Below are 144,179 nucleotides of genomic sequence, written 5' to 3'. Positions count from 1 at the left end.
TAGAATCATACAAAATAATCATTTTGATATACCCACACAAGGAGGTGCTGGCAGTAGAGGGAAGACACCCAGTAACATACGAATTTTCTGGTCCAAATGGAAGTTCTAGGCATTTTCCTTTAATCTTTACCTCCTCCATTCAAACCACATTTTCATTAACCAAAAACATTTTTTTTAAAATTCTTTTCATATGTAATGTCTTCTCCAACTACAGTTACTACTCCTAAATATACTTCTGTCAAGATTCAGTTTACAAAAACACAAAACAACATTCCATTAACTTACCATTTGCCTAATGCCATTCAAGAAGAGTTGTCTTTCTTGCCACTAGTTTATCAGTAGCTCTTTTTTTTTTTTTTTTTTTTTTTTTAATTTAAAAAAGGCACCACTTTCAGGTTTATATTTATATACATATAATATATTCACATCCTTCTCCATTTATAAAAGTTGCCAGTCAAAAATATCCAAATGGGTTAAAATCCAGGTAGCACTGTGTTACCAGAATGGATTGTCTAGGGCTCTGAGAAAGAAACATACAAGCTGGGCTTTTCAAGAGCCCTGGAATAACAAACCTGAAAGGTAAGTGAGGTAGTTATTTTGTCACTTGAAGTTTCATTTTATGTTTAACTTTATCCTCTTTAATTAATTAATTAAAGTAAATAATTTTCTAAAACAGCAGCACCTTCCTTGGAGACTGCCTTTGCTTTAGATGGTTACAGTTCAGAATCTAAGCCAAGAACAGAAGAATTACATAATTCTGAGCAAGAAAAAGGTCAAAGATAGAGACCTGAGGCCCAGAGCAAAAACCATGTTAAAGACGTGAGAGTTCAGAGATACAAGGTGTCCGTAAGTACAGAATAAAGTTACAATCAGCTTAGGTCTGTAACTGTGACATTAAACCAATTATTTCTTGTCACTGATATGGATCATTGCTATTACACTCTACCACAAAAAGGTGGTAAATCTGGGCTTCATAATTACTGGACAACTGTTTTTGTTTTGTCCCTTTTTATTCTGAAATGTAACCCCAATTTTATTCCTTCAGAGTAAGCTAATAAACCCATAAGACATAAGACTCTCCAAGGAGCTAAAAGAAAGGGCCTGCTTAACAAGAAAAGAGCAGTTAAAAAGTCTAGTTGGAGACCAGTGACTAGTGGTGTACTGGGGATCAATACCAGGTCCAGTCCTGTTTAACATCTTAATTAATGATCTGGATGACAGAGCAGAGAGCACCTTGTAAAGTAAAAAAGGAAATTAGTTGCTTAGTGTAACTCACTCAGCATTAGTAGCTAGATGTGCTGAAGCCTCAGGCCACACACCATGAACTTTTTGCTGGATACATTGAGCTTTTTACCTACTTAAGTAAAAGGGATTCCCAGAAGACAAGGCGCTTAAGGAAGGCCACTATCCCAACCAGCACAAGTTGCAACATTAGAGAAAAAAAAAAGATACATTGTCCACCTAGAGACTGAAGAGAACGAAGGGAGAACCAGAAGACCCCAGTTCCTAATATTTTTATTGGGTTGAGCTGTCATATAAGGGGTAGGAAACCTAGATGATAAGGATATAAGTGCCTAGGGATTTCTTTGTTTGCAGTCATTTTCTGAAGACACTGGGTTCAAGCTTTCCTTATTGCCATACATTTCAATTTTAAAATTATTTTTCCCGGAAATGGATGACTTAAACTCTGTTGTGAGAAACCTAGGACCAAGGAATTTCTTTAATGTACCCTCAGGAAATTACAACTGACACCACATAGGTGGGGGGAGGGAGGCACACTGCAGGTTGTGAGGCTATCCAGAGAGGCTTCAAAAGGCTGAAGAAATGTCAGGAACCTCAAAGGGAGAAAGGTAAATTCCTGCACCTGGTGAGGAACAATACTGGGGGCTGCTCAACTTGTCAGAAAAGCCCCTGGAGGTCCTGGTGATCACCAGGCTGAACATGAGCCAGAAATGTTCTCTTGCTGCAAAGAGGGTGACTGGGGTATCCTGGGCTATGTCAGGCAAAATATTGCTCACAGCTCAAGGGAGATGATCTTTCACCTTTATCCAGCAGTGGTGAGGCCACATCTGTATAACTGCATCCATTTCTGGGGCCTGAGAGATACTATTGAGATTTCAGCAAAGCACCACAAGAATAAGGCAGGGACAAGACCACCTCACAGAAGAGAAACATCTGAGAAAGCTTGGACTGCTTTGCCTGGAGAAGGCTCTGGGAATCTTATCGATGAATATAAATAGCTGAATGGAGGGTGCAAAGAGGGCAGAGACGGGTTCTTTCCAGTGGTGATCAGTGACAGGAAAATACAAAAAGGTAATAAAAACTTTTTTTTTTTTTTTTTTTTTTTTTTTTAATGCAACTTGTTCTATTAAGTCTTGGGAAGATAAAAATCTCACAATCTGTACAACTGTAGCTGGAGCACCACTGTTGGGCTGCAGCAAAATTGCTATTTCTTTCATGCTGAGTTTTATATAGGCTTGGAGACAGGAAGTGAGGTCAACCTCACTATCTCTACAAACACATTTAGAGATTTGGAGCGGGATTCACTAGTCAAATCAAATTGAATGGCCACATAGAAAGCTTTGGAAACACTTTGAAAAGTGATTTGTAAGGTAGGTTTGGTAAAGCGTGCCAGCTCTACAGAACACAGGCAAGGTTGGTAAAAGACTTAAACAGTTTTTTCACAATTAACTATACAAAACTGCATTCTGACAAGCTTATATTCTCCTATGTGGTTAATATTCAGTATCACCTAATATTCAGTTTATCAGGTGATAATACAGAACACTGAATTTAACCTATTTTCTGGTAGATCTAAGTGAAAAGAATTGTCCTTCCCAAAACACACAAAATCATGTAATTAAATGAAATTAAATGCCATTTCCTTAGCTGAAAGCTCTTGATAAATCTTGAATTACTGTAGAATCCCCTACAGTAAGTGGTAATTCTAAGGCTTTTTGTTTGTGGTTTATTATCAATAATTATTATTATAATGATTATTATTTCCCCATCTTTGAGCCAAAATGCTATATGCATACATAAAAACTGATATATTACAACAGATTATTCCTTACAAAGTGCTTACTGTTTCCTTTTGCATCTCTTAAATAACTGTACCAACTGCAATTGTATAATTTGAATTGCAACAATTTAATCAGACAAAAAAAATATTGTTAGAACTTAGCACAAAGCTCCCCACCCCAAAATAACTCTTTAGTTTAAGTCAATTCTACAAAAAATATTTCCTTCAAAAATATTGGACCAGATAAATCTGTTTAAGTATTCTGTGTTTTATAACAACAGGAGTTTTAGCTGAAAGACCAATATGTATAGCAATTTAGATGTTGCATTATCTGCCTTTACCTTGAGGCTTTTAAACAGATATTTCAGCTGCATCTGTTTTTAGAGACTTTAAAAGGAAGTCCTTCATTCTGTCATACATTTTTTAAGACTAAACTTATTTAAGAAAAAAACCATGACATTGCAAATTAAATTAGAGCAGAGCTTTTGTAATAACTGAAAAGTGTATACATCAGAATATTTGTCCTTCCTTTTTTTAATAATGGAGAAAATGCATGAAAGATAAATAAAATGTACTTTCTGGGCTGCACTTGAGTGGGATTATGGAGTTTTAATAAGTGATTTCTCCTATCAGCCTATTATTTATGTTACATTTCAATACTCTCCATGATACTATTAGGAAAATTAATCCAAAATATCAGAGGTTTATGTCCATAAAGGAGACAGAGGAGTCCTTTTACTTTATTTGAACAAAGGGAGAGGCCATGGAGCATTTCCCTTGGAGTCTCTCAAATTTTTGGAGGATGCAGCCTCCTATTTATCCTAATTTCCTGACTGCATTTCCCTTTCTCTTTCCCAATTGGCTGAGGTACTTGAGAGGTATAGACTTCCTGGAATGCCTAATACCTAAGCTTCCCTTTTAATGTATAACCTTCCTTTTAATTTTAATTTTTACATAATATATGAGTTTTCTCCATTGTTTCTTTCATCTTTCAATATCGAATTTAATTTATCAGCAAACATATAATTTGTTTGTAAAGGTAAATATCTTCTTTTCCATTCAGCAATCAGTGGAATCCTTCCCATTGTTTCATTTATCTCTCAGAGCTAGTTTTATCTACCAGCAGACCCACCGCTTGTTTGTAAAGACAAATCTGTCATTCCTCTTACAGTCCAAAACTGGTAATGTCCAGACTACACATCCATGGCTTGAAACTCACGAGGTAAAAGGCGTCTCTGAAAAAAAAAAAAACCAAAAAACCAAAACCAAACCCAACCAACCAACCAAAAAACCAAAACCAAAACCAAACAAAACAAAAAAATCCCCAAAAAACCAACCAACCAATCCCCAAAACCAGACAAACAAACAAAACCCAAACAAACAAAACACCAAACAACCAACCAACCAACCAACCAAAAAAACCCCTCAGCCTTCCAGCGGGTGGATGGGGAGCAGGTGAAAAAACAGCACCAGAAGTGCTCAGTCCCACCTTGTCTGCTAAATGTGCATGAAGGAATCCTGCAGCGATGGTGACAGAAAAGGTAATGTCTTTACAAACAATTCTCTGGGTGAAGGGATGGGTGCTAACACCTTTGAAATGAGTCTTAATTTCTCTACTAACTCTGGGCAGCTGGTTTGTTGCAGAGGCCAGACAGGTTAGCTATTGAAACAGGCCAGTGGGTCTGCATAAGCCTGAACATCTGAACTTTGGGGTAAAATAGTAGCTTCAAGGAGGGATATGTGGTAGGTGGTTTGGGAAGGTTGTACATAGCTATTACCTCAGCCGATGGGGGAAGGAAGAGGGTAGCATGGAAGAGGGAGTTTAGGACAAACAGAGGCTGCACCCTCCAAAACCTTGAGAGAGAAAACACCGTGGGTGTGTGCCACGGGTGACTCTCTCCCTTTATTCGAATAAAGTTGCAGGACTCCTCTGTCTCTTTTCTGGACATAAATCTCTGGCGTTTATGCATTTCCCTGCCAGTGGCACCTCCCTGGGAGGGGAAGAACAGCTTTGCTAATAGCTCCTGGCAGGCTCCCACCCAGCTGTCCCTGGAACCTCGCCACCACCCCCAGCAGTGCCGCAGTGTGTCCTGCCAGCCTCTGTCCACCCTCCCTGGGCACCTCGGGTAAAGCCGAGGCTTCTTTTAGTTTAATTTTGTTTTTATTTTTGCTTTTGCAGTGTGCGTACAATGTGTGAGTGACAGAGCTATTATTATCTAAAGTCAGAGCCAATCATAAGTGAGCAGCTGGTACGGAGTTATTATCACAGTGGTGTGTGAACAGGAGTGGGGTTGGGGCTTTTTTTAGATATGGCATGGTTTTCTTAATTTAGGAATTTTAAAAAAAAAAAAAAAAGCTTCAGCTGAATTGCTTTTTTTTTTGCATTTTTAGATTTTTTTTTCTTTCACTGATTGTTTTCATTTCTATATTGGGTTATTTTAAGGGTAAAAGCAGTGTTTGAATAAAAAGTCAATGTTTTAGCTTTGAGACTCACCACAGGAAATGCTTCCTTCCTTTATAGCCTTTCTTTTTGAAGATAAATTTATTGTATTTAAACCAAGTTTCAGTTTGTGTTTATTTTTGTTGTTTTTGTTTGGTTTTCTGTTGCTTTGTTTTGTGTTGTTTTGCTTTGGTTTGTTTTTGTTTTTGGTTTTGTTTTTTGTGGAGGTTTTTGGTTGCCAGAAGCTAATGTCCTGTCAAATACACTTTTTGTAAGGTACATACCCCAAACGCTCAGTTTAGCATATGTAGGCATTTATCAACAGGCCAAACTAAGCGGAAAGGCTATTGAAGGTCCAGGTGTTTTGATCACTGAAAAACCATAACACAAACCCCTCAATGCACTACTCCCAAGAATGACCCCGAATAAACATTATCATGCCCCCAGGCATGGTGGAAGAAGCATAAAAAATCCAAGGGCAGGCATATATTGTTGTGTGTTAGAACCATGAATATATGGTTTTACTGAACTGTAAAGCAATAAACATCTTATGTATGCTGAGTTTATAAGCAAAGACCTAGTTCCTTATAATCAGACATTAAGCTAATAAAACAGACATATAAAGCTCTGTTTTGGGGTGACCATTTCTTTTTCTTACAGATATTATCATGGAAAGAGTGGGGAAAAAAACCTCACTAATTATTTTAAGAGTTTACGAATTGAACAGATAGCCATGGGAACTTACTAAAAGCTCCCATTATCTATGCACATGTGATTTTTTTTTTCTTTAAAGCTCTTTCAGGATAGAAGAAAAAAAGCTAATAAAAATATTGGCATTTATTTTGCATGTGTTTCTAACTGAAGTGCTTATTCATAAGTAAGGATTGGTTGAAATGGCAGTAAAATATCCAAAGTGAATCAGGGTTAAGGTTTGAGATTTGCATGGAATCAGAATTGATATTCACATTTTATAATGTCAGAATCTTGTCAGAAGTTCTTGTAGTGGTTACTGATGACAAAGTAATCCAGAAACTCAAGTATTGGGAAACCATTTTATTAAGATCTGTACAAACATGCAGTAAAAGAGAGTCCCTGACCCAAGCTATTTGTAGAATAAATACACAAAACAGAATATGTAACAAATGAAGTATGATAAAATAAAAGGTTAAAAAAAAAAAAAAAAAAATCCCAAAGGCTACACAGCACAGGCCCTATGGGCACTATGAAAATAGAAAACAGTCCCTCAGTTCTGGTCCATTGTACAGGTAGACCACTTTTGACACAGATTTCAGTAGATTATTATCCTATGTAATGTTCTCCTTCAGAGCCTGACTGCAGTTGACTGAGAACAGAAACACAGAAGCTAGACCCAACTAGTCCAGGCCTACAGGGTGTGCAAAGCCTTATGCAAAACAAAAGCTATCTATTGCAGCCCAAGCAAGAGAAAATCATACTAGATAATAAGCAGAAGGATTATGACACATCTGAATGTATCTTATTCCATGAAAAAGGAGGTGTTTTCCTGTGTTTTCACCACTCATATTGCTACATTGTGCAAACAATGTAACATTTCAGAGATAAAGAACTGATATCCGTCATGGACACACGTATTTTCTAGATGATCCAATTAAATGTATTACTGTGATCTGGATTTTAACCTCATATATACTTAATGCATACTTAAAACTAAGTTTACCTAATTCCTGTAATCCAGTTTTCTTACCAGTTTATTTCCCTTTCCTTTCCCTTAACTGAATGGGGATAGGAGGTGTTCTGATACTCCATGATTTTCTTAGGGTTTTTTTTAATCTTTAAACTGTTTTGAACTTGTCTTGGAAACAACTTTCTTTTTCTATTTTTATTTTTTTTTCCTCATGCCTTTTCTTCTCTAGTGATTTTTAAGCATCAGAGCTCGCTTTTAACTAGCACTTTAACTTACATAGCACTGTAGCTCATTGTATTTCACTTTAGCAGGCTGGGTAAAATCTACCTCACTCTAGACACATGGTTTATTCCAATTACCTTTGATTTTTATTTCCACATGTTGCCTACTTTTACAAGGACTTCTTAATACACTGCTGCTAAAATGTTTTGGGGACATTGTTGGTAATGTTGCCTTTGTGTCTGCAACACACAGGAAAAAAAAAAAAAAAAAAAAAAAAACAACTACTGGTGAGACTTCTATTTTTTCCCATGTACTCAAGTGAATACTTCTTAGTAAATACAGGCAGTATAGTCAGATGAGTCTTGACTTCTCATCCTGAAATGATCACCTGCTGCATTGATTTTTTCATCAGCCAAGTCAGTAAATGTTTTAGTTGTATATATTCTTTCTTACTGGACACGTTATGTTTTGGAGATGCCTTTTTTTCACTCTCTTTGATTTTCCATACTACCCATTCTAGTGTGAAACAGATTGATCAATGACACTGCTGCTACAAGTATTGCTGATCATTTGTTTTAAGCTCCAAGAGTCTGTTTTTTCCACAGGCACTCTTGATCTTTCTTTAACTTTCGCAATTCACTTTATCCGGACAGTTTCCTTACTTTGCATTCTACTATGTTATTTTATGTCCTGTTTTGATAATTATTCCTTTCATTGTATCTTCTGTGGATTTTCTTCCTATTCACTTTCCCAAAGGGTATTGATTTTTTTTTTTTAATTCCTTGTTAGAATTTTCTGCGGCAGCAAGTTGCTATTATATTTCCTTAACTCTAACTATCTAGCTTGACCAGTATCTTGTTTCTCCCTGTCTATGACACATCCTCAGGAAATCCTGTTGCTAGTCTGTTCTTTTCTTTTAAATTTTTCTTCCAAAATCATCATTTTTATCACTTTCCTATCATCTTACACAACTAACTAGTCACCCTGTCATTCACTTCACAATTTTGTGGTTATTTTTTGCTTTCTGCTTTTCTTTCCTTAAGCCTTCCCAGATCTCATTATTTCATTCTTAGTAATGTTTTGAAATCCCATTTCTTACATCACTTTCACACTATAAAATCCCAGAACACTCACTAGTGTTTCTCACATGCTGTGACCATTTTCTCAGTTCTGGCTCTGTACCACTCCTTCAGGCCACAAAATGTGCAACAGAAATGAAACTGCTTCTAACCAGTTGCTCTGTCATTCAAGCCTTTAAGATTAAAGTTCTTGAGGCCTTTTGTTCACTCCTACCTTTAGCTAAAATTTATACTTACTGAACTGTATATACTTTATTTTTCTAATTTTCACAATTAAACATGTATAACAAGTACAAGACAAATCTATATATTTCAATAGAATGTTCAACCGGGAAGTCCTTAGCGGGGAGTGCACAAGATAAATGCCCGAGAATTCCTGAGGATTCTGTTATCTGGTTCAGGATGGCCCTGAGACCATAGTCATGTTCACAGAACAACATCTGAGCATTGAAATTTGCACAGATTTCAAATTAAATTATAACAGAATACTTTTTCTTGATTTTTTTAACATATCTTTTTTTCTGATATTTTATTTAATATTGGCTCCATATTCTCAGATAAGGGATCTCCATTAGATTTAATTATTCTATGTTGAAAATTATAGTCCTCAGATAATTTTAGCTAATTTTAGTGTTCTGTAAAATATTATTCTGGAGCATGAGACTGTCTACCTGATGTGTTGCTGCCTTGTTATGGGAGTTGACAGCCTCCTTCATTTCCTATAGGTTGGAGGAACACAGATGTGGTATATATTTAAAATGTATACACATATTTTAAATTACTTTTGCATGTAACCTTATTATACTGGATATGAAGTAGGAGAAAAGAACCATTGATCAGGTGAAAGAATATATGTGATGCATTCAGCAGCTAAAACTGAAGACAATATACATACACACAAAAAAAAGAAGTCAGAGAACGGATAGATCTAAAAGATCTCTTGTCTATCAATGAGGGGGAAAATGTCTTAGAACAATAAACCCATATATTCTACTGGGATGTGTAAAACGACCTTGTTCAAGAATACATTTGGTATTCTAACTGCAGCAGTATTTGTAATAAAGGGTGACAGTGAGAAAGACAGACAATTGTTGCATATGCATATGCTGAGGTGTTGAGTTTTCTGAGAGCAGGTTTGTTTTTTTTTTTCCTTGTTTGTTTCTCTGGGTTTTGATGGTTTTGTTTGTTTAGTTGTTTTGGTTTTTTTTTTCTTTTTTGCCTTAGATTCTACAGAGTAGCTACTGATGCTTCCAGAAAACAATCAGGTTCAGAACAAAGCACATTCAATATAAGAATCTTGGAAAATAACATATTGCAGAGGAAGTTTATTTAAAAAAAATTAAAGCATTACAAATTAATTTAAAGTTACTGAATTATAATCAGTGAAATTCATTAAATGGCATGACAGAAAACTCAAATATGAACAGCATCATTATAAAACAGGTAGTTGATTTTTTTTTTAAAGTTACACTTTTTTTTTTTCCCCCAATAAAACATCCAGATTATGGTTTCGCTTCACTTTTTTTTTAAATAACAATAAAGCCATTAAAACTGGGATAAACAATACTTCTACTGTAGCATTTCTCATTTTGAAGGATTCTGAAATATATTGCAAACATAATCCAGTATAATGTAAAGTGAAGACCTCAATCATCATGAAGACAGACAAAGTTTAAAACAGAAAAAAAAAAGATACAGCATACAAATGAAATTTCAGAGGCAGTTAAAAAGGAGAAGAAAGATAACAAAACTGCTATGTCCAAAACACTCAATTTGTCAATGCTGTTCCTTGCAAGATGGTCAATGTGTTTTAGTCATGAGCAGCGTAACTGATTGGCCCAAGGGGACTAGAAAGATGGTTTGCTTCTGGTTGTCAGTTTATTTTTATTGTGACAAGTTTTTTTTTTAACCAGCTATAATCAACTCAAGCAGCAACAGTTTCTCTGCTTCACAGCTCCAATAGCATGGTACTGCTGTCTCCTTTCCCATCATGTTGCCATGGCTGTCAATGATTCAGTAGAACTCCAGAATCAGAACTGTCACAGAAACAGAAATATAAAATCATATTGTCAAACTGCCAGAGATTTCACTGCAATCATATTTTCTTGTTAAAGCCAGTCTGGTTTTAAACGTCCTAATCAATGGAACATTTTCTACTTCCCATAAGGAAGTTACAGAAAAACATTAGAGACATTCCCCATATATATATATTTTATAGTACAGTCCTCTGCCTCAGAGGGAGCTGTACTGATTTCTGAATCTCCAACTGGTCTCATAACCTGCTAATTTTGTAGAGTTGCTGTGAGTTAACCTACAGCTAAGAACCACACAGTTGCTGGCTCATTTTCCCCTATACCCAGCAGGCTGGAGGAGAGAAGAGGAAGACCAAAACAAGGAAACTCGTGGGCTGAGGTATACAGATAGCATAGCTACTTTACTGAACAAAGGAAAGACAGGAAAAAAAAAAAATCCCAAAACATAAAAACAAAAGCAAAACACTTATCTCCCAGTCAGTCTTTGAGCATGGACTACCTTTCCCCACCCTGTGAAAGAAAAATACCCGAAAGCCTCTGCAGGTTTTTATTTCTGAGCATGAAATACCATAGTGTGTCCCTTGGTGATCTCAAATCATCTTTCCTGGTTGTGTCCTCTGCCAGCTTCCCACACACCCTCAAAATACTCACTGGGGAGAGAGCTGGAAAGGAGAAAGGATTTCTCTAGGGAGAAAGGATTTCTCTAGGGAGAAAGGATTTTCTCTATGGAAAAGCTGAAAGGATTTCAACTAGGGAACTGCTGTTCAGCAATAGCTAAAATGTATTATCAACGCTGATTTACTCACAAATGCAAAGTGCAGCATCACACTGCCTGCTGGGAAATAAAGTGACTCCATCCATGCCAGACCCAGTGCAAGAGGTCATCCAAACACACAGCCCTTCATCCTACCTTGAGCTAGAGAATAATGGTAGAAATTTTGTAGCACAGAGATGACAGGATAACCACCAAGTGCAGTCTTGTTCAGTAAGATTTCAGGTCCACTGGTTAGATACTTTAGCAATTGCTGGAAAAACTAGGAACTTGCTGGATATATGGCTATTCCAGGTGTTTGTTGCTCTGTGGAACTCCCAGAAAATGCTGGGACCACCAGAATGCAAAGGAGATTATAATCTCTATACAACTGTGTGGCAAAATATCTATTCGGCCCTGTCTCACCAGAGAGTTTTCTAAGAGCTTTAGGACTACTTTAAACCACAAGTGTGACACAAAATATGTTTAATGCAACCACTAATAATAATGAAATCTCCAAAGAATTTCAACTTTTCTGCATTTTGGAAAGAAAAACTTTAGGTTCCAAGAAGATACTTTATCAGTATTGGCAGATTACTGTAGTCATACCATGAGAACACTAAAAAGCCTTAGCCATGACACCATAAGCGAATATAATTGGTACTATAATCAATAGTTCAATGTGTAGGGCACAACCATTTCAATTTTATAAGCCTGTACAAGACAAGTATCTTTAAATCAGTTCAGCAGTTGATAGGAAGCAGTATTCCAGTTTATTACCAATTCAGTGTTTATATAAGTTGCATTTATAGGGTACTCTAGCCATTGAATTCTGTAGAAACTGAAGTTTATATACTGAAGCAAACATCTTGGAAAACTCCAGCGTATAAGTCTTAAGAATGTATAGCTACATTCTAAAAATAGATAAATAAAGACCTGTGTGTCTGGCTGAGGCTGAGATATCTTGGGATACTGTGGCTTAATTTGCTTATTGTGAAAGCATTGAGACTCAAAAGTAGTATCAAGATGAGACTCAATGTTTAGCATCAAATTCCATACAGAGTTAGGTCAGTTGTGATATTCATTACTGCAGCATTTAACTTCTGTGCTCCTGAAACAAAACACGGAGTCTAAACCAAATACACAGTTTTCCTGTATTGAATGGAAAATGCCAAAGCTATAATCACAGAATTTAGTCCCTATGTTAGACTTCTTATACATTGTCAACTGCAAGAGACAGGCTTCTTTGAAACATGGTAAAGAAGATGAAAATAACTTTGGAACTTCTAATCATTGATTCATTCTATGTGAAAGAGCTCTCTACATTGTGCATCTGATTTACACTAACTTAAATTCCCAGGTAGGTGATGTAAACACTCTCACTTAATCAGTCCAGACCAGGATTCACAACTGGACTAGACTACTATAACTAATGAGATGTCTATAAAAGTTTGTAGTTTAAATACTGCTGATCTTGAGATACAATACCCAGAATTTTGAGTGCATCTCTGTTGAAGGTGGAGTCTCTGTTCACACCCTCAGCTGAAGGTAAGAGCCAAATATATCTTTTTTAAAAATGGCCAAGTTATTTGAGGCAACAGCCTGGCAATTAAAACACTCACAACACAAGAAAGTTCTGTTTAGAGCAACTGTCGACATGAGAGAAAGTTACATGTCTGTCAGAAATGTGCCCTCATCAACTGTCTGTTGCCTGTTATGGGATACTTTTCTTGGTGAAGTGTTTTGCAAAAAATATTGAGAGGATTTATAGGCACATGCTTTTCCTAATTTAATAACTAGTGGGAAAAAGAAAGTATCTATGTGTATCAGTTATGCCTCTAACATCACATCATACTGGATTTAGCTTCACATAAATACCATGAATAGTATCCTAAAGACTGTGTGGATTCTCTTTTTGCATGTCTTTCACTGCTGGACAGCATTTCACGTGAGTGTTTTAGAAATGATTCCACATTCCAGCTCTGTCATTCCTTTGCCCATGGTTCTAAGAGCAGAACCAAATCCAACTCTCAGGCTTTGTGATATGTGGATTAACTCATTTCACCATTGCCCTTTTCTACAGTGCTGATGAATAGTTTTGCCTACTCATACCAGTCAAAGCTGAGACAGAGTTCATTCAGCTGGCAGTGACAATCCCCAGACAACAGAGTCTGCACCTGCTCTGCTTCTTAACTTAAAGGATGGCTCTGTCTCAGTACAGCTTTTTTTTGTAGCGTCGCCTTAGAGAGCTGTAGCTTCAATGAAGTCATTGTTTCTGTCATTAACTGCTTGAATAATTCATTACTTAACAGAAAACATCCCTCTTTGCTCTCTGTTTATTCCATTGTTTGTATGTTTCAAAATAAATAAGTCAATGAGTAATACAGTGACTATTTTGAAAAAGAATTTGCTTACCCAAGGAAAAAAAATGAAAATGCTTGGCACAAGTAGGGAACAACAAAAAAGAACTGTATTTTTCTTATTTTACACACAACCTGAAGTATGTGTCTCAAAGAAACTGCTTTGACTACAAATAAATGTAATAACCGATAAAAATGAGCAGTTTATTTGATTCATAATTATAATCACAACTGATTAATTTATTAATAATGATGTTCTGATTTCCTTATAAAAGAAAATACAGTAATCTTCTAAGCTTGGAAAGCTGAAGATACAGATTAGTATGAGGACTAGAATTGTCAGAAAGATAAGCTGTGTTCCAACTTGCATCAGTAAACAGACAAGAGGTAATAGAGGACATAACTCAGTGCAGCAGATGCTTCGTGTGCTTCCTGTGAGTTATGAATCATGCACTATGGGAATCGTTCTGTATCACCAAATTTCTATTGAGAATTTCCCAAGTCCATCCTTAAAGTATGCCAAAGTTTCAACATACTAGTCAGAAGCAATCATTACTGCTTCATGTACTTTGATTCTTTTTTGGTTTTAATAATTTTAGGTAAGAGATTTAAATGACAGGAAGTCAAATAGCTCAGTAATACACCTGAAATTATGGGTAATAGGATATTGGCAAGACCAACCTGCTGATAAGGCATAAGATAGGATAAGATATCTTACTTTATATGGTAGTAAAATGTACTGACAGCCCTGAATTCTTTTAAATATGGAGCAGTTCTATAATATAATATGTTAGTGTAGCTTCCTAAATCATTCTTGAATCTTGTTAGCAATGTTTTGTGTAGCCTAAAATCATACAAAAGCTTCTTTTACATGCATCTAGAGAGCAGGAAAAATGTGAAGAAGTGACAAAAGTTAAACTATTACTTCTGTGAATAAACCAAATGAAGAATAAACACAGAGCACATAACATATTATGTCAGGAGTACCCACTCCCCTGGAAGATAGGCCGCTACCAGTTTTCTGTGCCTTTTTTTTTTTTTTTTTTTTTTTTTTTTTTTTTTTTTTGTGCTGCACAGTGGTACAGCACAGCTGTGACAGGTACAACCAAGACCCTGCCATACCTCACCCCCAGTTGTGGGAATGAGAAGGGCAGGAATCCTTGGAAAACAGAAAGTGCTCCCAGTTAATGAGAGGCAGAGAAATTTCTGGACTGTGATCATGTATGACCGTCGTCACATGTTGCTAGAGGACAGGAAAGAACTGCACTCACCTGTCAGGCGAGAAAGAAAGGTACAAGTTAATTATGGTTTGGGGTTTAAATAAGGTTTGGAATTTGATCAGGGATTGGAGGACAAGAATAACACTTCTCTGACTCTAGTGGTTAACTTAGAAATTCATTAATTTTTCTTCCTTGTAATTTACACAATATTAGTTTTTGTTTTTGTTATAAGCATGAGAAAGCTTCAGCAGAAATGTAAAACATCAGAAGGCTGAAAAATTAGGGCAATAGTCATGTATGATCATGTATGATCTTGTATGACCCAACACACCAGGTTATAAATTGGGCCCCTGACAGAAACCATATATGATATTTCTTTAAGCAGTCTGTCAGTGATTGGAAACCTACCCCAGGGACTGGGATGGCATCCAAGGAGACTTCCCAGGACTGAGTGCCTGCCCCTCACTCCCAGGTGAGTGACTATTTTTCTGCTGGATATCCTTGAGCAATTCCAGGACCCTTTGGGCCAAGCAAATTGATTTTCTGGCTAATGCTGAGTGGGAGCCCCCCCCAGCGACTGCGTATGAGCGGATGTGCACCTTGGGTCATCATTCCCATCCATGTAATAATGATATCCCTGACAGGTAACAGTGCACCTGGAACCTGTTAAATGTTATTGGAGTGTCATTGTGGCTACCCCCATCATTTGTTAGCTTTAGACATTGATTTTGGTTGAGAATTAAATTTTGCCTGAGTTTGTTATTGGCTTGAAGTTGTTTTCATGTGTCTCCATGACTCCTGTGCAACAGCACAAAAATCAGTTGAACCAGTATGGCCAAACTTGAGCATGGTGGTTTGCAAGAAGATGCAAAACCCATAAGGTTATCTCTACACCTGTAAGAGGCTGATCTGCTGTTCTGAGGCTAAAAGGACTGATGATAAAATGCAGGAATCAAAGAATAAGATTCTGATTTTTGCTGAAGTCATTAGGATTTTTAACATTTATTTTGTGGAGGCCCATTTTTAATTAAATGAGTTTGCAAATACATGTGTATATAAATAAATGCAAATATATTCACACAAGAGAACATGTAAGTTTCTCTATGCAAGGTAGTAAAGAGGATATTGTTAATACTAATATGTCAGCTGTCCTTGGGCAATGAAAACTAAGAAACTGTGGGAATGAGTTGAGAGAATTGGGGTCCAACACATTTTTGGAAAATTAATTTTAATGGTGTTCTCATATTACTAATGCAAGTAAAAGTGCCAAACAGAGTTTTAAATAGACTTTCTGCATAAATTATGCTTGTTTGATATTCATAAAAATCTTTTTCTCTTCATATATAAGCAGGAGTATCTCTTTTATAGATCCCTGGAGCATAAAACTACTGAAAGTGGGGGCAAAGTGAGCCAAAAATTGGTGAAAAATACTTTCGAAAAGAGGCTTGGTTTAAGACACTAGAAACTTCCATATTACTAATTACACATAACATAGATCTTTTAATTTTGGAGTTTAGAAATATTTTACATTTTACATTTTTCAGTTTACACCGAACTATACAGCCTTTCCTGTGTTTTAAGTCAAATTTTCAAAGGGACTAAAGTATTTCAGGCTAAAGAGGGTAGACTATCTAATTTGCTATATGCATTTGACACTGTCCAACACATTGTAGTAGACCATCATTTCATTTAGAGTTTGAAAAATCTGTATTATTCATGCATATTACAGAGGAAATAATAAGTGCATTAAGATTTTGAAAGAAACTCTAAGAGCACTATTGACAAGAGAAAATGAGAAAAATTACTCCAGTAAATACTTGTAGAAGAGCAGCTAAGTATGTGTGCATTTTAGTAGGCTTGTATGTACGAGTAAGCTATCCTTCTAAAACCATTATTCCTACCTTATGATGTTACAAATTTCTAATTATTTTAAAAATAATAGCTTTTTCTATAAATTTTATCATTTTTTTTGCCTGGTTAGAGTGTATTGCAAAATATATAATTGTTTCCCTAAAAGAAACTTCTACTGCCATGTCTCAAGTTTTAAATACCTCAGTATACAAGCCATTTAATTTTGCAAGTCTGTTTTTCATGCTTTGTATAGTGGCCTCTCACAGCTGGGCCCCTGAGATCTATTGCAAACGAAATGAAAGATTAGTCAGAATAATAACATGCTAACATAGTGATGCTAGCAATGCTGCAAGATATATAGTTAAACTTATAATTATGGTAACTGTTATTCAGAAAATCTGCAAATCCTGAGATCATCCTTACTGGCAATCCTTTTCTACTAGTTCTTTTAGAAAGCTGCCATAGTGGGACACACTGTCACTGCTGCTGGAGGATTCTGCCCTGGCAATATGTAAGCTCATTTCTAACATGCTATTCCTGCTTTTCTCAGATCGCTTGCCAAACCACGGAAGCAATGCATTAAAAATAGAATACTGTGCATGGAGGAGAAGAGACATGAGGTACTAGAAAGGGAAAATAAAGAACAAGAATAGGACCAGAATGCTTTGGCTGCCTACTAGAGTGTAAGAGACTCAGCCCCTTTCTTATTTTATTACAACTTTCTTGAAAAAGCTGGAGAGAGTTTCCTACACCTTCCATGAGCATCTATCTTGGTCTCCTTTTGGACCTCTCTACTTCTTTAAGTCTACTCTAGTATGGATTTCTTCCATGCAGGAACTATTTGATACGACTTTGGACCACACTTGAACATTTTGAGGTTGCTGCTTAGAACGGCTCCCAGGCTTTTCAGTGCAGCAACAGCTGGCATGTGGCAGCACTGCTACTAGCACACATCAGTAGTGCTATTTTTAAGGTTTCATACAAGGAATAGATTGTATAAGGTGTGTGATCAAGGAAACAGAACTCAGTATAATTTTCAATTGTCAGAACCTTGTCCGTGGTGCAGGGTCTTGGTACATGCCCAGGCTTGGCTTAACCTGGTTAGGATTTGCTGTGGTAAAGTCTGTTTTCTCTGAACCAGGCAAGCATTGGGTAGCCTGTTTATCCTCAGCTCAGATAAAACCAGCCTGGGTTATTGCTGTATGGCAATGTCTCCTTCTATACCAATAGTTATAGTGGCTGGGGAAAAGTCTAGTAATAGCTTGTGGGTGAACATGGCAAAACTTCTGCTGGGAATTAATGAGGAAAAAAAAAATAAACACAAAAAGGAGTAAGCAGATTGTTAAGATTATGGCTGAAAGGAATCCTGTGGACCCAAGACAGAGGAGGATAACGTTAAGTAGGGACTTCTGAGATGGAGCCACAACAGGCTTTGGCAGAAACCACCTCAGAGATCCCATCACACCTTGCAGCACTGGCAAGGCCCTGTTGATGCCTTTTCTGAACATGTGAGTAATACCAAACAGCATTAAAATTACCTTTGTTTCAGTAGTGACACTAGTGTCCTAAGAGTGACTGATAGAACAGAAAGGTGGATTTCAAGCATTTCAGATGGGCCTCCATAAACTCAGCAAAAGCAGCAATAGTGTGCCAGTGAGAGGGCCAACTTTTCTTTCTCCAAATGCTGGATTTCCCTTTTGACACCTGGCAGTCTTTTTTTGACATTTTTTGACATAGGAGGAGGTAAAGACCCTCATGTAAATGGCAGAACCCCACTATACGGTTGGGACCAAAATGTTGTGCCTCAGAAAGAAAAGGTGTCAGGATTGCTTTGAAAAGCTGGTGACTTTCTTTCTGCACAGGTTATTATCCTAAAGTTCTTGCTGCTTATTTTCTACTTAATTTCTGCATGAATAAGGGATACACATTCCCAGGAGTATTTTAGAGAAAGTCAGATTGAAAATATTTAATGCATTGGATTTCTAGGAGTGCCTCATCAGAAAGAGCAATACTAATTTCATATTAAAAATTAATTTACTTCTGTTTGACTTAAAACTCAGGATAAATACAGTCTCAGATTTTTCTCTTGAGGCATAACAGAAGTTAAATCGTTACTGAACAGATTTGGATCATTCCAATCTATTACCTTTCCCTTATGGTAGTCCAAAGTTTGAGTTGTTATTAAACATGATCATGTGTTTTTCAAGATAATCTATTTTTTCTTTCTTTACAACTGAGCATTATTTTTATGAGGCCCAAGATGAAAATAACACCTGAAGAAAAATAAGAGGATCATTATAATTGCAGAAAACAGTAAACTTTGTTTTCCCTTTTGTTCATTAGATAGGGACTGACAAAAGACAAGAGTAACAGAGAAGGAACCATTTTTGGTTAGAATATAGTGATGTTCAATTGCCTAGGCATCAAAGTCTGATCTATTTCAGCTAAGCTAGCTTATCCCTCTACACTTGCAGTACCTGCTCTTGAGAGCAGATGGTCTTCTATAGGTTCCAAGTAGATGGATGTGTCAGCTGCCCTCTGATTGAAAGACTGATATTGAAAGGTCAAGAGACATAAGTCAGAGTGATTAGCTGCAAATTTGATGTTCATTCAGTGAAGTAAAAGTGATCCTGGTGTTAATTCCACTCGAAATGGGTGGTGCAGCATTTGAGATCCTAAAGGAAAGTGTTTATAACCAACTTAAGAAAACAAAATAATCATAACAATATAAAAAGTTAACGTGGGCACCCACACCTTACCTTACTCAGCCAATAATATTTCCCAGTATCAAAGTTATGAAGTCCTGAAAAAGCCAAACACACAATTTACATCCCTCTCTTTTACAAATTTAAAACCATATGACAGCTTGTAATGTTAAATCACAATTAGCTGCATAAACTGATTTAACTATTCCATATACTTTATATACTATAATATTTGTATTGACTTTTGAAGATGTACTTGATTCTCTGCCAGTTCATGTTATCCCATTGTTTTAAGTGTCTAAAATTCTATATTCCCAATGTACACAAAGTCATTACTTTTACAAGTTGCATTGTAAATCTAAATTCTAAATCCTTTTTGAGGTAGTAAGATGCAATTGCTTCCTGTAAAAAGTTGCTTGTGATATATAAAAGCAAGACTAGACACACAAATATGAGTCTGAGCTCACAAAATGCCTTCATTCACATCAACATTTAATTTTCAATTTTCCTTATTGTATACTTTCTGTTTCAATTTTCACAAATTTTCATATGTATTCAATCACTTTTCCCTATTGAACTTCTGATTAAATTAAAAAATTGAAATTTCTAGTTACATCCAGGTATTAATTAATGTCCAGTAGATGCTGATATCAAATTCAGAGGTAAAAACCAAATTATTCTTGATTCTCTATTATTGTCAATCAGTTTTTACATGTTCCAGCTTCAATCCCAAAAATGAACTCCATATGTTCTTGAAAATAACCTTCAACAGCATCTTGAATGGGGAAATCCATAACTTTTTCATGCTTGGTTCCATGACATGAGATCAAATTTAAACCCCTCATGAGGCTCTCCCTATCCTGCTCACAGCCCAAACCCTTATTTCATCTCCATGGGGCTGAACTCACCTAACTTTTTCAACTCATGCCTAGCAAAGTGCAATATCACCAAACTTAGACTTGAAGCCTCCTTCTCTCTTTCCTGCCCTTCACTGGGCCTGCAGAACTACACCACTTGTTCTGTACCCTGCAACATCATCTGATTCCCACCTGAACTTCAGACTTGAGTCTGAAGAGAGTTTGGGGACAAAATACTATGATCCTTGTGTTTCCTTGTGGTAGTCATTAGCCAAACACATAATTGCCTCACCACTGCAAGAACTGCAACAGCTGTTGCAAGGTAAAAATAACAAGTTCAGCGCAATTTGATGACATGTGCTACAGCCAAGTGGGGTAGGAAGGCTGGTACATATGGAACAGAGTCTGAAAATACATTTTACTGAATATCCTTCAACACCCTAGAGCCAGATTGACCTCACAGAGACAGATTGTTCAACATGGCCTCCTTAGAGCTTCTTCCTTTCCACATCTTGCCACATCACTGTTAATATATTCCCTGGTGTATCCCAGCTTTCACTCTCAGAAATGCTCACCTTATTCCTGATCAGTAATCTCAACACTACTCCTATCAGTGAGAGCTCTCTTCCCTGGTGCTTGCTCAGTCCCCTTAATTACTTCAAATTTTATTTTCTACAATATTGATGACTCCCTTAGGAAACCTAAACCTTTGTCTCCAGAATTCTTATCACATAGGTTCGTCAAAAACTATGCCCTCTCAGGTTTCTCCTCCTAGCATGTCCTTACAAAATACTTTAAAGCTTTTCTAAAATATTCTCACTCTTTCACATTACCTCATATTCCCCCCCCTCCAAAAAAGCTCATTTTATTACAAATACCTCAGATTTCCACTCCAAAATGCTACTTCTGTTCTCTCTAATTTTGTCCTCTTTTCCCCAAAAAGCTATTTTTATTCCAAGTTTCCTCAGTAAGCCCATTGTAGCAGTCCGCTGTTTCTGCCACAGTGGAGGCTTTGGTATTTAGACATACAGCACGACTTCCACTTTGCTTTCATGAGTGGGTCGGGTCTTGTAACAGACGCATTGTACCAATATGGCAGACGGTTACAAAAGACGTTTATTAAGTAAAAGGTTCAGGTTATATACCCTCGGGTCTACTACTACGTCAAACAGGATATTGCCACACTTCCTGGGTTAGTAGTTGGAGTGGAAAAGTACTGGTGCATGTTAGTAGGGGGTCTACATTCCTTTCAGGGGTAGCTTATCTTAAGAGGGGGTTGGGGCTTGCTCTTTTCCTCTCCGTTACAGCCCGAAATCTTCCGCGCCGCCTGTCCCTATCCAACCACAGCCCATTTCCCCTCTAATTTACCTCTTCTTCCCCCTGAAATGTGACCTATGGAATCTCTAATATACCTCAGTTTTTTCCCCTCAAAAATACTCATTCTGTTACCTACAAATTACTTCAGCTTTTCTTCTCAAAGCATCACCTCTTTCCCCTCTAAATCACTTCATGGATTTTTTTTTTTTTCTGAAAAGCTGAAAATCCGTGTTTTCCTCTGAGAAAAGGGTGCACAGAAAGCCCTCTCAGTGCCAGAATTGGCACACAAAGCCGTTCCCTGCCCTCCAGATGACACGATTTCTCTATGCTGTGGGGTGTGTGTCCCCACCCATCCTCCCAGGCCCCTGCCCAGCATAGGTAGCTGCCAGTTCTGCTCTGCAGTGCTGACTCTGAGCACCATAAACACAACAAGGACCCCCCTGGAGCTTTTCAGCTCTCCCAGACCACACCACAGCATAAGTGAAAAAATCCCTTTCTGTATCCTGGAAAACTGCCTTCCCAGGGCAGTCAAGGGGAAGCCCATTTTGTAAGCACCTGAGATGCAAGTACCAGGTGCCACCAGGCCTGATTTCTTGAGCAAATCTGTTGACCATCCACACCACCCCTGAAGCTGAAGTCTGAACATACTATTTTGGACCCTGTGAATGCAAAATATATGATCCCTGTGGTGCACATAGTGAGGAAGCCATTGCTCTTCTGCAATTGCCTTTTTAGATACTCATCTTAATAAGAACCCCTCTTCTCTGCCATTCCTGTGAAAATGTAGAAAAAAAATGTTGAAAAGGAAACAAAACTGTCCAGACATGGCTTATGGTTATTACTTTTTTTTTCCTCATAGATTCATAGAATGCTTTGGGTTGGAAGGGACCTCAAATATTACCTAGTTCCAACCCCCTGACATGGAGAGGAGTACCTTCCACTAGACCAGGTTGCTCACATTTCCAAACTGGCTTTGAATGCTTTTCCTTCCTAAACCTTCCTTCTTACATTGCTGAAGTTAGCAAATGACTATGAAAATTCAGAAAATGTGGAAAAAGATTTATGCACACTTTTTCCTTCTCTGCTTCTCACATCCACACTATTTCTGCCTCTGAATTTAAATTTGTACCTTTCATTTCTTTAAAATTCCTGGATAGAAAGACCTGGCAAGTCTGATTATCACAATGTTGCCCTGGAGTAAGAAAGCTGAGCCCTCTGAAATATCTGAAGTCCTGAAATATAGTTATAAATCATAAAGTAAATATAAGAAATTGTTATTTAAGTTTCTCTGTTGGCTTGGAAGCCTGTTTAACAAGCCTGCATTTCAACTCTTTCATTGCAAGGGCCGCATCAGTCAAGACAGATTCTCAGCTGTACAAGCAGCTGGGTATGTGCAGTGAGCCAGTTGTAGCATGACAGATGTCATTTTATTCTTTCCACAGAACAGGGTGTTTTTTTGTGTTTTGAATCTCATTCTTGAAGAGACTCAAATTTCAGACAAAATGAGTAATGGGCAAGTTACTCTGGCAGCAATATTTAGCAGCAGGGCCACCATGTAGGCTAAGGGAAATAGCAGAGAAAATTTCCTCAAAATACACGTCACTGGAGTGTTTCATGCCAATGCTACCTGAGGCAAACACATCTGATGTTATGCAAGAGGGCATTTGCTTTCTTGCTTAATTCTGGCATTTGTTTTCCTTTGGAGATACTTGTTTAATGCTAATTCTGAAGCTAAGACAGGAGGTGAGGCCTCCAAGACCTGCTCTGTGAGCTCAGGGGAGACTGGTACTGACACCACTCTTTTCTGTGCGCTCTCTGGAAAGTCTCTCACCAGGGACTGGAGTGGTGATGGCAAAGTGACTGAACCCTGGGATCCTCCCACATGCTTACAGAGAGACACTAGACTTTGGTGTGGGATAGCAACACAACCTATTTCCTACTCCTGTATCTGTTTCCTCACTCCTTATCCCCCAGTCATAAATAACTGTCTATAGGACAGAGGGAGATGCAGTTATTCAGTTATCAGTCTCCAAAGAATTACCTGTCTGCTGGCAGCAAACTCTCACTTTGGCAAGAACAAATCCCTCCTGGGTACAGAAAGATCTATACATCTAGAGTATCAGTATAACTTTTGAATTTATCTAAATCTGATCTTTTTACAAGTTTCATGGGGTTTTCTTTTTTTTCTCTTTTTTTTGTTGTTGTTATTGTTTGTTTGTTTAATGTCTTTGCAATTTATTTGTGAGCATAGGTCCTCCTTTTCTGCTTTCTACACCTCTGTGAAACAGTGATCATCTGAAGTAAACATATGACTTAGCTTGTTTTAAAGTGCAGTACTGACTCTTTCCAACTGGACATACAAACCCAGCTAATTCCATTTTATTCTTAGCTCTCAATATGCTACTAGTGTTATTCAACACTACTTACATCTAAAAATTCAGTATTTTTAAAGCAATTTAATCTTCTCACAATCAAAGTTCCACATCATTCAGTCTACTTCCAACATTAAGAAAATAAAATTGCTAGTAGACATGCATGTATTAAGGAGATCTACACTGTGCTATATGGAAAGAAAACAGGAGGTCAGATCTACTTTTCTTTCTGATGACAGGATTTCAGAGTTTTCTGAGTCCTTGAACCAGCTGCTGCCTGTGTCACTGAGAATCCAAATCCTTGTTTCAGTTGTTAGACTCCATTTTGCAGTCTAGCAAAGCCATAAGATAGTAAATTTTTTAATATTTGGATTTCCATTGACCATAAAAGAAGATACATGTTAAACCTAATCAGATTTCTCTTGAACACAGTACACATTTGGCTTTTGGAGGGAATGATACTCTAAACACTCACAAAAAAAGGGATTTAAAAAATATATTTCTAGCTAGGCTTGGGAACTCCTACTTGAGTTTAGGAGGGCGTATGGTGCTCTGAAAGAGTGCACTTCTGTATGTGCTCTTTTGCAACCACTGTGTTGGTTGGACAGTCTCATTTTCTTTCAAATACACTTTTTTTTTGTTTGTTTGTTTGGTTGGTTTTTGTTTGGTTGTTTGTTGTTTGTTGTTTTTGTCTGTATCTAGCGCAAAAATAGTGTAGGGGGACAAGAAAAGGGAGGGAAAGGGGAAGGGAGTCAAAATGAGGGGATAATGGAGGGGAGAGGAAAGAGGAGGGAAGTGGAGGGGAGAGTGAAGTCGGCCAGAAGAATAATAAAGTAGCAAGAGACAAAAGCAATTTTACAGCATTTTATTATGTGTAAGTGGCTGAAACATCAAGACTTGCAAGACTGACAGGTCTTTCTAATAGGCTATAATCTCTAGCAGAGCTGGGAAGGCTTTGGAAGAGCTGCTTGTGAGCAAGTTTGCAATTTATGCATCTTTTCTCCAAGCTAATGGGCTCTTTTAGTGTAAACATTAATTTAGATAATAGTTATGAAACATATCTTGCTCATTAAAAATGTGAAAATGCAAACTGGAATTTATATTCTTTCTGTATTGGTGCTGTTACAACATAGTGATTTTCTAATTTGCACTTTTCAGTCACAAAAATTAAATCAGATTGGAAGCCTTATACAATTGTTTGGAATTCAGATACTTTTTTACACCTAGAAGGTTAATTCTTTACATAAATCTGCCATGTAAGCATTGGTTTCATTTCCAGCAGTGCCACTGATTTAATAGATTTGAAATCAAAGACTCACTGTTTTCTTGAGTTCTAACTTTCATCACACCATAATGCAATTGCTTTTTCAGTTTATCAGATTTCTCTAATTAGTACTTTCTTTTGCAGTTCCTAGTCTTGTTCCATGGTCTAAGGCTAATTTTGGTGTATTTTATCTCTTTTTTTGGGATACACTGCTGACAAAATTTTATATCTTTTCATGTTGTGGATAAAACAAAGTAGCTAGTACTGTAAATTCCAAATTAATATCTTTCTATAAGCAGAGTGGCAAAGAAAAAAATAAATTTCAGAATAAGATAAAATTGGTATCTTTGAAGTTGTGGAACATTGTATTTCATGCCATATGCATTAGTTCTTGCATATATTTTTGCTGCAACTTAAAAGATAGTTTCAGTTACCATTTATAAGTGCTTTACCTTTTTAATGTCTTTAATTGTTTAGACGTTCTAAGCTAAAGTGGACCATTTAAAGTTCTCTTTTGAGATAATTTTAAGTGTTCATGACTAACATTTTTAAATATGCAAAATTGTAAAAAAAACTCTGAATACTCAACCTCAAATAGAACTCAAAACATAACTACCTTTTTCAGATGGATATCTGGATAGCTTCAATATTCACTTTCGGTGTGCCATGATGAAAAACTGCTTATGACAATGCAGATTCCTCAATACAGAATTTGTAAAGAACCTAGTTAAAACATTCAGCTGTGTATTTTCTATAATTAGTTGCCTCTTCTGTTAAGGAGAAATAGAAATTTCTATCTAGTCCCAATTTCTGAGGTAAGGAATGTAAATGCATTTAGTAGGTATAAAGTGTTGTGGCTTATCTGTTGTTGCAATTGACTGTTCAGTGATTGCTGCTTAATTACATATCGTTAATTAATCAATGCATGATTTGGACTCTCATTTGGTTTAAACCACATGATGGAATCAGCATTTTCTCTCTGATATCCCAGGATCCACAAGTGTTGCCTGTTCTATTTAGTACGTTTTAATAGACCCATTGTGCCTGAATTTGTCTGGTATTTTTTAAACCTTTAAAACCTGTATTTTTAAAACCATCTGCTTCTACTCTTTCCTGTGCAACTAGTTGCTAATCCAAAGTCACTCATGCTCTAAGAAAAACTTGTTATCTGTTTTAAAACTATTTCTTAGTAGTTTTATTGAGATTTGTTCATAGTTCTGCTCTCTCTTTTTCCATTGCACTCATGGCTTCATCAGCCTCCATCTCCCCTCAGCCTTCTCATTCACAGATCCAAAAGTATGAACATTTTCCGTGTCCCCCTGGAGGGCCACTGCTTTTATCTTTATTTTAATTGCCCTTCTGTACGTTCTCCAGTCCCACTCACTGTGTTTCATTAAACACATGCTGAAAATACAGGTGAAAATAATTTAAAATATTCAGTTGAAAAGTATCTGCACGCTGCAGTTTATGCAGTAAGTGAATATACGTGGAAAATATCTCTGATTTGTCTGTGGAAGCCCTTGCTCTCTTGCTTGTGTTAAAAAATGCTTAGTGAATACATAGGAGAGAATGACAGGGTTTGAGGGAGAAAAAGGCCATAGCTAGCTGTGAATAGAAACTGAGAAGCAAGAAGGATGATAAAAGTCTCTAGTGTGATTTATAGTTAGTGTTCATAGTGGATTGGATAGCTCACCCTAATATTTTACATTTTTCATCAATATGGTGTTTATTTTAGAAACTAAAAATAGAAAACTTTATTTCTATTACAAAAGTTTGAGCTAAGCAATATTTCGGGAAAAGAAGCTTACAACAAGTCTCTTTGGGGATTGTGATTTTAAATTCTGGATTATAGTGTGTGTCCTGTACTCCAACTTATTTTTCTACCATCTTGAAGGTGTGAATCTGTGTATTAATGAGTTGGCTAATTAAAAAAAAAAATAATAAAAGAAATCCATCAAGTAAAGAGTAAGTATGGAATGGTGAGTAGCAACTAAAATCAATCTCTCATATGATACAAAGGCAGAAAGAAAATATTTCAGCTTCAAAAACCATGATTGAAAGTGTAAAAAAGCTTCTTTAAATAAGAATTCTGTAGTGAAAGCAGCATTTTTGCTTAATGCAAAAATTATCCAGCCTGAGAAGAGTAACCAAAATCACTGGAAGGTGTTTATACTCATCTTTGCAGTTTCCTGTAGTGTGGTAGTATTGGGTGAGCAACAGTATCAAAATCAGGGATGAAAACAGATGCATTTTCTTTATCAGTGGACAACAAAGAGAACAAACAAGAATAATCAGCCCTGCTTTGGACTGGACTCCAACTGAGAGAATTTTGAGATGTTTACTGCTAAGAGTTGCATCCAGAGATTGCCTTTGTAGTAGACATTGCAATTACTTGATTATTGTGCAGTAATTTCAAACACAGCTCTCCAGCCAGGATTTCTTTTATTTGGATTGCCTGTGGCACATGTAACATGAATAACTGTTCTGTTGTAAGGTGAATAATAGATTCCTAGGTGTTTTGTGCACGCTTCGTGCACACAGAGACAATATTAAGAGTCCTAGGCAGTGTTTTGTCTGTAGCTTTCAATTCCGTATCCATTTGTGCTTTGAAAAACCTGTTTTTTCTTGTCTTTTCTTTGGCTTATTTATTTAAAAAAATTATCAGCTGTTTAGGAAAACTTCAAGTTAAGAGAGGTATATTCTAAAAGTATATGCTAAAAGTCGCTGTGGTATTGAACTGAGTCGATGAAGGATGATATCTGTAGCAATTTATTGTAAGACCTTGACATCTCCATTTTGGCAACTTGTCAGAAGCAGTCAGATGATACTATGAGCCCAAACTCAATTACAAGAGGAAAGATGTAAAAAAGCAATTCTCCATCCTTGGTCAATGCTGCTGACTTTCTTCCATGTCACAAGCAACCAGTAGGGAGCATGATGTTCCTTGTAAATTCCTGTCAGGCTGAGCAAAGACACCAGTCCTATGTCAGGGAGTTCTTATGCTTTACTGTACAATTATCTTGACTCCAGCAGACAGCACTCTATTTAGTCTCAAATGTTATGGCTAACAAGCCCTAAATTATCACAACACACTTCAACAGGCCAGAAATCCTCACAACAAACCTCAATACAGTGTACAGGGTAGAATATTTTAGATGCACTTTGCCCCGACAAAGCAAGAGAAGAGTGAAATAAAAGTGAAAAAGGGAGAAAGGGAAGAAAGATCTTTACCAGCCTTTATATTTTTCATTAGTCTTGCCTCAAGGATGCTCCAGAACTAGGATAGCGAGACAAAGAAAGAGAGGAAAAAGAGCAGATGGGACTAATCCACCTCCTTTTATTGTTAACCTGGTAAAGTACTTTTTTCAAACCATTACATTCATGCATGCACAGCAAGGGTTTTAAAGCCCTTCAGGAAGTGAGTCAGGTAAGGACAGGAGGGATGATTAATCATGAGTCTCAGAGTGGGAAAGGAAATTGGCTCAGAACAGTGCTGCCCCACTTCCAAAGGACCACCTCTTTCAATCACAACTTTCCTGTCACAATACTCAGAAAGTCTGAGGCAAAACATGCTTATCCTTGATTCTCTACAAGTATTCTTTATTTCCTACTTACCAGAGAAGTATTTCAGCCTGTCTCTTACTCATCATCTAAACATTGCTTTTCTGTGGCAGGAGTTGTTTCTCTTTTGTATTTGTTTGAGGATGTGTCACTAACATGGAAACAAGTTTGTCATTTGAAAAATCTTTGAAGATATAATTCTACTGTATCTGAGATAGAAAGAGCAGGTTCTTTTGGGCTTCAGAATAAAAGGCAGTCTGTAATATTATTTAAGCTTGAGTTAAAGACCATGTCAAAATAATAATAAAAAAAATCTAATAAATCAAATACTTTCAAGCCCACAGTGGTCAAATTACTGTTTTTTTCCCCCATATATAGTGGATTTGCTCAAGTAAATCCAGGATTAATTAAATATTAGGATATATTTTACTGTTTGGGATACACTGCTGGTCTAAATTTTATAAGGATTTGAGCTCAATTAAGTACAGAATGCCTGACATCGGATAATGCCTTTAGAATTCCTGAGCTTATTTAGGTCTTACTGTTGGCAGCCTAACTTATAATGACTGCCAAAAGAAAATCTTAGGAGCTTTTGAAATCGAGTAGCTGATTTGAGAAAGTTCAGGGTATTTTACCCTAAGAAAAGCTAACAAGGTTAAGAAGACATAAAAAAAATAATATTGAATTATCTGGATTCCTTTCATTAAATTGACTGATTTTATGCTAATGACTTAAAAGCCATCTTTTCTTACATAATTTGCTCCAGTCCAGCTAATTTAAACTTTAGTTAATATGACTGCAAAGTATGCAGTTATATTAAAAGGGCTGCACTTGAAAATACTTAATCAATTCTGTTTCTTTTCTTCCCTCAAAGAGAAGTGTCATTTTATTAAGGTACATATTCTATCATGTTAATTATTTGTTAATGTGAGAGACTGAGAAAAGTGGTTACTGACTCAGGCCAACCAAAGTGTTTGTGTGAGACAGGTCAGGGAAAGTTCTGCAAAAGTAGGATGGTGTCCCACACCCTGTCCACTTTGGAGCCATCTAGTCCAGCTGTCAGTCACTGCCACACCAGGAGCAATGTCCCACACCCTGCCCCTGGAGTGCCAGTTCAGCCCCAGAGTGGCTGTCTGACTGCAAGCCCCACCTGGGGGTGCAGCCAGAGGAGGTCACAGATAAACAGATAAAAACCTTGCACAAAGACACCTATGGTCACATCACTATTGTCTGTGGACTTTATGGCAGCTGAGACCATGTTGGTTCCAAGGGTGGAACCTATATCTTACTCTTTTCTCTCTCTTTTTATTTTTTTCTCTCTCATTCTCTTCTTTTCTTCTCCTCATGTCCTCTTCTTGATATCTGGGTAATTTAACATTTCATGGGTTACAGTTTGCTAAGTCAAAGTTTTGTGAAATGCTTTATTTTGATGGAATGTTTGCTTTAAATTTTGCAAGGTTCTTGATCTTCCGAAGTTTGCCAGTAAAAGTTTCTTGTTTGATTTCCTGAGTATGTTGTTTGGTTTCTCTTCTGCATCTATCTCAGGATATAAAAAAACCTAAGCCCCGTTCAATAAACTTGCCAAGTGAGGACCTGGGCTTTACAGTTGATTTTACACTTGTGTGTTTTCTACAGAGAAATGGATTGACAGCTTCAAAGATGTCTCTTTGTTGGTACATTTCTGTCATAAATATTCATATACACTTCCTGACTTACTAAATGTCAATGGTTAGTATTCATTTCAACAAGCTCATTTTTATGAAGATACATCCTATGAAAATGTGTGCACTTCTGCTAAAATTATTTTGCACTTTTACAATGATTACAATGATTTCTCTTGTGATGACATCAAAACTACTTTATAAATTCAAGTGAATTAAATATGAATTAAAGTTTATAAAACCTTTGTGGAACAGCGAAGATTGTTAGCTAACAAAAATACTGTTATACATATTTTCAAACTGAGTACTCTGAAGGACAGCCTGTAAGTGATTTGGCTAAGTTCAAACAGGGTAGCAATACAAACGACAAATTCTCGCCCCAGCTTAATAAGTAGATCATAGTCCTTGAGTTCTCTTTAACAGTCTAAAATACAATTCCTTTCTAAAAAGTGACTCTATAAAAGTAAGTGCCACATTTATGAATCATTGCTTCTATGAATATTCCTGCAAATTTTTTTTCTGTATTAAGAGTTAATTTGAGGGCATTGCAAATGGCATGTGCTAAGCTGTCTCTAAAATGAAGCAAAATGACCCTTTCTTCACAATTAATGCAGTTAGCAATGCTTTTTGTAAAGAGGACCATCTAAATGTGACCACGTAATTCAGGTGCAGACACTTATTTCTGGGCAGAGCTTTCAAGCTACTTTGCTAGGTCAACTGAAACATAGTATATCAAATTCAAGAGACAATAAAATATGATATCTAAAATTTGTAAAAAAAAAAAAAAAAAAAAAAAAAAAAAAATAAAAAAGAAAAAAGGCATATCCTCTTAAAGCTAAAGATTAACTGCTCTTGTTATTAAAGCAAATAGCCAATGTACCCTTCACAGGAGCTCATCTGTCAAACTCCCTAAAATCTGATTGTTCCTCTAGTCTTTACAAATTCAATCCAATAGGCAGAAGTGTGCTAAGGGTTGGGTCTTTCTGAAGAGATGGGTTACTTTAATCTCTGTGAGACTTTCAAGGACACTTCAGAAAGGAGGATGTTTACCAGTTGCTAAGTTTTTATTGCTAATGGAGAGGAAAGATAGGCATTTTACTGTTAGCTTACTTATTTATTAATGCTGTGATATGTAGGTGTTTATACTGTCGATGGCATCTGTCTTCCTTTCTGGAAATATGGGGTGCAAGGCCTAAGACTGTCCTCACGAGGGGTAGAGGAATTTACCAGAAGATCATTCTTCCATGAACCCAGAGTCTGGCTAAGTTGTAAGGGAGTCTTTGAAGTCTCATTTTCAGAAAAATCCTTTTCATTATGAACAATAAATGCACAAAATGGCATGTCCTTGAAACCATTAGCATTTAAAAACCTCATTAAAAATCAAAATCCCTATTCCAGACAGAATTTTTACCACAAAATATAATAAGGCTACAGACCTCATGAAATGGAGTACAGTTCCTCTGAATAATTATCAATATTATGTCAGTATGTGAAGCTGTAAACTCAAATCTGGAAAGTGATAATTATTTCCTTATTATTATATAATTTTTTATCAGTGATTCAATGCCTCTCTTTAATTTTTTTTTGTTTTGATTGGCAACAGGAATATGATAGCAAATAAATATTACTTTATTTGCATAAATACGCTGAATGAATACATTCTTGAGTATACTTAGTCATGCTAGAAAACACCTCAATTTTTCTTATAAAGGATGGTGGTTTTGCTTGTTATTCACATTTCATATTATTTCCTGGCTCTCATCTGGCTATGATTAAGCACTGCAAATACAGTAGCAGTTTCAGTAAAAGATGAAGTAAATATTTTTATAATGTACTTATTAACAATTTAAAATTGGTGAAAACATTGTTTTGTGCATATATGAAAAAAGTTCCATAGTATATGGATCAATCCTCAAGAACGCTGAAGACAAAGTGCCAATCACATAAAAAAAAAAAAAAGCTATCCATCCTGCTATGAAGTAGGATACTTCCTTCTGCACCTCTTGTGATTTAGAAATGGTACTCCCCAAATTAATGCCCCCATCAAGACTCTCTAAACCACATGCTGCTGTCTCGCTCTCCAGATTTCTTCTTCCCCTCCTCCCAGCAATAGGCTGGAAACGCGAATTGGAAGGACAAAAGGCAAAGATCATGGGTTGACATGAGAATAATTTGCTCGAAACACCCAATGAGATATGAAAAAGAGCAGTAACAGCAACAATATGAATGACAAAAGGTGCAGGAAAGATCAGTGCATACAGAGACCCCTGACAACAGACAGTACTGGATGTCTCATTTTGCTGCATATCCTCTGCCAGACCAGAACACCCCAAAAAAACCCAACCCTCCCCAAAAAAACCCCAAAAAACAACACACACACACACAAACCCCCCCCAAAACCCACAAAAACAAAAACTAAAACAAACAAACCAACAAAAAAAGCACACACACAAAAAAAGAAAAAAATCAATCCAACTCCCAAGGCTGGACAGTTCTTATTATACTTAATTCTATGGGATTATGATCTAAAAATGAAGCTAACTGATATGAAAAATGTCCATCTACTTTTACTGAAAGCCAAAGAAACTTACTGTCTTAAAAGATACATTGTTATAAAGGCATAAAGTCATTCCTATGCCTTGAATTGTAAGTGTTTTAATAATATTAAAGGAACAGGTGTGGAATTAGAATAAAGTGTGATAATGAAATTTTCCTTGTGCTAACAATAATGACTGTATTTGTACTTGTTATCAGTATATACTTGGAACAAGATGAGTCTACATGATAGATAAAGCACTGTGGTTTGTTTTCAACAAACAAAGATCTGGCTTTGCCTGTTAATTAAAATGTGATGTCAACATTAATAGAGGTGTTTGCAAAATCCAGATTTGATATTTAAACTGAAAGTACAGGCCCTTTATACCGTGAATTACTTGTTAATCTAGAATTGAAAAGAATGGGCAAATACAAAATTAAAATAAAGGGGGAGAGAACGTCTACTTTAGTGCTAACTGAGAAGAACTGGAAGAGGGATAGGTTAGTGTGATGATTTTCTGACGTTTTAGTGGACCTCTGAGTAACTGAATAAAACCTTGAGTCTATCCTAATAAACTCTTCTCTTCTTTGAGAAGCATTGTCGTGATTATCTCTCTGCTGGTAGCTGGAAAGGGCAGTTGAATTCAAGAAGGAAAAGGTTTTTTGTAATTTATAATTTTTTGTAATTTCTTACAATGTTGAGACGTCAGGAAGTTTGTATTGTAATTGTTTTCTTTTTGCTTCAGGATAGTAAAATGACAAAGCAATCGTCTTCTGCTGACTTCTGGCATTGCAGAGAAGACACATGAAATGTTGATAGAAGAATGTACCAGTTTTTATCTTCATGTTCTCCTGTGCTTTTATGTTTGTTTGTTTGTTTCTGCAAGGGATGCCATACTGGTAATAGCTGAACAGTATGTGTACATTTCTATGCTCCTAAAAATATAAATATTTGGGGGTAGCAAGCATATGTATTTGTGTCTTTCTTCCATGCCAAAGTCTTGATTACTTGTTTTGATCTTAAGGAGAGGTTTCTCGGTGCCTAATTTTTAAAACTGTATGAAGTAGATATGAACAGTGGAAAAACTGCAGCATATACAATGGTGACACTACAAAAAACTGGCATTAGTCATATGCAAATACTATAAGCTTCAAATTCCTCTGACATTTATTCCCAATATACCAGAATTTTTTGAAATGTCATCTCTTTTTAGGTATAAATAATAGTTTTTATTAGTTTACAAGCTACTCTATATAATGTCTAATTTGCTCCCTTTCCTCTTGTGTTTGCTTACTATTCTTGCATGGCAGAAAAGTCACAGCATGACGAAGATATGTTTTAGAATGCCAATTCCATGTAAGTGCACACCTGAAAAAAAAAAAAACAAAAACGGAAAGGCGGACTAAATTCAAGCTTGGACTGGGGCAATTCTTTGGTGAATAGAGCATTTTGTTTTAAAGAAATAACTGTGAAAATAACTGGATGTTAGGACAGCTTAGGAATGCCACCTAAGTTTATAATATAAATACATTAAAAGAAATATTTTTTATTTGTAAACCTTTGAATCTTCTGAGATAGAAGCACGGTATGAGTCATGTTCAATGCATTGTAAGTATGTCTATTATTTTACAGACTGCCATTCTTTTCTCAAAGTCCAGGTACAAACCCACATGTGTCAGGTGGCATTCAGAAAAAGATAAGAAACCATCTCTCACTGTGGGATATAGAAAAGAAGTTCAATTGTTTGATTTATTAAATTTTATTTATTCTTTACCAGTACAGAATTTTACATTTTTTACACATTGATTTTAATTGACTGTAGGTGAACAGCTTCTTTAATACTATATCCTACGAGATACAGTCTACATTTTCAAAAAGGGAGAAGCGGTTTGGGGTTCTTTTTTTCTGGAAAGCCTATTTTTTGAGATATCTCTGAAAATGCCTGATTTCAAAAACAGGATTTAGGATTTGTCTAACTAATACTCAGAACGTTTTAAACAATCCCCAGAAGGCTAGTGTAGTTCCAAGTCAGTTTTTAAAATTAGAAAGGTGAGGTGGTTAGGAACAATCAACTCTCACTCATACTGTCAAAGACAAGATAGTTGCCTGGCTCTAAAAACATGAAAATGAGAAATCCTTGCTACATTAGAAATAATGCAAAGGCCAGTAGGACAAGTTGAAAAAAGGAAAAATGCACACATTAAAAATATTAATGATTAATTATTAACTATTCTCTTTTTTTCAAGAAGTGTGAATTGCAATTCTGTAATCACTTTTTTTTAATTCACCCCATAAATTGAAAATATTATATACTCACTGGAAAATGTAGATTATGCATCCAATCCATTTTTATCCATCCATCCATCCATCCATCCATCCATTCCCATATTGCTGCCCACCAATCTGACACTTAAAAACCTTCTGCAAAATAAATATCTTTAAAGTACATTTTAAGATTCCTCCTCTCTGAAAACACAGTGGGTGGCAATCATCTTTAATTTAGTTTTGTGACAGATCTTTTGAACATCATTAAGTGTCACAATGTGGAACATCATTCTGGTTATGAAAAGTGCAAAGGCAAAGGTCTTGCACCACTCAATTTAAGTTTTTTTTGTTTTGTTTTTTGTTTTTTTTAATTTAAATGCATAAAGATATATTATTCTAGGTATTTAGATGCCATGCATTATTAAAAACATAAGCAACACAAAAGAAATTCCAAAGAATTCCTTATATATATTGTGGCACCCTTTGTACAAAGTGCTGCCACAAAAATGAGATATTTTTTCTGAAAAATCATAAAATCATAGTTGAGGTTCAAATGGATCTTTAAAGGCTATCTAGTCCAAACCCCTGCAGAGGGCTGGGACATCTTCAAATAGATCAGGTTGCTTAGAGTCCTGCCCAACATAACCTAGAACGTTTCCCGGGATGGGGCATCAACTACCTCTCTGGATGACGTGCTCCAGTGTTTCATCACTGTCTTGGTCTCACATATAAGTTTAATTTTTTGCAGTGGCAGCGAGGGTATGCCTAGGTTGTTACTCTGCACCACTTAGGGTTATCTCTTGTGACAGAAAGAAGGGATTCTCACTTCTGAGATGAAGGGGCCTGGCTTGATTGGGAAGAAAAGCATGGGCAGGAGGGGGTGGGAAAGTGGGAATGCTATTCCCAAACTACAGCAATGACCCTCATTGTAAAAGCTTATTCCTTATATCTGGTCTAAATTCATCCTTTTTCAGCTTAAAACCATTAACGCTTGTCCTACTGCAGTAGGCCTTGCTGGAAAAATTGTGCCTAAAGATTTCTTATAGATGCCCTCTAAGCCTGAAAGGCTGCAATGAAGGCTTTCACAGAACCTTCTGCTCTCCAGATTGCACAACACCAACTCTGTCACTCTTTCCTTACAGCAAAACTGTTTAATCCCTCCAGACATCTGTGGGCCTTGTCCAGACTCACTCTAACAGGTCCAAGTCTTTTCTGTGCTGAGGACCCTGGAGCTGGATGTAGCAGGGCAAAATCACCTCCCTTGATCTTGTGGCCACATATGCTGTGATGCAGGCTAGAATACGTTTGGCTTTCTGGACTGCAGGCGTATGGACTGCAGGTGTACACTGCCAGATCGTGTCCAGTATTTAACTCTTCAGTACCTCCAAGTACTTTGCAGGAAAATCTTGAAAGTAGAGGTTAAAGCAACATTATTTCTCTGGAACACTCATATTTTTAGTGAGAGCAGAATCTGGCCCAAGACAGTAGATAAGGAAAATGTAGTTTTAGTTTCTCAGCACTATCTGAATAGGCCTGTCAGAATATGACAGTGTCTGCTAGGGATTAATAAGTACAAATTGCTTATCCAAACAGAACAAATTATAAGAAGGCTTTAAAAATTTATTTTGTTTTTTTTTTTTTTTTACATTTCAGAGGAAATCAGCTGATGCTATGAAAATAGAGTACATTAAGGGACCTGACAGGCAAAATGGCAGAACAAACAAGTCATTCTGAACAGGGATAGAGTATTTGGTCCTTCTAAGAGTTTGTTGTTTCACATTAAATTCCTATTAATATTTCATTAATGCTATGGCCAAACTAATATGAAATGCAGGAGAGGTGATGGAGTGGGGAAAAAAATGAACTGAGAAATCAGAGTATGTCCTTTTCTAGACCAAGAAATATTTCAAGTCAGTCATGCTACCAGGATGTACTTCACCTGAATATGTGGTGTGTTAAGTAGTGTTCATTTTCTTCCCGAAAAAGAGAGAAAATATGCACAATAACTCTTCAAGAAGTTTCTTAATTTAGTTATAAATTAACATGCTAAAACATGAAAATAAGTTTCTTTTACTCCTGACACAGGAGGTTCACGACCTTGGTTTGATCAAGGGTTGTCATCGAATATAATGATATGTGAATGTCAGGATAATTAAAACAAACCAGTGTGATGAATCTTTGTACAGATTAAGACATGACAACAGGTGTCCTCCACACATTATGATCTGAGAAATACTTATTATACTTCAGTCTTGATGAATGACACCAGGGCTGAGCTCCTCTTGAGCTCATCCAAAACACTATCTGTTCCCAGGAACTTATGCTTTCCTAATGCGCACCTATTTGTTTGTTTGTTTGTTTGTTTTTAATGAACAGCCTTGGACACCTCTTTTTTTTTTTTTTTTTTTTTCTGAATAACAACTCAAGTGGAATAAATAATATTTATGTTAATAAACTTTCAAAGAAAGTTACTGACCCAAATTTGTGCCAGGATGAAAAAATTGCTTAAGCAAACTTTCTTGTGGCCAATAAATTAGGGCCCAAAACGAGACTACCTGAGACTATTCTTTCTTCTGGACCAAAGCAGGCTGTGACCAGCAGCCTCCCTGTAATCTTGGAGCTAGTGAACTTGCAAGATTTTTACCTGGATGATCACCAAAAAACAACAATGGATCCTGGGCTGATACCCTCCACTCCTTAAGGTTCAACCCTTTACCTCTTAAGAAGATGCAAAGGCATCCAAAATTTCGCTGAATTTGAGTGGAATTTTTCACTGATGCCTTTTGCAGATTCTTTATGCCTGTGTGCATGCAAGTGCCAAAATGCCATAGTAAATGTACTCACAATGCTGCTCTTCTAGATTCCTAAATACCTTATATTTGTAAGTAAGCCTGTAAAGTTAAGCTATTGTTATGGCGTAGTAAACTCTTTATGAATCCTTTGGAAAATTGTTAGACTTAAGTTAGTTAAATTCTGTTGAGCCTCTAGTCCACACTCCTTTTTATCCTTACCCTTTCCTATTCTTTTGTCTTCCCCCCTCATCTCCACATACATAGTTTTGGGTTTGTTTATTTCAGTTTGGATTTTTTTACTCTGGATTTTATTTGTTTTTTTTTTTCCTTTCTCAGTGTGCTTTAACCATCTAGTAAGTAGTGGTGCAAACCTTGCAAATGAATTCTGCCATGCTATACGTTTTGCTGGTGATTTTTTCAGTGATCTTAAAGTACTCATTTGTGACACAGAACAATACCTGAAACCGAAGGAAGGGTACAGTAAGATAATTATTTGATTACATGCAATCTTGCTATTTAAAGCCACCAGTAAGAAGGATTGGGGAAAGTGTTGCTACATGGACTTCCAATGCTTTCAAGAAGCAGAAGGCCCAGGTGAAAAAGTTACATACAAGTGTTGATATGTTAAACAAATGACTGGTTTAATAAAATTTATGTTAAAAGACAGGTTCAAAATATTATACTTTAGTACTAGAAGTAATAGATGTAATGGATGCTAAGAGTAGTTTGCAGAAATCAGAGCCCGTGCTCAGGAAATCATGATGCTTAGATTAACTACTGACTTTCTAAAAGGTAGAGTGCAATAAGGGCACACGTAGCACACATCAGTAGCACTGTTTGTTGCAGTGAAGTGAGGTCATCCTTTGGAAGCTGCATATTCCCAAAAAATTCTGTCTTTCCTATGGATATACCGTATGTGGCATAACATACCCACTGTGTTGCTTTTATCCTGACTGGTTTTTCCTCTCTTTTGATCTAGGAACTTTTTCAGTGCCTAAAAACCAAAAAATATCTCAAGATTTTAGAGTCATTAAACATTACACTACTTAGAAGGAAAAAAAATCTGGATTTGGGTGTTCGCATTTCTCTTAGCTTTCTTATCCTTTAGGGTAAATTTTTAGTGAAATTTCAAAGCTTTTTTCCATGCCTTTAAGAATTACAAGCAAAATTTTTTAGCATGCAGGCTGAGATTTTCATGTGGGCTTTGAATTCTTGCCTCAGGATCTTCCAGGAAAACAGAAACCCTCGTAATACTTATGTTTAAAATCTTAACAACTGGCGTACCCCGATTACTAAGGACATGTCCACAGTGCCCAGTAGAGTAGGCAGGAAAACTCTGAAGCTGGCAGGCACCATGCTAGTTCTGGAACCACAGATAATGTAACTGATGACATTTTTGCACATGCATGACTTTCTGTCAGCACACCTACTGATTCTGAGACGAGAAATCCTGCTTCACCAAACTGCACCTGCTCAAATCTCTCTGTGCACAGTTACATATGGGCAAACTTGGCCATGAATAATTTATGCACTAAACTATAATTCATTACCATAAAATAGATATCTGGGGAAAAAAGAAGTCATACACCTACATTTTGATGTATGAAACAAATGAGCAATTAACATCATTTTTAGAATTGTAAAAATATTAGGATATTCAGTTTTCTGCTACATGGCTTCCTATTATTTCAAGCAAGGTTAAGTGACAACATCACTGGTACACTAAAACGTTGTAAAGATTATTTTTAGGATTTTTTTTCTCTTACTGTTTAACATACTGTTACACTTCAACATGCTTAACATCTTGGATAAAGAACTTAAAGAAACACTAAGTTTCTCAGTGACACTAAGTTGGAGGAGCTGTGTGCTCCCTCGATGGCAGAGAGACCTTGACAAATTAGAGATATGGGCAATCACTAACTGTATGAAGCTTAAAAAAGGCATATGCTGGATTCTGCACCTGGGATGCGGAAAACCCTGGTTTATGTATAGACTAGGGAGGGAGAAACCAGAGATCAGTGCTGCAGAAAGGGACCTGATCCTGATCAGTGGAAAGTTGAACATGAGCCAGCAGTGCCCTGGCAGCCAGGAGGGCCAATTTTATTTGGGGTGCATCAGGCACAGCATGGCCAGCTGGGCAAGGGAGGGAATTGTCCTGCTCTGTTCTGAGCTGGGGTGGCCTCACCTCCAGTGCTGGGGACAGGTTTGGGTGCCACAGTATAAGAAAGACATTAAACTGCTATAGAACGTTCAAAGAGGGCAATGAGGAGAGTGAAGGGCCTTGAGGGGAAGCCACAGGAAGAACAGATGAAATGGCTTGGTCTGTTCAGCTTAGAGAAGAGAAGACTGAGGGGAAACATCATGGTGGTCTTTAGGATCCTCATGAGGGAAAGTGGAGGGACAGGTACTGATCTCATCTCTCTCATGACCAATTAAGAGGACTTGAGGAAATGGTCTGAAGCTGAGGTCGGGGGAGGTTTGGGTTGGCTATCAGGAAAGATTTTTATCCAGAGGGTGGCTGGGCACTGGAACAGGCTGCCCAGGGAAGTCGTCACAGCCCCAGTCATGACAGACTCCAAGAAGCATTAGTACAAAGCTCTCAGACATATGGTGTGATGCCTGGGGTTGTGTCCTGCATAGGGCCAGGAATTGGACTCAGTGATCCTGATGCATCTGTTCCTATAGAGTATATTCTATGATAACAACCTAGTCTAGTATTAGAAGATTATAGTGCTTCTGCTCAATTAAGATATTTATCTCATTAATGTTTTTTATGCAAAACATAATACTTAGAAATAATCATGCCCTTAATGACCAGCCTTGAAATTAAAAGAAACATTTCATATAATCTAATGATAAATTGAAAATATGGAAATAGGATTCCTGGTTGTTTGATTACTTTAGCTTTGGAACCTGCAGATCACCAGGACTTACAGGGTGTGGGTGTTTTACATTTTTTTGCCTTAAGCACATAGCTTAGAATACTATCTATGCAGTGTGTTACAAAAAACCCCAGCAAAACAGCCATCAGGACAGGGTTGTTCAGACTATTTTACATTGAAATGTGCCTTCATGAAAAGTAGTAGCTACAGGAACAAACAGAAGCTAATAAACCCAAATAAAAGACAGGTTTAACACTGCTACCTTGGGCATGAATGCTCATGATGCCCATGTAGAGCATCACAAACTGCATTGTACAGTTTCCAGCTGATCCTGTTTAAAGAAAGATCAAGCCAAATTCTACTTGCCAAATAGAATGCAAGTCATACTGAAATGTTTGTGGTTTTTTTTTTTTTTTTTTTTGTAACTAAATGATGGAGTTCACACTGCATTTGAGTGATATTGTTGCTCAAAATGAAAATTTTAAAATCTTGTGTTTGATTTGTTGGAAACAATAATATTAACACCTATATGTGACACTGTGTTTCTGTAATGGAAAAAAAAATGAATGTTGCATCATAATAGCATATTATGTTATTTGGGCACTTGAATTGTCCTTTGTTCATAACTTTTTTAATACATGTGGATTTTGTGAGACTAAAATATGAATTAAAGAAGTTGAAATTGCCATAGTATTTCAGCTTTAAATTATCCCAATCTACATACATTTTGTATGCATTTTCCACCAAAGTTACAGCTACTAATATAAAGAAACAAAACCGACCAGAACTAATAGGTAGTCTCTAAGATGTGGCACTTGTCAGTCTCTTCTGATGAACTTCCTCCAAATTGCAGTTTTCTGATAATGAGCCCCTGTAATGCTGTTTTCCACAGACATGAAGATAAAAGTAAGAGATTATCGAGGTTAAAGGTCTTAGTGTACTGAAAATGGTTCTTTTTTTATTAAAACATGCCATGCTGCTTAGACATCCTGATGTGGAACATTAAATGGTCATCTTCTGGAATTATCTTACCATTATATAGGACTTTTGCTTTGTTTTTTTCTTTCTTTTTCTTGAGAATGGTATGTAACATGGTGTCTTCTGACTTCAATTTTTGATAAATCTCTTGAGTTTACCAAGGGATTGTAAGTAATCATTTTGCAGATAATGTGTCTGAGTCAATTTCAATTAATTTGAAATATAGTTGGAATTGATTCCTTTCAAGACTCAATTAGAAATAAAACAGAGTAGCAAAACCAACTATAGGTATATAGATATGTAGATGATTACTATTATACTTAGGGGGAACCTTATATTGAATTTCCTTAGTGCACTTTATAACATTAAAACCACTTCTAATATAATTAGTGCTATTTACCTATTGTGCAAATGAAGTAAGGCAGATAGAGTTCATCACTGTCAGCAAAATCAGGGCAAAACACAGTCCATGTAGAATATTATGATGTTTGTATCACCAACTTAATATTACTGATCACAAACTACAGTAGCTCATGCAAATTTAGACATGATCTTTCCCTTTTGGTCATGAATATTAAATAATTCTTTTCTTCCTAAAAAGCCTACGTGCAGGGGTTCATTCATATCTGAAAAAATTTATTATGACAGAATTTAGCAAAATAAAAATTTTCTATAGTGTTTTCAAGTTCCTCCTAAAAGTCTATTCTTTTGTTTGGTTGTTTGCTTGTTTGTTTGTTTCTTTAATGTGACAAACAACAACAATTAAAAGGCTATTACATTTGGATCTAACTTTGAAATTATGAATATTTTATTTTATCCTTAAGTAAACTGTTCTGTACTTTAAGGAGTTTCTTAAACAAATGACCCAGGCACTGATTTACTTCCCTATGCCTAGTAGATATTGCATAAAAACATACATTGTTGAATTACCTCATGAATATAAAGTGTCAAGAAATGATTCTTCATAAAGACAGACAAAAGGAACCTAGTCATTTTGACTCATCTTGACCTGAGATGAAATACAAGGAAACAAAGTTGTCTTGTTGAATAGGCTTTGCAATGTTGAAATGCAGAGAAAATTCTCTACTTCTTGGTTACGTTATCCTAGTTCTCATCATGAAGAGGCAGTACACTGGCCTTTCAAATTTTGGATTAAAACAAACGCCAAAGGCGCATGTTTAGAAAGTCCATTAAAGATTTAGCTAACATATCACATAAAATTTTGGACTTTCCTTGTACCTGAGGAAAAAAAAAGTTCAAAGCTGAAAATCTAAAAGATTTAAACACCTTCAGATGACTTCCTTTCACTGGATTTGTTTTGGATTTTCTTATAAGTATGAGGGATAGCCTTCCAGGGTATTAAATACTTTTAAAAATTTGAAACCATTATTAATTTCTGTGTTTGTTATATTCACTTTTGTTATTTACTTTCTATTTGGTTTTTTTATGATAGAAATACAGACAACTGGCCTACAAAAAAAATCGCATAATTATCTTTAATGGTTCCTACCAAATATCCACCTCTTCTAAGATTTCTCTACAACTGAACATACAGTTTCCTGATTTTCCTCTTTAACTGCATCTTTCCTTTTTGTAATCCTTAATTTATGGAATAGACATAAGATATTTTGATACAGACTTTGTATCATTTGTGTCATTACCAACATTTTTCAACCTTTTGGTAGGTCATAAGAGGAAGAAGCATATGCATATATGTTGCATCTTTCTACATTTTACAACCTAGTAATAGAATTTCTAATCTTAGGGCTCTCAATCTCAGGCTATTTCAAATGTTTGGGTTCAGTAATGTGCTGTGTTCAAGCTGTTTTGGATTTGTATCTAACTTACAGTATTCATTTATCCTATTATTTGTAATATATATTTTCTGTGCCATCATGTAAGCTCTGCAGGGAAAGTCTTTGAACTTGATAAATTAATAGTGGGACAATCTCGGGGTTTTTTTGGGTTTTTTTTCCCTCTTGCACCTACATTAAAACATTTCTGTGAACAGTGTTGTAGCGAAAATTCTCCCGATGAATGTCTTTGTAGAGCATACATTTACCCACTCTTTCGAGAAGGCAAGGGAAGTACTGGATCATAATAATGCATGGTGCTTGTCTCAGTCAGAGCATACATTTCCTTTGTCTGCTACTGAAAAACGTGTTCCATCCTAGTTAACTTTGATATTTACTAGAGTGTGAAAGAATATCTCCTTTTGAGCCACAATAAATGATCAGAGAAGTACACCTTTGCTGTTTCTATGTCTGACTCCAGGCCGTCATGCTTGGTTTTCTCCCAAGGGATCAAGACCAACGTGGACTATGAAGAGGTAACCTCTTACCAATAAATCTGCTGAAGACTGATGAAGAAAAGACAGAGATTTAACTTGCCCTGATTTTTTTGGAAAGTGTAATTATCAATCTGGAGAACCAAAATGTGTGTCAGAATGTGTCACAAAGAGTGAGAACAAGGCAAAAGTGGGAGGGAAATTTAAGGGCTTTAAGGTGACCATTACTTTTGGTGTAGTAGATTCAGTGAATATAAAATATGCAGACAAGCTACTTTCAAGAAAAATGCCCTGTGCTGATTTTCACCTTCTTAAAGATCATATTTCATAACACTATACATTTTAAATATTTTTATTATGATTATATGGTTTTGTCTTTTCATTATATTGTTTTCCTGCTTTTTGATTTTTACAAATTCGTTCATTATTTTTTTATTTGCAATTATTTGACAAATAGTTGTGTACATATTCCAGAAAGGGGTTTTTGTTGAATTAGGTAGGGTTTTACTTTGATTTAATGCATGCTGTTCTATGGCTTATTGTTCCAAACTTTAAACTAAGAGCCATCAATAGAACATTCCACAGAGCTTTTGAATTAGCAAAATTTCATTTGTTATAAAAAAATTGAGAAGATAAGCGTTGTGCTGCTCTCTGATTCTTCTTCTGCCTCTTATGCATTAATTTTTCCAGTCATGTTTTATTTTTCAAGCAGCTGATTTTCAGCAGGCCCAGTGACAGACTAATAAATTATTCTGAAATTAAACCATACCAGTCACTAATGGTTCCAGTCTTATACTGAAAGAACGTGCATTTTGGCATATCTTTCCATGCACTTATCTGTGTTTAGGATCACTTTTCCCTGTAGTTGGTTTTATAGTTTTGATAGCTGGCAATTAATCTCCTTAGGATTATTCAGACTCTGGGATAAAGAAGACTAAAATAATTTGACATGTACCTCAGACTCAGAATGTTAAGGTGTGGAAAGGACCTTAGGGATCATCTAGTCCCAACCTCCAAGCCACAGGTAGGAACACATCCCACTAGACGAGCTCGCTCAAGGCTCTACCCAACCTGGCCTTTAACACTTTCAGGGCTGGGGAATCTACAACCATCCAGAATAACCTGTTCTGGTGCCTCACCACTCTCACACTAAAGAATTTCTTCCTCCTTTTTAAACTGAATTTTCCCTTTTTTTACCTATTACTCCTTGACCTATCACTACAGTTCATCATGAAGAGTCCCTGTTTGGCTTCCCTCTAGGTTTCCTTCAGATACTGTAAAGTTGCTATGGGGTCTTCACTCAGCCTTCTCATTTCCCGACTGAACAGCCACAATTCTGGTGCTCTTATCAATTTTGTGTTCCTCCTCTGGACTAATTTCAATAGTTCCATGCCATGTCCTTATTTTTGGGGCTCCAGAAGTGTATGCAACACTCCACCAGAGCAGAGTAGAGGGAGAGAATCACATCCTCTGACCTCCTGGCTGTGTCCGTTTGGATGCACCCCAGAATTCCATTGGCTTTCTGGGCTGGGAATGAATGCACACTGCTGCCTCATGTTGAGTTTTCATCAGCTATCACCTCCAAGTCCTTCTCCTCAGGGCTGCTCCCAAACACTTCTCTGTGGGTGTTCCTGGGACTGCCCTGACCCATGTTGGGACCCTGCACTTGGCTTTGTTAAACCTCAGGAGGTTTGCACAGGCCCAGCTCTCCAGCCTTTCCAGTCCTTCTGGATGTCATCCCTTCCCTACAGCATGTCAACTGCATCACACAGCTCTGTGTTTTCAGTGAACTTGCTAAGGGTGAACTTGTTCCCACTGTCCATACTGCAAATAAAGATTTTAAACAGACCTTAATCCTTAATTTTCTGAACTGCTGTTATCTCAATGAGGTTACTTCCAAAAATTTTTCCAAGGATCTTTTAGAAACAAGGCAGTGTTGCAATCACATGGTCTTAATGCAAGAAGTTTTCCATGACTTATCAATTTGAGCCCAATTCACAGAGGATTAAAGGTCATGAACATAATTAAATTTCAGCAAGTGTTATGAGATCAGCAATTACCAGTTTTGTGTTGCCAGCTGTTAGGTCTATCAGCATGCACATGTTTGCTGGCCAGCAGCAGCACACACAACCACAGCATATGCTGTCACTTGTCCATCTGGAGCATCCATGGAGTTATCTACTGGAAAGGAAGTGGAAGATTTATGGGGGTGAGAGAGATAAATACATAGAAATGTGATTGCAAGGCAGTTAGAAACATGAAGGGCACACCGTACTACAGAACTATTGTCCTGCAGTGTGTTCTGCTATGAAGTCATTCTCTGTGTGTATCCTTTGCTTGGCTAGTATAGATTCTGCTATTGAAAAATTATTATCCTGAGACAGAAAAGTAACTGACTTGATAGGGGTGGGGCTTTGGCTTTTTTGGTTTATGATTTTATTCTATTTTTATTATTTTCTAAAACTACTAGTAGTCTTATAGGAAATAGCTGAAGTAATTTTATTTTACCAACCCCTCATAAAATCTCTGAATGATCTGTCAGCAAAATCTTTACTGTAAAAGAGCTATTTTTTCTATCAAATCTTTCTTTATAGTTAGCAAATTATTTGGCTCTTTTATTTTTGCAATTTATATGTAAGCAGCTTCAGATCATCATTATTTTGCAATTGTTAGCTGAAGACTAGATAGAAACATATGGTAAGCTAGAAGTCATTTGATGTGTTCACTTTGAAGATGTCTTCAGCTGTCTGAAGTTCATTACTCACAGGTTGGAATGGACCCCCACCATTTCACACTCTCAGATGCTTTCTGACTGAATGACTGCAGCTTTAGTAGGAAAGAAGATTTGAAGCTCATCTATCACATCAATATTCATATGCAAACTCAGATATTTCCCTATAGAGTTGACACATCACAACTTCTGGTTTGAACAAAAATCTATTTCCTCCAATGTTCATGGACAAAAGTTCATAAAAATTCTACAGACCACTTGTACTACTGTAGCTGAAACAGGTCTGTATGTATAATAGGGAAAAAATCAGGGAAATACAATGTATTTTGTTGTTAATAAATTACACTAAGCTTAAATGCTATCTGGTTGTATCCTGACTATTCAAATAAACTTGTTTCCCCTTTAATCCCATGCATTATTTCAAGTAATGCAGTTGAGACTGTGTCACTCAGCTAAAAACAAGGTTGTTTACAGAAGACAGGACAGGCAGTTAAACTGTAATCACCCTGAATAGGAAAGGTCTGAGGACAACTGCCGTGGCCTTATGAAGAAGAGGTTAGTTGCATGGAGTTCATGTTTGCATCAAGTTGAAATGATTGATTTTCCTTCTCTGAGTTTATTTTACAAGAAGTTGCTTAGGTTGGCTAGGAATCTGTTTTAGCAGCTGAAATATAGAAAACAAAGACACATAGATCTCCTGGAAACTCCATAAATTATTTTTCTGGACCAAATACTTCAGCAGTTGATTGTTTCTAAAGAAATAGACATAGCATAAACAGTCCTCAGAGGGCTTGTTTCCAAAGTACTCCACTGTAAATGGATTGAGCATTTGTGTGCCTAAAGAAAGAAGAAAGAACAATGACTCTATATTTGCTGTAGTAAATATGTTCTATTGGTCTCGTAAGTAGAGCTTATGAGTTCTAATATTGAGAGATGGAGGAAATCTTTGCTTTACATTATATCCATTTTTGAATTGAACACATTCTCAGTAGGCTTTGAGAGTCCTGCAACTAAATAACTTTTAAATAAAATTACCTTAGATATGAAAGCATAAGTACTAATGTATTGTGTGAAGAACATACACTAGAGACTGAGTACAAAAAATAAATTCATTAAAGTGAGATAAGCAGGTTTTTAATATAAGAAATATTTTCAAGAAACACCTGAAACAGGGCAGTTTGTAGCAGCCATAATATTCTTCATGTTTGATTATGATAAAAATAAACATTTTGTTTTGTCAATTCTAACAATCCTTAACTCTGCCTTGGGATATCCAAATCACCTGTTGGTCTTTAAATTCAAGCAAAAATATCTGTGTCTTTCTGAGTCATTGTTTGGGCATTAAAGAAAATAGTATTTTGGTTACAGAGTCATATTTTTATAGATTTGAAAAAGTATATGGCAAACGTGGTGTTTATCAGTTATTGTAGGAAAATATGTGAAGGGGTAAAGTTTGCATGAGTCTTACTTATTTCTTTTAAATATTCTTTCTTCAGTGGCTAAGAAGATTAATACCCTTGATGTTCACACTTCTTGGTTGCGAAGATGATAAAATATTATTAACTTACAGTGTTGCTCTATGAAAACTTTTGGGTTTCAAGAAATGCAAATAGACAAATAAATTTGAATGTGTTCAATAAACATATGATGAGTCAATATTTAGACAGCTTGTTTTTGCTTTAGTTTTGGACTTGACTTTTCAAAGTTTAGCTAAATCTAGCAGAATCAACTGAAAACAAAAACAAAAGCAAACAAAAAACCCCATATTGGCTAGAGACTACCAGTTTGCACAGGTGCAAATGGGTTTGATCATATGTTAATTTATCGAGAGCCAAGGGCACAACTCCAAACTGCAAAACCAGATGCTCCGCTTTTTTCTCTATGTGAGAGAGATGGAAAAGAGAAAGACTGAAAACCCATGAACCATGGGAGGATTCTGTTTTTATGATCTGGATTTTAAAGCAATCATAAAATTTGAGAAACAGGAGATAGTTTCAAATATATGGAGGCCAGCATTTCTTAAAAAATAAAAAATCCTGTGTTTATCTATGCAGTTTATCTACTATGGAGACTCCTGAACCTTCTCTTATTATGATTTCTGGTTTTCTCCCTATTCACTATAATTCCAGCAACAGAGATTCCCTCCAGCAAAATTGCTTTCCATTCTCATCCCTCCCTTTCCTTGATCTCTGGTGGCTCTTGAATCTATTATGACACTCTGTATGAAACAAGCTTATGTCAATTCACATTCTTTCATCTCCTTTTTTAATTAAATTCACTTGTTTTTTTAGTGGCACTGTAAAAAATGTCTGTTGCAGTTTATTAAAATCTTGCATTATGAATATTTATCTTAGATATAAACTTTCAATGTATTTCAACAGATTAACTGCCTCCCAGTAAAATGTGAAAGTGAGAGGGAGAAGAAAAATCCCATTAGAAGGAGAAAGTTTTCTTTTACAGAAGAGATGCAGACCTTTTAGACCTGCAAATTTATATAAATTTAAAGCATAATATTAGATGAATTGCAGGCTACAGCTGGACATTTGATAGGGTTGAGGAGAATTAACTGATTAATCCCTTGAATATAATTCTATCTGGATGTAAGTAAATGATCCAGAAGAGATATATTTACTTGTACTGATAACACTGACTTCCTTATTTTATCAGCACCTTGCAAAATTTTTTTTAATTTATTTTATTTTTTTAATGCCGTTCATGACCTCTTGACAGTTATTTTGACCTCCAGGCTATAGCAAAAATCACTAGTTTTCAAGTATCAGAGTGATATTTAAATTACTTGAAAATTTGTTTTTCTGTGGAAGAACTACTATCTTTCATCCAGCCAAGGATCTTGGTCTGCTTTTCACAAATAACTGCATCCAGTTGCTATTTTAAATTCATTATGGCCAAAATTAATGTCTTGATCTTCTCTTTCAAAACATTTTATTAATAAATTTTCCATCTTAGGCAGAAACATCACTGTTCTCCAAATTACTTTAGTAATGTCAAGCTTAAACTCCTGCTGTCTCCAGGGGGATGTTTTCACTGGGTTTCTCTCAAACCTTGTCAGTCCAACTGTGCACACAGTCAAAACATTTGTGCAAGCTTTTATTATTGCCTACATTAACTATGACAACATCTGTTCTCTAAACTTCCTTACAGCAGCCTTGCTCCTCTGAAGTCGTTCCACAGTATTGCTGTTATAGTTACCCTGAACTCATTTACTGAGCATTCTATTGGACCTAGTTATTGTCCTTCAGCATTTTTAATTTTACTCCTTTACGCTTTTTCTCCTATGTCTTTCCAATAATTTAGTCCAACCATCATTGTAAAATCTAGTCAGACATCTAGTCAGACATGCTTCATTTCCTTTTACAAGTTAGTTTTGCTAAGGTTAGGATCAATCTAAGAAACCATTGAAGTAGACTTTCCACTCTGCTGAGTAGGTCTATTGCGTCTGGCTGAGCTGGAGTTTCTTTCCCCACAGCATCCCTCACAGTGCTGTGCTCGGCATTGGTGGCTGCAAAGGTGTTGATAACACACCAGAGTTTTGGGTACTGCTGAGCAGAGCTGGCACAACACCAGCGCTGTCTCTTAACATTCTGCATCCCCATTAGAAAGCTGGGGCTGGTTAAAATTTTTGGAAGGAACACAACCAGACGAGCTGACCCAAACTGACCAAAGAAATATTCCATACTATATGATGCCAGCTCAGATATAAAAGTAAAGAAAAAATGAGGAGGAAGTGAGGGCATTCATTACTTAAAATCTTACCCTTCCAGAGCACTTGCTATGCTTACTGAAGTTCTGCTTCCCAGGAAGTGGCTGGACATTGCTTGCTAATGGGAAGTGGAACAAAATCTTTACCTCTTTGCATGCAAACACATGACATTTTGCATTTTGGTTTGGTTTTTCTCTTTTTCTCAACTTATGAATTTTGTTCTATCTTATTTTCTTTCTCCATCTTACTGAGGTGGACACCTGGCATCCAGCCAAAGTCAGCCCACTCCAATAGTATTAGTTTATATATAACCTTTTTTTCCCCTAACTTTGCTTCTCCTGTTCCCAAAATGACAGAACTTCAGGTTTTTCCTGAAGGCCTTTTCTGTGTAGACAGTTTTCCAAATTGTTAAAGTTGAAAAAGATGTAAGTGAAAAGTGTTTTTCAGAACTCCTACAAAAAAGGTGCAAGTGATTGAGCTGATAGAACAGAAATTATAACAACTCATAAGATATCATCCCACTGTGGCCTTGCAGGCAGATTCCTATTTCCAAGTTGGTTTATTTATCACATCAGTGGCCTTAAATTGGAACAAACTCTACCAGGTCCATTTTGGCCTATGCAGAGTTATCTTTTTGACATCTCGGTGGTCTGCCCCAGAGATGGGAGTATTACCACCAATACACAAGAAGTGACAGATGTCCCGAGATTGTTGGTTCCCTACTGCCTTTCCCAGAGCTACTGGTGTGGATGCCCTTTTTTGTGACTGATGTTCGGCTGTTCCTACAGAAAGATCAATCACTCCATCCAACATACACCTCTTACAGGAATGAAGACATAATGTACACAAAGATCATAACATACAAGCTGAAAGTGCCATACTAACTACTGCACGTTTAGTTAACTATCTTGGACTGTTTGGAGAACTAAAATTACTTTGGGAGCAAAAATCAAATAATTTTACTGATATCTAAGTGAGGCTGCATCAAACCCGTATTTGGCAGAAAAAGTCAGATTCAAGATGTCCTTTCTTAATTATTTACAATTTCAGCAATTATTCAGGCAAGTTTTGTTCCTCTGTCTATTCTGAATGAAGCCTGATTAATTCATCTTGAGGTAATTAATTGCTTGTATTTCAGAGGTGCCTCTCTCCTTTCCCTGATTACAGTGAAAATATAATTGAGGCGCATAACTTTCAGAAGGCCATCCTTGTGGCTGAGGGTTGGTCACAATGTTGAATTTTAACTTCCTCAGAATACTAAGGTTTTGACATGAAGTTTTAAAAACAAACAATTCAAAGACTTAATTTTTAAAAAACCAGTTTGCTTTTCTTTTTAAATTATCAAATATGACAAAACAAGGAAACACACCAGGACAACCTGTCAAGTTTTAAGATTAAAAAAAGAAAAATCCAGTAAAAGAAGTGTCTGGTTAAATACAGAAATGTTTTCCATCAGTAGAATTTCCTAGAACACAGAAATCCCTTGCCAAGCTTCTATGGAAAAAAAATTAAGCTTGAAAATTCCTAAAGACACAGCATCTTCTACCAACTACCTGCATCAGCAACAACAGAAAAACAATGTGGTAGAAGAATTCTAAGTATTATTTGCAGATGTATGACTATCCACTGTTGAGGGGTAAATCATCTGTATTTGGAATATATGTATGGATACTGAAAAAGTGCAATGGAAGTGTATTTTATATAATATATACATAGTACAGTGGGAAAGGCTCTTATATTTTATTTATTTATTTACAAAGTATGTTCATATTGGATTTTTTTTTTTTTGTCATAATAAGAAAAAGGATGTTTTTAATACAGCTGGAGAGGAAAAAGGAAGGATGGATAAAACTGAAATATTTTCTTACAAATCAGTAACATCATTACCCACATGAAACACAAAAGGGATGATGAGGTCTGCATGTGCTTGTGGATAACTAATTCTTAGATGTAAGGTCATTAGTAAGGTGATTCCTAACACTTTCTGTGAATGACAAAACTTGGCTATATATTTATTTGCTATATAATATATATATGTTGGCTATATAATTGCCCTGTATTTGTTTTTTTTCTTTTTTTCATTTGTTGCCATACTACTAAAGTTTGAATATCAAGAAGCTTATCATTTAGTTTGCTCTAGCTAATTAATAAGGTTATGCATTAAAAATGACCACAGATATTTTGTTTTTCTTATTCATTTTTTCCTCCATTTTTCTTGATCTCTTATGATGCATTTTCAAGACACTTTGCCCATTTTAGAACTCATTAGTCAACAAATTTCCTAATTAAATATTTCCTTAAAAAAATCCTTTAATTTTATATTTACTTTAAAATGTTAAAATATCAACTGTAAAAAAATTCCAAGGGAACGTTGGCAAAATTTTACCCATTTTCGAAAAGATTAGTTAAATTTTTAGTTTTTTGAACAACAGGCCGGGTTTGTATAGCAGAGGGGTTGTGGGGGTGGCTTTTGTAAGAAGCTGCCACGAGCCTCCTCAGTGTCCAGCAGAGCCGACGCCAGCTGGCTCCAAAATGGACGTACTGCTGGCCTAGGCTGGGCCAATTAGGAACGGTTGTAATGCCACCTTGTAATGTGATAGCATGTTTAGGAAGAAGGAAAAAAGTAGTTATTTTGCAGTTGAAACTGCATCCAGAGAAGAAACCATCTGAGAGAAACAACTGCACACACCAAGGTCATTGAAGAAGGGGGACAGGAAGTGCTCCAGGTTCCAGAGCTGAGATTACCCTGCAGCCTGTGGTGCAGCCGATGGTGAGGCAGCTGTGTCCCTGCAGCACTTGGAAGTCCATGAGGGTGCAGAGATCCACCTCCAACCCATGGAGAAAACACATACTGGAGCAGGCGGATGCCTGAGAGTAGGCTGAGAACCCATGGGGAATCCATGCTGGAGCAGGCTCCTGGCAGGAAACTGCAGACCCATGGAGAGAAGAGCCCACATTGGAGCATATTTCCTGGTAGGACCTGTGACTGCCTGGAGGATCCGTACTGGAGCAGGCTGTCCTTGAAGGACTGCATCACGTGGAAGAGTGACCCCTGCCTCAGCAGTTTACAAAGAGGTGTTGCCCATGAGATGGACTCACACTGGAGAAGTTCATGGAAAACTGTCTCCCATGGGAGACACTCCACACTGGACTAGGGGAAGGACTCCTTTCCATGGGCTGTGGCACAAAAAATGTGTGATGAACTATCCCCCATTCCTTGTTGCTCTGCACCACTGACTGAGGAGGTAGAGCTGGGAAGGAGAGAAGGGTAGGGGGGAGGTATTTTAATGCTTTATTTTACTTCTCATTATCCTACTCTGGTTTCATTAGTAATAAATTCAATTAATATCTCTAATTCTAATCTGTTTTGCCTATGGTGGTATTTGATGAGTGATCTCTCCTAGTACTTATCTCAGCTACTGAATCCTTTGTTACACTTTCTCTCTGCTTTCCAGTGGGACATGATACAGAGGGAAGTGATACAGAGGTCTTGTATCACCACTCAGGATGGGTGCCTGACACCCAGCCAGGGTCAATACAATGCAGTAGTTAATATTGCAAAGTTAAATAAAGTGATGAAGAATTAATTACCCTCCCTGTCCATGAGAAAAATGGACATCACCTGTGAGGAACTTAATAATAAGAAATAGACATCTTTGTCTTCTTCAGTAAGCTTCACCATAGGAGATTCAGATTATGCCTTCATCCTAAATTTGCTGGACTGATACTCGAATTCTTGTGTCTTCTGCTATATTCTAGGTCTCCTTCTTTTTCGTTGCCTTTCATATGTGGTGTCTGCTCATCCAAAAATAGGCAGTTTTTTGCTACACCTCAAGTTTAAAAACCATCCATGCTTACAGAGGCAAAAATAATGGAGTGCTGTGAACTCAATCTTGAAATCCTTTCCCCATCACATTTAGTTTAAATAATAATAATAATAATAATAACAATAATAAAAGGATTACATTGGGAATCAGTAAAGGAATATGAATGTTTTCCTTTCCAGGTCAGTAATTCAAATCTGTCAGATTTGATGGAGATGTATAATTCCATCAAGCTCTTTGCTGAGAGCAAAAAGTTGCTTTGTTGACAGTCTGATTCAAGCTAATAATAAGCAAGAGTCCACATAGCAAACCTCATACAGAGAATTTGAACTACTCAGCACTCATACTGGCAAACCTTTATAGAATAGGCCCAAGGGTGGGTGCAAATCTCAGTGTACTACATTTGGGTTTTTTTGCCTAGCCCATTAGCCTAATACCCAATTATGTGACTGGAAGCTCCTCACTGGAAAAGGATCTGGGATCACTCAGTTGAACATGAGCCAAAGTGTGCCCAGGTACCCAAAAAGGCTAATGACATCCTGGCCTGTATCAGGAATAGTGTTCCTAGCAGAACAAGGACAGTGATTGTTCCCCTACATTCAGCAAGGGGTGAGGCCACACCAAAAAACCTGTGTCTAATTTTGGGCCTCTAAAATCAGGAAGGAAATGGTGATGCTGGAGCATCCGGAGAAGGTCAAGGAAGCTGATGAAGCATCTGGAGTATGTCTTACAAGGAACAGATGAGGGACCTGGGAGTGTATAGACTGGAGAAAAGGAGGTTCAGAGAGGCATCTTATTTCTCTCTACAGCTGCCTGAAAGGAGGTTGTAGTGAGCTGAGGGTCAGTCTCTTCCCTAAGTGAAAAGCAACAGGAAAAGAGTAAATGGCCTCAAGTTGCTCCAGGGGAGATTGATTTGGATATTGGGAAAAAAAAATATTCACAGAAAGAGTGGTCAGGCTCTGGAATGGGCTGCTCCAAAAGTGGTTGGGTCACCTTTCCTGCAGGTATTGCAGTAAATAATAGATGTATACATGTGGTTCTTGGTTACATGGTTTAGTGGTGGACTTTGCAGTACTGGGTTAACCATTGGACTCAATGATCTTAAAGATCTTTTACAAGCTAAATGATTCCATGATTCTAATTTAATACCCGTTTAATAACATTTTGTATCTTAGTGGGAGGCTTCAGTCTCCAGCTCTGTAAATGCACACATGCAGGAGTGAATTAACACATACACCCAGGAAAACTGAAATTTCTTTATTCCTTCAATCAATTCATAATTATGCCCTCCTAGGTAGTCTAGTGGATTGTTAGGTAATAGTAACTTCAGTTAACCCAGTGAACTTGTTCATACTTTCCAGTCAGGCCTGAATTTTCAAGATTAATAACTGTGTATAAGGTAGGACAGGGAGAACCTGTGCATCTGGTCAGACAATATATTCTGGAAATGCTTTTTTTTCCCTCAGATAATGTCAATTTTCACTATGGTAATATTTATTTGCAAACATGCTGTTGTATTGACCACATATTTGGGGATTTCTTGTCAAAAATTTTCTCCATCATTTGGATGAGAAGAAAACTCAATGGCTGTCAGGTTAGGTTGAGTCACAAACTGGTAGGTCTCAAGTAAGTGTCCTAACACTGAGCTGGGAAGGTAGTCCCTTTTGAGGATCATTCTTCCCTCAAGCAGTATGGTGACTAAAACCTTAATGTTTTTCACTAAGAAACAAATTATATTCCCCAGATAGTAGGAAATCCAGATTGATTTTTCTACTATTCTTTATACTGAATACCTAATTTCAATATAATCCAGAGGCCTGGAAAATACATTCTTTATCCAAAGTTTTGTTGTTTTGAGGTAAGATGGTATATGCCTATATGTGCCACATCCTTTTGAGGTGATCAGTTTTGACTGTTGAGAAATGCAGCTACGTGACAGAACTTTGCAATGTTTTTCAATACTGAATTTCCAGTTCAGGCAAATTTTAATTATTTCTGTAATAAATACAAGCAACTGTCTTTTTGCCCCAATGTTAAACTTACCTAAATCTTATTTGCTCCTGCACAGGGAGTGTTGAAGCATAGAGAGGGATTAGATTTATTCTTTTTCCAGGAGTATAGAAAAGAACTCACATTCCCATATTTGTGTTGCAGTTAACAGTATGTACTGAAATACAGTGCCGTTACTTACACCTGTATCGTGACGGAGTGCTGTGATATGCTACGATTTATTTCCTACTCCTGCCTTTTTGTCACTTATTCAAGAACCTTCTATTACAACAGACATAACTGAAAAAGGGAAAAAAATACCTTCTCTTAGTAGAAGTTGAACCAAAGAAACAACGAGTTGTAGTACGAGCTTGTAAGAAATACTGATGACTTTAACACAATTGAACCCCAAGTGACCACTTCAGAGTAAAGAAGAAAAATAGTCAGTCATCCAGACTGTAGGAAGAAGAAGGGGCATCAGAGAAACCCTTAATGTACTTGTTTTATTCATGCAGCCATGGTCACAGCTTTTAGTCATGATTAATGCATGTCAGTGATGCATCACTTTTAACATTATTTTTTTATTTTAACAAACTAAGTAGGAAGTATCAAAAGCCTCTCAGTTCAGATTTTAAGTTAAAAAAAAAAAAAAAAAAAGGATGAAAATGAAAACTAAAAGCAAAATGGTTACTGATGCAGACAATGAAATGCCCTCATAGAAATGAGGACAATGTTTAGCTGCTTCACAGAAGGATAGGCGAGTTCCAGAGCAGTAGTAAAAATTCTGCTAAAGTACTTGGGTTGTGGAGTGGGTTTTTTTGTTTTTGTTTGTTTGTTTTGTTGTTTTTGTTTTTGTTTTTTGCAAACAGTGTTTGATAGTCAGGGAAAATATCCAGGTTATTTCCTTCCAGTTTAGAGGATGTGGAGGAAAAGCAGTCTTGGATCATCTTACAGATGTACTATATGAAGGAGAGTGTAGATTTTGCTGTTTTTTTGTTCTGTTAAGACTATCAAAGTGAGGATTTCTTCTAAGAGATCAAATAGAATAGCATACCTGAAAGAGTAAAGCATTCAGTAATTGCTTCTCCATTACTTTATTCTAGACAGTCTACCCTTTTATTTGCTAAAGTGGTCAAGTTCCTCTCTCTGCTTTTCCTTTCATTTGTTCTTCTCCTCCTCCATGATCCTCTTCTGCCTTATTTTCCTTACATTTGTTTCCCCCTACATTTCTGACAGAAAACTCCATCTCCCTGTTTAATGTGATGCTCTTCAGTTGTTTCCACTCTCATCTTCTCTTTCCATGACCTATCATGCTGAAGACAACTAGACCCCATAATATGCAGCACTTTATTTATTTATTTTTATTTCTAATCTTGCAAGTAAAAGACTGACATATTAATATAGTCCACTGTGCAGAAAAAAGTGTTAAGTCTTGTTATACCTCACAAGAAAAGTCTGCACTAAAGACAAAATATTTCCCTTTGAAGTAGTTATAGAGTGGCACAGCATGCCAATTGCTACTTAAGCAATGGTGCTGAGATTTTCTTGAGAACAAAATGCCACAAATTAGGTACTGGATAGCAACTTTTAAGCTTGAAATCAACACAAACCTTCTCTGGTAGTGAAAAGTAAGGCTACTGCTACTTTGGTCAGTTCTATCTTATTCTGTGAAGGTGGAATGTGGGAAGCTAAATGTGGGATTCCTGAAGCTGAATGTGGGCTACTCCCTCCTGTGTGTTTCTATTTCAGCACAAAGCAGGAGAAATAGAAAATAACATATTCTCTGGCTTAAGTGGTAGAGCTACTTTTGCTGCAGATATCTCTGATTGAAGTAACATTCCAAACACCTGCAGGGGAAGAAGTATTTGAGGATTCCTGCGGCACTGTTCTTAGCTTTGTCTTAGCCACCGTCACAGACTAGGTCTTTGCAAGCAGACAGCTCTTGGAGAATTACTCTCGACATCACACTAGGGAGTTCATGTCCTCACTACACACCTGATAGCTTATCTACATGCTAACTCTGCTGCCAATGAACTTTATCCTGTCACAGAAGTGAGGTTTGCCCCTGGCTGTTTCTTACTCCTTCGAGGACACAAAATGGATGAGCTTGTGTTCCTGAGTAGTAATGATTTTCAAATACTTCTATTCAGCCCACATACAAGAAGTTAAAAATCCTATATAACTGTGTGCAAGTACCTGGAGACTTATGGGTTTATACCAGTTATTAAAACCAAATGCATAATTGCTATTCTTGTGGGAGAATAGTCACAGAGTGGGAGTCTTTTAAAATGGGCATAGAAACCAACTGTATACATTGAGGGAATGAGATCCAGATCAAATTTAACAGGATATAGGCACTTAATAGTGGTCTTTTTATACATGCAATAATTGAGGGTTAAGATAAAAGTCATGGTCTTTCATTATGGATAAGGTACAGATTAAAAAATGGAGGCGTTTCTACAACTCCCATCATGGTGACAAACATAGAATAATTTGTCTATGTCACTGCAATGTCCCTGAAATTAACTCTTCATTTCTACTAAGTTCCTAAATTCCTACTTTTCTGAGTTGAGCATAAACAGCTCCCACCATCATTCCAGTAAACCGTTCTAAGAATCTTTAGCATCCTTTGCCTCTGTGGAGAGAGAACATTAAATATTCAGTCATGTTGCTAATTAAAAAAAAATTGGCTACCCTGTGCTTAATCTGCAACTTAGTGTTTGTCCTAGTTCTTGGTTTTGAAAAACCTTATATTTAATGTTTGTATACAGAAGAGAAACTACAGGTCAGAAACATCTTTAATCTGAACTCCCCTTGTTTTAGCTTTTGGAAGTAGGATTTCCAAAGGGAAGTTGTCAAGGCAAGTTGTTCAGAAAAGGCTCACAAATACATTAGGATTTACCAGAACCCCACCCATCCACCCATCCATCTATCTTCCTTATCTTTCTTGTCTTCCTTATCTTTAATTTCTTTAGTTTTTTCCTCCCTTTCTTTAATAATCTGAAAAAAAAAATAAAATAGAGGGGAAAAAAAGTAGAACTTGGATGGACACAATGTATTTGATATCTCTTTTTGCTAAACTTTATTTGTTTTCAGGTAGGTGCCCTCATCTACCTGAATGGGTCACGATTTTTAAACTCATTCAATCAACCAGCTTGTAAGTTGCCTCATTTTCCACTACAGAGAAGATTTATTTTATGTTATTATTTTTTTATTTTATTTTCCTTTTAGATTGTTGAAAATTGTAAGCTGAAACCTAGAGAGAGAAATATGCTAGTCATATTTTCCAAAGAATGGGAAAGTAAAAATCTGCTATCTTGCATTCATGCAGATACAAGATAGTTCCTTCTCTCCTGAAGAATATATTAAGCCATTACAAGTGAATTTAAAAATAAATATACAATATTTTGTCTGTGCAGTATTGCAGGACATATTTTTGTTGAGTGTCCTGAGGTTATATTATTTAAAGTAAATGTGGGAACCAAGGATAGATCTGTCAGCTGCTGTGGGAAAAAAGAGATGGGGAGAAAGGTGTTATACACAGTTCAGGCGAAGGAATGTTAATGAGGTGTTTTGATGTTTTGGATCTACAGACTTTCAACTATAGTAATTCATTTTCTCTTTCTTCTCTTCCCTGGTGGCTCCTGGCATTGCTTAACATAGGGATACCCATCTGGCTCGGCACTCTTCTCCGTGGTACTGTTAGTGTTGTTCTGCATCCACACCTTCTTTGTCACAAAATCTCCAGAGAGAAAGAATGCTGGAGCTATTATTTCTGTGTCATTTAACACAGTAGTCTTCTTCACAAAATTTATTTTGCAAGCATATATTGTCAATATACATCATTAGGTTCTGATGGGCTTTAATGCCCACTTTGCAAATTGTCATGTTGTCTTCCAATGAAGCAAATCTAGATTAATCCCAAGGACTATGCAGTTGGAATAATCCTAGATGCAGTGTGAAATAAACAGTAAGATTCACCAGTCTCATTTCATATTCTAGACGTTTCCTTCCTCTCTGTGTGTTTGTGTAAATGATGCTATCAGTTCATGAGATACTTGTAGATTTGAGCACAGAAGCAGCAAACCATGCCTCTGAGAACCATGAACAGAAGCAGTAGTGCAATTTACTATCGGGCAATGGGATATTTATTTTTTTTTCAGTCTGCTGCTGGAACACATATATTAATACCTGGCTATAAGTGAAATCATAAATGTGACAAAATCTTTGCAGACAAAGGAAAATATTGAAACTGTCCCCTTTGCCTTTCTGTTTTCCTTGTTCTATTCCAGGCATGATGACACTAAGGCTGAGAATTTAGGACAGATGAGGTGAGACAATTTTCATGTTTTCTTTTCTTCAGATATTTTTTCAGGGGACCTCCTTTACAAATCTGAGCAGGAAATGACACTTGCACACCAGGACATCATCATTAATCCACTGTGCTAGATGTTGCAGGTTATTCACTCTTCCAACAGAAACTGAAACTCCTGCAGCTCCCTCCTAATGCTTCTTAGGTGTCGTAGATATTATATTTTTCTTTGTGTTTCAAAATCCAGACTTTGAATCCTATTACTTTGCTGTTTATCAATTAGGTGGTTTTTTTTTTTTTTTTTCTTTTACCATGGGAATATTTAATAATTATTTTTTCCTCTACTTGTTTGCACATCTGGGTAATCACCATAGCAACTGATGTATGCCAGGTGTCTGCTCTAAAAGAGCTCCATCCTCTCAGTCTCTCTTACTAAATTCATTATATTAATTGCCAAGCAGATATTAAATCAAACCCAAGATTGTATAAAAGATTAAAATTATATAGTTCTTACTGAAAACACTGTAAGCTGTTTCTAGATAATATAAAATAGATAGTAAATATTGAAATCGCTTCAGTGTAATTTTGACTGAAAAGGGGCTAAACTTTTACTTTGGAAAAATTCTACTGAACTTACTTGCTTAATATCTCTTTCCCACTGCAGTGAACTGTTTTTTACTGAATTTCTAAATATTCTAAACTAACATAAAGATTGTATAGTTAAGAACTGAAATGTCAGGCAAATAAAGTAAAAGGCATTTAAACCATATTTAATCACAAAATCACAGAGTAGTTTGCATTGGAAGGGACCCAGAAGAATCATCAACTTCAACTCTTAATTCAATGGCCCAGAGGGGATTGAACCTGTGATCTTGACATTATTAGCACCATGCAATAACCATCTGAGCTAATCTTATGTTTCTGCATGCAGAGTAAGTGCTTGTGCAAAAATTAATATTAACTACACCATATGTGGTTAATTATATATATTTATCATTTTTAGTGCAAGCTCCTATATGAACAAGATTATTCTTTTCTTTATTGTCTACATGTATGAACTAATTCAATGTAGTATTAAGATTCTGATGAATTTTAAATAATGAGAAATTAATGAGATAAACAAAAAAAAATACTTCTGTAGACTTCTGACCTCAGTAAATCTATTTTATTCAGCAAATGGGTTGATATGTATGGTGGGTACTGTTGTACCTTTAAAACTTCCAAATTTGCAACATTTACTGACATAGTTAGAAACGTTAAGAGTGTTCACCTGTGGACCTGAATTTTCCTGAATATATGTTCTCCATACCCAAACAAATGACACTGACTGTATAAAACAATGTTTCATTGAAAATGTCAACAAATGTACATGCTAGACTCAATGAGAAATTTACTTCTTACATCTGTATTAAACAATCCCGAGGAATGATTTTGTAAAAGAACAAATTTTTTTGTGTGTTGTCTAAAAGCATTCAACATGAAGTAATTGCCAAGTCAGATATTTCAATTCAGGTGAACATTGCAAAAGCTTAAATGCTATAAATTCAAGCTAGTATTGAAAACCATCATGATGCATTAAGAAGAGCAGATTTGGTAAAAAGGCTCTCATAGGTAAACAAATGCTCAAAATATGGGAAAATAGAAAGAAAATAGCAGTGATTACATTGGAAAATGAGACTGATAGTGATTCAGCATTTTTGATTGGTATAAAGAAATATTTTTCCCTTAATTATAGATAAAGAATATACATTTTATTTTTCCTAGCAGTATTCCAGAATGTCTCAAATGCCACTGTAACTTTACTTAACACTTGAAATTATTCCTATTTGCTTATATTACCCAAATGTCAAGCCTTTTCAGCTCTTTGTCATGCTAATTTTAAGACTGGAGTACAATCCCTTAAGCATATAGGAAGTTAATAAATTAACTACTAAGCTGTATTCTTCTTTTTAAGTAGATGTTCGTCCATCAACAAAAGTTTGTTTTATACTGGCAAAGAAGTTTTAGTACTATCTCCTGTGAAATTTCATATGAGATTTTGTAGGAATACATAATCACATTTCAGGTCTGAAGCTATCAATAACATTTGACTTTATTATATTGTTTCTAAGTCTTTTCTAACATGTTTAATTAATGGAATTCATCGTCTCTCTTCCTTATCCCTTAATGTTTCTATATATCTACCTTCTTCTCTCTCTTACTCTTTTCTTCTTTCTTTCCCTCTCATATCCTGCCCAGTGAACTAGCTTACATAGTCCCTCTTTTATTGTACACATAGGAAGGTGACTTTGCAAAAGAGAAATACAATTTGATAGATGATCGTAAATGAAATTCAAAGCCATTTTCTGATGATCCTCTGCTCCTTTAATAAAAATTAATGTAACATGTTACTCTAGATTTATAAAACTGCAAACAGTAGCAAACTGCTGCTATTATGCTCAGTATATATTCTAGAAAATTAAAAATTTTGATTGTCTTGTAATATGATTAGGATTAGTTTAAATGATGCTTGTGTTTTTCTTTGTTTTGTAGAAAAAGATATAATTTTCCAAAGGATCATTTAATTCTATTATCTGTATCCCACAACTTATCCTTCTTTCCTGGCTTTGGAATACTTTAGGGACTGAATTTTCTCTCTGATAAGCCAGTTTGTTTGGGGTTTAAAGACATAGTTAGAAAAATACCTATAATGTCATAAACTTTTTTTAAATCTATTTCACAGTAAAATAATTTAAATTCTTATTTATTTTTTACAAAAGTCCTCATTTATTGCAGCATAAAAGTATCCATGCGGGTGGATATCACACAATAGCTGTAATATCCCATCTCAATTTCCATCCTTATTTCTGTTTCCATACCGTCTTATCTTCAGCCACCTCAGTAGTGTGTCCATTATTGTTGAATTATTATTGGGTTTCCCCATAGTATTTCTATGAGTGAAGGATACTCTTACAAGAGTACTCTTACCAGAAGTATGTAAGACTGTGATCTAAGATCAACCATTCAATTTTTGCTGTTAAAAACTAAACACAAGCATGTTTTTCTTGTTAATATTTTTTACCTCTCACTTTATTCTTGACACTACCTCAGGATCCTTGACGTCAATGAAACGTCTTTTAAAACTAGGACCATGCACTGCTTATTAAAAAAATACCAAACAAAACAAAAAAACCCCCACCAAACCAAATAATAAAACAACTTTCTAAATTACTGCATTAAATGAAAAATTGTTGTCATTTAGGCTAATGGTACATGGGTAGATTTTGAAGAACTGGTTTTAGTAGTCCAAATGGTTAATATCTCCTTCACTCTACTGCCTTGTACCAACATCAGAGAGCATGTTTTATCTCACTTCAGTGCAATGAGCACTTGGCCATAATAAAAGTTACTTTAAATTAAGGGAAATGGCTGATCATAGTCCTTGGTTTTGGCAGCATTCCTAGAGACAAGGAAGCAAATTGTTTGAGTTTGAAGATCTGTTGTCCATAAAATAAACGAAATTTGTAATTTATTTTATTTTTCTGAAATAAAATGGTGGAAGGAAGATATGTAGGAGATGGGTGCAGAAAATACCACCCACAATTCTCCGTAAGGCTCCAAGGCTGAAAATATACATTATTTATCACCACCATTGTGTCAGATATGGTTCCAGAAAACAGCAATTTAATGAATTTGTGGGTTTGATCTGGAAACTCAAGAACTCCTGTAATAAGCAAAGCCCTATGTCACTACCACACAGAAAGCAAATAATGACACAGAGGTGCCTCTACTTGTATGCATATTGTTGTTCAACACTAGGCCTCTGTCTAGGGAGGGATGCGAGATTGTGGAAAGGAATGAATTAATCATTAGACTGTGATTTTTGGTTCTTTACAGAGACACAATGACTGATCTAAATCATCCTCTATAATTCATCTTCATCAAGTCCTGTTTGTTCTTTCTTTGCCACCCTTACTGGTGTTCCCCATATAGCTTTAAAATGGTTTTCAGAAGACAGAGTGAAAAACTGAAGATTTTAGTAAGAGAACTTGCTCAGAAAACAGAAACTCAAGGATATAGACAATGCAGATCTGTTATGTGCCTACAACTATAGTTTCGCTACTGTTGACTGTTGACTGTTGACTGCAATGCCAACAGAGGCTTTCTTTTGCCGTTGCCCAGGATGTGTAAGATTGCAGAAGACTGCTTTTTCTTTTTGTATTAACATTAAAGCTGGACAATATTGCCCCTTATGCGCAATATAGGCCATGCATTAAATAACTTAATGCACTATAAATTTTCTAGATGAAATTTAAAGCATAAGGAAGTGTTCAATAAAATTTTAATGACATTCTAAGCATTAAGCAGGCTCAGAACAGACTTCAAAATTCAATCTATATGTTTTCTTCAAGTGCAGGAGTGGAAAGAAGAAATTCTTTACTTTTTTGGTTTAATTCTTTATCTCCTTGCCTAAATGAGGGATTCCTGTACAGGATTTGTTATGAGACTGTGCAAAACTAATCATTACTTTTCTGAAGCAAAATATGAATAACCCAAAAAGCTGCTGTTTTGTAAAACCTATCATACAGCATCTAACAAATAGCCTTGAGGAGCTTCATAATTACTGACAGGGATATTAGAACCGACAGATTTCAGGTGTATGCTACAGAATAAAAAGGAAATATAGGCTTAGTTAATGATTTCTCATTTATATTTACACATTTGACAAATCCAGCAACTACTGTCTTACAAGAACAATCTGGTTTTGCTACCTTTCAAATGAAGATGGATGATTCAAACTCTTTTGTTTTGTCTACTGAAGGACGGTACCTGACATCCTGCAGAGAGAGGCTTATAAGTCTTATAAAACTATTCCTTAAGATGTTTCCAAGCATTTGTTGAGCTACATTTCTAACTAATGGTTGACATAATGTTAAGGTGAAACAATTTAGCATTTTATGTATCATTTTTATAGCCATCAATGTAAACCAGTTTTTCTATCCCACAAAATTTTCCTGAATTTCACAGAAAGAAAATCATTATATATGCAAAGCATATCAGGCTGAGTTGCTTAATTTCTTATATGACTGTTACAACACTACTTCTGCCTGCTACTTATTAAAAAAAAAAAAAAAAAAAAAACAAACAAAAAAACAAACAGGACAAACAAAAAACACCAGATTATCTTGCCAGTTCAACTTTAGCTTCTTTGCATTGAATATTGTAGTGATCACTGGAATATTAATTATTTTAGAGAGTTTTCAAAACCTTTTATTTCATGAATTTTTAATTTCAACAGGAATAATATTTTCTCCCATCTCCACTATTCAGAGAGATGTCCCGGAGACTGACATATATTTTTCTAAACTAGATATTTCCTTAATATTCCACAAGTCCTGATCTGTGTATCCTGCATGTCTTCTTTGTATTGTGACAATATTTGTCATGTCAGTCAAAAATAACAAAATTTAACTGACTGCAGTAGCTGTATGACTAGCTGGCTATAAGTTTCTGTGAGACATTTGACATTTCATCAAATGTCAAATAAGTTTTACTTAGATATTTTATTCTGGTTTCAATTGGTTCCTTTCTGACTTAATTACTATTTTTTATTATTATTTTCTAAGACCTGTTTTGTTGTTTTGTTTTGGTTTTTTTCCTGTTCTTTTGCATCATTTGGTCCTTTTTATCATTTGTGCAAAAATACCAACTTGTCACACACATGCATAATGCAGTTGGTCAAAGTAAAGCAAATTTACAGGTTGTTAATTTATATAAAATTTTGTCTATTATATATCTAGTTCTTTATCTATTAATCATCAGACTATTAGAAAAAGCAAGCCAGATGAAATGTTGGAGTCCAGGGCATTCCTCTGGACATCCTGGAAGGTCATAGAACTCAGTAGAGAGGACTAGGACCCAAACAAGAGGGTTTAAATCCTGGCCAGGGGAGTTGGAGCCAGTCCAAGGGGGTTGCCTGGCACAGAGCCCAGGAGGACACAGTCTTTGACTTCAGTCCATGGAAAAAGGCTTCTAACACTGAGAGAAGAATTACAAGTCTCAAAGGTGTGAAGACAATAGTGTAGTGTATCGCCAGGTGGAAAATTTTGTAGTTTTAGATTTTTAGAAATAGGTGTAGGGGAGACAAGATGGAGGAATTATGCCAGTGCTTCTTCTTCTCCCCTGGCATCTATCTCCTGCTGTGATGGTGGCACAAAGTAATTTGAGGGGATTGGGTCAGAGTAGAGATGACCCTGTTAGTACAGGTGATAGGCATTGGCACATAACTGTAAATAACAGACGCATAAATTTCTGTATAAGAGGCTGTGACCTCCCATCGAGGAGGAGTCATCCTGTGTCTGAGCAGCAGAACCCCTCAGCCTGGCACAGAGAACATTGTAAGATAATAAACAATGTGACAAACCAAGAAAAAAAAGACCTTGAAGACTCCATTTCATTCTTGAGTGTGGAACAGGGTCCTCAGAGGCAAAAGACTCTCTCAAACTACCACCTCAGTCTCAAGTGAGCAAAGGAACAAACTTGAGAATGAAAGGCACTGATGAATAAAATTTTCCCATGTATCAGAAATCTCAGTTCCGTATCACTCAAAATCAGTATCCTTCAAAATGCTTCTATTAAGTATGTTAACCATTCCTTCCATTATGAAGAAGTCTAAATATGCAACTCAAAATCATGAACTGGACTTCAGCAAGCAAAGGATTGACATTTCCCCTAATTAACCCCTGGAATTTTCAAGTACTTTTAAAGGATAATGGGATTTATTAAATATAATGTGAATTATTGTTTCCTTTAGTATAGTAACATTAACTAAGTGCCCTGAAAATTACTGTGCTGGTTTTGACACCTCCTGAAAGTTAAAGTCCAAATAAGCCACTTCTCTAACCCGTGTCCCTTCTCGTCAGGGCAGGACAAAAGGCAAGATTATGGCTTGAGGTAACAGTTTACTGAAAGCACAAAGCAATGGAATAAGACATTGACAAGAACAACAGCAATGTTAATAGCCAAAAATATACAAGAAGAGAAGGTGTTTTATTCACAAAAAGGCATTCACCCTTGGGAACAAAATAACCAAGTTGGTTATTATTCACCCTCATGGCTTTCCTAGACAAAGATAATATAGTGACTGTTCCTACCCACTGCCCACATGGTCACTGGGAACAAAGGCAAAATGGGGACTAGCATTTCCCAGATCCAGCCTGAAATAACAAAAATCTATGACAAACATAACCCCCCAAAAACTAGGTTGGTTGTGCCAGATCGTGTCTCTCACTGCTGAGCTCAGTTGCTCACCAGGTTCTTGTGCTTGAATGACACCATGGTCTTTTCTTCCTACACTACTATTTACATTGCTATGTATTGGAAACATATTTCAGATGCTAAAATTAATGCAATTAAATTATAACAGTGAATTACATTTTTTAAAATTGTTAATTCATCTATATTCAGACCTGGGATAAATTCATCTAGATATTTTTCAGGATCATCCTGGAATCTAAACCATAAGAAAACAGTTCTGCTACAAGAATGCTAAATATATACAGAAGTATTGCCTGTATATGTCAGTCATGGGAACTGTGTCAAAGGCAGTTTCAAATGAAAGCATAATTTTCTTTTTCAAAATATGAAGGAATGAACTAAACAAATCCTGTCAAAATGTTGAGAATTATGCTATTTTCTACCTTCTAAATTTCTGTGAGCTCAGATTATACATTAATAAAACACAGAATCACATTCTCCAGGCATTTCACTGTTTTTTGAGCAAAACAGAAATTTTACAGCATGTCAGAGGAGCAAGCAGAGCTCTTTAATATTGTACTATTTCATCCTTCTCTCATAACGTTAGGTCCAAAATCTGCAGGGACATGCACAGGTTTAGCTTTATGCACTGTGAGTTACTTTTTAGACTTGACAGGAAACTGAATTCCCATTACATTAAAAAAGGTTTTCTCTTTTTGAGGTTCAGCTTGCCAATCTGTCAACTACTCATATTGAGTTTTCTGATCAAGGATTCATGAGTAAAAATAAGGTTTTTTCTTTACAATGTCCAGGAAAGCTTTAGTCTAGAATTTAAAACTCCTGGCTATCCAAACTGGTCTGTTCCAGGCATTTTCATTAGTGAAGAATTTGCATGTTTTGCAAACATCCTCTCTAGAAAAATAATTGGATTCATTATTTTCTTAAAATACCAGACTGGCACTTACTTGTATGTTCAATGAAGGTTTTGACTATCAGTTTCAGGTAAATAAACATTACTGAGATTCAGAATTAATATTACACTATTGCCAAACCTATTCCAAAACCAAGATGAATCCTGATCAGCTTTACATACAGGCCTATGAAAACAAACTGTGTTAAATGGTAAACCCAACAGAACTTTTGATTTAAAATTAGGGACAAATATTTTCATCACCCCAGATGTCACACCTGATGTGAAGTGGGAGGACAGCTGACTTTACAACACAGTTGTTCTTAACTTAAACTCATCATATTTGTCCAAAATAAAAGCACTGGAAACTTAGTTTTACTTTTTATAGATGTACATTACCTTCCCTGTTCTCCTTTCTTCATTTTGCATTACACAATAAACTGATGCTTCCTGTTAACTTCTCAGCAGTCAAAGGAAGCAAACTATATTCCAACTGAAAAATATTTTGATCAGTATTGATGTTGTGACCCAGAGGCCTTTCCCAAACTGTTCACAAATCTGAACTTCATGTTTACTTTGGTTATTTTTCATATGGAAAACATTTGTTTTGTATATCTTAGACTCCTAGATCTTGGCACTGAATAATGATTCCCAAACTGGAAAATTCATATTGGTACAATACAGTAACCTAGAAAGATCAACATTACATTGAATGGTCAGAAGATCTGAATGCAAAAACTGTGTCAATAGAGACAGAACCTATATTTCTCATAATACAGCAAAGCTGAGGAAATGCCAAAATGAAAACTGGTAACATAATATTCCACAAAGTGTCCATACTGGGACCCTTTAATACATATTTGTTTATAACATACATAATGGGATTGACTGCATCCTTAGTAAGTTTGTGGATGACACCAAGCAGAGGGATGGGATGCCATCCAGCGGGAACTTGACTAGCTTTGAGTCAGTTCATCTGAGTATCATGAAGGGTTGCTTGTATGAAAGCCAAGTGCAAGTGCCTGCATCTAAGGTGAAGCAATCCTCAGTATAAATACTGACAGGGTGATGAATGGACTGAGAGTTTCCCTATGGAGAAGGACTTGGGGAGTTTGCTGTAGGAAAATTGGATATGAGCTGGCAATGTGCTCTTGTCTTGAAAATAATCAGAGGGCTATCATACACCTTTTATGTAAAAAGGTTTGGAGTGTTGGATTTCAGTCTGGAGAGCAAACGCCTTCAGGAACACAGTATTATGGCCTCCTACATAAAGGGGATTTTTCAAAAAGACAGGAATGACTACCAAGACCTGTAGTGACAGGTCTTGTAGTGACAAAGGGGCAGCTTTTTAAAACTGAAAGAGGATAAGTTTAGATTGGACATGAATAAAAAATTATGATAAGTGTGCTGAGATACTGGAACAGGTTACCCGGAGAAGTTGTGGATCACAGAAAATATTCAAGGACAAGTTGGACAGTGCTTTAAGCAACTTGATGTAATGGAAGATGTCCCCGCATTTACCAGGATGTTTGGCCTAGAAGATTGCTGAAGGTCACTTCCAACCCAAATCATTCTATTATTCCAAATTTTTGTAAAACAAAGTGAAGGAAATGGAAGCATTTATTTTACATTTATTACAAAAAATAATATGTTTAAGAAATAAAATAAAAACTAAAGTTCATCCAAAACTACGCTCCATGTATGCCTGCTGTGAAAGAAGCCTATTTATGTGAAGTACACAAAAAAATTCAAGCACACAAAAAAATTCTACGTTTGAAAAAACGTCCTTGTTCTGTCAAGGTTAGTGCTCTGCACAGGATGTACAGAAGGATGAACTCTTTTCTCTGCAGTCAACCTTATTGTAAAACAAAGTTCATGGAGAAAAAGAAAAAAGAGTTCCTTGAGGCTCTTCCAAAAACTTTCACCTCACCAAGGGGCATCTCAGAAAGTAACAGAAGTTAGCATCTCTGTGGGTCAGGACAGCATAGAGAGTGTCAGAACAAGCAAGCAAAGAGTCAAGGAGAGATCAGACTTCAGATACGACATTTGGAAGAAAGATATATCAAAAACCTCCAAGAATACCACACACAGCCTTGGCAGTAAGTAGGACTTTTTACCTGAGTTTTCTGTTTATGTTCACTTTTTTCACTGAAAGCTACCATTCTAACTTCCCAAGCAGCATTAAATATGAGCAATAATGTATTCTGGAATGATTATTTCTACCTTGTAATATGAAGAAGTGATCAGCACAGTTTATTGTTGCTAAAACTCAAGCAACTAACTCATCCCATTCATATTACTGAGCTTGTTACAAAAGTTCTGTCATTGTCCTCTTATTTAAGAAGAAAATACCCTGATATTAAGTACCTACATCCTTCAGTGGACAACATTTTCACAACACAGTTTGTCCCTTTTTCTTTGATGGCTCAGCCTCTTTTTATTCTTCTTTCTGTTTTGTTGTTGGGTTTTTTAAATAGATTTTTCCCCTCCCCAAGAAAACTAGTTTTTGTTCTTGTACATGTACATGGAGCTAAGTGGAATACACCTAACTACTTTGCATAGGCTTTTGCTGTTACAATTCTTGAGCAATGGATGAGCTGTAACTCTCAGGCCACTTTTTTCTCACCCACTCAAGTTGGAGAACAAATCAGAAAGATAAGTAGAAGCTACAGAGTCATGGCCCCTCTCCCTCCCACCATATGCTGGCTGTTGTAAAAGAACAGCAAATGGAGTTGCCTGTATGGCTGTGTCAAGTAATTCGGGTTTGCTCATACCACTGAACCATGAGAAGAGAAATGTTCTGGTCAGAACAGATCATCAGTGATGTTTGATGTAGTGACACCATATGGGCCTGTTCCTGGCTTATTTCTTGGTTGTCTCATTACCTCAATCTTTTGGCTGCTGGTGCACAGCACTTCACATATCACTGCCTCTTTTCATCATGTAGTAGCTGCTCCATCCTTCCCCCTAGCCCTGCTGGACTAATGCAAGAAGATACACCAATACTCCAGTCCCAGGGGGAAGTTGTAAAGACTTGCTCCTCTTGTACCTGTAAGTACTGGGGCACTTGGTGGTGTGTGTCTCTCCTAACTTGAGAACACATTTTTATTTTTTGTAAAGCTACCTGTTTTCTTTGTCCAGATGCCTAGAGTAAATATTTATACATATATACACATAGTTTTTTATATTCTTGACAGAGGAGAATTGTTTGAATTGAAACTTCCAAATTTTTGCATTTGTAAAAAAAAAAATCTGCTCATTTTTTGACCCTGTCCCTCAGAGTAAATTTGCCATTTTGTCTTATGTTTCCATGCATATTTTTAAAAGCTCTTTAATTATTATGTTAAATTATTTAATTATTAGGCTAAATTATTTTTTCTTGGTGGACCTTATTTTATGTTTGATATGCTTTTCATATACTTATGACAAAAATATATTTATATTACTTTATGACTTTTAATTCTTTTCTTCATAAACTACCACCCAGCTAAATAATTTTTTCAAAGCCCAGTCCTGTCTTGCTTAACACCTCTGGAATAGTGCAAAGTGCAGGAAGAACTTTGCTAGAACATTCTGGTTACCACATTGTATTAATTGCCTCAGGAAAAAAAAGTAATGAAGAAAAGGAAGCAAAAATTCAAAGTAAAATTGGCACCAAGACTTTAACCCCTCAAAACTTCTCAATCCTATTTCAGCAGGGGTAAAGGGAGTTGACTAAAGAAACGCTTATAGTCCTAATGTTTGCTTTATAGGCTGAGCCAAAGCTGCATTTCATTGCAGGTAATCACCTATGTCAGTATAATTTGGAATAATCCTTAAACTTTCTCAAGGGATACAATGAATCACTAAGTTTTACAAAACTTTAGCAGGATTAATATAGTGCTATGCTGAAATTTTAACCATGGTCACAGAACAGATTTGTAAACAAAGTTTACATAGTGGTAGGGAAGAATTTTTGAACATTAATACAATGATGAGATAAACTGATGAACTGCATAGTTGATTTGTTTGGTTCCAATTTACATTTCTCTAAAAAAGAATTAGTTAGAGTAAAATTATTTCTTTAGCATATTGATGTCTTCCTATGTATCCAGGGATCATGCTGGGGAGGAACAGCATATACTTTGGGGGTATGAAAACAATTGAAGGGTAGAGCTGGCAGTTATTTGAAATGAGGTTCTGGTCATCAAGTTACAGAGATGGTAAAAAGTAAGACATCATAAGCAAGAATAAGAGTTTGCTGTAATTTAGTGAGACACTGAAGTGTTTGACACTAAGCCCAAGAGCCTATGAGCAGGAACCCGCTCTGCATGGTTGCAGTAGAAAAAAATATGTACAAAGTCACCTTATTTCAGTTCTGACTTAACTATTTAGGGATTTCTCAGAAACTAATCAGTCTTTCATGTAAGGAAACCTTTATAAGGTAAAGGCTGAGTCACATCTACTTCAATCATATGGTGAATAGGGCTGTTACAAAAAAATAAAATATAAAAATATCAAAAAGTCGCAAATACTTTAAAAAAGAAAAAAAAATAGAAAGAAAACAAGCCTTTTAAATATTTTACTGTTTTCTTTTTCCTAGTTATTTCCAGTCCAGTTTGTTCATGTGAGGCTCTGTTTCACTAGATTATTCCTCAAGTCATTGAGGAGTAGGTGGAAAATCAGATTCATTTGAACAGACTCTGCCGTCATTTACAAGTAATCACACTGCCCTGTTGATGTAATCCAGGAGCAACAAAAGTAGAAGAGTAGAACCCACTGAGTTCTGGTCATAGGATCAAATGGCCTTATGCAGGGTCGTATACGTGTTTGCTGCAATTTCGTCTAAAGTACTGTGTAACATTTCAGCCACAATTATGATAATCCATCCTGAACCTCTAAAAGATATTTTTCAGTAGAATAATGAATGTGTAAGCTGGAGTTTCAATTGTCAAGAACAAGCAAAAATACGGATCAGAAAAAAAAGTAGTGCCATAGAAAATAGATAGAAATATGAAGACATTCAAACAGAAAGATAGTTGAAGAAATAGCCATTTAACAGTGTATGTTATGACTGATCTTATACAATACTTCTCCCCTCATATTTCAGATCAAAACTGCATTAAAGATAACATCTTAAGCAATATTCTTCCTAAGGATGTCTGTGAAACTTAACACAAAATGAAATGCATATACATCGATTTCTTCCATCTTCCTTGCTTCATCAAGCCATCAGCTTTCTCATGATTTTAGCAGATGTTTCTGCTTTTGGTTGCAAGACAACTTAATGAACGAGGTTTTTCTCTCCTTCCTTTTCACTCTCCAAGGAACAAATGCATTCATGAGCAAATTCTTTGCTATACTTTGGAAATGAATTTTGCATGTTTCACCCAATGTTTCCAGTACAGCTCTATCATGAAATTCTTATTCTTTGTAAATTATTTAAGAAAATATCTAAATAATTTAAAAAATGTGAGGTTCGGAATAGTATGACCAACAAGTGGACCCACTTTCAGTGATGCTAATTGAAAGATAAGTCTTTGTCAAAGCTCTTAAATGTTGTACACTATTCTCTGTTATACAGAGCAGAGTAAAGCTGGGTCCTGGAATGATTGCAGTAACATTTTAAGCCATGTTGGAAGTACCTCACACCAGTAAAACAGATTGGAATGAAGAATGATGGATTTATCATTTTGTGATTTTGAACTTCCTCAGACGGTATTAACAGTTCTACAGTTAACTTAAGGAACAAGCTTTTATTGTGACTGCAGGCAAAAGAAAATGCCATCAGCACCAAACATTGAGGTAACAGCAGAAAACGGTTCTCTGAGTTGTTATTGTTAATTTAAAAAGCTGATGGGAAAAATGTCCTTATATTTCTTGGAAATCATGCATAGGTGCTCAGATAAAATATTTCCAAAAGACATTTTTAGGGAAATAGCTACAGGATTTTCATTAAAATATTTATTCAATAGGTTTTCCAGAAGATTTCACAACTCAAGTCCCAATTAAACTAATACGAGCTAAATATATAATTTTTTTTTTTTAACTTTCTGGTGACTCCAGTACTTATCTTTCTCACCTCTTAAAACCTTAAATCTATTTAAAATCTTGTTTTTAATGTTATCCAACAAAGTGGTTTTGGGGTTTTTTGTTTTGTTTTGTTTGTTTGTTTTTCACAGATATTGAAATGGAAAAGACATTAATTCAGACACAGTTCTGTTTGAGGCAGAGAAGTCTGCTTACAGAAAGCAGCCAAAATATGTGCTAAAACATTTCTTGTCTGGTCTGTTGTAAGTACCAGCAGTGCTGATATCTCAAGGGCACAACTACCTGACTGAAGGAGAAGAGTCTGAAACACTTAAAAAATAGTCTGATTTAGTAAGTCAGATACATATTTGAAATTAATTCTCGGTGAATATTAAAAATATTAAAATAAACACAAATATTTCTGAATCTTGTATAATTTGTAGAGTGCATAAGTCAGATACAGCTGTGAGGAGGCTATGTGATTACTGCAGATTCCCATGTGGATACACATCAGATTTACTCTGTCCTGTTGGCAAAGAAAGGTGATGAGGCAACCAAGAGTTCTCTGCCTGGAATGTCTGTGTTGAGCAGTAAGCAGGACTGGAATAAGAAGTTTCTATTGACTGCTCTGTTCAATCTTATTGAAAAGAATGAAGCATCTTTCCTTTTTGTTTTTGTCTTTGGTTTTTTGTGGGTTTTGTTTGTTTGTTTGTTTTTTGGGGTATTTTTTGTGTGTGTGTGTGTGTTTGGTTTTTATTTTGCCAGGGTACTTGTCAGATGGGTAAGATTTTTCATTCTGATGAGGACTTTTGAGTCTTTTACTAAATCTGGCCTCGGATAGAGTCTGACAACATGTAGGATTCCTTTAACTTTATTCAGGAGTCAGTGCAAATCTATGTGAAGTCTAAACTACTGCTTCTATTGCTATTTCTATAGTGAAAGAATTCACTATAATTATTAGAGTAACCATATATGCAGCCATTGTATTCCTCTGTTTTTTCATCAAATGCAATATGTGCAGTCTAATTCAAAACCACTGCAACTTATGAGAGTTTCATATTCAAGCTGAAGGATTCTTCTCACACTGTATTAGTGATATAGATGTTATCTCTAAAATGTTATACCCGTTTCAGAGAAAAATGACTAATCAACAAAACAGTTTGGAACTATGTCAATTCAAAATAGGACCAGCATGCACTCATTCAATGTTTAGCTTCCAAATTTCAAAATTTTAGTCAGTATTTCTGCAGAGCAGAGTATTTCTGCTCTTCTTTTTGGCCAAATATTTTTTGCTTTGCTAATGTCTTTCTGTAGGTTTTGTAAAGTTCTTTATTCTCCACTTTATAGTTTTAGTAATATTGTTGAAAAATCAGTACTAGTATTAGAAACTTTCTCTACTAACCCCCTGCCAGTTCCTACAATGCATCTGAGATGCTGTGATATTGATTAAAAATATTCTTATTTGCATCAGATTTGTCTAATGCTCTATTTATCATTCAGAAGTTACTACTAACCAATATTACTTTTCAGAGTGTGTTACAGACTATTAAAGGTGTAGAGAAAGAATGATGTAGTGCCTATCTGTTTTGTAACATTTTTTAATCTATTTTAATTGCTATTAGTCACACTGAGTACAGAAGGACTGACAAAAGCAAAGTTATACTTTGTCAGACACTGTACAAACTCAGAGACAGCCCTTGCTCAAAAATCCTCCATTTGATATCTGTTTTTGTTGGAAATTCCTCATTATTAACTGTAAGTATAGTCTTAGAACATAACTGCACGTTTGCAGGTGACCATGAATGATTATGTGACGCTCCTAAGTGTACCAGGCCTTGCTTCACTCCACTGAGAATACAGAATAGAACCCAGACGCTGTGGAATCTTAATGAGTGATCAGGCAAGTAATGCTACAGCTGTGGTGATGACAGTACAGAAGTAAGAATCTAACGCTTTCAAGCACTTACATTAAGTGAAAATTAAAAACCAAAGGTGCTTTTTCTTTTTTTCTTTTTCTTTTTCCTTTTTTCTTTTTCACAAGAGTATCATGTTCTATTAGTAAAATTTTGCAGTGCAACACAGAGCTGATCCTTAGGGTCTGAGCTTGTAAGCAAATAAAGCAATAAGTAGAAAAGGAATGAGACTTCTGAAAGATATTAGAGGCAGAGATTTAAAGGAATATCTAAGCATTATTGGCAGACATCCAAAAGAATGTATTTGTGATGAATACATTTGAACCTGGCATGGCTACAGCACTAAATATGCTCACCTGTTATGTTTGATTTTCAAATAAAGAGAAGAAACAAGGGCTGAAGAGTAGAACAAGAGTTTGGTAACGATTTGCAGACAACTAGTAGAAACTGAGATCAATATAAAATGGACCCAGAAGACAGACATAGTTTATGAAGTACAAAGAATAATGATACAGATAATTAGGAGAATTATATTTGTTCCTCTTTCTCTAAAGCAGCAGATGCCAGCTGTTAGAAGCTGAATATTAAAACTGGTGTCCCTGTAGTATGATCCTGTACAAAGGAACCTCAGTTGTAATATCATGAAACAATGTTCTTAAGAATATGAACATTCTTATGTTTCTTCTTCAATACTTTGCTAAGCTTTTACCACAGCTAGAGGCAGACTACTGGGTCCCAGCTGGGTCAGGCTTTGTTGAATTCTTTGAAAAGCTAAATAAGAATTCATATGGCTTTTTTTCCCCCTGAAATAAATCTTTCTTCCACAAGGAATTCTGTCACTTACAGTTTTTCTGGCAAACTAAAATGCTTTAACATTCTGTATTTTAATTACTATTTGTTCACTTCATAATATGCACAGTTTTACTATCTGAGAAAGGCATTTTTAAAATACAGTCAGTAATAAATTCCTTTTATATTCACTTATTGTTTGATAAAATCAGTTGTTTTAAAGAGAGAATCTCTCTTCACTTTTAATAGAAAGATTGCCATACTGAGAAAAAGGAAATATTAACTCACTTAGGTGTTCAGGGATAAACGAGACTCAAGCAAATATTTTATGTTCTGACAACAGAAATTGAAGTATTAAGTCTTTGATAAGTAATTGTCTTTTTGAATTAATGTATTATTTTCAGACTAAGAACTTGAAGAGAAGCCATTTTTTTTAATATATCTACATGTCTGCATATACACAGATTATCTGAGTAATGAGTCTTTCTTCCTAAGGACAGTTATCTGTCTTGAATTAGATATATGTATGCACATATGCAGATGCTATTAATGTAAATGCATAGTACATTTACCATGCTTTGATTAGCAATGGGGGCCAGCTTCAGTTTCAAATTTCAGAGCCATAATTGAACACTGGCCTGAGCTCTATCCCAAACTTAGGGAAAACTAGACCAAACTGATTGCTCAGTGACCTTTACTGTCTTCTCACAAACAGTGAATTAAGTGTCTGTTTTGGAGGGAGGATGGAAAAGAAGAGAGGAAAGGAGAAATATAGGCTGCAATAATACCTGTTTTACCAATTGACATGAATCTAATATATTCTCTCTTTTATTGTGAAGAAACTGTTAAGTGGTTGGAATGTTTGTCTTACAGCAGCTTTTGACTCACTGCCAGCTGATGGGAATGCTGGGCACCTCCTACATCTCTTGTCCTCTGTGCAGGGGCCAGTATTCAGCCAGTCCCTCACTGACTGAAGACTTTAACATTTCTTCTTGCTGGTGAGAAGCAGAGCACTTTAGTGACCTTTCTGCTCCTTAGAGACTATCACAGAATACTGCACGACATAGAGTCTGCTATCTACAGATTTCACAAGTGGCACTTTCTTTACCTGGGATGTCAGTTTACTAAATTTGAAGGATGATATACGCGATTAGAATGAAAGCTTGCCACAAGGTCTCTTTCACTCAAAACCCTTTTTTTGCACCAAGGAGAAGCACATGAGTTTCCATGTACAGTTTTCCAGATGACTTATTGTTTTCTCTTAAGTTTTAAGCCATTTGATTTACATACACTCCTCTTTGCATCACTGGCATGAGGAAATCAAACATTGAAAGAGTAAGACCTGAAAGTATTGCATCCATGATACAAAGCAATTGGGTACTCCATTTTAGAACCTCTTCCCGCTTCACCTGGCCAGCCCCGACACCAGCTGCAGGAAAGGTCCGGTTCAGTATACTGATCTACCTCGCCGACCCTGTAGGTTCTTTGTCCCACACAGTGTGAGCAATGACCGAGGAATAAAGGGAAGACTCCAACAAGGATTCAACTGCCAGAGTTATTGGTGCCCCAATAAGGGAACACCTCACCTCCAAAGAATCTGCCTCGGCAAAGCACAGACTGCCACAGTGCAACAGCTTAAGTACAGGGGAGGCGAAAGGGGAGGAGTCGAGCAAGGGACCAATCAGGTAAAGGTAGGGAGTGGCTCTGCATATTAAAGACAGACAGGGGAACCAATCAAGAAGGGGAAGGAGGGAACAGCCGGGATCCTGCCCAATCACTCGACGACCTCACTGCAACTTTCTAGACCCTGGATGGGGCCTCAAAGTGATAGACAGGACCCGAAGGTTACATAATGACAGATAACTGCAACTGGGATAAACCGTAGGGAACAAACTCAGAGGGGTACATGAAATGAACCATTGAATGAATATAAAAACATAAAAATAAAACATGAATACAAACATTAAACTGATAAAACTAAAACACACCACTACATAGAAGTGTTTTGTTTGTGTCTTTGGGTGTCTATCTAAAACCATAGGTGCACCTACTTTAATGATTTTACTTGCTTTTCATATCTGCTACCACATACTGTGGTCTCCAAGGTGAGGGAGATTACTGAATCTCATAATAGGAAAGAGTTGCGTTTGCTGTAACTCCCTTCCTGCAAAGCAAAGGTTCACAATAGTCATACATTCAAACATAAGCATGTACCACATATACACACACATGCACATCTGGACACACTTATCACACATGTGTTTCTGTCCCAGATACACTCAGTACTCACATCAGTGCTCAAATGGTACTAATGGCCTCTTCCCATTCCACTCAATGCCTGAGTCTGAGGAAGGTTTGGCAGTGGGAAAGATCCATGCACACCTGGATGTACCTGCACATGCATAACGTGGATCCCGCCTGAAGCTGTGCTCATCCATTTAATCCATCTATTGGCTTCTCCTGGATCCAAATCTTTCCAGTTGTCACACCTAGAAAAATAATCCACTGAGACCCCAGGGTCCCTTCAGCTGCTGGTACAGATCTCTCACACTTTCGCACCCACACTCATTCCAGTTTGTGTCATTCAGACCCACATAGACAGACCTGAGTTGAAAATGGAAGGTAATAAGAGAGCAGAGAAGACTGTTTTGACAACATGGTATAACCAGATGTGTGCTGAACAGCCAGGCACTTGTTTACATAGTCCTTTTATTGTCTTATTCATCTATTTTTGTCCCTGCTTGCTCCTTCCCAGTCCACCTTGTTTCCTCCCATTTTCCACCTTTGGTTCCTCCCCCTGACCATCCTAGAATGTCCTGCATAATCCCATAATATGTCTTATACCCTAGGCAATGATCCTTCTCAGTAAGAAAAGTGATTTCCAGAACTTTTGTGTTGGCTCACAGTGGTGGTTAATCCCATCTTGATATGGGTGGAGGGTCTCTCTGGGATCACTGTTGGGAACTCTGAAGTCCATTTCTCAAAAGGATTTCTAGGGCTTCAGTGTCTAGCACTGTGCCAAACTCTGCACCATCATGCATATGCGTGTGTGTGTGTAGGAGATTTTAATCACATAAACTGACATCCACATCGCCTTCTCTGCTGTTAAATTAAAGCTTTTTTTGGGAATGATTCAGACACAAAATAGAGGGAGACATTCCAAATGGTTTTACTTAGCCTTACAGTATCAAGGCAGGTGAAGGGTCCTGAGAAGGATGCTGATGCCGATGTCAGAAAGAAAACTATAGCATGTCAAAATAAAAAAGTGAATTATTATGTTTGGATAAATAAGGATTATTTAAGTAATAAAATTCCAGGAGCAATATTTGAAGGAATACTAAAATGAAGGTTGAATTTAGTGTACTTAGAGAGTATTAGTGTTTTAGTGGAATTCACCAGATAATGAAATATTCACAACTAGGCTTAAGAATGTCAGTCTGTTGGTTAAAGGTCAGTTCTGAATAAGTAGCTAAAGGAGACTAATTTGCAGTGATGTGAATAATTCTCCAAGACTATGATGACAATCCACTGTTGTCATTCTCTTAGTTATCTCTGAGAGAACAATTGAGGAAATCTCTGATGAAAATGTTACACAGAATTTATAATAGGCTTTCAAACTTCGAAAAGATTTCCAGGACTGCTTTAGAGAAAATCTGTGGCACCTTGATCCACATGTTTGTTTCTTGCTTTGTTTTTCTCTTGGTAGTGTTACAGGGCTTCTTGACTCAGCTTTATATTGTCACCCCACAACCTGCTAGTATGCTGGCTCTTGTCAGCTAACTCTGATGAGTGGTCAGCTGAGGATTCAGTTTTTCTGTTTAAGAAGCAGGACCTTTTTTTAACTTGCTGTCATTCTGTACCCCCTCTAATATAGTTTGAACAAATACTTGAATGATACAGTGAAGTATCCAATCCTGGATACTGGCTGGAATCTTTTTGGAAGTATGCCATGGATCCAGGCGCTAGGATGTACAGCCAGCCTGTTTTGAGGCAAAAGATGGAAAAGAATGTCTTATAGCTGCAATGAACAGACTATATTTAGATGTGCCAGTATTTTGAAAGTGGTCTTTATTGTTCAATAGTTGAATAGAGGGAAGGTAGGGCATTGGCCCATGATTCCAGTTTTCCAATTTATGGTACTGTCTTTAGGCATTACTAACTATGCCAGCTGTCTTCAATTGCTGTTCTTGGGGGACATTGACAATTCCATTTTCTCTTTTCCTTGATGCAGTGTTTCAAAAGTCAACCTTTGCCATTCTTTCATCTGCTGTAAGGCAAAGTTTGAAAGAGCACAGAAGAACAATTCACTTAGAACTTCCTCATCTTTGAAGGCAATCTGAATTTCTGCTCCCCATTTGTTTTTTAATCTGCTGTGACTTCTCCATTTCACACTACTTTGAATTTCAGAGAGAATGGCTATTTGTCTTTTAAATACATCTGTTTTTTCCTCTTGCAGTTTGGTAATTTATTTTCACTGTCAGAATAAGGCAGATTGCTGCATGTCAGCATAGGGAATTTTTAGATATATAAGTATGTAAGGCATTTTGAAACTATGTGGGGTTTTTTGGTGAATTGTTTGAATGAATTCAGACCTGATTTAGAGATGTAATATTTTGTTCCACCTAAATTACTTATGTGTATACATACCCATTTAATACAGAAGATATTAAAGCCCTTTTAGAATGAGAGCTAGAAAAAATTCAAGTAAATGTGGCTATTCACTTCACAGTCATGTCTGATAGAAGCAAATACTGAATTTGGTTCTACTGGAAATATGTAAGTTTATTGAATCTATAAGTGATCAAGTGATGAGCATGTAAAATCAAGTGTGAAATGCAACAGTAGTATTTTATTTATATTTATACTTTTTATATTTATGTGAGTGATTAGGGAGAACCCATTTCTTCTTAGTCCAAACTTCTATTCCCTCTTGATTTACTGTCATGATATGATAAACTTTATAGTGTTTGGTATCACCACTACCATAAAGGTAGACTTTTGTTTCTTTCATACCACGGGAGTATTAAACAAGGGACATTTTTATTGGTCAGAATAGAGGTTTTCTTCTAGAATAACTAAAAAAAAAAAAAAAAAAAAAAAAAAAAAAAGTATGTAGTCTGGATAGGACATGCATCCTGTGTTTTATGGTTTATCCACATATGAAATCTTTGAAATGATCTGTGAAACAGACCTTGGAAAGACAATATACACCTGAATTTAAATAAAAGCTACTGGTCTATTATATTACTCTTGGTACTGAATACTAATGTATTTGAAACCAAATAGACCTCCACAGATTCTTGACATCAACACAAAATCTTGCCTTTGAGAAACTTTATCAAAGAAAGTTTTAAATTTAATTGTTACAATGCTTGTATCACCTCTACTAATAACTATGCAAATGTTTTCTACACAACAATAAAAACTCCAGCTTTAACAAGGACAAATATTCTTTCTAACTTTTCTTTCTATATGTCTGTAAATCTTTCCAATTACACCAACATACAAACAGTCTGGATATTCTGGTTTTAGCTAGTGCAAAAGCAGATTAGCAACAACAGTTTTATTTTAGTAGAGTTTTATCATTTTAGAGAGGCAGAGATTTTCACACTCAGAATTTCATAAAAAAGAACATCAGATTCAACATTGTGGTAAACCTTCTGGCAATAAATCAAATAGAGTACTTTCTGTAGTTCAGAGAAAAGTACTCCTGCTTTCTGTAATATTTGATAATGTCTAATTAAAAATCATCTAACAGAGATCTCTTTCTTTAGAAAATTGTAACAGTTTATTTTATTTAATTTAAATAGAAATAAATACCTTGCTTGAAATACTTTTTATGAAGAACACAGCAATTAATTACCTTGTATTTGGACATTTTGTAGAATGTAAAATTATTTGTAACAATAAAGTTAAACACCATTTTGGTTTGCATCATTCTGATCTATTGATACTTTCATGAGGTTTTTTCCCCCCATGTAACTTGATAATATGTATTAAATATGGGCCTTTAGTGTATTAGTATATTAAATTCAGTAAGCCCTCCTAATAAGTAATATTAAAAAAGGAGGTATCCATTTATTTCTTTTCTTGAATTCTGTCTTGTTGAAGTGAAATCTTCTCTCATAATTTACAAAAATGTTGTCAAAATTGATTAAAAGCTGTTAATAAAAAACTGTATTTTCAAAACTCTCATGTTGAGAATATTGAACCTACTTTGAATTTTTCCCATCAACTGCTGTTATATTTCCAACAATCCAGAAATCTCAAGCTTTTTTCTCTCAAGCAGATATAATTACGGATACTTCTTCTCTTTCAGGACTTTGAAACCCTGTTCAAATTTTTAAAAGCAGTTTTAGTTACCTAAACCAAACTTATTGATTTTTTAAAAAGAGTATTAAAACAGAAATTATGCACAGAAATAGTCAGTCTAAGAAGCTCTAATTTAAACTCCTCTTAAAATTTTACAAAATCAATGTATTTTATTGAGTTCTATCAAAAATGTTTGATTTCTATAAGTATTTCCAATCTGAAAAAAAAAAAAAATAAAAGGTAACAGCTACATTATTTCTGGTGATCTGTAGTTAGAACAAGTTTATAGCAATAATCTGTGTGATGAGAACAGTGTTTTGAAAGATGGTGCACATTTTTAGACATGGAATTTGTGTCTCTCAAGCAGTATCTTTGGGACTGCTTTGACCACAGAGGCTGATACTGGAGGAATCTAAAAACTCCACATACTACATACACTGTCTATGAATTTATTATCAGAGATAGAGTAGGTAGAATATTAATCAGGAAGAGGGAGGTCTAGCCTCTTCCATGCTGGGGATTAGCACCCCTATGTATATCGGAACACTTATGACCACTGCTCAGTGTAGTGTGGTCAGGTAATGGCACTCCAGCTGTGCAGCTCTGTATCTTCCCTTTTTTCTCATTCTGTTTTCAAGCCCTGAATCTTTTAAATATTACAAGTGCTGCTTTGAGACACTGCATAGAAAGTTTGGACTACTGCTCTTGGTATTGGTCCTGTGCTGATCACTTTGCATCTTTTTGCCAGGTCAGATGTAACCAGAAATCAGTAGAACTGAAAAAAAGGAAAATTTTTATAATGAAATTTTCTGGTACAGTAGGCAGTAATAAAAACAATTGACAAATTCATACTCTTTCTAAAAAGAAAATTCTGTTTCCAAAGTTATTATGTTTTTCATGTTTTGGGGTTTTTTTTGTTTGCTTGCTTGCTTTTTGTTTTGTTTGTTTGGTTTTGGGTTTGGGTTTTGGTTTGTTTGTTTGTTTGTTTTTCTCTGAGAATGGTAATGCAAAAACCTCAGCATTGGCACCCTCCACCTCACTCCCACACAAAGACATGACTTACTGGTTTTGTCAACTAAAGAATGAAAGGAAAGATGGGAAAAAAGGATGGTGATGTAGGAGGTCATGTTGCCACATATTCAGAGAGGCTAGCTTTCTGATATGGGACCTGAGTTCTCAAGGTAACATCTGCTCTGTACCAATCTCTCAAAGAGTTTCAGTCCCTATGGATTAGGTAGGGTTTCTTAGAGATAGCCACCTGATCCAAGCAGTGATGTTCACTGAATGGTGTTTCTGATGGAGGAAGGGGATTCATTGTTCCCAGGTAGAAAAGATATTGAAGGTGAAAACAGAAGATGTGAGGGATGTGAGTCTTTGGCGTTCTTCCTTAGCATCTATGCATGGACATTGAACTCCTTAGCAAGGACATACCAACTTGAAGAAGATAGGGAGGACAAATTAAAACAGATGACGCAATTTCAAGTTTCCATGTTCTATCACATTATATGCATGCCTCAGACATGACAAAGTCAGGGAAGGCAGGAGGGGCCCTGTGAGTAATTGAAAGTTGCAGATCCTTGACATAAAAAGCTGATATTGCATAGCTGAGGAGAGATAGGAGCCAATGGAGAAGCATAGACAGAATGAAGGTAAATCGGTGTCAGATATATTATTGCCAAATTTCCTTTCAGTTTTTGGATGTTGGATTCTTGCACCTTTTAAGGAGCAAACTGAGGCCAAATTTGTGTATCTGACTGCCAGAAATTTAACATATCTAGATTGGTACTGTTATCATAAATAAACAAACAAACAAAAATTTTGTTCCTTTTGAGAAATGCAGCTCCTGGTGTAAGGCTTCTGAGATGTCGTTCACTTTTTAAATTCACATTAATCATTGAAATATCTTGCTGGTAATGGATTACAGCTCCTGTTTCCTGCTGGAGCTGACTCAGCCCTCACTGAGTGGTCCCATGCAGAGTGGTCCGTGTCTGTGAAGGTCTGATATTTTTACCCTTCTCTTGATCTGTTTTGATCATTGACAGTCTGAGTTGAGAGATATAGAGAATATATATTTATATGTTCTCAAAAATAAAGGATTTTGTCATTTTGTGTAGAATATTAAGCTAGATACAACAATGGCTGGGTATGCGTCATTCTATCTGCTGCTGATGTGGAAATTAATACTGTTTTAGAGAAGAGTAGGATTTAGAAAATCAGTAACTTGGTACGTACTTAGACAAGTCGTTGAAGATATGAGCATATGAGTTTGGACCTTGTGTTATGAACAGTTAAAAGAGTTTCTCTGACCAAAGGCAATAAAATCATATGTCCCTAATTTCAAAGTGAAGTTATAAAAAGTAATGACTTGGGCTTATTTTTTCTACACTGTAGCTGATATGATATGCTAATTTCTTTGACAAAATAATTTATCTATTGAAATGATTATTTTTTTAATCTATTATATTTCAGCTGACTTATTAAATTTTAAATCTCCCCTCTCCTCTACCGTTTCTTCTCTATAAACTAGTTCTATGCTAGAAGGTGAAGCCTCTGTTCTCTTTAAAATAACCATTTAGGTTGGCAATGCAGAAGGTGCACTAATTAATATAATAAAAACCATAAGCCATTACTGCAAGCTTGAAATGGACAATTTAATGGACTGAGTTTTATGCACTTTCTAATGAAAGTTGACCTCTTTGGTTAATCAGAATTCAGAGTAACTCAGCAATGTCTAAGTGTTGCATAAAATTCCTTACCTGAAGCTGGCAAATAGATTGTGGTTAAAAGAGGAGAGGAAAGGAAGGCAATAAAAGAGACCTCATAATAATAAAAAAAAGCCCTCATAAAAGTCCATCATATGCATTTATTCAGGCTAGATATGTGATACTATTCAATATGCTTTAGAGAAAGAACTCTTTCTGAAAGAATAAGGAAATCCATAGTTAGAAATTCACATGTGGTATTTTAATATAAGTGCTGCAAGTCATTAGTCCTTGGCTTACTAGAGCCAATATAATCCTTCCAATTTGACTTCAACTAAACAGTTATTAGTTAAGCAAAGTGTCCTAACAGCACTTCACATTCAAGGCCTAATTTCATGTCAAAGGTATAACTGGGGATATAGGAACATAAAGGGTTCAATAATGATTTATGTCTTTTGAGTACATTCAGTCATTTTTCATTTTGATTGTCAAATTTACTGAATGTTAAGCAAAGCATGATGTATTTTATTGTATTTTAATACAATGTATTAAAATGATGTATTTTATTTGTATTTTAAAGCAGTGTCATAAATATTGCCCGAAAGAGGTAACAGAAATGAAATAATCTTAAAAATGTAGGAGGTTGATCACAAAATTTTAAGATTGAAAAACAATGAAGAGACTGAATCTCTGATTCATTGAGGCTAAAAGAGTTGTTAACAAAGATCTGAGTTTACTCATAATTGCTTATAAGGCTAACCTTAACTCCCTTACTTCTTATAAACCTTTATTTAAATCTGTATTAAATGAGATTAGTAACTTTTTGCTATTCTCTTTAAGACCTGTGAATAATTAATTTTAAGTGGTTTTTTTGTGTGTGTTATTTTTTGTTGTCGTTTTTGGTGGTGTTTTTGTGGTTGGTTTTTGGGTTTTTTGGTGTGGTTTTTTTTTTTTTTTGTTTTTGTTTGTTTGTTTTTTTTATTTGTTTTGTTTTGTTTTGTTTTGTTTTTTTACATTAAAAGCCTAAACATTTAATGGCCTTAAATGTTAAAAATATAGGGGCAAAACTACCCTAATGATAAGCATTTTCTATTTTCAGATGAGAAAATAAATGAAAATAAAAGAAGTTCTTTACTTCCTGATCACAGTAATGAGTCTGTGCATTAAGAACATTGCAATAATTCTCAGAGAAATGCCTGATTTTATAAATAAAATCTTGGGTGATTTTACTTGGTGAAAAATGGTCATTTGTGTAGTGGTTCATGTGTGATATGTACTTCACAATCTTCTCTTACCAAGATTTTCCTTCACAGAAGTGGTACCTGGTTTTAAAAGAAAGAAAACAAACAAACAAAAAAAATCACAATGATACCTCATTTCAGGATTACATTATCTGTATTTTCAATGATTTTGATAAATGAAGACTATCACTGTCCCTATATGTAATAATTATGTGTACAAAGAAATAGTTACTGACAGCCTGTGAGTGCCTTGTAGTCACTTCTTAAATGTAACTAATAATTTCATAATACCTAATTTGTATTTTCATGATATAAAATCTTGTTAGAAAGAAAAATCTTAATGTAGTTTTTTTTTGCTACTCTTTGTGAAATAATAGATAATTTAGCATCTAATTGCAGTGGTGAGAGAGTCCTGATGCATCGTTAGCATTCTTTGTAATTTTTAGGTTCAACTTATATTCATTCTTGTTTGGGGAGTGGGGGATCAGAGGTGGGCAGACAAATAAAGAGCTGCCCACCAAATTAAGAGACTTCAGAGTTTCAGGGATTCAAAATTTTCCTACAAGTAGTGTTTACATTTCTGCGAGTTATTTTCTTAATGATTAAAAATGTTCCATGATTACTTACATTTACTGGACCTAAATTCAAATTCTGAAAAACTGGTGATTTGAGACTGTTTCATCAGCACTTTCATCAGCACTTCACAGCATAAATAGAATTTACAAACATTCTAGTCCTCTAATGCACTGCCATTGGAGGCAGGGGTCTAATAGGCTTGATTCCTTTGAAATTGGTTGTATTTGCAAAGACTGTTAACAACATGAGATCAATAAAATTAAATTAATAAACACTATTGTTTAGAACAAGTGCAATCAGATGCTTCCTCTTACTTCACGTAATACTCATCACATTTATGCCAAAGCCTTCTACACAAATAATGCTTTCCAGATAATTTAATCTTTCAGTTGATTTCTACATGGGAACACAAAATGCAAGATGATAAATTGTCTTCTTATTATCCCACTGGATATGAAACATCTCTGTTAATTTAATGGGGTTCACTGAAATTAGCTTTCTGTGAGGAAAGACAGATTTTTGACCTGTTTGCCTTCCACAATTCAGAAATTACAATTAGTCAGATTAGAAAGCTGTTTGGTAAAAAAGGCTCTGTTAGTTTGTGTAGAACCTGAAGACAGCTTCAATAGCTTCACATAGCTCCTGGAGGTTTATAATTTGCAAGCAACTTAAGCAACTGTCAGTTCCCTCCTCCTGTCTTCTGTTCCATGAAGTATTCATAAATATGTGGCTGTATAGACAAAAGAAGTATGTAAGCATGCTTGAATACTTTGTATGCAAGCATACAAAAGAAGTATGCAAGCATACAAAAGAAGTATGCAAGCAGGGATTATCCTTTAAAATTGTTATTTTATATTAACTTGCTTCAATGTCTTTCCATGAAGAAAAGCCTCAATCTTAAATATTAATTATGTTTAAATGTATTTTCATTGCTATAAAGAGCCTGTTGTGAATGCTAAGTGACCTCTTTCCTTAAAATAAAAAACCGTGGCAAACAGAACTTCTCTACATAGAGGTCTCCTCAGCAAACATTGATTCTCTATCCTCTGTGTGTGGGTGCAAGGGAGAGATCAAAATAACCCATTATCAAAGAAAGTCAGTCAGCACAACCACACATCTTGCTACATATTTCCTTATCTCAGTGTAATTTCACTCTTGGTCTCTATCAATATCAATTTTAAAGAAAACCAGCTAGTTTTGTTCTCATCCATGAGTCTTTAATAAGTTTGTTGTCAGCACTGGCCAATCAGCACTTCAAGCATTCTTCGACTGACTAGTTTGAGGCAGCTAGTGATATGCCAAACCAGAAATATTATTGCTGTTGCTTCCTAAGGAATCTGGTCAGTGTTTATTTAGTTTAAAATTCCTACCAAACAGTTCATTTCATTTAACTCCTAAAAGTAATGCAGGATAAAATACTATGGAATGCAGGATCAGATGACTAAAATACACAGGTTTAAATGTGTTTTAAGTCATGCCTTCAAACATATTTTATATTCCCTTCTCCACAGCAACAATGAAAGTACTTTTTATTTTTTGGGGGGGGGTTGTGTTTTTGTTTGTTTGTTTGTTTTGTTGTGGGTTTTTTTTTGGTTTTTGTTTTTTTTTTTTCCAGAAATAGGTATCTATGATTCCTTTTATCAGCTCTTGGTGAGATAAAACAATCAGTGCATGAATCAGAAATGACAGTGATAATGTAGTAGCGGAAATTCCATTTTGAAGAAATGGATGCTTTCACAAATCTGCAAGGCAAAATAGACCATCACGCTTTCAAGCAATGAAAGTGAAGGGGAACAATGCCACACACTTACAAGTAAATAAGTCAGTACTGATCTAGTTTGCTGCTTTGTTAATTTAAGTATGTTTCTTTATCTCTTCCTACCTCATTTTTCTTATATGTATAGGAACACATTAAAACTAATATGAAATATCAATATAAATTACTTTTTCAGGAAATCCTTTTCCGTCCTGAACTTTCTGTTTATGAAAGTTGTTAAAGTGGTGAATTAAAAAAGGATTAAATTCTGTCACTGTATAAATGCAATAAGAATTCTATAATTAAACCAGTTGATCCAAACATCTGAGCACTGTTGACAAATTCTCACATGCAAAATGCACTCTGGAATATAGACTTTTTTTTTTTTTTATGTGAATCAATAATATTACTCAATGCAACAGTAAAGCATATTTCGACAATTATGCAGAAACTAGGATTCCAAAGTACATGAAATCTAGAAGCAGAGTTAAGGACATCATAATATAGACTGAATTGCCCTGTTAATGCTAGAGAAGCTAACTTGTTTCCTTGGATCTCCAAGAAAAAGTCAACCCTAATTTTCAGCTCTGCCATAAAAAATGAGGATTTCTCTAAAATATTTGAATGTTCCCAAAAGGGGAAATGTTCTGTAGGATAAATTTCAGTCTCTGACACACGATTAAATCCTCAGCAACAGCACTAAAATCGAGATAGGTACTGCTAGGACAGGAAATTTTGAGATTTGGTCAGAAGGTAAGTCTTCCATTCAGAGCCGTCACTATTGTTACAACATGCTCTCTCTAGAATTGTTGACATAAATTCTTTAACCTGTTTTTCTGGTTCAATTTACCATATTCTGTCTTCCTGACAAGCTATGTTTGGTTTTGTTTGTTTGGGTTCAATTTTAGGTTATCTTTTTTGTTTGTTTGGTTGGTTGGTTGGTTGGCTGGTTGGGTTTGGTTTTATTTATTTGTTTATTTCTTTTTGCTTTGAATTGCAAGAAACACTTCTAGAAAAATACTCTGGGGACCTTAACACAGCATCCCTTTTCCAACACATTCATCTTCAAAATGATGGAACTGTCTAGAAGAATACTCACCAGTATTAAATAAATGGATGTACTATGTGAGGAAGAACTATTGTACATTCTCTGTCAGCTCTCAACATCCAGATTTGTATCTAAAATGTTCTGTATATCTAAAATGATGATTGTGTGGTGTTTTTTAAGTATGCATTAATGAATTTCAATTTATTTTACAAGAATGTATGATGAGAACATAAGTGGATCCAGATTTATTTTGCAATTAGCAAATTTTTTCTTCTTCATGAAGTGGGAGAAAGGGAAATTCTCAAAGATATTCTGTGAAATCTCACAACTGCAACCAAAATTCTTATGAAGACACATAAATAAAGCATACTGGTTCTTTTATGCTATTATTTAAAAGGAACTAATTTACTGATTAACTCCAAGGACCAGATTATATTTCATGTTTTATGTCTGCTGCTTAGTTACTGTATTTAATTATGGTATTTTTCTTAATATATTCTGTTTAAAACATATTTAAATGCTTCTTAAAAATTAACATGAGGTTCTCAGGCAATCTCAAAGGAGTAACATTACCAGATATCACACCTAGTGTAGAAGAGGTGAGATTAGCAACTTCATAGGAAAATGTCATCTGAAAATTGCCTATTGTTTTGTATTTATATATCATACAGAAATTCCTTAACTTCCTTATTTCTTCCAAAAAATTTTGAACCTTTCAGAACTGGGGAAAAAAAAAAAAAAAAAAAAAAAAAAAAAAAAAAAAAAAAAAAAAAAAAAAAAAACCAAACACCAAAACTGACCTAAAAAATGCTGAAAATGTTGAGAGAAAAACCCTTCATCATAGCAGACCGTTTAAAAAACATCAAGTTTTGTTCTGTGCGGACAGAGAAAGTGTAATATTGAATGATGATTTGTTGTGTCAAAGAGGCCTTTTTGCCTGTTCTGTTCTGTATTTGGTGTGAATTTAAATAAATGGGTGTTTGTGGGGCTTCTGGTGGTGGAGCTGGTGACACTGGTTTTGTGAACCACTCACTAATATGAGGCACAGAATAGTGAAGCATGCCAGCGATACTTTGTGATTTGCATGGAAATTGTGCATTGATGGAGTGTACATCTCCCATTTACAGAATCCACACTTTCCTATACTTTGAAAAAAGCTGTCTACAACCCACCAAGATGTCTTGCAAGGATTTTCTGAAAATACAGAGGGATTTCTTGATTTGATAGTCTGAGAAACGTTGAAAAAAGAAGAAAAAATAGAATAACATTTAGAAAATGAGGAAGATAAAAATAATAGCAGTCCTCATACTTTAGGGAGACCTTTTTCTCAGAATATTAATGTGTAAACTTTTTGAAATTAATATTTTTAAGTATTGGAATTGTACATCAGGGTGAAAATATCAGCTTGAACACAGAGTAATACATAATTTTGTTCAACATTAAACATCTTAAAACTTTTTCTTAAATAATTTTAAAAAACATCAGACTAAACAAGTTAGTAATCTATGTTTCTAACTGATCACTACAAATGGTTTTTTGAGATATTTATATAGAATCTAAAAATATATATATATATATATATATATATATATATATCCTGCAGAGAATCTCAAACCCTGAGGGTATTGATATAGCAGAAATTCCCCCAAATTTATGGCAATCACATTCCTTAAAAAAAAAACAACATTATTTTTGAAGGGGAAATTTTACCTCTGCACATTGCTATTTATACTGTGGGTGTTTTATCATCTTGTACTATCTTAAATAATAGATATTAGTATCAGAAAATACTGATTTGATCATCAGTACTTTCAATTGTACTTTCTTTTTTTTTGTTTGTTTGTTTTTTAAAGGTTCCTTCTGTGGTATACCTTAAATACTATTGGTGATAATAGCTCTTTTGGCAGGTTATACCACTATCTAATTGATTTAACTGTTATACAGTGTGGGTTTTTTTTTTTACTTTTTGTTCTCTATTTTCTTAAATTCAGGCCTTTATTTATTCTATTTCTTATAAGGACAAATTAAGCTAAAACTGCTTGCTTGAGCCTTTTTTTTTAATAGTTCCTGGAAAGTACTTATGTTAAGTAATTATATTTTAATCACCTCTTACTTATGTCCTTTGTAGGCTGTAAAAATTCCTTACTCTCAACCTCTCTTCATAGTTCATGTTTCCTAAGCCTTTCAACACTTTCATTGCTTTTGTGTCTATCCTAATGATGTCATTTTTACAGCACAGAGATGAGAATTACAGTGCTCCAAAAGCCTTTTTTTTTTATGTAGTACTTATATAAATGTAAAAGAAATATTTGCAGTTATTGGCAGGAAGTATTTTAATCTCTTTTAAAAGTATTAGAAAGTGGCCAGTTCAAGATTTGTTGAAGGCAAACGCTGTCACCTTACTTTAAAAACTTACTTTAAAGCAATGGAGAGCAGATGTCTTGGTTTCAGTAGTATTTCACTATATAACCCTTATTGAAAGTGCTGTTTGATAAACTGAGCTGTTTCTTTGGGTGGCCTTAAAAAAGCCAACAAACAGCAAGTGAGAAGAAGCTTTCTGTCATGATATAATTGCTTTGAAACAGCTTCTCTTTTCTCATTCATAGCTAACACATCAACCTCCTATTCATTACTGTATGAGAGGCCTTTGCATAAAATGAGACTTAACTGTCACAAATCAGGATTATTATAACTTACTATTTATAACAAACAGCCATTAACAAGGTTTTTTATTGCTATTTAGACTTGCTGTGTTTTTATTGCTATTTAGACTTGCTGATATCAATCCATATGGAGCTGCTCTTTTATCTTACATGCTTTATTACCTGTGAATAAACGTCTTTCCTGTTTTTGTGCTGTTTCTTTCTAAAAGACCATTTAAATGTTGGTTAGTGTAAGGGACTGAAATTAAAGTACTAGATGCTGATGTTTCATTTTAATTGTTTTGTTCCTCAGTCTTCTTACACAGCACATCACTAAGCTCTATTGAAATAGGTCTTGTTTTATATTGAATTAACACTTTTTGCCAAAGCTGTTTACCATCTGTGTGCCCTCCCAGCATATACTGGTGCATGGGGTTGTTCCTCCCCAGGAGCAAAAATTTGTAATTCCTCTTGCTGAATTTCATGAGCTTCCCATCGGACCATTTCTCCAGCTTGCTGTGGGCCCTTGGGATGACAGAATGACAGTCTGGCATGTCAGCCACTGCCCCCAGTTTTGTGTTGCCTGCAAACTGGCTGAGGCTGCACTCTATGCCATCATCCAGGTCACTAATGAAGCTGTTAAGCAGGACTAAATCTGGCATATAAGCCAGGGGTCACTGCTAGCCACTGGCCTCCAACTAGCTTCTGGATCACCACCCTCTGGGTTCAGCATTTACTTTTCAAATAACCTCACTTATGTAGGAGAGCTACCACAAAGAGAGATCTGAAAACCAGTCTTGGATATCTGTCTAGAACTTCTTGCTGAAAAACATAAACTTCTTGAATTCTTAATTTGGTCTAAAAATCTTATTTTTTGTTAAGAATTTTTAGTTGGCTAATGAATAATTTTGGTTTTGAAGTCCAAATTTTTGTGTGAGATCAGTTTCTTTCCAAAATGACTGATTTCAGGAACAGATTTATCTTGAATTAAGATTCAAAACTTTGGCAGTAATTCTCCCAAAGTACTTATAATTTAGGCCTCTTTCAGTCTTTTCTTCTCCATTTAATGGCTCACTGTTTGACTGATACTTTTTGCTTGTGACCACAGAGAGATGCTGGCATTTTGTCATATTTTTCCATATACTCACCCTATTTTCATCTTGTCTGCAAACCTCTCCTGTATTTACTGGTTTTTTCCATTTTCTTCCACTTAATGCAACATTTTATATGTTGAGATTTCCAGTTCCCAATTTAAAAAAACAGAACAAAAAAAAAACAAACAAAAAAGCAAAAACAAAAACAAAAAAACAAAAAACAAAAAAGTGTAGTAGCACCACAAACAAAGAAATGCATTTTAATCCCACTTCTAATGATTTTTTTTGATTGTAAAAAAAGAAACAAGAAACAAAATGAAATCCTTAATTCTGCGAAACAAAATGAAATCCTTAATTCTGATCTGTACTTTTCATAATTTTCTAAATGTGAGAATAGATGTTGAAATATCTTCCTTCAATAATGTTCTGCTATGTCCTATTTTCTTTAGTCTGGATGCGGCTTTTGACCATTCTTTGAATTTATATGCAATCATAAAAAATATCATAGCCTTATGCAGGAAGAAAAAACTGGTTGTTCCTGCCCATTCACTTCTTTAGCATACAATTTCAGGCAAATGGAGGCCTTGGTGATAGCAATGATTTTTTCCCTTAACAGCTACTCCTTCCTGTCTCTAGGAAAAATTGAATTAATTGCAAAAGACCTTGGCAAAGTCATAAGACAAAATCCATTCAGTAGAAGCTAAAGGCTTATATAGCCCATATGTAACAATACACAGTTCGGGCCTACTTCTATTGAAGGCTGTTTTGACATAGTGGGTGAAGATACTGAAGGTGTGGCTGAAAAGAAACAGTAGTGCACATGCACATCGATGTTTGTATCAAGATTATCTATTTAAAACACATAATAAATACAGTATTTCTAATGTTATCTGACAGTATTTTTATACATTTAATTCTCCCTAACTACATCTTTATGCAGTTAGCAGTATAAAATTTATGCTGCAGGACTGTGCTGAGGATGAGGGAAAAAAACGAGCAATCATTCTTTGCTTTAATTGGTAACTTTCTGAAATCCTTAAATCCAAAACTCAGGATGCATATATGCTATGTTCCCATTATAATTATTGCAGCTGCAATTGCTGTTCCAATAACTGAACATAAAAATGATTGATTATGTGTCCAAATGCAGATTTGCTTCCTCTGTAAGTCAACTTGTTTGATTCCAGCAATTAATTGCATGGGTCATTGAATATGAACTGGCTGCAAAATGCTATCATTTTAAGTTGGTCATAATTTTCATGAAGTATAAATGTCTGAGACAAAAGCCTGAGGGTGATTACCCAAATATATCAATAAGATATTAGATATTTGGAAGTTTTGGAATATCTGGAATTACTCCTGTAAGGTCCTTTTTATGTGGCCAAGCTGAATGCAATATATAACCTCTCCTCAAGTGTTATTTTCTTTTTTTTTTAGTTTTTAAATAAAATTTCAATGTGTGAATTAGCAAAAAGGTGCAGGTATTACGATATGAGGCATTAGACCATCTTTGAGTAAGTAGTTGGCATAGTATGAATACGAGAAGGGTAAAATTTCAGTTATGTCTTCAAGGGGAGCATTATTTTGTTTTAAAGTAATGATATTTTTTCTGCCAGTTGAACAAGAATTCTGTCATCGAAGTGAGATTTATGCCTTCCAATTTTTTCTTCAGTGCAGGCTTAGTTAAAAAATAATCAAATAGATTTTTTTAGAAATCATTGAACTTCTGTAATCAAAGGAGCTAGTTTTTGAAATTCATTTTTTTCCCCTCTCCACTCACACTGTTTTTTCTTTCTTTTTTTTCCCTCTGAATTTCGAGCCTGAAACATTAAAACTTGTATAAACAAATCTCTCTTTCTTTCTCTGACATTTATGGAAAAAGCAGCAAAGATGATTTTCAGTGATTTCCATTAAATATACACTTATAATTCTTTTTCTGAAAAACATACAACATTTAGAAGCCAGATCTCCCTGATGTATACATTTTTGATTCCTTATCAGCTTTTATCATTCTCTCAGATCACAGGACTGCAAAACCCCACCAGGGTCATCAAATTCAGTATTGTGCTTTCACAAGCAACAACATTGTACTGACCTTTTTATGAGTCATTGAACAGGATCTCAAAATTAACTAGGTGGGATTTGGGGAACTTTTTTTTCCCTCCCTGGTTGAGATACAGCAGTAGGAACTGTTTTGTCTTAAAAATGATCTGCTAATGTTACAGATTTGTGATTTTGACCTGAATTTCTAACCTAGCCAACAAAACGTCTGTGGGCCCAGATGATATGCATCCCAGTGTCCTGATGGAACTGGCTGATGCTGTTGACATGCCACTTTCCATGCTATTTGAAAAGTAATTTCAGCCAGGCAAAGTCCCTGGTGTTTAGAAGAAGGGAAACATCATTCCAATTTTACAAAGGAGAGAAAAAAAGACACAGAGAATAAGACTTAGGAGCTTCACCTCTCTGACTAGGAAAATCATGGAATTGATAGTCATGGAAGTGTTAACACGTATGCAAGACAAGGAGGTGATCCAAGACATCCAGCATTGTTGTATTTCTCCGGTGAATAGTTTTTCCCCAGGACCCCTGAAGCCTGTAACCATGTAGTTGGACCCTTCCTTCCTTTCTTGACCTAATTGGCTGAGGTCCAGCCACCCGCCCTGGGAAAGAGCCTTGATAAGGCCCTGTCCTTCCTTTTTCTTCCTCTTGCCCTCCGGCTCTCCAATGCTCCAGCGCTCTTGCCCTGTGGTTCTAGCCCTCTTGCCCTCCTTCTGGACCTCTCTTGCCCTCTGGACCTTCATCCCTCATTTCCCCTCCTGGAATAAACGTCTTGGATCAACCCTGGAGGTAAGAACCTCTTTTGGATCTTTTGCCCTATCCCTGAAATATTCACCCAAAGCCTCCCAAGAAACTGAGCTAGCCCCAGGGGGCTGCGAGGAATTAGTTTCACAGCATGATTTCAGTATGGGACCAACATGCCTGACCATCCTGGTGCCCTGCTGTGATGGAGTCACTGCAATGGTCAAGGGAAGACCAACTCTTGTCATTTGCTGAGACTTCTTGTAAGCCCTTTGACACAGTCCCACAAAACATCCTTATCTTCAGATTGGAGAGACAGGGATTTTTAGGGTGGATTGTTCAATGAATAAAGAACTGCATGGAGAGCCAGAGAGCTGTGGTCAATGACTCCATGTCCATGTTGAGACTGGTGACAAATGAAATCCCTCAGGGCATCTTTCTTGAGGCCGGTGCTTGCAGCTGAGACTCTAAATAATAGGAGGCTGGACAGAGAGCAACGACACGTCTAAACCAACGTGGCTACCATAACGTTCTCCTTTATTCTCTATCAGACAGCAGGTTATATAGATTCCCAGTATAGTTTACCATGACAAGCCATACAAAGAATGCAACTAGGCACTATTTATCTTATTCTTAAGGTGGCTGGATTGTCCATGTTACAATACTACATTTAGAAACCCACTATTCCCTGGGACACCTTAACGTGAATTTTCACTGTGCCACAGAGGCCTCCAGGCCCTGTTGCCCCAGGGGCCCACAGGCCTTGCAGGCCAAAGGGCTCAGTCTGTAATTGCTCAACCTTCAATCCAAATATAAATCATGTCCTCACTCTCTAAAAAACTCTGCAACAGGTGCTCTTTCATATTTTCATCAGTGATGCAAACAGTGAGACCAAGTGCACCCTCAGCAGGTTGGCAGATGACACCAAGCTGAGGTGTGTGGATGATGGACCAGAAGAAAGGGATGTGATCCAGAGGGATCTGGACAAACCTGAAAAGTGGGGCCACAAGAACCTCATAAGTCTCAAGCTGTCCAAGTGCTGCACTTGGACTGGGGCAACCCCAGACATGAGCACAGACTGGGAGAAGAACTCATTGAGAGCAGCTTTGCAGATAAGAGCTTGGTGGGATCCTTGTGGATGAAAAACTGGATATGAACAATGTGCACTTCCAGCCCAGAAAGCCAACCACATCCTGGGCTGCAGCAAAAGAGGAGTGGCCAGCAGGTCAAAGGAGGTTATGCTGCCCCTCTACTCTTCCCATGTAAGACCCCACCTGCATGCTCCACCCAGCTCTGGGCTGCTCAGCACAAGGAAGATGTAGGCCTGTTAGAACACATCCAAAGGAGACTTACAAAGATGATCAGGTCTGGAGCACCTCTCCTACGAAGAAAGTCAGAGTTGGGATTGCTCAGCCTGGAGAAGAGAACATGGTCTTTCAGTGTTTAAAGGGACTTTACAAAAAGAAGGAGAGGAAATTTTTACAGGGGCAGACACTGATGGGACAAGAGAGAATGGCTTGAACTACAGAGAAATTTAGACTTGACCTCAGGAAGAAATTATTTTCTTTGAGGGTAGTGAGGCACTGCAACAGGTTGCCCAGAGAAGTTGTGAATGCACTATACCTGGGAGAGTTCAGGACCAGATTGGATGGGGCCCTAAGCAACCTGATCTAGGGAGTGACATGTCTGGCCGTGGCTGTGGGGTTGAAACAAAATTATCTTTAAGGTCTCTTCCAACCCAAGACATTTATGATCCTATTAAAAAGAATGTTGGAATGTCTGTGTGTAACTACATTGTAGTTTTGCATGGTTAAAGCAGGTGCACAATAAATCCTCTGCGTAAATAGTATAGCAGTATCAGGTAGCTGGTAGTATTGTAACTGTGGCAGCACAAAGATAAATTACTAATAAAAAAGATTCTTCTGCTTTTAAAATTGTCTTCTTAATTTTATATGCCAGATACTGTAGCTTTCAGTGGATTTTATAGAGATATTGTAAGTGTTGAATGGTTTTGACCATTATACATCTGAATAACAATCAGACAGAATTTGCATCCATTTTATAAATATTAATTGTATTCAGGAAGTTGGATGTTCGTTTTACAGGATAAGTTGAGCAACATTTAATGCAAAAAAATGACCCCAAAGACGACAGGAGTTTTTTATGCTTTCAGAAACTACGTAATAGAAACAAAAGTAGCATGTCATGTCCATTAACTAAAGCACTCAGGGGAATATCAGTAACTGCACCATTTGTAGAATTTGCTGCCATAAAAGATGGCTTCCTTACCAATGTCTGCTCTTTCTATGAGTTAAACCTCCTTTAACTTAAACCACAGTAGCTGTAAGGTGGTTCTCCTGTGTATTAGGAATGCATTTATACCCCATTTTTCTTTCTTGCCTGGAGAAATATAAACATCAAATGAGGTGTCAAGACCTGCTATAAAAAATACATGAAAATTAGAATGGAACTGAAAACCACAGCATCCTGGGTGAAGAGATATCATAGATATGTCTGATAGAAGCTTGTGCCAGTCAGAGCAGGGAGTTGGCTTTGTCTACGTTTTTGTATTCTCCAGAGTAGATTAAAAAAAAAAAAAAAAAAAGAAAGAGGGTTACACTAAAATCAGTTTTCAGCGGAATGTAAAAAAAGTAAGCCGAGTTTCTAAGACTGTAAAATCCACTTACTGCTCAGAGAGACTAGAAATATATACACTTTATATGAGAAAATCTATCCTTTCTCCTGAAAACCTTGCAGGAAGGTTTCAGTATGCTCAGTAGCTTTCAAGGTTATAATAAGCCTTATGCTTCTCCTTTTAATTCTTTAGAGCTTTAGTGTCCTATGAGACCCCGCTGCCTATTCCCTGCTCCTCTGTGTCTCACTATGACAATCCCTTCTGTCTGCTTCATCAAGTGTTATCTTTCATGTCTGTGTCCCAAGAGAAGAATCACTTTCTTCTCCTGTGGTGTTTTATATGACCTGTTCCTCATAGAAGGTTATCTTTATAAAAGAAATATGGATCTTGTCCATATTTGTGGCCAAATAAGAAATGGGAAGTAAACTTAGGGAACCATCACTTCCCGACATAAGTGTTTAGACTTTTGTTGTGCACCTTCCCATGGGTTATCTGCTCTGGCAATTTGATGAAAAAAACACCAAAATTTACGTTAGAATCATACAGAAATGAAGGCAATGGTCCTGTCTCCTTTGATGGTGTAATACAGCCATAAGAATAGTCACCCAAGTGGGACAGAGCTGGATTAAATTTTCTGAGAAAATTTTAGATTCCTGTTTCCTCCAAGATAAATGCTCTGTCAAAATGCAAAGGTTTTGGAGGAACAAAATTATACCTTTAAATTATTCTGTTTTTAGGATAAAAAATACTCCATAGGTCAAAGAATACTTGTGAAGGTTCAGATTTCATGGTTTAATTCTTGCCAAATGCACAAGCTGGAGCAGCTATCTGAATCCATAGTGACGCAATTTCAAAGCACTGCAATATTCACAACCACCTCCCACTCCATGAGAAAACATACATGTGCAATTATGATTTTTTCTCTTAAAAGTCTTCTAGTTCTTTAGTATAAGAACAATGCCCAGTTTGTGTTTAGCAAACAGCCTCAGCATTTCTGGTCGTGTCTTGAATGGTACAGACTCCTGTGAACTCTTTGATAAGTAGTGGTATTTCCTATTGGTTTTAGGTAGCTGAAAAATTCTGATTATTTAATAGAAGAACCTACAAAGACAGTTTGATGATACTTAGGTTTCTAAGTTCTTTTATGGATCCTGCTAAAAATGGTTATCTGAGTTATCATAACTTTTCATATCAACCAGGGCTGTGATGTGTGTCTATGTTATTTCATTTTTCTCTCCCTAGTTCATCAAGTCTAGAATAACCAATTTTTAAAGCTCCAAATCTTGCGCATGGATTTTTAAATTATGGCTCCTGATATATGAGGAAAGTAATTTTTGAGTTATCAAAAAGTATCCGTGGTGATAAAAAAAAAAAAAAAAAAAAAAAAAAAAAAAAAAAAAAAAAAAAAAAAAAAAAGGAGGCCAAACCATAAAAAGGATTGGACAGAGATATATGACTGAGGATCTTCAGATTATAATTATTCTGTAATTAAAACCAGCTACTGGTAGTCCTGCAAGAGAAAATGTTGTAGCATAAATCTTTGATTAAATAATGTACAAGGGAGCACTAATACCAGAAACTGCTGGTATCAGTGTTGCTTCTGATTGGTATTGGCCATGTACCTTTTGTCTTCGTTTGAGTATGATTGCCATTCCAAAAAAAAGGCCAAATGGGAAAAAATTTGCTTCTCATGAGTCTTACCTCCTGAACTAATCAGCCATATACAATATAAATTAATAATAAATTTCATTAAATTCAGATTAAATTATGAAATTATCTATACTTCTGTAAAAGATAAGAGTAGAATCACTATGAACAACTCTTATACAATGTAGATCTTCTCTTAGAGTCCACACCACTTACAGAATTCTACATCAAGATGGATATCTTCCATGACTAACCTTCTATTCTTCTGTGAGATTTAGGTTGTGATGTGAATATTAATTGATTAAGAAGTGAATATTTCCAAGAAAGTTTTCTTTGTTATGGCACCTGAAATATACTAACAAAGCCTGTGAAAAGGCTAAATAAATATCTTATTATCTTAGACATCAACACTTGTAAAAACCATTGAAATTAATCCTTAGTATGTTGACATATCTTCTGAAAAACACATTGCACCAATAATAATGAAATACTTTCTGAAAGTGGCAATATTCTGAAAATTATTCTATTGCTAGTATTATCTTCACTTTTTGTCATCCTTCTTGATGCAAATAATCTCTGATAAAATGTTTAATTATTTTGGAGATCACTATTGAAATTGTCCATTATATTTCAGTTGTTACATTGTTTTTTGGTTTTTTTTTTTCACTGTGCCATTAAAAAGGGGAACATGCAGGCAGGCAGAAAAAGAAAGAAGGAAAGAAAGAAGGAAAGAAAGAGAGAAAGAGAGAAAGAAAGAGAGAAAGAAAGAGAGAAAGAAAGAGAGAAAGAAAGAGAGAAAGAAAGAGAGAAAGAAAGAAAGAAAGAAAGAAAGAAAGAAAGAAAGAAAGAAAGAAAGAAAGAAAGAAAGAAAGAAAGAAAGAAAGAAAGAAAGAAAGAAAGAAAGAAAGAAAGAAAGAAAGAAAGAAAGAAAGAGAAAGAGAAAACTTTCTGCTGGTGCATAATCTGTTTCAGAAGATAATTGCAAGAAGAAAGGAGAATTCTAGTTTCACACAGTAGCTGCACTCATACACTCGAGGGTTTGTGAGACACAGATGTGTAATCTGTCCAAGATTTATGCATTCTGTATGTTTCAAAAGATTTCAAGCTTGGTAGCACAGGGTGCTTCTCATCCAAGCAGTTAAAAAAAAAGAAAATAGAAGGCGATAAACGTAATGTGTAAATTCATGTATATAATATTGTATCAAAATTTGGGACTACTAAAAACTACATGAGGGTGTCTCCGAGATTCCAAGGCCTATTTTACAGCTGTGAAACCACGAAATTTGCAACAGAAATGACAGGGTTGGACTGTAGATGGCTCATTCATCAAGGATGGGCCTCTATTTCAGGGCTACTCAACATCTGATATCAATCTTGGTGGAGGATCAGGGGAGGATGATCAAATCAACACCTCAAAGAAGAAATCTGGGAAGACCATCAAATCGTCTTTTCATACTTACAGGAACCCCTTTCAAAACCTCGCTTGGAAATAAAGGAATATATGAATATTTGGACTTTCAATGGATTTAGCCTCAGGTTAAATAAACTGTATAAAAACCATATGCTGGGACCCAGTATCAGTGGTCAGAGGTTGGATGGTACCTTTGCTGCTGTCAACCCAGCATTCGATCGACGTCCTATTTTATTGTGGTCTTTAAATTTGATTTTGGAAAAATTGCTAAATAATTTTTTTTTCTTTTGAATTGGCTTCTAATAATTTATAACAGTTTTTAAAAGTTTTGTATGTTTCAAAACACAAAAAACCCACATTATTAATTATGGCTGCTGGTTTTTTCCTATTTCCTTTTCTTGACTTTTGGTGTAATCAGTGATTCCTAGAGTCAGTAATAAATGTTATCTACTCAAGTTTTCTTAGGTGCACAGACTTTTTTTAGGATAGAAAATTACTGGGCTTTGCTTTGTTTGCCCTGAAAGGTAAAAAAATGAAACATGGGCAGCTGGCATGCCATAATCTTTAGAAACTTATCTTTTGTTGAGAACTGAGAGATTCTAGTCTTCACAAGGAGGTGTATGTATGTGTGCATGTGTCTATGTTTTCTCAATTCAGTGGCAAGACTAGGAATTTGAAGAACAGATTAACTATTAGCTTTCCATCATCTCAAAATCAATTTTTGCAATTGTTTACACTGAAGTCACGCACTTGGTTTGAATCAAGATGTACTTAATTTGCTTAAAAATTAAACCAGTTTTATCTGTGTTTATTTATTTATTTATTTATTTATTTATTTATTAATTATTGGAAAATGTAAAAACAAACCCAGTGTTTTAAAGGAATAGTCACTTGCCATTTAGAAGCTAAAAGGAGGTAGCTTTCTTTCCTCCTTATGTCCCCCAAACCAATGGTTAGAGAAATCATTTAGACCACGGGACGCATTTAAATACCTGACTTCTGTAGTTTAGAGGAGAGAGTTGAAACAGAGCCCTCCCTCCACTGAAAAGGGAGTGCCTTACCAAGAAGGACAATTATCCAACAAATGTTGCTTTGTCCACACATCACTATGTTTTCTTTCTCCAAAAAAGCTGTCCATCTGGGGCCAGATGTCTGAAGACAGCACAGTCTATGCTTTGCCAAGTAGAAACCAAATTTTACAGCCATTATGGCAAATTATCTTTACTTCCCCTGTGAATGTGTCATAGTCTTAACAGTCCTTTCTAAGTTACACTTCTGTAAATAAATAGCAAAGGAAATGAGCCAAGGAAATTAAGAAAAATTATCCATGTCATTATCTGTTAGAAAAAAAAAAAATCTAAATTGATCCTGTGCCCAGGGAGCCCAACACCCAGAGAGTTGGGGAGATCCAGGCCTAACAACTTTGATATATGTGTGCATCCTATGTGCTCAGCACACAACCCTCCTCTATTTGAAGAGTTGAGCTGTGCTCCCTGAGGCTTCTGAAAGCACAACACTTTGCTTCTCCATGCACATGCACAGTAGCTGTGATGGAATAAATATTGTTTGCTGTATTGGAATATTCCAAATATGGTCCTACTGAAAATAATATGTTTAATCACTATGATTTCGTAATACCTTTTAAATATACAGTAGATTGTCACAAACAAGGACTGTGTCTCTCTGGGACTGTAGGTTAGCTGTCTCTTCTTCATGTAAAATCTCTTTCATAGAATCAGAAACTTGTAGAATTCTTGAGTGGTATGGTTTTGAAGGGACCATGGGCATGGGAACCTTCCGCTAGACCAGAATGCATTCTCTCTTTGCCAGTTCTGTAAGGGGCAGTCCAGACATTTAGGTTGAGGAGTTGTTGCTGCTGCTGCTGCTGCTGGGGTTTTTTTGGTTGGTTGGTTGGTTGGTTGTTTGGTTGGTTGATTGGTTGGTTGGTTGGGGTTTTGGTTTTTTTTTTGGTTGATTGTTTGGCTGGTTGGTGTTGGTTCTTCTTTTGGCTTTGATTTTGGTTTGAGGGTGTTTTGTGTGTGTTTATACAATTCCTCCTAGAAAAATTTTACAGTGAGGAATGAAGGCTAAGCTGGAGTATTTTTTAAACTCTGTGTCAGTCCTTCCGAAATGAGACTTTTCCCATCTTTATAAAGACCGTTCAGAAGTTCCTGTTGTAAAGGCTTAGAAAATTTTGGAAAGCTTTAGGTTCACGTATCCATATCTGCTGGTTATAGAAATGTTAATTCAAAGACATTTGTTTTTTTTCATTTTATCATCTGTTCATTTGGCTACAAATCCTCAGTATTATCAGCATTAACTGGGATGATAAACAAAACAATTGCTTAGCTATCTCAAGGAAATGGCATAATTCTTTTAAAAAGAAAGCGTGAGATTGATCTAAAATTTGTATCAATGTATTCATATGTATCAAACAATTCTTCAGGGTCACTTGTGTATATCCTGACTAACATCACAAAATTATGTTTGACTTAACTAGTATTGTCTATAGCTCAGTAAATTTTGTATTATTACATGGACCGTACTGCAATTTTGAAGGTATTTAGTAAACTGCAAAAAAGGAAAAATAGCTATATTTTTGTATAATGATCAAGCTACTCTGAGTTATTCTACTTTTTGTGGTAAGCAGTCTCCTGCTAGCTGCTCAGTTATAGACATGCAAGAAGCTGCAGCATTTAATGTAGGTAAAAATAAGTACAATAATTGAAAAGAAACTCAACATAACTATTGCTCATATACAAAATTATGGAATATTACAAATGATTGAAAAATATATTGATTGTATTGAATGGTGATGTAAAACAAATGTGGTGCCACTGACCATTTGAAATTTGATTTAGGTGAGATCTAGTATTATTAGTATGCTCTATATGAAAAGAACTGGCTAGGTACATTTGTTTATTTGTCAGAGAACCTTACACAGGCACAGACTAGTATAAATAGGCTGCAAGAGCACCTGGTTGTTTGCTAAACAGAATAATTAAGAATCCACAGAGTCCTACATGAATGCAAGGATTTTCCTTGGGACTATCTTTCTTAAGAAAAAGAAATATCAGTGGCTTATACATATATATATATATATATATATATATATATATATATATATATATATATGAGTGTAATCTATATTAAAAATTTCCATTTTAGAAAAAAAATACTATTAAGTCTTGTGAAGTAAAACTTGGCATCATAATAGAATGGGGCCAAAGTAATTTAGTGAGCATAACCCCAATTCTAATACATGTGATTTTATATTTCCATGCTCTTAATTACATATTTTTAACAGCAGTTTTTTTACATGCACTTTTTTGTCGGTTTGGGGCTTATACAAGTAGATTTATGCCTCTTCTCAGTCATCACTGCCTGCATCTGAACACTGGACCTACAGCTTTATAGCATAAATCTCTTCCCCTAAAGCTCTACTGTTGCAATTATCACAGATGGTAACAGAAATAAGTGGTTATCTCGATGGACCAGGTGCTTGAGAGAGATACATAGCACAATACACCAGTGGATTGCATATTTATGAGTAAACACATTTCACAAAAAACATAGATGACTACTTGAATGAAGGAGCACCTTTCTTGATGGTGCTGTGTAGAACTGATTGAAAAGCGAATTAGGAATCCATCATGTTACTGGTTATAGCAGCCTGTCTTTTAAAGGGAACAAGTTTTAGCCTCTAAATGCATTGAAGTGTACAATGAACAAAAAATGCCTTGAAAATATGATCCTTAATCCTTGTCCTTTAATGTTGTGATAGTTAAATTTGTTGTTTGCTTTTTATATGTTAATAGGTTTGTTCCTTTCCTCTTACCTCCACACTACCTGCTACAAAGGACGTGTATAAAAGATTCAGATATGTTTGTAGAGACAGTTATTTCAGCAAGTATTCTCTTTCTCATGAAAAGAGGTTCAATAAGAAAGAAAAGCAGAACAGGACTTGCTCACATATGCATATGAAATACTCCCAATATTTTCTTTCTAACATTCCTCAGGTCTAAGGCAGAAGGTGATAAACATGGTTTCAGAGAAGGAATTTCACAAAATTTTTTTCCCAAGAAACATGACTGCATTAACTAAACTCAGATTTAGCCATCTCCTTATTATTTCAGTGTTAGAGAGTGGTAAGTATGGTAGGTTTTTTTTTTTTTTTAATCTAGAAATTAATTACATAAGAGAAGAAATGCCAAATGGAAATGTGCATGCAAAAGAGGTTTTGTTTGCTCTATAACACCCAAGGTACAACTGATAATATCTCCCTCAAGTAGCTCAATATGGAACTGTAGTAACATTTGGTAGGTTAATGTGCCTTTCTCATATCATTCCTCTAGAAGAAAATAATAACATTTTTTTTAATTAAGTATGGAAAACAACAAATTGACACAGAAACAATGTGTAAAACAATGTGTAAAACAAAATGTCTTTTGGTCCTGGGCTCACTAAAATCATGAATCAGAGAAGACAAATACTTTATTCAGCTACAACTAGAAAATAATCACCCTCAATTTGTTGAGATATTAAAGTAGTTTTTGTTGTTTTACAACAGTTACCTTTACATAACATGCAATGCTATGCTGGTGTGCTACCTCATTATGGGTTTAAGTCTTGATAACCAAACTGAGTTATCAACATATATAGTGAAGCCAAGTGTAAAAATGACTGTATCATCATTCCATAATTTCCCATTGCTCCATGTTGTCTGATGTCTAGCAAGACTTTTGTGTTTTTATGGCACTTGCATCTTAGCAAAATGATGCAGTGGAAGGCTTTAGGGGCTGCGGATATCAATGCAAGACAGAATCCTTGTGCTTGTGTGTTTCTTTTGTTTCTTTCCCTTCACACAAAGGCGAAGGCAGCATATAAATTTATCATTAGTGGCTCCTCACTCACCTTTTCAGAGCTGAAAATATGTTCTTGTGTTGATCTGGGAGTGGTTAGGCAATAGTGCATGACAGAATTCAAAGTTCCATATTTTCATCATACTCATACAATTTAGTAAGAATTTACATATGTCAGATTCCTAAATTATTGTAAATTGTTGTATGATGCCTACCTGTGTTAACATGAAATGAGCAGGTGTATTCTCACAGTAAAACTAGAAAAATATTCTGTTATTCCCGGAAGCATCCTCCTTGTTTCTGTGCTAAGACTTCACCGCAGAAAGTTTTAACTAGTTAAATACCTCTGACAGGGCAGAAACAACTCTGACAATACAGAACTTAAACCAGCTCAAGCCAAAACATAAGCCAGCCTAAGTTATAGATTTGATTAAGGTAATGGAGATATACTGTTCCATAACATCCAAGAATCTCGTTTCCTGTCTTGTAGCTTTCAGCCTTTTTACCTGTGAGGCAGGTATTTCCCTGCAGTTCATGGAGAGGGCTATGCAGGAGCAGATGTCTACAATACAACCTGTGGAGGAGCCCACAAATTAAAATGTAGATTTGCTTTAAAGGAAGCTGTAGCCTGTGGAAAGAAGTCACACTGGAGTGGGGGGAAAGTGTGAGGAGGAAGGAGCAGCAGAGATAGATAGAGAGTGATCATAATTCCCCTTTCCCATCCACTTGATCTACTGAGGGTGGAGGGAATGAGGTGGGAGGTGGAATAGTTGGGAATGAAAGAGTGAAGCTAAGTCTGGGAATAAAAAGGGTTGAAAATATTTTCTTTATTATTTTATTATTTTAGAAAGTAATTTAGTTTTGTTCAAGGATAGCTGCTATCCTGATATTGATGAATATTTTTTGTGCCAATGCATAAATACAAAAGGATAGTCAACAACAAAAGAATTAGTCAAGGAATTTAAACCATGTTATAATGGACAAAAATCTGTAAAATGTAAATCATGTGCTTAGGTAGTATGCAATGCTTCAGCATAATCCATGTAACCACGAAATACATAGAAAACAAAAAAGAACAAAGTATTATCCTATTTTTAGTATTATCCTATTTTTATCGTTAGGGTTATGAAGTTATATATGTAAGCTATCTCTCTCTGGAGACACCTTTAATCATTTCTTCCAATAGATCATTGCTAACATGATGCTTACATTCATTTACCTTTGGCTCCTCTGCTCACATTAATTTGTCTTCTGGTCCTCTGCTCTATTGCCAGTAAAATCACTTTCAAAATTATTTTTTTTTTTATTTACCATTATAAGATATATTTTTGCTTTTCACAAGAATCCCTGGTAATATTAAACCTTCTTTTGCTTCATAGAAACAAATACAATGCCCATTACTTAAGGTAAAATAGTAAAATATAAAATAGTAAAATATTCATCTCCATAAACTGAAACAAAATATTGATGAATGACAACTAAGCAAGAAAGATGCATTTGTGGCTGTGTTTAGAACGAGAATCTAAAGGCATAGGGCCAAATATTTCTCTGAGGGCTTCTTTATAATGAGATAAAGAATCAGAAAAATGATTACAGTAATTCAGATCAAAATACTTTCCAGGATTCCAGGAAGTTTACATAAATTGCATTAGCACTAGCAATTAAAATTCAAAATGCTACCATCCACTATTAGTTCCTCCATAATTTGCCTAATCCAAAATTTTTATAAAAATCAGATACTTGCAAGTGCTTAGTGGCTATCCTCTTCTCATTCAGATTTAACAGACACAGAAACAAAGGCATTCTGTCTTCCTGTCTTTGCAGCATAAATAAATACAATATTTTGGAGTCTGAAAGTCCCAAAGTATTCCTCAGCAAGAGTCTATCAGTATCCATTACCTTATCAATATGCAAGTCTGGTATAGATGTCAGGCCATCGTTTTGCCTTAATTTTCTCTTTCTCCATCTCTCAACACCCTAAGTCAACCAGTTTCACTTCAGTACAGCAAGACAATACAGCAAAATGGTCAGATTTTGGAGTGGCTTGAACCATCGGTATTAGTCCCCAGATAATTTTCTCTATTTTTTTTAACTACAAGATAAAACAATCATGAAGCTGCAATTGCATTAATTTCAAAAATCTGAGCAAATTTCAGCTCTCTTAGAGGGCATTTCCTGGCTGGTTCTTGAAAATACCTTCTGGTTGCTGGGGGGGGGCAACCAAAAAAAAAAAAAAAAAAAAAAAAAGTGTTAAAATAGTATTGCTGAATAAGAAAATTGCTGGCATTTATGTAAATACACCAAATTTAATGTATGCAATAGATGAGCCTTGCTTGCAATTCATTTTTTGAAAATTAGTAATATAGCCATTCAATGACTAAAAACTATTTCTGTAAAATAAAGCATAATATTATATCATCAAGTCTCAGCCAAAGGCGTAATCATTTTTTGGTTTTCTTTTTAGGAACCATTTTGAATGGCAAATAGCTTTGGGTATACCTTGTGATTTTAATACTGGGGGTAAAAAGAGAAAAAATATTTCAGAAAAATAAGATTCTCTCACAATCTTTCTTTTTTGTTTTTTAAACTGCACATATGTTAGAAAACTCAACCCAAAATGCTGCACTCAATTACTGTTGTGCAACTTTTTTCCATTAAACCAATGGCTGGTCTTCAGGCTGCTGAGAGTGAATTTTAAGAGCATCTGGGAACATGCAGGAAGGAACATAAGGAATAAAGAAAATAATTAATAATGGACATCTGTCATTTGTCCTTTAGAAGTCTACCGCCTGTGTGAGGATTAATCACTCCTAAACTGGACATCTAGAAGCTGCAAATTGGCAGCACTAATAGCATAGACACTCTCTTATCAGTGGGGAGATAAAGAAAGTCTACCATCTCATCTACCTCTTCATCATGTTCATCTTCTGCCCTACAAATCTCTCTGAACTGGCTGTGTTCACGACCAAAATTCATAAATATATTTTTCTGGTTAATTCTCTTGACACCTTCTCCTGTCCATTTTACTCGGTTTTGAGCTGTTATTATTATTATAGGGCCTCATTGGTTAGAGATTTAGTCACAATCCTTTGTCATTGAATCACAGAATGCTAAGGGGTCGGAATGGAGACCTTAAAGATCATGTAGCCCCAAGTTCCTCTGCGATGGGCAAGGACACATCCCAGTTGACCAAATTCTCATTGTCCAAAGCTAGTTATCCAAACTAGCTTTGGACACTGGCAGGTTTAGGGCATCCACAACTTATCTGGGCAACCTGTTCCTTTGGAATAAAAAAATTGTTCCTAATACATAATCTAACCTCCCTCTTACAACCTCTCTGTTGTAAGCCATTCATCCCTGTCTTGTCTCTACATTTCCTGATGGATGGTCCCTCTCTGGCTTCCTGGTAAGCCCCATTTAGATACTGGATGGTTGCTATGAGGTCTTCACACAATCTGTTCCCCAGGCTAAACAGCCCCAACTTTCTCACTCTTTCTTCATAGGGGCATGCACCAGTCTTCTTATCAAATTTGCGTCCCTTCTCTGGACTTGTTTCTGCAGTTCCATGTGCTTTGTACACTGGAGACACAGAGTCGTCTCCTCTTTCATTTCTTATTGCATAAGCAAAGATATATTCAAAGAAAGACATATTTCCATATCTGCACTTGTTCAGCTTTAGGAATTCTGAATACAACCCAAAGGCCAGCTGCAAAATAAGATTAGTCAAAATAAAATTAGGTTACTATAGAACAAAAAAAAATAGTATAAAATTACTACAGAACAAAAAAGAATAATGTGACACACAAAAAAACCCCAACAAAAACCCAAAAAAACCCACAACCCCAAACCAAAAAAAAATCAACCCACAAAAAACCTCAAAACTAAACAACTGTCCCCACAAAATATAATTCTTCTCTCCGTGTAGAACTACTGAATACAAATACAGATATAAATACAAACACAAATGCATAGTTTTGTTGCTCAGTATGTTCAGTATGTTTTCTGTGTTTTGCCTTTTTTTTCTTTTTACTATACCTTCTTTCTTTCAAGACACTGTCCTTCCCTTATCCTCTCACTGAGGTAGAATACTGTGTAGGGTTTCTTTGTTTGATTGCTCTGATCTTTACACACTTGGGATTGTCGCCTTTCTTCCCCAAACCATTACAGAGCATGCTCAGGCAGGAGTTTCTGTCTATGAACCTTTTCCCATAATCTCCAGTCTCTAATGGCAGATAGTACCTTCTCAAGCATCAGATGAAGAAATGATTTTAAGTGGAGGAACAGTATTTTACTCCTCCCTGGGGCATGATTGCTATGATTAGCTAGGTCTGCTAGAATGTTCAAGTGCATGAAGCATCTGCTGCCTGGAAAGAAAGTTAAAAGGAAATAAGAAAAGAAAACAACACAGAAAGCTGTTCAACCCTCACTGCCCCTTGGCAAAGCAGCAAAAAATGTGAACAGCTTTGTAAATGTCAACCTGAGGTGTTGAAGTGTCTTGTTGTTTATTCATATACCATTACATGAAGGTTGGAAGCAGGTGTAGAAGAGAATTTTTACAACCCAATGTGTGATGTGTGCATGTGAGTCTCTGTCGGATATTATTTGTAAAGTAGAATTTCTAGCTGTTCTGTAGACATTGTCCAACCAGATATAGATACAGAAAACATTGTATTTGAAAAGCTGAACAATCCATATAGTGACTGGTTTGTTTGCAAATAAATGGATAGTATTCTAGAGGCTTTCTTTAGTATTATATTTGAAACAGAAAAATAATATGTCTAAGCATGTACTTCTACTAATACATATTTTGGGCTAAATAGATAAATTATACTAATCTATGCAATACACAAAGGAGCAGCAGCAGTTAGTGCTGGTGTGGCATGAAATTTAACAAGAAGTGCCAGATTCTGCACCTGGGCCAAATTTATGTTGGACACAAGTATAAATCTGAAGAGAAGTGTCTGGAGAGCAGCCCTGTAGAAAGGGATTTGGGGGTGCAGCTCAGTGTGAACCAGGACTGTGTCCTGGCAGCCAGGAGGAAGAACTACATTGTGGTGCATCACACACGGCATCAGCAGCCAGTCAGAAGAGAGGATTTTCCCATTGTGTTCAGCTTTGATGCAGCCTCAGCTTCACCACTGTGTGCAGTTCTGGGCCCCAACATTTAAGAAAAATGTGGAAGTCCTTGAATGCAGCCAGAAGGGGTAGTCTTAAGTGTCCTTATCTTATTGCACCAATGCATTTAATTAGCACATAAAAATGCAACTGAAAATTTTATTGTTGGCAAAAGCTCTGGCACAAGTCCATTATGATGTGATTATATAGTTTCAAAAATATAAAGAACATTTTTCAAAGAGCTTCAAGTATGTTGCTCATTTCAAGCAGCATGGAATTTATTTTCTTTTATATCACATTACATTCTGACAGCATCTTAATGTCAACCTCTTACCCCTGAGATTAAACTTTTTTTTTTTCTGAATGAGTCTCAGTTACTAATTTGGTCAAGGTTAGAATTCAGCTTGGCTCCTTTGGCACAAATGAAGAACAAATTAAGGCAGAAAGCTGCAAAGTGCTGCTCTTTACAAAAGAACCTTTGATAAGGAAGAAATCATAATTTTATTTTAAGTGATTTTAATCATGGTTAAATAATGCTGGACCGACAGAATATTTGTTTAATTGAATAGAGACATGGAATGTAGCAGAGGTAATTTGTCAGCATAAGGAAATTTAGGTGTAATTCAATTTTCTTAATACAAAAATCTACCCTCCATCCTCTGCAGACCATGCTAAGCACATTATTTATTCTCCTGGCATTGGTGTTAGTTGTATTATCATGTGAAGTAAAGCAATAAAATGTACTGTTTAGATAATTTTACAGGAAGAAGTTTGGCTGCGTGAGGACGCTAATTCTTATTTTTGTTTTTGTTTATCTTTCATGGATACCACACCAATCAAAGATAGAATTTGCTTGAAGGTACTAGATTACTGCTGAATTTATGTAAGTTAATCTAACTTTTGAAAAGTATGAAAGTCCAAGTGATGAAATCTAAAGCTAAAACAATTGAAAGAAGTTTAGAAATACATTTGATATTCCATATTTGTAACAGTCTAAAACTGGATTACTTTTCTAACTAGTCTGAAAAATGATCAGTATGTTCCTGAACTTAAAATGTGTTCTTGCTCTAAAAGATCCCCAAAAAGATCATAGGAAATTCTAAAAGCTCTTAGTAGCAGAAAGTTCATTTTGGCAGACCCTGTCAAGAGATTAAAATCCAAACATTAATGAATATTTCACTATAATTTAGCTTGCAAATCCTTCAGATCTTGAAGTAACCCCCTGCTGATTATTGTTGAAACATTTGCCTAAAGGGAGAAAAAAGCCTGTACTACAAGTATAACAACTTCAGATTATGGCACTGTGAATTTGCTACCTCGTGAGAGCAATACAAACACACAAAACCAGACTCATTGCTGGTATTTATTTTCTAATAAAATTCAGTGGCAACTGTATTTCCTTTTTTTTTTTTTTTCCCCTCCCCTGTCGGAAAATAAATATAAGCAAAGGTCTGAGCAATGTAGAAGCAGATATTTAAGTATTCTAGTCTTACTGATGAATGCACAGTAGTGTATAAGGGAAGAAAAAAGAGCAAACTGTATTTTTACATCGTATTTACATGCCTCTAAATGCCTAACAGGAGTTAACTTCTCTTCCTTTCCTGGGAAAACTGCAATCTATTTTTGTTTAATTAGTTCTATCCCAGCCTCATCAGCTCCTCACAGCCAATGCTGCACCAAAGGTAACTAAATTACTTTTTGACCATTAAAAAGGGACCCACAATACAAGGAAGTTTTTTAAACCAGAAAATACATGCTAACTTCTCATTTATGAGGTTTATCATGGATTCCAAACACAAAAAGCCTTCATCATTTTATCTTCTTTCTTTATCCTTTTCAATCCGGTTCATTCTAAGAGTAAGGATACTGATAAAGCAGGAGGATGTCACCTACACCTCTGCTGTCTTTATAGGCTCCTGAAATTCTGCAAAATATATGATACAAAATTATTTTCATTCCAAAGGCAATCATGCAAATATTTTCCTCTTTTGATCAATACAAAATTTTAGCTATTCTAAATGGATGTGCACATAGTAAAGAACACAATTTGTCTCATTATCTGGATTCATTTTATGATTTTTTCATAACGCTTAGTAGCAGGATCTTAGAACCCCAAGGACATCCTAAATAGACTCACAAACAAGGATTCCACTGAATATATTATACCAGATGGATGATTAGAATTGGAAACTGTCAAACATATCCTAACTGTTAGACCAATCTATTGTGCTGTCCTTCTGGTTTCAGTGCTAGAAGTCAATTTTTCCAGCTTCTAATAACAATCAAAATCAAATCAACACCAAAAGTATAAAAAGTCATGAAAAATTCAGGGGAAAAATATGAATAAATAATAATAATAATAAAATAATGCAATGAATGCTTTAAAAATTGTACTTTGTTTCCTATGTTTACAGAACTGTGAAAATAAAGAGTCCTGTCTGAAAGAGCAGAAGGTCTTCTTATGTAAAGGATCAGGATTGAACTCTTGTGTATAGGGAGAAGTCTTGAACATGACACCAAGTGCTTTTAAAGGATTTGAATATTTAAGTCATAACTGACTTATATTGGACACAGAACGAGAAAGCCTTCAGGGCAGAGGATAAGGAATTACAAAGAGGGAAAGCAGGTTAACTAGAGCCAAAGGAAGGAGTAGTTGAAGTATTAGGAAGAAAGGAGTGAAGTACATGATAGACATGTCAGTGCCCTTGCTATGCCTCAGTTATTTCCTGAATGACTACTCCTTCCTGAAAACACAAATTAAATGAAAAGGCTAGATTTAGTAGATGTTCTAAAGGGGAAATGACAGGATTTAGTAACAGCCTGAATGTGAGAGATAAAGGACAGAAAATTGTCTAGTGTAATAATAAGTTACCTGTTTAGGGGATGAGAGGGATTACAAGGCTTACAGGCAATGATGGGACAGGATGCCAAGGTGAGGAAACATGTGATATGGTTTTTTGCTTCCATCCTTCTAAAAGGGTCTACATTTCTGCTATAGAAGCATGAAAAATCTGCAGTGGTTTTCAAAACTGAAATTCAGTGTGTGACCAGCATTGAACAAATACAAATTTTAAGGTGAGATAAGATTAAAAAATAGTCTAAAAATTATACATAAAAATTGTATTTTGTCTCTTTATATGTAAACTGTCTTACACAAGACTATTAGGGGTTAAAATACCTGATAATAGATATTAATAAATGTAAAAAAAAAAAAAAAAATTACAAGACCAATTACGAGGAACATATTGTAAAGTAACTTAAACGTGTTTAAAAACAAACAATGGTGAAACAGTGGAAGAAATTGTAGTTTTTTAAACATGTAACTATTATAAACATAATGAAAATAGAATTAATTTTCTTCTTTGATTTTAATTTTATTTTCTACCCTTTCCATGTAACAAATATAGCCAAACTGTATTGGTGATCACAGACAAAGACTCTAGATCTTAAAAGGGAAAGAATAGAGCAAGGTACCATCAGCTTGATTCCATTATAAGTCTAAATCTCAATGGCAGCAGATCAGCTTTAATATCATATCAGAAAATGGGAAAATTCCATAGTTCTTCTGAAAGCTTTTTTTTTCTCTTTTATTTCCTTCCTTCCTTCCTTCCTTCCTTGCTTCCTTCCTTCCTTCCTTCCTTCCTTCCTTCCTTCCTTCCTTCCTTCCTTCCTTCCTTCCTTCCTTCTTTCCTTCCTTTTTAGACTTGTATTTCCTATTCTATGTTGTTAATTGGATCAAGTCAGATTTAATTCCACTGAGACTGCAGCTCTAGTGTCATCACCATATAAGCTGTTAAATCCCTCTGAAACCTTCAATTCCTTTGCAAGTGGCAGAGACTTTTTCCAGGATCCTCACTCTGCAAAGTGTGTGCTGGGTTTTGATCAGATTTCTTTTTGCTTTCTGTAAATTCTTATGCATGTGTGTTAGTCAGATATATATGTAAAACTACTCCTAGAGGGTGAGGGAGATTCCAACAATGACTATATGGAAGATGATCATCAATCCCATGTCTTTCCGTCTTCTACCAAACAAGTACTGTTGAAACTCCAAGGGGAATATTAATTAATTTCAATGCTTCATTAGAGACAAGCATCATCTTTCAGGTTAGTTTTTGGTTATAAAGGAGGCTTAGAATTTAAAATAGATAAAATTTTAATTAACTACACAATTGACCTTCAAATAGAAAATGATGCAATTTTAACTCGCTCTCACATGAGAAAAACACCTATGTCAAAATTTATATTTTTCTGTGTTTTCTGTAGGGAAAAACAGCTTCATTGCAATTCATTCATGCTGGTTTTTATTGCTGTCTTCAGTATGAGAATATTGACTTGTAAGGCACCACCAGCAGGAAAAGGCTTTATTTCTGCAGTGCCTATGGTTTCTACTGGACTACACTGTGCAGATTTTATGCTGAGGAAATCTGAGCCTCTTTCGATTTGTTGCTATAAAGGTATCCATACAAAAATTACTTGAGTCATTAAAGACAAAATGTATGTTTGAAAAGAAGACCAAACTAGTACTAGTACTAGTACTCTAGTTTTATGTCTGCAGTTCTTTAAAATGCTACCTCAAGCACTTAAAGTAGTTTATTTTGCTCTCAAAACCCAAACAGTAAATTAGTCTATGCATTGTTTTTTGACTGCTATATTTAGGCTCTTTCTGATATTCAAAACCAGCAAAGATAAATTTGTTGGTAGACAGTCTCTTTTCTTTGGACCACAGAATATTTACCTTATTCCTCAGTTACTATAAATTTACATAGGTTTCTGCAAATCTGTACTCAAGGTGATAAACCACTTATGTTTGTGTGTGCATAAACAAGTATTTTAAAATAAATATATTTGAAAAGGGATTGAGGATTTGCATATCTATATACATACATTGATAAAGAAAATTCACTTTTATTCAAAAGTATATTCGGAAATACCTACGTGTCAAGGATAATATTCATAAGGAATGAAAATTTACATTCTAAAAATAATTTTTAAAAGTATATTCTGCTTATTTTTCCTTATGAAATAGAGCAGAAGGCCAAAGTTACCATCCAAAAGAAATAAAAAATTTCTCATCATCAGAACAGTCATTTTTTTAGTCTTGTTTAAATATTTCTTCTTTTGACCATTTGGCATTTATGTACTACTATGCTTATAACCCCGAAGTTATTTTATATTTGAAGTAATACTAAGGGAAATGGAACACTGCTAGATAAGAACTATCTGACTTTAAAACTATCAAAACAAACTTGCCTTTGCTCTCAAATGTACTCAAAATTGAGATATCCTCATGAAAAAATTCACATTTCAAAACATTCTATTTAATATTCTTGTGACATTCTAATACCTGTCAAAAAATTAGCAATCTGATTAGGTAATATATTATATAAATAAGGCAAACTTAATATCAGTTTTAGTTTATATTGGGCAGATTCCCAGTAGAATATACATTAATTTTAGATAAAATGTAATTATTTTTATTCTGGATTATTTTTTTAAGTATGTATGCTTTTTTTTTTTCCCTTGTTTTTTAAAATATATTTATGGTTATTCTCATTCTATATATAAAGTTGTTTTTCCCCAACTCTGAATACTAACTTTGGATTTATGTCTTGAGATTTTAATTTCACCAGAAGTTATGGCTAGCATATGAGGGGGTTTGTTGGTTGTTGTTGTTTTGGTTTTATTCCCCCATAGGTTCAAATTTGATTCAATAGCTGTTGTTTGTTATGGTAATTTCCTGTAGTAAAGACAACCCTGAAGAATTTCATAAAATGAACCAGAAAATTTTAAATGGAAGGAAGTGAGAGAGAAGTTGTGGCAGGACTTTATGTCTTTCAGGAAGAAATTTTTTTGCTCAGTGTCAGGGCAGAGTATAGGACACCAGTCATGGAGATAGGGAATGGCAAAGGCTGGACGGGGATGTGGTCTTGCTAGTGGGCAACAAGATCAGGACTGGTGAAGGAAAATGTGATCAAACACAGCCCTGGAATGGCTAAGCAGGGCTATGGGGATGGATGTATGGAGGCTGGGCACAGTCAGTATGAACTGTCAGTTCGTGAAGAGCCATTATGTCTCTTCTGTGACAATTTGAGCCGAAAAAGGAAATTATAATAATATTGAAAATTCTATTAAGTTTTGGAAACTTTCTGCCCACTGTATCTAATTTTGCTCTCCTTGAAATTCTGGATGTTTCTGATTCATGGGCATCCTATAATTAAACTTGCAAAACTGTCACAGCAAACTATACATTATTCAGTCTGACAAACCTTTCTAGAACACAGACTATAACATAAAGGATTTTGCTGGTCGCTTTTTTTTTTTTTCTCTCTCTATAGACTCCCCTGTACCTGCATAGGTAGCTTAGAAAATGTGAAGTGCTTCCCTTCTGGCTTTTTCAGCACATCTTGTTTCAGTTCACTTGGAAACAAGAAGCTCTAAGTTGTGGGGAAGTAAAAAATGAAGACAGAATTTGAAAGTACAGAGAAAAATCTTTTTCCTTCTTGAATTTAAGATTTATTTATCTCATACCAACATGACCAATCCTCTTTCTCCAATATTTCTTCTTGTATTCATATTGAATAGGTCTTCTGCAGGAACTTATTTTTTTGTTAGACCCAGGAGGATGGGCTAATGCAGTAAATCTTACACTCATCTCAGTTGTTACAACCATGTCATAGACCACAGTGAAAGAATTAATAGATAGTTGTTTTGTTTTGGGTTTTTTTCAAAAAATATTTAAAACTTTGTTTGAACTGTTCCAAAAACTTTAATTCCCAGGCCATTTTTTGCCACAGAGTTTTAATGGAGATTTTAAAAGAAAAAGAATTTCTAGTTTTTTGTTTGTTTGTTTGTTTTTTAATTCATTAATGAAAACTGAATTTAAAAAACTAAACAATATTTGATATTGGTTTGGCCAACTAATTTTGTTCAGGCTTGGTTTTGGCTTTTTGGTTTGACTTTTTGCCATCAGCCCTAGAAACTAACCGGAAAAACAGTGATTTGGAAAGACAATTTTTTGAGACATATGCTGCATGCGATGTTACAGCTACAGGAACTAACTTTCCTGAAATAATATTTATAGTTTTCTCTGGAGTTCCCTTTACAGAACATTTCAATTTTTTTTCCTACTCCTTTCCTGTAATTTCTTTGGAGAAAGTCAAAATATATCTCTTAAATATTAATAAATAAAATTCTACAACATTCTTCTCATAGAAAAAATATTCTATTAAGTGTTGGACAGAGTTATAATGTTAAAATTTGGAAGGCTATGTTTTTAATGGCTGTAATATTTACTGCATAGTTCTGGCTTTTCTTTCTATACATATTCCTCTTGAAAGTGAATAGAAAACTGAATGCATGGAAAAATGATAAGAGGTCAAGTAAAAAGCATTAGTCTATGATAATATGAATTGAAAACCAGAAGGAGAGGTGTTTTTTGGATGAAGAAACTGCAATCAGAGCTTTACTGTTGGTTATCTGCTCAGACGTGACTGCCTCCAGAAAAAAAAAAATATTATTTGACCAGACAATGTTTTTAAAATCACAATTCGTAATTTGAATTTGATCAGGTTTTCTACTGAGAGAGAAGTCTTTGTCAAGTTTGTCTTTCAACCAAAGAAGAGCCATAGTAAAAAAAAAAAAAACAACAAATTGGATCCCTGTGTCTTAACAGCCCTTAAATTTTTTAGTAACTTTCTTGAACTAACAGACTTTTGTTTTTCTAAACACAGTTTAAAAGGAATTTTCTGTCTAATAATAAATTGCTACCAGGAAAAGAGACAACAAACAGAAGATATTCTCTGTTACTACAAATTCCTTTTATCAGACCAGTGTAATCTGGAAACTATTGGGATGGAGGAGTTAAATGCTTCCAAATTAGTGTTTTTATTGAGATTATAAATACTATTACAATCTTTTAAATTTAAAGTTCTATAATATGTGTTTGATTGTTACTGGATTTATAACTCTTGTGCCAAGAAAGTCCAATAGGATAAAGACTTTACATGTGTGGGAAAGATTTGACCCTCAGCATATCTAAAAGTGAATAAAAGCTTGTCTTCTGCTCCTCTTTCTTTTTTCATATGTGAGTTATCTTGCTAATCCAATATTAAATAGATTAATGGTGTGGAAAAAAGATATCTTCTTCTTGCATGGTACAAAGGCTATAACTGAGTGCAGTGCGTTTCCTTCTCAGTACTTCATGAGTGTTGAGAACCTAATGAGCTCATATCTCCTTTCTGAAAGAGTGAAAAAAAAAAAAAAAAAGATTCTGGTCTAATGATTGCTTTTGCAGCCAGCAGTAGCAGTGCAGTTAATATATTGCTGGGAACTGCTTCTAGCAGCTGTCACAGCACACATTCACTGCTAAGTGCTGGGGTGTAGACATGACTCTTGCTCTTGATTAACCAGGGAGTAATAAGGGAAAGAAAGGTGCAAGCAGTGCAAAGACTGACTTGAAAGAAAGGCCCATCTTCCAGCATAGTGACTACACCTCATGCCAAGACTTTTTCTCCCAGAAGAATTAAACGTGCTAGAGATGCTGAAGCTGGGCCATCTAATGGACCTTTAATTGGTGGTGTAGTCCAGATCCTTTGCTGTGACACAGTCATTTCCCTTTTCATAAAATTCTCCCAAAACTTCTTAGAATCAAGTTATATTTCGAGTTTGAATTTTTTTTTTTTTTTTTTTTTGAGTAAGGAAATTTTCTGTGATGTTTAGACTACCTTTCAATACAAATAGCTTTGTTTTGAGAAAATGAAAAACAGCATGGAAGAGAAATATGTCTATGGTGTAAAAGTAGAGCACTAGACCTCCTTTATCCACTCTGTAGTAGATTAAAGGATTTGTGATGCCTGTCATAAATCTATTTTGTTATAAACAGAAAAGGGTTTACACAGAACACTGGTAAAAGCATTTAAACTAACCTAACTTCACCACCTAGGAAGACCTGCTTTTATCACCCTTCAGGAGAAGGAGAGAAGAATAGTTACCAGATCAAAACAGCTAGGGAGGAACTGTGCATATCCGGGAGAGAGAGTGGTGCACTTCTCCACAAACTGTCCCCTGGACCCCCTAGCCTGGTTCTGAAAGGGTTACCAAGCCATGTGGAACACCGAAACCCCCAAAATACTGTTGGACAGTCACATAGGTCTCGTGGGAACATTAAAGCACAGGTGCATACTTGAGGGAGGGCTCTGGCTTTTTTTATATTCCAGAGAATATAAAAAGCTGTGGCAAAGGTGTACAGTAGACACATCCCACTATCTTGGATTTACAAGCAGATGAGTCTACGCTGGATCTAAGATGATGACTACATATATCTTTCCCTCTCCTTTTTCTTTCTTTTTCTCTCTGTTTTTCTCCTAAACCTCTTTTCTTGAAATATATTGTGAGTAAGACTGAAAAAGTTCCAGTCAAGTGCCTTACTTTGTCTGGATGTTGCTTTAAAATTTGCCAAGTACCTTATTCTACCTTAATTTTTTATAATTGGCAAGAAAAAAATTATTAAACCTCCTGAGGAATTTTGTTATTTTGCCTACACACCACCAGAGTTAATATAATTGCCTTTCCCCTTACACTCATCAAAAAGGTTTAAGACTTGACAAGAGTTAGCAAAATTGGCTTTTTTTCTGTTGTTGTTGTGGTTTAACCCCAGCCAGCAACCAAAGCTCACACAGCTACTTCCTCACTCCACCAACAGTGAGATCAGGGAGAGAACTGGAAGGGTAAAAGGTGAAAAAACTCATGGGTTGGCATAAAGACACTTTAAGAAGGAAAACAAAAGCTTCACACAGAAGCAAAGCAAAACACAGAAATAATTCACTGCTTGCCATGGGCAGGCAGGTGCTCAGCCACCTCCAAGAGAGCTGGACACTATCCCACATAACAGTGATTTGTAAAAACAAACAGCATCACTCCAAATGTCCCTCTATTTTCTCCTTCTTCCCCCCTCCTCCCCCCCCCCCCCCCTCCCCATTATAGAGTGTCCATGATGCCTTATGATCTGGAATACTCCCAACCACCCAGGCAGCCCCAACTTCCTCACCCAACTTCATTACCCTCCACACCCCTCCCCTTTCTTTGATATAATACAGATATTGTTCCCTTAGTCTATGAACCACCCCTTCAAAATGTAAAAAAAAAAAAAGTCAAAAAAATGTCTATTTGATTAATTTAATCTGTGAGTTTGGGTTCCATAAGATTCTGGAGGTCACTCGGGACAAAAGGATTGGCATGTTGTGTGGGGTTCCTGGACACCAAGCTGGCTCAGATGGGGTCACTGCTGCACTTCAACTGCATCTTGTAAGGCTTCTCCTCCATTAGCTCTGGTGGCCCCAGCTATAGTAATTCTTGTAACATACCACTCAAATCCTGGTTTACAAAAATTTAAAGGCAAATCTATTGCAATCTCCATCCCTGGCCCTTTTGGGCACTACAGTGAACTCCTCCCTTTTTTTTTCCCAGCCTGGCTGTGACGATGGATTCCTGCTAGAGTCCACTATTAGTGTAGTCCAAATCGTCGTCCTGCATGGGCTGCTGAGGCACAGGGTGCTTCATCTGCAAGGGAACCTTTCCTTCCCCTGCTCAGGCCTGGGTTTCCACTCTCTAGAAATTGTCTTCTTCAAACTTCTTCAGCACAGGTCCTTACCCCAGGCTGAAATTATCCAAGAACTGCTCCAGCATGGGTGCCCTGTGAGGTCACAAGGCCTACCAGAAACCTGTTCCAGGCTATGCATGTCATGGGAGAGTCATACTGGACTCTCCTTCAGGCATCCACCTGCTCTGACGTGGGATCCTCCACGGTTTACAGGTGGATTCTGCTGCATCATGGACTAATTCAGATGTAACAGTCCCTTCTGCTTGGGTTCACAGTAGTATTCCAGCCTGTCCAGTACAGCAGCTCAGAAAACATAAGCAATGTCCTGGCCCCCTGCCAACCCAGGCACATTGCCATGGCTGTTATCAAAGGAGGAACAATTCAGTAAGGTGATATACAATGCAGCACTCCAGCAAGCTGCTAAAGCACAAAACCAGCCACTAACAAGCACTAGACTCTAACACAGAGTCCGGAAAGTGGGCCCATGGCAAGCACAGAAGCTTGCTCATTACAATTAAATGGCACTAACAGATATAAATTCAGTGTAGTATGTCCCTATCAATCAATTTATCTCAACAGCTTGATTCCTGCCTGCCCCACCAAAAAAAGACTGCTGTGGTTTAACCCCAGTGAGCAACCAAAGCCCACACAGCCACTTCCTCATTCCACCAACAGTGAGATCAGGGAGGGAGCTGGAAGGGTAATAGGTAGAATACCCATAAGTTGACATAAAGACAGTATAAGAAGGAAAAAAGAGTTTCACACAGATACAAACCTAAACCAGAAATTAATTCACTGCTTCCCATGGGCAGGCAGGTGTTCAGCCATCTCCAAGAGAGCTGGGCATCATCCCACATAACAGTGACTTGGAAAAACAAACAGCATCACTCCAAATGTCCTTCCCTTTTCTCCTTCTTCCCCCACATTATATACTGAGCATGATACTGTGTAGTGTGGAATATTTCTTTGGTCAGTTTGGGTCACCTGTCCTGGCCTGTGTCTACTCCCAGTCTCTCAAGCACCTCCAGCTTCCTCACCACTGTAGCAGTACAGAAGTCAGAAGGCCTTGGCTCTGTACAAGCCCTGCTCAGCACTAACAAACACATCTCTGTATTATCAAACCTGTGTTCAGCACAAATCCAAAACACAGCCCCACAGCAGCCTTTGTGAAGAAAATTGAACTCTATCCCAGCTGAAACCAGCACAGTTGTGAGAGCATGCAAGAAAGCCACAGACAGAGACCTTTGATAGAAGGAGCTTACTCCAACAATACTCTAAAAATTTGAGAAATGTAACAGTAATTTGTGTTGGATTTCACCTCTGTTGCCAGTTATTTGTCACAGTAAGTATTCAGCATTGAATTGCAAGTTTTTAAGTGGAATTAAAATGGGTTGTTTAAAAACTATATTTTTTTATTGTCACAAAGAGCATACATTTGTGTTTTGTGGATCTTTTGCAAAGAAATGTAAAAGTATTTCTCAAAGTAACTGATCATAATAAGCATTCACAGCTGTATTCACCAGCATTTCTACAGGTATATACGTACAAGACATATATTTTCAGAACTGCTATCTATAAGATTCATTATGATTCCTCAGTATGCTCCTGTCAACAAATTATTATCCAATTAAAAAAAAAAAAAAGCCAACTAAACACTTTATAATAATAATTGGTCTACAAACTCTCCAACTGTTGCAGCGGCTGTAATAGCAACATGGATTCATTGAATGGACATATGGTTATATTCGATTAATTACTTGAGCACTGGACTGTGCTGTATACATGTAGAGACTTTAGAACATGTTGTCACTGCAGATGCTTTGATAGAGACAAAAGGAGTGAGTTTACTTCAGGGAAGCATATTGCTGATTTAGGAGTGTAATGGCCCCTGAAAAACTCATTCATAAGTTTTATATACTGTTGACACACTAGCACAAGTTCAGGTACATTTTCTTTAATTGCCTTTTCTGATTGTTGACAGATTTTGTTTTCTGTAACGAGATCAAGAAGAACGTCTATTATTCCGAAACAAAGCAGATAGAAAACTTTTGCTAATTTTATAAAACATGCTGCTTTTATTCAGATATGCTTGCACTAGTAGGTAAGATATTTGATTTCAGAATTGCTATCAAGGGAGTTAGTGGGCTATCAAGCTCTAGGAGGTTGATGATATAGTTTCTAGAAATGGTTGAATTGTTTTTTCTGTGAAAATAAATTATATAAGCAATTACAGCTTCCTTATTCTGTTAGACAATCATTTATCAAATGAGCTTCGTTCCTTAAATGTGAATTTTATGCATGAATGTAATCTGAACAGTTTAGATAGCAGTTTGCAGTCTAGGGGGTATGTATGAATTGTCCACTTAGACTGTATTTTATCCATTATTTGTAGTGTGTAATTGAATTCATCTGATGTTTTCTTTTTGATCACTTGACTGTTGGGGTAAACTGTATAACTGCCACTTTTTAAACAGTAAAATAACAAAATAAATATGAGAGGGGAAAAATTACAGCTCTTTTAGAACTAGTATCCAGTTGTCAGGATTTCCAGAACCAGTTCAACTTTCTCAAAAATTGAAATGTAGTTCTTCTTGTCCAAATTTTTGATGCATGTGATGGTCTACAAAATGTTACTATTTAATCATCTCCCTGAAATAACTGTCAAAGTAGAGAGCATCAGTTTAAAAGACTTTGCCTCAGTCTTCTTAGTTTCTTTCTAAAATTCTTTGAAATGAGACACATAAACAGCTGATGGGTAAAAGTACATTGATGCCCCTGGTGTCTCATTGTGTCTTGTTTGCAGGTAATACTTTCTCAGAATTTTCTTGTCTGGTGATGGCCCAGGAATTTAAATATTTTAATATTCTCTGATATGCCAGTTTTATACTACTACTACAGTACACATTTTGTGAAAAGTGGATTCTACTAAAAGGCCATTTATATTTTGTGTTTTATAAAGTCTATTTAAGTATTGCAAAGGTTGTTTAACCAAGCTAATGAAGGGAATGGCTCTGTTTTTTTCTTTAAATATTCTGTTTTTTTTCTTTAAATGTTCTGCATCATGCATCTCTAAATACTTTATCTGAAAAGCTCTAGTCATTAAACAGTTATAAGGATGTGGAAGATGTTAGTTTGGGATATATTGAAGATATAATTTAAATGGCACTAGATAGAACTATCCTTCAGAAAATCAATGCATTGCAAATGACAGTAACAGTTTCAAAATAGAAAATAGGCTTTAAGTGATAATAAAGGATAAATTAGCATAGAATCATAAAATGGCCCATGTTGGTGGGGGCCTTAAAGATAATCTAGTTCCAACTCCTTCTGCTGTGGGGAGAGACCTTTCACTAGACCAGGTTGCTCAGACCTCCATGGCCATTAGGAGGTCTTTTATTTGCTTAACAAATTTTTGTTCAGCAACTAAGGAGTTACGATTATCAAGTAAAAGTTTTTTGACTGAATTATTTTTCTCTTAGGCATTTTAAATATGGCACACAGAGAAACAAACAGGATTTTTCATCAAAAGACAAATAATTCAGAAATATTGGCATTACGCTCAGGCCACTAGGGAGTGGCCTGCATGTAGTCATGTCTATTTGATATTCTGTTAGAGGGAGATGGCTTCCCAAATTGCTTTTTGCAAATGTCTTTTTATGGGTTTGTTTACTTGATCAATTTCACCTCTTGAGAAACTTCTCCCGGTTTCCTTCTAAAGAGAAGAACTTGTGTCGTGGCCAAAGAACTAAACTGGGATTGGAGTAACTAGGTTAAATTCCTATCTCCATCCATTTTAACAGTGACCATGCAGCTCAATAGTACTTTGGATTTAGTTCTGGGCTATTTATCCCTCTATTATTTTTGAAGGAAAGTAGTAACATTTCTACTCAGAAATTCTCTTGTTTCTTTAGTGAGAACACCAGAGGAAGGATCGTACCTTATATATTGCATTCTCTAAACACTGAAGCAATGTGACTTACATTCCTGTAGTTGAATATAAATATTCTCATATATATATGTTTATAGTACATGAAGATTAGATATGCTGTAGGAATGAATAGTTGTGCATGCACTGTGGAGATATGGCTTGCTTTGTTTTAAGCAAGCAAATATGTTATTTTTAAATTTAACCACATTATTTAATATTTGGTCACACTTGTAAGTTAATTTTTAAAAGGATATGCAATCAATCCAAAATCCATTCAGTGTGGGATTTTTTTGTGGTTTTTTGTTTGATTGTTGTTGTTGTTGTTTTGGGTTTTTGGGGGTTTTTTATATTTTTTTTATTTTTATTTTTAGTTTACATATAAAGAAGGAATACCTAGAATTTGAAAGGAAGGGGTAAAATAAGAGAATAATTTCTTTATATATTCTGAACCTCCAGTATTCTTGTATCCACTATGCAAGTAAAAGGTCCTAGATATGAATTTTTCTTTTTCTTTTTTTTAAGTATAAGTTTCTTTCAACCTACATTCTCATTATAAATCTTATAGAAAGTGCCATTCGAAGGTAGTTCATTCTTTGACATTGTGAAAGAACCCTTCCAACTTAAAGAAGAGAAAAAAAAGGTAGAAGAACATCAGAAAATGATCCAGAGATCAGATTGTAATCTTCTGGGTTATGTAGACGTCTTGGATGGTGTATTATTTTCTAAACACTTTTATAGGCATTATGCAAAACAGCCAGTGAAAACGAAGAGATAGTAACAGCACTCAGATAGATTAAATAGTATTGCACCCATATGATTTTATTACTAAGTGCAATCTGTGAGGCAAGCATGAACAACCTATTTAGCTAAACATTTATATCTCTGAAGGAAGATTTTCTGTTTAGTACTCTGTGTTCACATGAGAATTTCTGATATATACATAAGACTTTTTGATGCCAAATCAAATAACACTCTGTCTATGGAAATACTGTATCATGCTATCATATGCATTTTAATTACTTTATTGCAGCATATTTCTCTTTTATTTTTATAATTATTATAAATTAGTTATCCTTGAAAAGTCTTTGTCTATTTCTATGGTATTTGTTGGTCACTACTCTTTATTGAAGGAAAAGGGGAAAATGGAACAACTGCAATGAGATTACATACAGCAAACTTGGACAATTTTGAATAATTGATTTTAAAGCTGGACTTCATGTTCTGAATATCCCACTAGAAAAATGTAATACTAAATTTTATTCAGGTGACAGTAGTATCTGTCAGAAAAAACTTGATTTAATATCCTCTATTACATGAAGCACTGTAATGTTAAACCAAGAAACTCACAGAAAACCACTGTGTTCCTTGAGATCCTCACATGACTTCTTTTCTGAAAAAAAGTGAAGCTCTAACTGATGTCTACTTAGGTATCAGCTGATGCAATAGACATTACCATTGTGGTTTGTATAGCCTCACAACTCCTGAATTCCATTTTTGATCCACAAGTGAAGCAAAGTCAGCCTCTGAAACCCCAAGAAGTATGCAATCCATCCATCCATCCATCCATCCATCTCCTTCTCTGGACTGAAATAAGACAAATATGTAGCCAAAATTTTAACAGTTAGTCTACTTATATCTTCAGTACAGAAGAACAAATCAGCACTGTATTTGTTCAGAGTAGTCTTGTTATTTTTCAAAACTGTGGCGTAGTACATACTAAGTACAAGTCAGATAGACTGACAAGTCAGGCACTCAAGTAGCAAAATTTATACAGTTATAGTTTTGGTTTCTCTCATGTTTAAATCCACCAGAAAACATTAAGCAAATAGTAAACTTCTAAGTGTGACACTGAAGATGTTATGAACTAAGAAAAAAAAATTAAAATAATACAAAAAGTTTAAAAATATGCTATCTTCAATGTCAAAAAAAGGACTGAATAAAGTTTCTCTTCTTCATATACAGAGGAATGAGCTCTGTAAGGAAAAGGGAGGCAGAATTTTTCTCTCTAAAGTAGGGGGGAAAGAGCCATTGATTAGAAAGGACTTAAAAGTTAGAGATCATAGGCAGTTGAAAATTTTTACTTTATAACTAACCACAACAAAAAAAGTAAATGTAAAATGCTGTAGAGTAGCAAGCAAATTAAATTTATTTTTTCCACATGATCTGTACAATTGGGCTTTTTTTTTCTTTATCTGGTATTGTGATTAATAAATTGTCAATGCATTTTACTTAAGTAAAATAGTGGGAAATAGAAAATGAAATAATTTTACTCTGTTTAATGCATGTGTATGGCACTAGATGAATATAATTGGATTTACTTCACAATGGTGTCCAGGCCATTTTTTCACTGTGCTTTTTCCTAAGACTGCATTTATTTACATACAACTTATTCAATTTGCTATCAGTCAATTTTTTTACATGAAAAATGTGAAGCTGTTATAGGGAGGATTTATATGACCATTATTTTGTGTGGAGTAGTTGATTTGCTTACATCAAATGAATACTGAACATTCATAGCTCTCTTTCCTTCTTGCTTATTTTTTTTCCTTCTTGCTTATTTTAATGTAATGCTTTATAATTTTTAAGGTTTAGATTATTTTTCACTTTATGCCTTTTTTTAATTTAAGAAAAGTGAGAAATATGAATTTTGGGGATAAAACCTTAATAAAACTTCTGTCCCTCTTTGGCCATTCAGTGTGATCCTACTAATTGTATGAAAATCGTCTCATCAGAGAGATTTAGTGTTTGGGGTATATTTAAATACAACTATGTTGGCATTCACAAAATCATTCTCTTCAAAATCATCAAAGTGGTCCTTGCCTTGCTTCAGAAGAAGCAGGATTTGTTCCAATGTGATGAGTGTATTAGAGTCTCTTCGTGCTGGGACTTAATTGGTTTCAGTGGGGAGCCACTCTGCTGGACTGCATCTACTGCCTGCAGGGTCTTTGCACCTTTTCTTTTCCATGACCAGTTAAGAAAGAGCTGACCAACTTATCAATGTCCAAGAAATAAAATTAGCAAGGGTGTTTTGATTAGTATGAAACTTAGGAGAAGGACTTTTTTTGTAAATTGTGTAACAATCAGAGGAAAGTGACTGCTTTAAATTTACTGCCTCTCTTTGCCTTTGTTTGATAAGCATAATAGAGAAAAGCTTGTTTCCTTAGGTAGTTTTCAGTGATCTGAGGGCTATCCTCCATGCTGTCTATGTGTCCTGACACACATGAAAAACCCCTAACCCTTCAAAATCACAAAAAACCAAAATGTAGGTAGAGTGCAGTATCTGACAGGGTACTTATGTGACAATAAAAAGTGTTATTCCTCTAATTCATGACCAAGAAGAAGAGGAAAATTGAAATTTATTTTTTTTTTTTTAATTCAGAAATAATTGGGAAAGCTTGAAATGTTCTGAAACAAAAGCCAAAAAGGCCAAGGTCAACAATTAAATAATTGGATGAAATTGATAGTTATAAATAAAGATAAGAGTGTTAAAACCTGGCACTTTTTGCTCATTACTGAATCATTAAGAAATTATTTCACTTAGTAAAGGAATTTGATAGGAATACTCTAAGGGCTGAACAACAGAGTACATTCAGTTCTAATTCTACTACTGATTGTATATTACAATTTGAACAGGTATCTTTTTCTTTCTCTTAACTGTGACGAAAAAATATAATAGAGATATAATTCATTAAACATTTCACAATTCTCTATTATTTCCTGTGTTTTTTTGATACATATAATAAAATATTCAGCATCCTGATACAACTCAATGCTTTAGCACATCTGAAGTAACAATATACTGGTGAAACATTAAATAGTTATAACATTAATTCTTTGCTTTAAAAAAATTAATTAATTTTCTCTCATGAAAAATGAGGGAATTTTTAATGTATCTTCTTTCTGGCAGGGTGTGTGTGAAAGATTACAAAATAAATTATTTGGAAGCAGCAAGCCTTATCATCTTAAAAAAAAAAAAAAAAAAGAAGGGCAGTTAGGAACAATTTCAGTTTTTACCACTGTATATTTGGAGTGGAATCAGGTTTTTATATTTTTGTGTTTGTATAAAGGCTTCTGGGAAACAAAACAAAACACAAAAACAACAAAAAAACCCAAAAACCAAAACAAAACCAAAACACCATCAAAAACAAGCAAACAAACAAATCAACACCCCCCCTCCAAAAAAAAAAAAAAAAAAAAGCACCACCTAAACAAACCCAAAACAACAGCAAAAAAATCTCTCTTAACCTTGTATCCAAAGTTAAATAATCTCATGAAAATGGAAGTGCTATGGGGTTGGTGTGAGTGGAGGCAGGTGTTCTGGACTATGATGAGTTGTCAGTTTTGTTATGCACCTGAGTGTCTGGGGTCTGCATATGCAGGCACAGGCCAGCAGAGCCCCTCCTGTCCCTTCCTGCCAAGATGCAGTACCACTGCCCTTCAACAAGCCGAGCCCAGGGTCTGGGCACTCGTGCTGGCAACTAGCTGGACAAGCTGTGATAACAACAGAAGTGCCAGGGCAGGAGCACAGAGTTACATGACAGGCATAATCCCAAGGTTGCCCATCAGAAGATCAAGGCTGCTTGTCCTAGCTTGTATTTGGCCATGTGCCTACTTCTTGTAGTCCTTTCTCAAATGTCTCTTCTTCCTGACTTAACAGACACACAGCAGCACCAACTGCTGGCCCTAAGCCCGGGCAGCTGAACTCCTAGAGCTGGGTGTGGAAGTGTGGGTTTGCACTCCGGCCCCTGATGACTAGTGTAGAAAATATGACATTCCAACTAAAAGTGTCCTCTGTGTTCTTTTTTTTGAACACAGTATGCATCTGATATAGTCTTCATGTGGGCAATGACACACACTTGGTAACCAAAGGAGGTGGGAGCCGTTGCCTGCCAAGTTAGAAAATCTCAGTGGTTTGAAAAGACTGAAATCTGTAGAGACTGGTTAACCAGAAGCACTGTGATCATGGTGTGTGTAAAAAATTTCATGTGGCAACTGAAGTGGATTGGGTGCTCAGGGTGCCTTGAGTTGCTGCTTAAGACTACAGTGCTCTGAACACAGGCTCCTTGCTGGGTGAAGAGTATTTCTACTTTTTATTCTTGTTTGCACAGATTGGGAAGCTAGGCTGTACATCACAGAAATCTGGCTCCTCCATCACCCAAACTTTATGCAATCCATACATTTTAACAAAGACATTGGCATTCATTTGTTGCATAACTTTTTCACTAATTAGTACTCTATTTGCTTGCTGTATGTCTCATTTTCCATGGTAATTAGCCTGCATGTGCAGTTCTTCCCTTTGTTTGAGTCTGGGGTCTTTTTTTAAATGGGTAGTCAATGAAGGTGCCCAGAATCTTCCACTGTGGAATTACTTTTCACCCAGTTAATGCTTCGTTCTGCTGAGTTCACTGATGATGGCTGTTTTCCAAACTGCCCATTAATGTTGGGACTGTCTTCCCTTTTCCTTAAAACAAAAGTCTAGCCAAGCATACAATGATCACCATGCAACCGGTTAATTATAATTGTCTGGCTACAATTAGCAACTAAGAAGAAATTGCAAAGTTTGAGTCAAATCCTGAGGGGCTAAAAACTTGAGGGGATTGATATCGACCCGGCTCCTAGAATCAATGCAATGATGTTTGTGAAACACCACAGGACAAATTTCCTTTCAGTGTGACAACCTCCTGATATGGAATGCCTCAATGAAGAAGGAACCTGTGTGGCTTCTCAGTGAGGTGGCTGCATGAGACCATATCTGAAGCAGAGCCAGCTTTCGTATGCCTTATTCACAGCAAATGTTGATTACAAGGAGAAAGTCAAAGCTGAGGAAGAAACTGAAGCACTGGACATACGATGAGAATCTGTAGAAACTGGATTTGCTTAGTCTGGAAAAGAGATAGCAAGGCTAAGAGGAGACCTAATTACACTCTTCCACTGCTTAAAAGGGGTTTTTAATGATGGGTTTGATGGAGTCAGCCTATTTTTAAAGTTCAGTGAAAGGGCAGGGAGCAAAGAATTCTGAATAATTATATGTGTAGCAAGTACTATGAGACATAAGCGATGTAATTAGACATGAAAATAAAGTTTTTTGTAGGAGTGGACTAGCTAGATATTAGGGTCTCTATGGACAGCCAGTGCACCACTATCAATAAACTCCTGGATGGTCTCACTACTCACCTATGTAGATGAGATAAAGATGTGATATGAGAGAGCAAGCTGTCTTGAAATTGGATGAGTGACTGAAGTCCAAGTCACCTTCACAATTAAGTATTTAACTGACATATAGGAGCTTTAGAAATTGCCCCAACCATCCACCACTGTGTATAGTCCAATTTGTATGTGTAAGTGTGTTGGTTAACTTCCTATAGGGAGAGTCTGATCATTCCCTCCACAGACTCCCTTAGGTGGATGCTGTTTCAGAAATGATCCTGTTTAGATAGCAGCAGACAGTAGAAAGTTTTTTACTGCACAGATGATCAGGTAGAACAGTCTTTAATAGGTAGATAACATTTAAGAAACAAGAAGTGACTAATTTTGCATGGGCCAGAGCCATTGGCAGAACTGTGGGACAGATGGATTATTAGAATTGAGCACAAAAGAGTCTTGTTTGAGCCAGGTGAAGATGTAGCTGGAAGGACCTTTGTACAGGGACTCCCATTGCCATTTGGTGAATAGCAGACCATCTTGTTCAAAAAATCAGATTTCACATGCAAGTGTTCCCTTATGGCAATATTATATCCCCTTTTTTCCCCACTTATTAACAAGCAATCTCCCTACATCATCTATACAACATTAAAAAATTTGTTTCAGTGAAGAGTGGTTGAGCACTGGACAGATGCCCAGAGAGGCTGCAATATCTTCATCTTTGGAGATATTCAAAGCCCAAGTGGACATGGCATTAAGTAATGTTCTTTGACTTTGAAGTTCATTCTGCTTAGAGTAGGGCACCTTTAATCTTCAAAAATCCCTTCTAATCTCCTTTTTTTCTGTGTTCACTGTTTAAAAATCCTAATCTTATTTGTGGAAAGCAATACTTTTCATTCATGCCTGTTCTTTTCCTAATTTAACAAAAAAATCACAACCCCTGAAGGGTGCCTCAAGGAACTATTTAAAACCACTATAATAGTGGCAACAGTAGAAATTACATGGAAAGTTTCTCATTGTAGCTTTTTTTTTTGTTTGTTTGGTTTTTTTTAGTACTTAAAACTGTTTTCCAGAAACAACACTCAATGGTTTGATTTAATAGTTCTGAGGAAAAAACCCAAAAAAACCCCAAAAAACAAAAAACAAACAAACAAACAAAAAAACCCAAAAACATATTCTGATCTTCAGTCAGAAACTTATTTCAGCTCATTTGACTAGAACAAATGTTTCTTATTGTTTTCTAAATTTTTGTCTTTCATTTTCAACTATGATCAATACAAGCTGGTTCTTATATTCTGTAAATATCATCATCAGTGCTATACACAATTTGTAAAATTTAAGACTGGTTCATTCTTCTATTTGCTTTTGTGGTCAAGAAAATAAAGAACTGGAAAATAAAATTTAAAAAAAAACCCAAAATCAATCCAGTATGTAAGTTTCCAAGATGAGGAACCTTGGGTTTGAGCTATTTTTTTAAAAATATTTTATTGCACAGAATTTCATTGTCTGAGTTTTATAAACCGTCGTGAGATTCAGAACATGTTAATATAGATTTGGCACTACTGGATTAGATTTAACACTGTGATAAACACAGCTCACAGTTCAGGTAGGGCAAACCTGAGAATATAGATTATACCTTAAAAACTGGGAAATTGTTTTTTGTTTGTTAAAAGAATCAGTCTCAAGGTAAACATTTCCTGTACTTGTGGCATATACAAATGTATGAGATGTGTAGCATGGAATGAGTAAGAGAAATTCCACAGGAAACCAGGTGACGAACCTAGAGAAAGCAATTTGCAGTTAGCCAAGAAGCGTATTAGGTAGGGTTAACTGGGCTTCATTCCTAAAGAAAAAAGGTCAAGAGGGTGACAGAGGTAATATGAAGGTCATAAATGAAGGAAAAGTCAGTTTAAAGATTTATCAATTTCACAAATCTCTATTCAAGGAATAAAAGTTGAAGAAAGAATGTCACAGGAAGTGACTAAATCAAATTACTGAGGATGAGCACTAAAGAAGAGTGAAACTGTGTAAAGAGAATCAGGAAATTGAAACATAAAACAAATTGCAACAAATAAGACTTAGAAAGTATGGCAATGGAAAAGGGTGCCCTGGGAGGTATTTATAGGGGCATTGCCAGAACACTGAGGGGAGGTATTAATTCTTGCTACTTGGAATCCATGAGATCCCATCTGAAATACTACATCTACTTCTGAGTCCCTCAATATCAGAAAGGAATTGATAAGTTAGTACATCAGAGGACACTGGTCAGGGACCTTTGCCCTCTGAGGAGCTGGGGCTTGTTAGCCTGGAGGAGAGATCATCTCAGGAGTGCTTATCAGGAATGCCTCAGCACCTGTGCCAGGGTTATCAAGAGGCTGAAAGGGGTCTTTTCTCTCTGCTTCAAGGTGGGAAGATAAGGGACAGCGAGTGTAAGATGAATTCAGACTAGATTTTAGGAAACACTTTTTCACTCTGAGAACAGGCAGGCAGTAGCAGAGGATGCCCAGAAAGGCTGTGCACTCCCTGTTTTAGGATGTGTTCAATACCTGACTGGACAAAGCCCTGAGTAACCTAGTCTCACTGCACAGGTGACCCTGCTTTGTGTATATTTGTTTGGGCTTTTGGACTTCTGTAATGCAAGGGCACGCTGCTGAATCATATTTAGCTTTTCCACCAAGAATTTCAAGTAGTTTTTTTTTGTTTTGTTTTTTTTGGTTTTTTTTTTTTTTTTTTTTTTCAGAGCAAGCATACAACTACTCTAGAAATAAATGGGGACAGGAAAAACTATAGAACAGAACCTAAAGTTTTATAAAAGATTGACCATGAGTAAGAAAGATAATAAAATATGTGTATGAATGACTAAAAAACACAACAGTTAGCATATATTTTTTTGGAATTGTATTTACTAGTGATTTGTAAAAGTAAACATATGTAAAATTATAAATGGACTAAATAGTATAAAGTGTTCTGTATTTTTGAGAGAAATACTTTTACTGTAGAGTACTTTCCATATTACCATTTTTCCAACAAAACAAAAAAAAATCTCAAAAATTTAAAATTCTCTCAAGAAGGTTAAATGATAGCTTTTTGACTGCTGTTCCTGAAAAGTTGTCTATTTTGCTTCCTATAGTAGAAAGTTACATTTAAAGATCCTCTGTGTCAAATAAATGACAGAAAAAAAGAAAGTCCACTGATAGTTTTCTGAATTTTCTTCAACATTTTTTCTAAGTTTTGGATAAATATTTTACAAAAGTATTTTCTTCTGCTGTTGTTCTGCTTCATTTTGTATGAGAATGAATTATTTTTCTAGTAATTTTATCTGTCATATAAACTTAAAATCTGCCACTGCTTTATTGAGCTGGTCACTAAAAATCTTTCAGTTCTTTCCTAACACTAAATCATCTTTTGAATGCATTTGTGGTATATCAATATTTCTCTTCTATTCTCAATCTTCTGTGATATCCACAGTGAACTTGTCTTGCAGAATGCAGTTTTTAATGGCAGCACTAAACACTTCAAGTATGTTCTTTCTGCTTTCCATTTCTAGGATTACATCATGCAGGATGGATTCCTAAACAGTTAGAACAAAGATATCTCTAGTGCTCAAAAACTCTTAATAGCTCAATGAAAATACAATGTGAAAGATATAAAGCATCAGCAAAATTTTTAAAACCTGAAGTTCTTGCTACCATTTTTTATTATTACTATGGCTCCTTCCTGTAATAAATTAGAGGTCAAAATTTCAGAAATACACTGTAATATAAAATAAATACCAGTCAAATAACCCACATAAAGTAAGGTCCATATATGAGCACCTAGAGCTGTAATAAAAGTGCTTTCATGGAGTTTCCATAAATGATTTCACTGAAGACTGAGGGAAAGGGTCTGCTGAAATGTTTAATAGATAGCTAGATTTTCTTTTTTAATGCAACATAAATTTTATTTTACATGTCACTCCTCTCCATTTTTTATTGTTTTAATACGAGAAAGGGTGAGATTACCAGTGGGATTTGTATGCTCAATGCTCATTAATTTTAATAGGAACTGGTCATCAAAATCCCTTATGCAGCCCTAAAAACATCAGCCAACATTCCCTGCTATATTTGAGAGCAAACTGCAAAATCAACAAACGGCAGAAAAGCTCTCCCAGTTGAGCTGAGCATATTTGCTGAATTCCCACAGCACTGAATAGAGAATAGAGAGAAGTCTGAATCCCTTTTCAGGGCCCTGAGTCATGAAGAATGCAAACAGAAATGCTCTGTAACAAACAGAGATAACTCAAAATATGATCAAAGCTGGATCATCTTCCCCACTGCTCTTTGAGCATCTTGTATTTGACAAATGCAGAATGTTTGAGAGTAAATTATGAGTCTTTGAGCTATAAAGTAAAGAATTATTAGCCAACTTTACTAAATCACTCTAAATTTCAATTTATCTCAGTGAAATCACAGATTTAGCATTCATGATTTTAATGAGTACTCAACAGACTGAAACTACAATGAAACTTCACTGAAATCTATGATCTTTTGATAATTATTAAAATTAATAAGAAGCCTTCCATAATTCCAAGGTGTGCTTGATCAGGTCACTAGTTTTAGGTTAATTTTTGCTAGACACATTAACTGTGTTATTAAAGTATTTGCTCTCTGTATCAATAACAATTACATGTCTATAACACTTATGAAGTCAAACTTTTCATTAATGTATTATGTCCCCAAATCTCTAGTTACCAGAACTCAAATTAAAGTTCCTGTGACAAAAACAATGAGAATGAAATACATGTGGTTTTTTTCAGTAAATAAAAATGAGTAATTCATTTAGAGCTAAGATTAATTTATTTTGTTTAACATCAATGAAATTCTCAAAATGTCAACACATACTTTTCATGTTATTGTAGTAATATTTCATTAGCTCTTTTTCAAAGTAAGAAAATGCTTTCCCAAGACATGAACATGTATTTTGAGAGTCAAAGTTATTATAGATATAATGGAAAATTTAATTGTTATAATAGTGTTCATTGTTCATCTCATTCAATAATTCTGTGGGAAAGTATGACAAGCTAACCTTTCTCTGTTTTCTTATTTAGTGGAAAAGGAAATTGAAGAGTAATTTTTTCCTAGTTTTAGAAGATAAGGTTCTTGTATTATAAGGTACTTTTTTTTTTTTTTTTTTTTTTAACCACTCCTAAATAGTTTTAATAACATCACATATCAAATTGAATTAAAAGAAATCCAGTCTTAAACAGACTAACATTTTTAGTCAGTCAATGTGTTCCAGTAAGTAAACATTTAACCTATATTGTGCTGACAAAGTTAGTTTTTCCCATTAGCAAAGGAAAAAAAGTTTTAAAAAAAAATTTTATAGCTTGCCATGGAATGCAGAACTAACAGTATTATCAAGGACATCAATATTTAATAGAAATATCATGCAGATGTCTTTCCAGACATTTTTTAATTAGAATGTAGTCTTTGATATCTTGATGCCAGTCTTCATCTTGCTAATGTTACATTTATTTTCTTTTATTTTGGGAAGCGGTGAGGAGAGAGAGAGGAGAAGTGTAGCTTTGCTGTACGAGTGCAATGCAAAGGAAGCACCACTTTCGTGGAGAAGAAAAATGTTTTCAAACAACTATTTTAAATTTGTAAAGTAATATCATATGTTAATATATTCAGTTTTTCACTTTGAGTCAAGCATCTTTGTTCTTCAATTGTCTGCAAATATGCTTGGGATTTTTGTTGGCTGTAATCTGCTCTTCTTGAATAAAATTTGGAAGGCCAGAATGAATTTTGTGCTGCAAATAATTTTTGCCTACACTGGCAAAAAACCACTAAATCCATTATATCTCTACTTGATATCAGCGACTGACCCTATCACTTCCTCAAGTTCTTATTTCTGCTTTAATCTGCTATTTTTCTTCTGTTAAACTAAATCAATGAAATTTTATCAGGAGGATCTTAAATGCAACATTTGAAGGACTAGAGAATATAACTCAGGCTAAATGCAGAAGTAAAGGAACACGATCCCAGAAAAAGAGGAGACAGGATCTATCGAAATTCTAGATTTCAATACATAATTAGAAAGTGTTTTTCTCCTGTGGTTCTTCCTTAATTAATTCTTCCACTAAAGACAAAAATTACTTTTCCAGTCTTGATCAGGTGTTAAACTGATATTCAGATATGTAGTTCTTGGAGTTAGAACAGCTAACAGTAGAGGATTATTCTAGTGGAGTTGAGATTATGTTCCAGAGCCTTGCCAGTATGGATTGGAGAAACACCATGGCTTTCCACCAGGTGTTCTGGAGCTCAATGAGAAATGAGCAAACACTTGCTGAAGATTTTCCTAGGTCTGTGTGTGTTTAGGCTCTGCTGGAGTGCTCTAGACTGCTCCATGAGCTGTGACAGTTTTCTGAGGGATGCAGTCTAGTTTTATGAGCTTCTTAATTGACAGTATCCTAGGTAGGTGCCATCTTCCCTTCCACTTAAATCACTAAAAGCTTTCCTTGATACTGCAGCCCCATTCTTGAGGTTGCATAATTTAATCTTATTTAGGAAAGTCTTAGGTTTTGGGGATTAAATTGCTTCTTAACTTTGATGTATTTTCTTAGTTTTGTCTCCTTTTTTTAAGTCAATGTCTCAATATAGCACTAGCTACAGTGTTAATGGTAGGAAAACATGAGAGATGGTCCAGATTGCCAGTTTTGCATATTTGCAGATCTTTGTGCCTCACCAGCAGATGTGTGTGAAGCTGCTAGTCCCCCAAATTGTTCAACCCAATTGAAATTGTCATGAAGTTAAGAAGCATTACGCTTTGATTTATAAACACAGTAATAGTTTGCTTAGAGATAACAGAAACAAATTAAGCAAAGTAGAAAGAAATTGGGGGTTATTTACTTGTCTTTTCTGACAAAAAAAAAGGGCTGTGGAAATGCAGTGCATCTGACAATGCACAGCATTCTTTTTGTTGGCAATATGCAGAATGTTTTCAGACTGAAAATGAATATATTTAAAATGTCTTAGAGACAGAGGACTTACAGATGGGTGTTGCTCATCTCCATCACTTCCTATGAGCAAAACTTGAACTATTACTGTCTTTTTCTGAACTCAGGAAATTTTTTGCTTGAGTACTGTAATCTTTACAAAATTGCAGCAACAGAGAATAGTATATCTTGAAGTGATATCTACTGCCTATCTGCCCATTTGACAGCTATTTAAAGAAAAATAAGCTTTTTCTTGCCTTTTGCTCCAACTTGTTCAAAGCATAGGTTCAAGAGAATTATATATGGAAATTATTGAAGTAATTTGGTTTAAATCCTGAGTTTCTGACCCAAAATATAGTCAATCAAATTATGGATTATTTGTAACCATGTGAAAATTCTTGACTTTAGGATGGAGTGGAAGTTTATTGATTCAAATGTTTCTGAATATTGATTCTTCAGGTAAGTGTAGGTCCCTGTTAGTATGATGCTCATGGTTGCTAATTTTAAGAAGATAGTTCTCCTAGACGATTGAGTTGCTCCTGGTATTGAATTTTGGTAGGAAATGAAATTGAGAAAATGGTAGCTTTTTAAGCCTATGTAAAATAGGAAGTCTTGTAGAAGGAACACTTTGTTAGTATTTGTCAGCTGTTTGGAGTACTGAGTTCTGAATAGGAGGTTCTGCTATGCTATACCCCTCATGCAAAAAGCTTCCAGCATGCACATATATTTTGCTGATATTTCGGAATTTATAAGAGAAAACCACAAAACTAACCACTGAAAAATCTAAGTGGAATCCAGTTGCTAATTGTTTATGCATACTATTAACTGAACCCTCTCAGTAGAAATATTACTGTACTGCATATATTTTTAAAAAAGTATTTTTAAAAAGAAACATCCCTATCAATACTTTGAACATATTTAATGGGAGACATCTTCTGATTCTACACATGTAATAATTTTTAAATTGTTTTATAAGACTTTTTAAAATTTTGTGCAGATAAGCTGCTGGGTTTTCTAAAATTTGATTGCTTCGTTGGTATCAACATTTCAATTTTTGACATCAATAATCAACTCAGATATTTGTGTCTTTGTAGCTAATGTGAAAATATGTTTTCATAATTATAAGTGCATCTGAATCTCACTGGACACCATAGGAAGCTGCAGAGGCTCAGTATTTATTATAAAAGAAAAAATTGGTTGAAAGAACTCAAGTGTTTGTAGCTGTGTGTTGAAATGTTAGAATAAATAACTATTTGTTAATGTTACGAAATTTTTAGCAACCATTATTGGATATCTATTTCAAAGTACCTTTATCAGCTTCTTATTGTTTTATGCTTTGTTATTTAGAGATTGAGTTAGTGGCACTGACTTATTTTAGGGAAAAAAACTTCTAACCAAATATTGCTTTAGCATTTCCCACAGGACTTATATGAAGACTATTGCACCTATTTGTCCCTCCCAGTACTCCCACTGTGAAATTTCTATATGTTTGAGGGGTTTTTTTCCTATTGTAAGGATATAATTTTTTCTATGAATGCATCACATGGGAAAAAGGTTCATGTCAATGTTTATTTCTTTTGCTCTTTAGAAGGAGTGTCAAAATTGTGTTTAATGTAGTAAAAGCAGGAAACATTTAAAAAATTAACCAAGTCATTTCATGTTTTTCAGGTCTCAAGTCAGATACAAATAATCTTAAAATTTTGGGAAGATTCACTGGACTTTGAATGAGCTGCTGAGTCTTGAGTAAGTGACAGCCTAAAATACAGCTGTTCAACAGAATGGGTGCGTGGATTTCACCAGTGGTAGGAAAGCAAAAGTTAATGAGGAGGAACCTGTCATGAAAAGAGAGCTACTGTAGATGACAGCAGCAGCAGCAGAAGAGTTGACACAGGGCCATAACACAGTCAGGGGTTCCTGATTTCCATCATTCTGAAGCTAGGCAGAAAAAGTGAGCAGCTGGAATTTTATGTGCTGTATTTCTTTCAGAGACTTAACAGGTCATTAGGGGATAATAGTACCTTTAAAAGACCTGACCAGTAGGAGAGAGAAGAGGCTTGGTGGCTGAAATTTCTGTAATTACTCACTCCTGTTGTGTTCCTTGAAGAAAGCAGTGGAAGGAGTTTTGATGTAGCTGACCTGTCCTTGGAGGAAGGTTTGTGTTCCATAGGGAAGCACACAAAGATTTATCTCAGAAGCAGTGAAAGTGAATATATAAGGATTAAAGTAAATCTCTACAGCATATGGAAAATTGAATACTTTTACTTTTCACAGCCTACTACTGTTCTTAAATGTTATTTTATATTTTGCCATAACTTTATTTTTTTTATTGATATGTGCAGCAAAGTAAAATCGTAAAATTAAAGAAAGAACATTAGAAATTATATATTTGGAATCACCTACCTACAGTTTTCTTGTAGGTTAAGGGGATATTTCAGTTCAAGCAGTGAAGACTGGTTCAATTATTGCACTCAGGAGCCATTTCAAATCAAGTATTAGCAAGAACTACTAAGGAAATATCAGCTCCTTAGTTTTCTACTCTATTGTCATGGAGGAATTAATGATGTAATTTGCTATCCTTACTATTTTATACAGATGTCATTTTACATTGTTTTCTGATTTAATTCTCTGTCTTACAGCTTGATGAGCTTTTTGCTTTAAAAAGGTCCTCAGCACATTCTTCTCTTCCTTTATATTGCAGCCATCAGGGCAAGCATTTTTGTTAGGTCATGGTTGTCTTCTGTGTGTCATCTGCTCTTTCTCACATAAATCATTTGTCTTAAGTATAGATTCTACAGATATATAGCCATCAGTGAGGCTGATCAAATGCAGGACATGACATTATTTTACCTGAATTAAATCTAATGTGGCTGCATTTTTACCTCACCTTGGGTGATCTATCAAGAGGGTGTAGTCCAACAGCTTTTTGGCTGTTAATGTAATTATTTCATGTAGCTGTTCAGTAACTGTGAAGCTTGGGTACTTTATTTTAAAACCTAGGGTAAGTCATGAGGAGTTCACCTGAGAATAGGTAAATGAAATTAATAAAAAGCAGTGAGACCATAATGAAAAAGACCACAAAGAGATGGCTAACATCTTATCTTTCTCTGCTTGTTTTGTGATTTATATATGGAGAATGATCATG

The sequence above is a fragment of the Sylvia atricapilla genome, chromosome 1 (assembly GCF_009819655.1).
Source record: "Sylvia atricapilla isolate bSylAtr1 chromosome 1, bSylAtr1.pri, whole genome shotgun sequence".
Taxonomy (NCBI): domain Eukaryota; kingdom Metazoa; phylum Chordata; class Aves; order Passeriformes; family Sylviidae; genus Sylvia; species Sylvia atricapilla.
This window is presented reverse-complemented; position numbering follows the sequence as displayed.